This window comes from Rhinoraja longicauda, chromosome 28 (assembly GCF_053455715.1).
Source record: "Rhinoraja longicauda isolate Sanriku21f chromosome 28, sRhiLon1.1, whole genome shotgun sequence".
Classification (NCBI taxonomy): domain Eukaryota; kingdom Metazoa; phylum Chordata; class Chondrichthyes; order Rajiformes; family Arhynchobatidae; genus Rhinoraja; species Rhinoraja longicauda.
In genome coordinates, this window is record NC_135980.1 from 4882231 (window position 1) to 5026409 (window position 144179).

At 44.9% G+C, this 144179-nt stretch overlaps 5 protein-coding genes across 11 annotated transcripts in view; 1 reads left to right on the forward strand and 4 right to left on the reverse strand.

Annotated features, from left to right (window-relative positions):
- The window catches only part of c28h19orf25 (chromosome 28 C19orf25 homolog), a 7486-nt gene extending 4105 nt beyond the window's left edge, over positions 1–3381 (reverse strand). The window contains exons 1-2 of the mRNA XM_078423981.1: positions 3261–3381; positions 1003–1159 (exon numbers count right to left, since the gene is read on the reverse strand). Of these exons, the coding sequence (XP_078280107.1) occupies positions 1003–1138 (136 nt within the window). The 5' untranslated portion in view covers positions 1139–1159; positions 3261–3381. The remainder of the gene's footprint in view (positions 1–1002; positions 1160–3260) is intronic.
- Positions 3382–8103: 4722 nt separating this feature from the next.
- LOC144607066 (receptor expression-enhancing protein 6-like) lies at positions 8104–25370 on the reverse strand. The gene is made up of 5 exons (XM_078423641.1): positions 25240–25370; positions 19672–19810; positions 16496–16652; positions 11982–12026; positions 8104–8153 (listed from the first exon to the last, which is right to left on the reverse strand). Exons 1-5 carry the CDS (start codon positions 25368–25370, stop codon positions 8104–8106), a joined length of 522 nt encoding a protein of 173 aa, XP_078279767.1.
- Positions 25371–30286: 4916 nt separating this feature from the next.
- LOC144607182 (receptor expression-enhancing protein 6-like) lies at positions 30287–75463 on the reverse strand. Of its 5 annotated transcripts, none has more exons than XM_078423855.1 (8): positions 74966–75463; positions 67301–67460; positions 51649–51742; positions 48046–48184; positions 47230–47398; positions 38983–39056; positions 35858–35915; positions 30287–32292 (listed from the first exon to the last, which is right to left on the reverse strand). In XM_078423855.1, exons 2-7 carry the CDS (start codon positions 67413–67415, stop codon positions 35895–35897), a joined length of 612 nt encoding a protein of 203 aa, XP_078279981.1. In that variant the 5' UTR covers positions 67416–67460; positions 74966–75463; the 3' UTR covers positions 30287–32292; positions 35858–35894. The 5 variants fall into 5 exon arrangements, with proteins under 5 accessions (XP_078279981.1, XP_078279982.1, XP_078279983.1 ...); XM_078423856.1 differs by lacking the exon at positions 74966–75463 and adding an exon at positions 74846–74884; XM_078423857.1 differs by lacking the exon at positions 74966–75463 and adding an exon at positions 74717–74734.
- LOC144607180 (furin-like) lies at positions 75003–108404 on the forward strand. 2 transcript variants are annotated; one of them, XM_078423850.1, is made up of 15 exons: positions 75003–75601; positions 78589–78693; positions 81048–81140; positions 84499–84627; positions 85322–85398; positions 87194–87279; positions 92117–92289; positions 94598–94810; positions 96682–96782; positions 100742–100845; positions 101728–101845; positions 103336–103515; positions 104486–104610; positions 105894–106013; positions 107425–108404. In XM_078423850.1, the coding sequence occupies exons 1-15, from the start codon at positions 75344–75346 to the stop codon at positions 107961–107963; spliced, it is 2421 nt and encodes an 806-aa protein (XP_078279976.1). In that variant the 5' UTR covers positions 75003–75343; the 3' UTR covers positions 107964–108404. The 2 variants fall into 2 exon arrangements, with proteins under 2 accessions (XP_078279976.1, XP_078279978.1); XM_078423852.1 differs by lacking the exons at positions 105894–106013; positions 107425–108404 and adding an exon at positions 105223–105741.
- Positions 108405–125448: 17044 nt separating this feature from the next.
- LOC144607181 (uncharacterized) overlaps positions 125449–144179 on the reverse strand; it is a 127350-nt gene continuing 108619 nt past the window's right edge. For both annotated transcript variants that reach the window (XM_078423854.1, XM_078423853.1), the window contains exons 3-4: positions 134070–134283; positions 125449–127702 (exon numbers count right to left, since the gene is read on the reverse strand). In XM_078423854.1, the coding sequence (XP_078279980.1) occupies positions 127495–127702; positions 134070–134283 (422 nt within the window). In that variant the 3' untranslated portion in view covers positions 125449–127494. The remainder of the gene's footprint in view (positions 127703–134069; positions 134284–144179) is intronic.

Below are 144179 nucleotides of genomic sequence, written 5' to 3' on the forward strand. Positions count from 1 at the left end.
GTAGGGGAGTGGGAAGAGGTTAATATGATTAGAAACAGTGAGATAACATTCAGCAACATAATTCTGGAATTCAGAACGATAAAATGAAGTTGTGTTGTAGGTTGTAACTTTACAGGGCAATCTTGCCTAGATTATAGAAAGAGAAAAGACTCTCATGTTCCTACTAAAGTGCTCTGCAAAAAATAAAACACCTTTGTGGAATCATCATTGTTATGAAGGGCAACATAATTTCACAAATTGGAACTGTCCGCATATGGTAATGTTAGGTCAAATGCATGTTTCAGTTGCTGACTCAGCAATCACTACTGGCCACAAGATGCCACGGGTAACTTCTCCAATGGTCTTCCACGTAATCTTTTCCAACCACTTTGTTTAAAACCTTATCTGAGAACCTGCCCCATCAACAATGTGACGTAGAACGGAGACAGAAGGAAGTACAGATGTTGAATCTTGGACTTAATACAAAGTGCTGCAATAACTCAGTGGGTCAGGCAGCACCTGTGTTGAGAAAAGGGCAAAGTTTAGGTTCAGGAGGATTTTAAGATTTAGACGACAGGTCGGGCAGCATCTGTGGAGGGAATGGTTAAACGATGTTTTGGTTTGGGACCCGTCTTCAGACTGAGTGAAGAATGGTCACAATCCAAAGCATTACATGCATTCTCTCCACAGATGCTGCCTGACCCACTAAGTTACTCTAGCACTTTGTGTTTTGCTGTAACATAGATTATTAGTCTAGATTTTTATATTCAGGTCTCCGATAAAGATTGTGAACGCACATCATGGATAGGACAGGTCTAGAAGGATATGGGCCAAATGCAGGCAGGTGGAACTAGTGTAGATGGGACATGTTGGTTGGTGTGGGCAAGTTGGGCAGAAGGGCTCTATGACTATCACACATTGTGAAACCAAAGGAGGTGAACCAGCAATTCGCAATTGGAAATTCTCAATAAACCAATCTAGTAACTTGTAACAACTCGTAATTTGCAAGGAAAATTAAAATACCTTCACTGCCTTCAATGAATGAGGTGAATACTGGATCTGAGAGACAGGCACTTCTGACATCCTCCAGAATCTGTTCAATAGTCGGAGGCTCGGGTCGAGTTGGCAGAATGACTCGCTTCTTGTTTTTTGATGTCATGCCACACCCTCATGCACGAGTCTTCAACAAATGGATAGCATTTCCTTGTTAAAGGAAGGTACATGTACAAATACACAGTGACATTTTATTACAACAGGCCTGGATGGAAGAACCCACTTGATGGTATCTCATCAACCAGTCTGTATACTTACTCTCATCCTTCCCAGTACATGGTGGATGCAGTAAACTCCACCGATAGCACACAGGGCATGTGATAGTAGATGTGTAGGAAGGAACTGCAGACGCTGGTTTACACCGAAGATAGACATAAAATGCTGGAGTAACTCAGTGGGACATGCAGCACCTCTGAAGAAAAGAAATGGGTGACGTTTTGGTTTGAGACCCTTCTTCAGACTGAAAGTCAGGGGAGAGGGAAACATAATGGATGGACAAACAGATCAAAGAGGAAGATGCTCAAGGAAATGTCGAATGGCACATCGATGGCCGAGGGAAAGGTGACAAGGCATACAATCAGTGTAAAATTTAATCAGGAGGACAGTGAAACTAGTCAGAGAACTAGGATGGGGAAGCGACAGAGAGAGAGAAGGAAAGCAAGGGTTGCTTGAAGTTAGAGAAATCAATGATCATACCACTGGGTTCTAAGCTGGGCATTATTCCAGGCCGTTTTCTAAAATAAAAGGCAGTCTGAAGAACCTGAAACATCACCGATCACCTGTCTTTTTTGTAAACCAGCATCTGCAATTCTTTGCATCCACATTATCCCAGATCTTTACCACCAAGCAGGGCCACAGCAGTGGGTGCAAGGGACACGACTATCTGCAGGTTGCATTTCAAAAAGTAGTTTTGGAAACTGCCAATGCGACTGGGAGCTCATGATGAGGAACTCAGCGGGTCAGGCAGCATCTGTGGAGGTCACAAAGTCATAAAGGATAGGAGCAGGATTAGGCCATTCGGCCCATCTAGTCTATTCTGCCATTCCGTCATGGCTGATTTATCTTTCCCTCTCAACCCCATTGTCCTGCCTTCTCCCCACAACCCCTGACACCCACATGGACACGGAGAGGTGATGTTTTGGGTCGGGACCCTTCCTCAGACTAAGGAGGGGGGGGGGGGCGGGAAGAGGGGAGGGGTGAAGGAGGGTGGGATGGAGGGTGAGGGAGAGGAGGGGTGAAGAAGGGGGAGATGGGGGTAAGGGAGAGACGGGGTGAGGGAGGGGGAAGAGGGGAGGGGTGAAGAAGGGGGGATGGGGGTGAGGGAGGGGTGAAGAAGGGTGGATGGGGGGTGAGGGAGGGGAGGGGTGAAGAAGGGGGATGGGGGTGAGGGGTGGAGGGTGGGATGGGGATTGAGGGAAGGGGATAGAGGAGGGGGGAGTGGGGAAGGGGGAGTGGTGAAGGAGGGTGGAATGGAGGGTGAGGGAGAGGGGTAAGGAGGGGGAGATGGGGGTAAGGGAGAGACGGGGTGAGGGAGGGGGGAAGAGGGGAGGGGTGAAGGATAGGGGGGAGGGAGGGGAGGGGTGAAGAAGGGGGGATGGGGGTGAGGGAGAGGGGAGGGGTAAGGAGGGGGAGATGGGGGGGGTAAGGGAGAGACGGGGTGAGGGAGGGGGGAAGAGGGGAGGGGTGAAGGATGGGGATGAGGGGTGAAGAAGGGGGATGGGGGTGAGGGAGGGGAGGGGTGGAGGGTGGGATGGGGATTGAGGGAAGGGGATAGAGGAGGGGGGAGTGGGGAAGGGGGAGTGGTGAAGGAGGGTGGAATGGAGGGTGAGGGAGAGGGGTAAGGAGGGGGAGATGGGGGGGTAAGGGAGAGACGGGGTGAGGGAGGGGGGAAGAGGGGAGGGGTGAAGGATGGGGATGAGGGGTGAAGAAGTGGGGATGGGGGGTTGAGGGAAGGGGATAGAGGAGGGGAATGGGGGGTGAGGGAGGAGTGAAGGTGGGATGGGGTGAGGGAGGGTGGGATGAGGATGGAGGGGGTGGGAAAGAGGGGGGTGAGGGGAGGGGGTTAGAGGTGAGGCGTGGAGGGTGGGATGGGATGAGGGAGGAGGGGTGGAGTGGGGGAGGGGGAGGGTTAGCACCCGGTCTCCGGGTCTCGTCCACCTCAGTGTCCCGGATCGCCACGACAGGGGATAGATGCTGCAGTAACAGCGGGTCCTGTCACGAATACCCACTGTCTGTGACTGTGATCCTCTGTCGCCGCGACAGCGCAGCCCGCGGGCCCGGCCGAAGCCGATGGCCGGGGAAGGCCACAGCCCGGAGAGGCCGATGTCCGGGACTGTTGGCCGTCCGTCCTCTCACCCCCCCCCCCCCCCCCCCCCCTCCGCGAGTGTGCGCGGGAATCCGCCTCCCCTCAGGTTCCCCCCGCCGCCGGCTCTTTACCTCAGCCCGTCGCCTGCTCCCACCGCGGCGCCACCTCACCCGTCAATCACCCGGGACACCGCGGCGCCACCTCACCCGTCAATCACCCGGGACACCGCCCCGCCCCCAAGCGTCACCGACTCATCAATATAGCCCCGCCCCATATGACGTCACGAATCCGCCCTCTTCTTAAATCAACCGCCAGTCAACCAAGCGCCCGCCAATCAACCAATCAACACCAATTACATCACCAATCAACCCGAAAGCCCGCCCTCTCTGACGTCACACGTCTGTCAAATGCCCCGCCCCATTATGTCGTGTTCAATCCGCTCAGGGGCCGCCTCTTTCTAACGTCACACGTCAATCAACTGAATCACCGCCCCCCAATTACATCATCGATCAACACAAACCCCGCCCCCTCTGACATCACCTCCCCTTTCCGACCAGCGGCCACTCTCTCCCTGACGTCATCAGTCATACCAGCAAGCTCGACGCCACCCTCAACGACACCATGCGGATCATCACTGGCTGCCTAGGCCCTACTCCGACGGATCTCAACAGTTCAACAGTTCAACAGAGCTTTATTTGTCATTCGGTACCAAGGTACCGAACGAAACTACATTGCAGTCACACAAAAAAGAACACAAGACACATGACCCCAACACAAACGTCCATCACAGTGACTCCAAACACCCCCTCACTGTGATGGAGGCAACAAAACTTCCACTCTCTTCCCCACGCCCCCGGACAGACAGCTCGTCCCCGACCGACCCGCTCAGTCCCCGCAAGGGGGTGGAAGTCCCCGTGGCCGAGTCGCACCGGGCGCTGAAACGTCTCGCGACCGAGCCGGGCGATGGAAGGCCCCGCGACCAAGCCTTGCGCAGCTAAGTCCCACGGCCGAGCCGCACCGGGCGATGTTAAGTCCAGCGGCCGAGCCGCACCAGCGATGAAAAGTCCCGCGGCCGAGCCGCACCAGCGATGTAAAGCCCCGCGGCCGAGCCGCGCCGGGCGATGTTAAGTCCCGCGGCCGAGCCGCACCAGCGATGAAAAGTCCCGCGGCTGAGCTGCACCGGGCGATGTTAAGCCCCGTGGCCGAGCCGCACCGGGCGATGTTAGGCCCCGCGGCCGAGCCGCACCGGGCACTGTTAAGTCCAGCGGCCGAGCCGCACCAGCGATGTAAAGTCCCGCGGCCGAGCCGCACCGGGCGATGAAAAGTCCCGCGGCCGAGCCGCACCGGGCACTATTAAGTCCAGCGGCTGAGCCGCACCGGGCGATGTTAGGTCCCGCGGCCGAGCCGCACCAGCGATGTAAAGTCCAGCGGCCGAGCCACACCAGCGATGTAAAGTCCCGCGGCCGAGCCGCACCGGGCGATGCAAAGTCCTGCGGCCGAGCCGCACCGGGTGATGTAAAGCCCCGCGGCCGAGCCGCACCGGGCGATGTTAGGCCCCGCGGCCGAGCCGCACCCCGCGCCGTGAGGAAGAGACCTAAAAGAGAAAGGTTTCCCCCACCCCCCCCGCCACCCCCCCACCACCCCCCCCACCCACACCACCCACACCACCACCCCCCACACATACACAACCAAAAAAAACAAAAAACCATCCCAACACCGACACACAACATAAAAAAAGGAAAAAAGACGAACAGACAGCTAGCGAGCCGCAGCCGTTAGGCGCCGCCACTTACGCCACGTGGCATTAGATACCATTAGATATCAGCTATCAGCTCCTGCCAGGTATCCGCAGGTATCGCACCCGCCAAGCTGCGCAGAGAGTTCTTCACTCAGGCTGGTATGCAAGGCCCCACCTCGCACCAAGGTCCTTTGCACCACCTCGCCCAGGATTCACAGCAACTGGGACCTCAACACCTGTCATCTTGTCACCCTTTCTCCCGTCATGCAGCGACCGTCTGTGGCTCCGGTTTCAACATACTAGGAGCATGGAGAACCAGCTGGGAACAGACATCGCGACCTCCTCAATTCACTGTCACACCGAACACCACAGCCCCACCCGGCTCGGACATGCCCCGCAAAGAGTGGGTCGCTCTGAACCGGCTCTGCACAGGGGTCAGCCGGTTCAACGCCAACATGCATCGTTGGGGGTTGCGTCCATCAGCAGCCTGCGTGTGTGGAGCAGACCAGCAAACAGCGCAGCACATCATTTTCGACTGCACTGTCCTCCGTCCCCCTGGTAGAGGGGTAGACCTCACGGCCCTTGACAACAGCACATTGCACTGGCTACAGCGCCTGGAGGGCGTCACATAATTTCTGCTGCCTCAAACGCAAGAAGATCAGTCAAGTGACCCAGAGAATGATGCGCCCCTTTCTGAGTAGGAGAGAACTGCAGATGTTGGTTTTAAATATTGACTTCACATTAACATTGACTTCTCTAACTTCAGATAGCCCTTGCTTTCCCTGTCTCCATCCCCTCCCCTTCCCAGTTCTCCCACCAGTCTTACTGTCTCCGACTACATTCTATCTCTGTCCCGCTCACTTCTTTGACATCAGTCTGAAGAGGGGTCTCTCCAGAGATGCTGCCTGGCCCGCTGAGTTACTCCAGCATTTTGTGTCCACGATCCTTTCTGATCTCCCTGACAACCCAGAGCCCGCCCCATTCTCACATCCCCAATCAACCAACAATGGACGGCATGGTGGTGCAGCGGGTAGAGTTGCTGCCTCACAGCATTAGAGACCCTGGTTCAATCTCCACTACGGGTTCTGTCTGTACGGAGTTTGTATGCTCGCTCCGTGACAGCGTGGGTTTTCTCCGGGTGCTCCGGTTTCCTCCCACACTCCAAAGACGTGCAGGTTTGTAGGTTAATTGGCTTGGTTATTAGTGTAGAATTGTCCCTAGTGTGTGTCGGGTAGTGTGGGGATTAGCTAGTCGGTGGATTTACTGTGCTTGAGTGCTGGATTCAGTTTGTGGGGAGTGGATGGGAAATCAGGATAACGTAGAACTAGTGTGAACACGTTATTGATGGCCAGCATGGATTCGGTGGATCAAAGGGCCTGTTTCCATGCTGTATCTCTAAACTAAACTTAAACTAAACTAAGAACCCTTTTGCAAATCCTTTCATTATTTACTCACTCTCTTTGACTGCATTTTAATCTATCTGTACTCTGTTAAATTTTGATTCAACTTAACCAACCATGGGCAATTATTTGCACTGCCATTCAGTTAACTGGTGTTTCAATGAAGATTTCCTGAAGATGAGAGGAGGTGTCACTGGTGCTGAAACCAATATTATCTTTCAATTAACATTTCTCAAAAGAAATAGATTTTTTGGCTACCTACAATATTGTTATTTTTATGAGATCTCGCAGTGCAAAATTGAATGCTATGGAACCTACATTACAACCAGTGACTACATTTTAGCGAGTATTAGGATTATACTCATTATTAGTATCAGTCTGAAGAAGGGTCTCGACCCGAAACGTCACCCATTCCTTCTCTCCTGAGAAGCTGCCTGACCTGCTGAGTTACTCCAGCATTTTGTGAATAATTAGGATTGTACAGCACAGATGTAAGATTCTACACATGCGCCACAAAAAGCATTATTTCGGGTTGCATCACAACTTGGTTTGCAAACAGCTCTGCCCATGACTGCATGAAATTGCAGAGTATTATTGATGTGGCTCAATCCATCAAACAGACCAGACAACCCACCATTGATTCCACAATGCCTCGAAAAAGCAGCCAACAGACTCAGACTTGTCCCACCCCGATCATTCCTTCTTCTCCCTGCTCCTGTTGGGCAGCAGATACAGAGGTTTGAAAGCGCGTATCATCAGAATCAGGAAGAGCTTCTTCCCCTTTGTTATCAGGCTTCCGTATGGTCCTTCCGTGAGCTAGGGGGCACTGTCCGATTCACCTCTACCCCATTGCGGACATTGGACTTTATCTATGGTACTGATGTGCTACAATGCTGAGAACTATATTCTGCTCTCTGTATCTTCCCCTTCGCTCTGTATCTTCCCCTTCGTACTTGAGTTTGACCTGATTGTTTTTATGTGTAGTATTATCTGATCTGTTTGGATAGCATGCAAAACAGAGCTTTTCACTGCACCTCGATAAACACGATTGGCCTCTATAAATTGGCCCGAGTGTGTAGGGAGTGGATGCGAAAGTGGGATAACATAAAACTAGTATGAACAGGTAATTGATGGTCAGAGTGGACTAGGTGGGCCAAAGGATGTGATACAATGCTGTATCTCTAAAACTAAAGCTAAAGCTAAAGCAAAAACTGAATAGAATGATACAGGACAGGAGGAGGTCGTTCGAACTGGATACCTCCTGATACTTAACATCACTGCAATTCTTTACTGTTCTTTAATGTGATATTAAAGTTAAGCGCTAGGTCCAGGTTTATTATTAAAAATTCTGCCCCATTAATCATAGAAACAACAACAACATAATAACAAAAGATATAAGTTCATGACTATTTGCAGCAGCAATGATCAGAATCCAAGTACATAATCTTTTATTTCAGATTGTCCATAAAATTTCCAGCAGTGTGCAACTTGTTCAAAGAGCATTGCTCCGGAGAGGGTGCGTTTGGGGCTGGTCAGGAGTTTCACCGATGAATCTCAGCCTTGTGCCCGACCCATGGGACATTGGGGACACACGTGGTCTCACCTTCGTCCCATTCATGCTGGGCTTCTCAGAAGTTCAACGCTTTCCGAAAAATTAAACTTCTTTTCTTTTTGTTCACTGAAATACAAAGTAGGTAATCATAAAGGTCATCGACTTCACGGACATCAACAACTTCTGACTATTTCCATCTGTTAAACCAGTCTTTTTCCCCCCACTTGTCCTATTACTAACCCCTGCACCATCATCCCTTTGGTGCCGAGTTCAAAATTGGAGATAGCCTTTATTTCTTAAAAAACACTCTGATGGTGGCTTGACACTCTGATGCAGCCTGAGAGATGGTAGTGGACTCTGCCAGGTACATCACAGCTACAGCCCTCCCCACCATCAAAAGTATTTACATGAGGCGCAGCAGTAGAGTTGCTGCCTTATAAGTTCATAAGTGATAGGAGCAGAATTTGGCCATTCGGCACATCATTCAATCATGGCTGATCTATCTCTCCCTCTTAACCCCATTCTCCTGCCTTCTCCCCATAACCCCTGACACCTGCATTAATCAAGACTATCTATCTCTGCCTTAAAACTCTCAATTGACTTGGCCTCCACAGCCTTATGGCGCCAGAGACCTGGGTTTGATCCTGACTCCGGGTGCTGTCTGTACATTGGTACATTCTCCCTGTGACTGCGTGGGTCTTCTCCGGGTGCTTCAGTTCCTCCCACGCTCCAAAGATGCGCAGATTTGTAGGTTAATTGGCTTCTGTAAATTGTAAATAGTCCCTAGTGTGTAGGATAATACTAGAGTAAGGGGTGATCGCTAATCGGCACAGACTAAGTGGGCCAAAGGGCCTGTTTCCGCGCTGTATCTCTAAAGTCTAAAGAGGTGATACCTTAAGAAGGCAGTATGTAGAATCGCAACCATCTGGGCCATGCCATCTTACTGCTACCATCGGGCAGAAGGTACCGAATCCTAAAGTCCTAAATCAATAGGTTCAGAAACAGCTACTTTCCTACAAAGTCTGTGTAATCTCACCCCGGGCATCCCACTTCTCCCCTCTCCCATCAGGCAAGAAGTACAGAAGTGTGAAATCGCACACCTCCAGATGTAGAGACAGTTTCTTCCCAGCAGTTATCAGGCAACTGAACCATCCTATCACTAACTAGAGAGCAGTCTTGACCTACCATCTACCTCATTGGAGACCCTTGGACTATCTTTAATCAGACTTTGCTGGACTTTATCTTGGACTAAACGTTATTCCCTTTCTCCTGTATCTGTACACTGTGGACGGCTTGATTGTAATCATGTACAGACTTTCCGCTGACTTAATAGCAGGCAACAATAAAGCTTTTTGCTGTACCTCAGTACACGTGAAAATAAACTAAACTAAACTAAAGAGTCCCGATCCGAAACCTCACCTATCCATGTTCTCCAGGGATGCTACCTGACCCGCTGAGTTACCCCAGCACATTTCTGCCGTAAACTAGTATCTGCATTTCCTTGGTTCTACTTTCTTACAACCATCAAGTTCTTGAAGATAGACATAAAAAACTGGACTAACTCAACGGGTCAGACCGCATCTCTGGAGAAAAAGAATAGGTGACGTTTCGGGTCGAGATTCTTCTTCAGACACAGACTCGAATTGTCACCTATTCCTTTTCTCCAGAGATGTCTGTCCCGCTGAGTTACTCCGGCTTTTTGTGTCCATCTTCGGTTTAAACCCCATCTGCAGTTCCTTCCTACACATATGGGACATTTGGGACGTCTAACAAGGGCAGGACCTACACAGTGAATGGTAGGCCTCTGAGGAGTGTTGTAGAGCAGAGGGATCTAGGAGTGCAGGTGCATGGTTCCTTGAAGGTCGAGTCGCAGGTAGATAAGGTGGTCAAAAAGGCTTTAATTGGCCTTTATTAGTCAGAGCATTGAGTATAGAAGTTGGGAGGTCATGTTGCAGTTGTATAAGACGTTGGTGAGACCGCATTTAGAATATTGTGTTCATTTCTGGGCACCATGTTATACAAAAGATATTGTCGAGCTTGAAAGGGTTCAGAAAAGATTTATGGGGATGTTGCCAGGACTACAGGGTGTGAGCTACAGGGAGAGGGTTAGTTGGTTGGGTCTCTATTCCCTGGAGCGCAGGAGGATGAGGGGTGATCTGATAGAGGTGAACAAAATCACGAGAGGAATAGATTGGGTAGATGCAAAGAGTCTCTTGCCCAGAGTAGGAGAATCGAGAACCAGAGGACATAGGTTCAAGGTGAAGGGGAAAAGATTTGATAGGACTCTGAGGGGTAACGTTTTCACACAAAGGGTGGTGGGTGTACGGAACATGCTGCCAGAGGAGGTAGTTGAGGCTGGGACTATCCCATTGTTTAAGAAACAGTTAGACAGGTACATGGATAGGACAGGTTTGGAGGGATGTGGACTAAGCACAGGCAGTTGGGACTAGTGTAGCTGGGACATGTTGGCCGGTGTGGGCAAGTTGGGCCGAAGGACCTGTTTCCACACTGTATCACTCTATGATTCTATCTCAAGCTCTTGAACCTGTACATCTCTAATCCTACCTTGGCAATGAAACACATTACAGAACACCTCTTGCACTGCCATGGAGTTGGTTTTCTAATTATATTTCACACTAATGTCTTATTTTTTTGCACAGCCTTTATTTTTAATGCCTTGCAGAATGTATATGTCTTTGTGTGTTGTCTGTGTATATATATGTGCCTATGGTGCTGCTGCAAGTAAGATGTTCATTGTACCTCACCTAACTGTACTTGTGCATATGACAAGAAACGCAGCTTGGCTTTTTTTCTCCCTCTTTACTGACTCCTGCTGGAGTCCTCAGAGTCATGCAGTGAGAGGAAGAGATTAAAAAATTCTGTTCCTCCTTCTCCAAACAATTCCACACAAGGCGTTCATCCATTCTGTATGTTTGTACGCATGTACAGATACAGATCCCAGTTTCCTCCAACACTCCAAAGACTTACAGGTTAATAGGTTCATCGTCATCAGTAAAGACTGTAAATTGCCCTTGCATGTAGGACAGTACTAATGTGCGGGGATCGCTGGTCGGCGTGGACTCGGTGGGCCGAAGGACCCGTTTCCGCGCTGTATCCCGAGACTAAAATACGACAATGGCGCCATGGTTAAAACTCCAAAATTTGCAGAAAAGAAGCAAAACCAAGCCCCTCCAACACTTGCACTCTGTCTGCAAGAACTCCCAGTTGCTAACCATTTTAACTCCCCTTCCCATTCCCATAGTGACCTTTCTCTCCTGGGTCTCCTCCACTGTCAGAGCGAGGCCAAATGCAAACTGGAGGACCAGCACCTCATATTCCGCTTGTGCGGAATACGATTACAGCCCAACGGTGTGAACATTGAATTCTCCACCTTTAGTTAATGTCTACAAACAACCTTCCCCCTCCCTTTACTTCCTTATAAACTCGACACATTTCATCCCTCCCTACTCCCTACTCCCCTGAGCCCGGGGTGACCTTGCACCTAACTCCTCTCCCCATCTCCTCCACCAACATTCCTAAACAATTAGCACTTCGTAATCCATTAGCTTCACATCCTTTTTTCACACCTTGTGTGTGTTCATCTCTGGCCTTTGTTCAACCAGCTGCCTAGCATTCACCTGCACCGTGATCTGCCAGGCTTCATTCTGCCCCTCCACTCTTCTAGCTTTCTTTCCCCCGACCCCTGCAATCAGTCTGAAGATGAGTCCCGACCCAAAACGTCGCCTATCCTTGTTCTCCAAGGATGTTACCTGACCCGCTGAGTTTCTCCAGCACTGTGTGCCTTTCCTTGGTAATCCAGCCTCTGTAGTTCTTCTGGTTCCACTGCCAGACCTCACTAGTTTGGATTGCATTCCCTTTACTATGAAAGCCAACCTCCACATACTGATCCCGCTTCGTTGTTAGCCATTGGTGATGAGCTAGATTCAACATTACCTTTTGAGGTTGAGGTGGTGACTTTCTTATCCACTGTTAATAAATCTGTAAGAAAGAAGCGAGTTAGTATATATTCACAGTAACATTGTTATCTTTCTCAATACAAACCAGAGTTCGTTCTACTGATCTTTTATGCTACAATCTTCTCCCTTACATTTCTTCCTTTGGAGACTGAGGAAATTTGGCACGACTCCAACAATTCTTACCAACTTCCACCGTAGAAAACATTCTATCAGGTTTGGGAACCGCTGTGCGCAAGACGGCAAGAAATTGCAGAGTTGTGGATGAAGCCCAGTCCATCACGGACACCAGATCCCCTACCATTGACTCCATCTTCACTTCACACTCCCTCGGGAAAGTTGCTGAAGTAATCAAGGACGTTTTTTCACCCCACTTATTCCCTCTTCACCCGTCTCCCGTTGGGAAGAAGACACAAGAGGCTTGAAAGGACGTACCACCAAACTCAGGAACAGCTTCTTCCCTTCTAATCATAATCATAATCAGACTTTATTAGCCAAGTATGTTTTGCAACATATGAGGAATTTGATTTGCCATACAGTCATACCAATAAAAAGCACAAGACACACAAAATACATTTTAACATGAACATCCACCACAGTGACTCCTCCACATTCCTCACTGTGATGGAAGGCGCAAAAAAAATTCAATCTCTTCCCTTCTTTGTATCAGGCTATTGAATGGTCCTCTCATAAATTAGGGACTGGTCCTGATCTTCCAACCTACCTACTTGGATGCTGGATTCTGTAACCGTTACAGTACAAAGCTGTACAACCTGATTCAGGTACGTTTCTCTTTGCACCCTGTTGCTTATGAATAGCTTGTACTCTTGTATAGTATCATGTAATTTAACTTAATTTACTTTACTTTAGTTTTACTTCAGAGATAGACAATAGACAATAGGTGCAGGAGTAGGCCATTCGGCCCTTCGAGCCAGCACCACCATTCAATGTGATCATGGCTGATCTTTCTCAATCAGTACCCCGTTCCTGCTCTCTCCCCATTCCCCCTGACTCCGCTATCATTAAGAGTATCTAACTCTCTTGAAAGCATCCAGAGAATTGGCCTCCACTGCCTTCTGATGCATGAATTCCACAGATTTACAACTCTCACTGAAAAAGTTTTTCCTCATCTCCGTTCTAAATAGCCTACCCCTTATTCTTAAACTGTGGCCCCTGGTTCTGGACTCCCCCAACATTGGGAACATGTTTCCTGCCTCTAGTGTGTCCAATCCCTTAATAATCTTATATGTTTCAATAAGATCCCCTCTCATCCTTCTAAATTCCAGTGTATACAAGCCTAGTCGATTCAGTCTTTCAACATATGACAGTCCCGCCATTTCGGAATTAATCTAGTGAACCTACACTGCACTCCCTCAATAGCAAGAATGTCCGTCCTCAAATTTGGAGACCAAAACTGCACACAGTACTCCAGGTGCGGTCTCACTAGGGCCCTGTACAACTGCAGAACGACCTCTTTGCTCCTCTTGTTATGAAGGCCAACATGCCATTAGCTTTCTTCACTGCCTGCTGTACGTGCATGTTTCCTTTCAGTGACTGATGCACTAGGACACCCAGATCTCTTTGTACTTCCCCATTTCTTAACTTAACACCATTCAGATAATAATCTGCCTTCCTGTTCTTACCACCAACGTGGATAACCTCACATTTATCCACATTAAACTGCATCTGCCATGAATCTGCCCACTCACACAACCTCACACAGATAAGAACAGGAAGGCAGATTATTATCTGAATGGTGTCAAGTTAGGAAATGGGGAAGTACAGAGATCTGGGTGTCCTAGTGCTTCAGTTCTGCTCTCTGCTTATAATCTGCTCAAGTTTTAGACTTTAGAGATACAGCGCGGAAACGGTCCCTTCGGCCCACTGAATCCACGCCGACCAGCGATCACCGCGTACACCAGCACTATCCTACACGCTAGGGACAATTTGCAATTTTACCGAAGTTAATTAACTTACAAACCTGTACGTCTTTGGAGTGTGGGAGGAAACTAGAGCACCTGGAGATAACCCATGTGGTCACAGGGGGAATGTACAAAATCTGTACAGACAGCATCCGTAGTCAGGAACGAACCCGGGTTCCTGGTGCTGAAAAGCAGCAACTCTGCCGCTGCGCCATCGCATTGTCCTCGGCATTACCAAAACTCCCAGTGTGCTGCCTTAAAGGTCAGAGGTTAACTTTAACCTAAACCGTCCAACCAAACTTTAACCAAACCAAGAGGCTTGCATGGACCCAGTCACGCGACATAGAAACAGGCCTGAAATGTAGAAACAAGGAGCTGCAGGTGGTGCCTTGCAAAAAAGACACAAAGTGCTGGAGTAAGTCAGCGGGTCAGACAGCATTACTGGAGAATGTGAATAGGTGACATTTCAGGTCGGGACCCTTCTTCAGACTGATTGTGCAGGGGTGGGGGGGACCTGGAGGACAGAGTGTGAGAGGTGAACAAAGGTAGAAGAAGGGGGTGGGGGGGTTGATCAGCAGATGGTTGGACAAAGAGCAGAGGTGAAAAAAGAAGGTGTGAGCCAACATCGAAGAGTTGCGAATTGTGAAGCCAGAGGAAGGAATGTAGGGGGAGGAGGAGGATGGAGAGGGCTTTGTTAGAGAATCTAAATTTGGAGAATTCAGTGTCCATACCATTTAGTTGTAGGCTACACAAGCGGAATATGAGGTACTGTCCCTCCAAATTGCATGTGGGTTCACTCTGGCAATGGAGGAGGCCCAGGTCAGTATGGGAATTAGAAGGGTAGTTGAAATGGAAAGCAACCGGAAGATTCAGTAAGCCGTGGTGGACCAAACGCATGCTCAATGAAACGGTCACTGAATGGCAAAACAGGTCCCTTGGCCCACCATGTCCATGCTGATCTATAAATTACAAGCCACTGGGTGGCGCCAGCAATGGCTGCCTTGCCAGCAGTCTGTCTGTCCCTTCCTTCTTTGTGTTTTAATAGTATGTGTTAAATGTAAGTTTTTAGTGTTCTTTAGCTTGTTTTATGTGGAGGGTGGAGGGGGGGGGGGGGGGGCGGGTTGGGGAAACTTTTTCTAATCTCCTACCTCGACGGAGATGCGATTTTTTTTCCGTATCGTATCTGCGTCCGCACAGCAGCCTAACACCAAGGAGTTGGCGGCCTTTGCTGGAGACCGACCTTTGAGAGCTCCACCGCGGGTGCCAACGGACGTACCATTGTGGAGCTTGCGATCCCTTTGCCAGGGGTCGACCTCTGAGCTCCAACCATGGGTGCTTGCAGACTTAACATCACGGAGCCCGTGGTCTCTGGTCAGAGACCGACTTCAGCAACTCCAAGCCACAGGAGTTTCAATCGCCTAAACGCAGGAGCTTCGACCATCCAGACATGGGAGCTTCAACTGTCGGCTGTGGGAGCTTCGATCGCCCCAAATCTGCTGTGGTGGATGTTTATGTTAACTATTATAAGCAGTTGTGTGTCTTGTTGCTTTTTTTTTCGTATTGCTGTATGGTAATTCGCATATCACTGTACCTTAATTGGTACACGTGACAATAAAAGACCTTTGAAACCTTTGAAATACTAATCCACATTCATCCTGTTTTCCAGCCTTTACTGACTGGGTGCTTCAAGTGCTTGTTGAGGTGCTCCTTAACTTTACATTCTCTGCTACTTAGCTCAGTACCAGGATGGTGAATTCGTGGAATTCTTTGCCACAGGAACTGTGGAGGCCAAGGCATTGGAAATATTTAAGGCAGAGATGGATAGATCCTTGATTTGCACGGGTGTCAGGGGTGGGTTATGGGAACAATAGACAATAGACAATAGGTGCAGGAGGAGGCCATTCGGCCCTTCAAGCCAGCACCACAATTCAATGTGATTATGGCTGATCATTCTCAATCAGTACCCCGTTCCTGCCTTCTCCCCATACCCCCTGATTCCGCTATCCTTAAGAGCTCTATCTAGCTCTCTCTTGAATGCATTCAGAGAATTGGCCTCCACTGTCTTCTGAGGCAGTGAATTCCACAGATTTACAACTCTCTGAAAACGTTTTTCTCATTTCCGTTCTAAATGGCCTACCCCTTATTCTTAAACTGTGGCCCCTAGTTCTGGACTCCCCCAACATTGGGAATATGTTTCCTGCCTCTAACGTGTCCGACCCCTTAATAATCTTATATGTTTCAATAAGATCCCCTCTCATCCTTCTACATTCCAGCGTATACAAGCCTAGCCGCCCCAGTCTTTCAACATATGACAGTCCCGCCATTCCGGGAATTAACCTAGTAAACCTACGCTGCACGCCCTCAATAGCAAGAATATCCTTCCTCAAATTTGGAGACCAAAACTGCACACAGTACTCCAGGTGCGGTCTCACTAGGGCCCTATAGAAAGCAGGAGAACGGGGTTAGGGGGGGAGAGATCGATCAGCGATGATTGAATGGCAGAGTAGACCTGATGGACCGAATGGCCTAATTCTGCTCCTATCACTTATGACCTTATGAGTACTGACTTTACCCTCGGGTTTGATAATATCCGCAGCTTCTGAAACCTTTGTGCTGATCTCCTCCACCGTGGGCTTGGCCTTGTAGAAGAAAGGGCGGATGATGTTCATGTAAATGACATAGGAACCATTCCAGTCCACGGGTGCCATGCACCACAGCAGAAAGATGGTCTGCAGAACAAAATAACAAGACCATTATGTATGCAACAAGCCTTCAGGCACCAGCGGAATAATTGGATTAACAGCATTCCTTTTGGACGAGTTCCTGTCTAACTAGCACGATGCAAAATGCTGTCATGTCTATTAATCATTAGATAAATTAACAGAGGATGGTTGCCCCTTCTGCACTGATAGGGAGACCATATGATGGGATGATATTACGGGTCCACCTACATGAGGAATAGTGGATGGACTTTCCATTGATTCAGTTTTATCAATATCTAATACCCTTCAAGAAGGTGTCTTGTGCAGGAAGGAACTGCAGATGCTAGTTTACCAAAGATAGACACAAAATGCTGGAGTAACTCAGCGGGACAGGCAGTGTCTCTGGAGAGAAGGAATAGGTACTGTTTCGGGTCGAGTCCCTTCTCAGACCCTTCAACAAGGAGGCATCTTGGTGGCTTTGATCCAATTTAATATGGCAAAAGGTTGAAAAAAAAGGTCTCTTATTCAGCTCTTATTTTCTCATAGAAATGTAAAAGAACATTTGACATCGAACAGTACAGCACAGGAACAGGCCCTTCCACCCACAATGTCCATAATGTACATGAAGCCAAGCTAAACTAATCTCATCTGCCTGCACATGATCCATATGCATCCAGTCTCTGCATTTCCATATGCCTACCTATAAAGCCTCTTAAATGCCATTCATATCTGCCCCCATCACCAGGGAATGAGTATTAAGGAGAACGTTAACAATGTATGGCGGCACTGTGGTGCAGCGGCAGAGTTGCGGTGGCCGAGGTCCAAGTTCGGTCCTGACTACGGGTCTCCCTGCGATGGCGTGGGTTTTCGCCAGATGATTCTGTTTCTTCCCACACTCCAAAGACGTGGTGTGTAGGTTAATTGACTTCTGTAAATTGTTCCTAGTGTATAGGATAGAACTAGCGTAACGGGTGATGGAGCTCTAGGGGCTAGTGGAATCAAGGGATATGGGAAGGAGGCAGGCACGAGTTACTGATTGTAGATGATCAGCCATGATCACAATGAATGGCGGTGCTGGCTCGAAGAGCTAAATGGCCTCCTCCTGCACCTGTTTTCTATGTTTCTATGATCGCTGGTCGGCGCTGACTCGGTGGGTCGAAGGGCCGGTTTCCATACTGTATCTCTAAACTAAACTAAATTGTGTACTGTGGCCTGGATTTAGTGAAGCGGCGATGTTAAACAAATGGATTTCAACATTGTTATTTTGTGATAATTGACAGCAACTGGGAAGTCCATATGTCTGGAGTTCAATGTTAATGAGTGGTTCAGTACTAGAAAGGACACACAGTGCTGGAGTAACTCGACGGGTCAGGTCGCGGCACTTGTCTGTCTGTCTTGTGGTTCAGTATCCTTTTGCAGGCTTCACTGTTTGCAACCTTCTGCATTGCTTCAAGGGAAATTACATAAATTACCATAATTTGTGTTCAGAGAACATGTGTACGTGCAGAATAATCCAACACGGGCCTTGGCCTGCTCCGCCAGTCCTTAAAGAGACATTTGAGATTTCAGAGATGCAGCGTGGGTGCAGGCCCTTCGGCCCACCAAGTCCGTGCTGAACACCGATCATCCCATACACTAGCACTGTCCAACATGCTCGGGACTATTTACAACTTTTCCACAGCCAATCAACCTACAAACCTGCATTTCTTTGGAGTGTGGGCGGAAACCGGGGCACCCGGATAAAACCTACGCGGTCACAGGGAGAACGTACAAACTCTGTACGGATAGCGCCCGTAGCCTGGATTGAATGTTGGTCTCTGGCGCTGTAAGGCGGCAACTCTACCACTGCGCCTCCGTGCCACCTTAAAACGAGAGCTCGGCCACAACGTCTTCCTGCTTGTTCTTTATGACCTTCAGTCCATTATAGTCCAAGCATTGCCTGCCTCAGCTTTGAGCATACATTGACTTAGATTGCAAGTAGCTAAGGCTAAGGCACTGTAAGAAAATAACTGCAGATGCTGGTACAAATCGAAGGTATTTATTCACAAAATGCTGGAGTAACTCAGCAGGTCAGGCAGCATCTCAGGAGAGAAGGAATGGGTGACGTTTCGGGTCCCGAAACGTCACCCATTCCTTCTCTCCTGAGATGCTGCCTGACCTGCTGAGTTACTCCAGCATTTTGTAAATAAAAGGCTAAGGCACTTGCATCTCATTTCCTCACATAAGAATGACTCACGTTTCTGAAGGCTATATTATCCCTAATTACCTGAGCTAGTAACTTGCACAATATCCTCTGCTTCTTGGAAATTCAAATGGATTACACTTTGGGCATCACGGTGGTTCAGTTGGTAGAGCCGCTGCTTCACAGCACCACAACACCAGAGAAACTGGTCCACCGAGTCCAATGCCAACCATCGATCGCCTGTTCACAACAGTTCCACTTTCACATCCACACCCTGCGCACCGAGGGCTATTTCACAGAGTTCAATTAACTTACAAGCGTGGATGCCATCGGGATGTTGGAGGAAACCGGAGCACCCGGAGCAAACCACGCGGTCACAGGGAGAACGTGCACACTCCACACGGACTGGAGTAACGAACCCGCGTCTCTGGCGCTGTAAGGCAGCAAATCTACCGCTGCACCACTGTGCAGCCACATACAAGATCATGTGCAGTAACATAGATTCATACAGCATGGAAACAGGCCTTTTGGCACACACTGACCATCGATCTCCCGTTCTAACTAGTTCCATGTTATCCCACTTTCACATCCACTCCCTGCACTCCAGGAGGCAATTTACAGAGTCCAATTAACCTACAAACCTGCACGTCTCTGGGATGTGGGCAGAAACACGAGCACTCGGGGGAAACCCATGCGGGTCACAGGGAGAACGTGCCGACTCCACACAGACAGCAGCCGAGGTCAGGATCAAACCGGGGTCTCTGGCGCCGTGTGGCAGCAGCTCTACCGCACTTTCGTGTGTGCTATTTCATACGCAGGACAGGCTGCAGTTAAATGCGGCAGAAGTTTAAATCTCTTACTTACCTTTAACTTATGAAAGGATGGAATTATATAGAGGAGGATGCCTGCCGTACATTCAGCGATTGCAAATGCACCATAGATCACCCAATACATAAGCCACTTCAACTTCTCCTGTTTATTGGCACTTTCAATAGCAAGAACTCTTGAAAAAGCAACAAAAAAAATTAGAAGCACTTACATCAATTTTACAGGGTTACAATACGTTGTTATTAATATATAAACGCATAGCTGCTCATGATTTAAAAAAGGTTTTGCAATGTTTCTTCATCCTTGGCCTTCTCCCGAGTGTGCTAACTTAGAAGCGCATGAACAAGAGTTAGTACCGTGCAGCATTGAATGAGACCAGGAACTGGGCCGACACCATAGGCTTTTCATTTTCCCACAGCACTTTAAATCTCCAAGTACTAAAATTATTTAATCTTTTATATGTGTCATTAATGGACCAGGAACAATGCCAGCATTATCCATCCCTATTTGCCCTCAATGATTTTGTTTAGAGATACAGCATGGAAACTGGCCTTTCGGCCCACCATCTTAGGCCCACACTGACCATCGATCACCCGTTCACACTGGTTCTATGTTATCCCACTTTTGCATCCACTCCCTACACATTAGAGGCATATTACAGAGGCCAAATTTCTAAATTACTACATTTGTTTAGTCAGAGGGTGGTGAATCTGTGGAATTCATTGCCACAGAAGTCTAAGGAGGCCAAGTCAATGGATATTTTTAAGGCAGAGATTGATAGATTCTTGATTAGTACGGGTGTAGCAGGAGAATGGGGTTGAGAGGGAAAGATAGGTCAGCCATGATTGAATGGCGGCGTAGACTTGATAGGCCGAATGGCCTAATTCTACTATAACATGAACTTAAGGCCAATTAACCTACAAACCCACATGTCTTTGAGTTGTGGGAGGAAAACAGAACACCCGGAGGAAACCCACGCCACCACAGGGAGAATATGCAAACTCCACACAGACAGCACCTGAGGTCAGGATGGAATCCGGGTCTCTGGCGCTGTGAGGCAGCAGCTCTACCAGCTGCCCCACTGTGTCCTCTCTTTTTGTTTGGATGCATAGCTTATCGGGTATAAGAGTCAGGAAACCACTTGGAACAGCTGCTGCCAGTCGCTCTGCTGCAGGAGGTGCACTCCTATACCCCACTCTGCAGACATCCTACTCGTCCCGCCTCACCAGCACAACGTCTCATGTGCAGATTCTCTGCACGGAGAAATAGGCAGATCCATTTCAGCTCGAGTGCCAGCAGAGAGCAGGAGTTTGCACAAGGTTCCCAGAACAGAGGTCTTTCATAAAGTTGAGTTACAAGTGTGGGAACACTTAGAACAGAGGACCAAGACCAATGAATCAGCAATAAGGGACCAGACAGTGGCGCAGGTGGTAGAACTACTGCCTCACCGCACCAGAGACCCAGGTTTTATCCTGACGTCGGGTGCTGCCTGTGTGGAGTTTGCATGTTCTCCCAAAGACATCACAAAGACATGCGGGTTTGTAGGTTACTTGGCTTCTGTAATTTGTCCCTAGTGTGCAGGGAGTGGTTGCAAAAGTGGAATAACGTCAAACTAATGTGAACGGGCGATCGATGGTCGGCGTGGGCTCAGTAGACCGAAGGGCCCATTTCTTCACTGTATCTCTAAGTAGCAATCTACTGGTCGGCACCAAGTAGGGCACTGGTACTCTGAGAATATATTGAATTATTCTCTTCCATTACGATGCTCCAGAAAATTCCTGGAAGGCAAATCAAAACCATAGACTCACGATGATACAGATCCACCATCGTGGCTGAAGAGTGTGGAACTGATGCTGAGAGATTTGAAAATCTTTTGGACTCTTGAATACTGTAACAGAGACCCGTGGTGTTAAATTATTAAGTATATTCAATACTCTGTGAGAAATCGGGCCAAATCTGGAACTTGATTTCCATCTGGAGTAAGGAAATCAGCTTGCTTTGTCATTCAGTGAAATCAAGGCTCTTAACTTCTTGTCCTAGCCTAGATGTCCTTCTCTGGTTGGTGTCCATTTGCAGGAAATATCTTATTGCAATTTCTTTGTGTGAAGAAGAGCTTCCAAATTTTTCACAGTGGCCCTCCTCAGATTTTTTAGATAACCCCCATCTGCAATAGACTGCCACACACAGGCACACAAGGGGAAGGGTGGAGGAACAGATATCCACTGCCCCAATTCCTTTCTTCATGCTGAAGAAGGGTCCTGACCCAAAAGTCACCTAACCATGTTCTCCAGACAAGATAGACACAAAATGCTGGAGTAACTCAGCGGGTCAGGCAGCATCTCGGGAGAGAAGGAATAGGTGATGTTTCGGGTCGAGATCCTTCTTCAGACTGACCTATCTAATGCATGGGACTGAAACTAACACGTGGGAAGGAACAGCAGATGCTGGTTTACACCGAAGATAGACTGATTTAAACCAGCATCTGCAGTTTTTCCCCCTATGTTCTCCAGAGATGTTGCTTGACCCACTGTGTTACTCCAGCACTTTTGTGCCTATGCAACCGTGTTAAGCAGATTTGAAACTCTTCCAGAAATTTACCATTGATTTTCAGTTTATTTATTACCAGTTTCCATCATGAGAATAGATCGGGTAGACCCACAGAGTCTCTTGCCCAGAGTAGGGGATTCAAGAACCAGAGGACATCGGTTTACGGGGGGTGGGGTGGGGGGGGTGGGGGGTGGGATGGGGGGGGAGGGGGGAAGATTTAATAGGAACCCAACGGGTAACCTTTTTCACACAGTGAGTGTATGGAACAGGTTGCTGGAGGAGGTAGTTGAGGCAGGTGGAATCGCAACATTTAAGAAACATTTGGACAGGTACATGGATAGGACAGGTTTAGAGGGATATGAGCCAAATGCAGGCAAGTGGGACTAGTGCAGATGGGACATGTTGGTCGGAGTGGGGAAGCTGGGACAAAGGGCGTGCTTCCATGCTGCATAACTATGACTCTTATCTATTCAGAGCCAGTACAAGCATTATAGGAGCAACCATTATACCATCTGCTTTGAGTTTATTTTGAGATGCATCAACAATCAGGATATTTGTATTTTACAGTACCCAATGATAATATCCAGGAAAAGGAAATTAACCCATTCAAGTTGGAAGCAAGATGCTTTCTTGGTGGGAGAACTAGTTCAATGAATCTTTCTAAATATGTGATTTGGAAGATTCAATAGGAACCCGCGGGGCACCTTTTAAAATGGAATATACAAGGGGGTGGTATATGGAACGAGCTGCCAGAGGAGGGAGCAGAGGCAAGTGCTATCACAACATTTAAGAATCATTTTGATAGATATGTGGATAGGATTGGTTTGGAGGGATATGTGCCAAATGCAGGCAGGGGGGACTAGTGTAGATGGGGCAAGTTGGGCTGAAGGGCCTGTTTCTGAAAGTATGACTCCTTTATGGTTATTGTGATTTTGTGAACCCCTAACGGTCTGTAATGTAAAAGTTAATCTCAGCACTGAATATACTTAAAGACAGCCTCCACAGTTCCTGAGGGAGAGAGAGACTTACAAAGTTTCATGAGAAAAAAAGAAAATGACGTCTTATTTTGAAATGGGCAACTGAATGCCCTCTCGTTCCAGATTGCCCCAGAGGAAACGTTTTTTTTAAAGCATCTACCACTGCTAAGCCCCTTTGAACTTTGCACATTTCAATAAGATCACTTCTCATTCATCCAAACTAAATTTGCAAAACCTTTCCTTGTAACTAGGAATACATTTAAGTGAACCTCCGTGAGGTGGAGACCAAACATGACAAGATGACTAAGGCCTGCTGTTCTCCACGTTCACCCTCAAATTCAGTGTGGCAGCACAGTGGTGGAGTTGCTGCCTTACAGCGCCAGAGACCCAGGTTCAATCCTGACATCGGGTGGTGTCTGTACAGTTTGTTCGTTCTCCCTATGACCGCGTGGGTTTTCTCAGGGTGCCCCGGTTTCTTCCTACGTTCCATCGATGTAAATGTTTGTAGGTTAATTGGATTGTTAATGGTAAATTGCCCCTGGTGTGTAAGATAATGTTAGTGTACAGGATTATCGCTGGTCATGTGGACTCGGTGGGCCAATGGCCTGTTTCCACACTATCTCTAAACTCTAAAGTCAATGCAATTGTAGCAATTCTTCCCTTATTTTGTGTTCCATCTCCCTTGCTAAGGCCAACATTCAATTTTGCTTCCAAATGACTTGACCTTGCATGCTCCAGACACAACAGCTCTATTAAGCAGCAGTCTTTGATAGACTGTGTTTAAATCACAATCTTGGACTGTTTCTCCCAACAGTGGTTTGGAGGGATATGGGCCTCATATTTATTCACATTCAATTGAAACAAGTTCTGCTTCTAATACTTCACTATAACACTTTGTTTAAATTATTTATTTTGATGCATGTGGCTTCCTTCTTTCCCCATCTCACCCAATAAGAAGGATCTCGGCCCAAAACGTCACCTATTCCTTTTCTCCAGAGATGCTGTTTGACCCCTGAGTTGCTCCAGTTTCTTGTGTCCAACTTCAGTGTAAACCAGCATCTGCAATTCCTTCCTTCAAATAAAATCCACACTCGTTCATTCAACAGGAAGAAAAGCTAAACCCATTGGGAATCAATGAAGTCTCTCTCCCCTCTTCTCCCATCCCTCTCCTCACCTCCCCTCTCCCTAAGACATCAGATTTGTTATTGATGGAAACAAGGAACGAGAGATGCTGGAGTCTTGAGTAAAGCAAAGTGCTGGTGTAACTCAGGTCAGGCAACATCTGTGGAGGGAATGGATTGGCCAATTGTAGTAGGGGCAAGGAAGCTGGAAAAGAGCTGGGGGCATGATGGCCTGGCAAGTCTTTTATTTTATTTGCTATTTATATGGACATCTGTTTTAGATAATGAATGAATGAATTTACAGATGAATACTATCAAATTGAACAATGAAATTGCAGAGATCAGTTTAATCGGTAAGCTTTAGATTGCATTAATATTTAACCAAACGACCCAAACTGTGCAAAGGTTTACAATGGGTAAATTAATTAACAGCACGCTTTCACAAGAGTGAAACTTGAGTCTGAATGACCTTTGGCTGCTTTAGTTTACTCCCCCACCTTGTGGTGGTGCAGTTCAATGTAGAGGGAAGAGGGGGGGGGGGGGGGAGAGGCAGGAGGGGAACATTAGGATCTTGATGTAGACAATAGACAATAGGTGCAGGAGGAGGCCATTCGGCCCTTCGAGCCAACACCGCCATTCAATGTGATCATGGCTGATCATTCTCAATCAGTACCCCGTTCCTGCCTTCTCCCCATACCCCCTGACTCCGCTATCCTTAAGAGCTCTATCTAGCCCTCTCTTGAATGCATTCAGGTAATTGGCCTCCACTGCCCTCTGAGGCAGAGAATTCCACAGATTCACAACTCTCTGACTGAAAAAGTTTTTCCTCATCTCAGTTCTAAATGGCCTAACCCCTTATTCTTAAACTGTGGCCCCTTGTTCTGGACTCCCCCAACATTGGGAACATGTAGAGTGGTGCTTTAAAAACGTTCCAAAAATAAATCAAGTACTGCACTTACGAAAAGTAGGATGGATAAAGGAAAACAACTCCATTGAACAAAGGGAACAAGGACGCTCCATATCCAAGCAGTGTAGACAAGGCAATCAAAGCCAACAAAGTGTAGACAAATCTGGACACACTCACTGACATTGTATATTTGGAATCCTCTGTTCAGCTCTGACAGTTACGGCGTGACTAGTAGCCAAAGGATGCGTTACTAGGCTGCGCCACAAATCAAGTGACATCACAAAGGATTTGTGTAGTCAGAGAAGGGCCTGGTTCTGTGCTTTGTAAAGAAGGGGCCGACCCAAATCGTCACCCACCTTCGTTCTCCAGCGATGCTGCCTGATCCACTGAGTTACTGCAACATTGCGCGTCCGTTCACATTATGTAAAGACCTGTTTAGTTTAGAGGTACAGCGCGGAGACACTGAGTCCTCGCCGACCAGCGATCACCGTACGCTAGCACTATCCTACACACTGAGGACAAATTTTACTAAAGCCAATTATCCCTTTAGAAGGATGAGAGGGGATCTTGTCGAAACGTATAAGATTATTAAGGGGTTGAACATGTTAGAGGCAGGAAACATGTTCCCAATGTTGGGGGAGTCCAGAACCAGGGGCCACAGTTTAAGAATAAGGGGTAGGACATTTAGAACAGAGATGAGGAAAAACTTTTTTAGTCAGAGAGTTGTGAATCTGTGGAATTCTCTGCCTCAGAGAGCAGTGAAGGCCAATTCTGAATACATTCAAGAGAGAGCTAGATAAAGCTCTTAAGGATAGTGGAGTCAGGGGGTATGGGGAGTAAGCAGGAACGGGGTACTGATTGAGAATGATCAGCCATGATCACATTGAATGGCGGTGCTGGCTCGAAGGGCCGAATGGCCTACTCCTGCACCTATTATCTATAAACCTGTACGTCTTTGGAGTGTGGTAAGAAACCGGAGCTCCCAGAGAAAACAGACGCAGTCATAGGGAGAAAGTACAAACTCCGTACAGGCAGCACTTTTGATTTCTCCAGTGCATTCAACACCATCCAGCCGGGGCTTCTGGGAGGCATGCTGGAGCGCACAGGAATGGATCACCACCTCACATACTGGATTCTCGACTACCTCACCAACCGACCACAGTATGTGAGGACCAAGGACCTGGTCTCGGACATGGTGGTCTGCAGCACAGGGGTTCTGCAGGGAACAGTGCTAGCTCCATTCTTGTTCACCCTGTACACTGCAAACTTCAGGCACAGCTCTGCAAACTCCTATCTACAGAAGTTCTCTGACGACTCTGCCATCGTCGGCCTCATCACAGGCGACGAGGACAGGGCGTACAGAGAACTGACCAGAGACTTTGTGGACTGGTGCCAGTGGAACCGTCTCCGGATCAACGCGGGGAAAACCAGGGAGATGGTGGTAGATTTCCGCAGGCGCAGCCAGGTCCCCCCCGACACTGGTGAACATCCAGGGAATGGACATCGGGAGGGTGGACTCTTATAAGTACCTGGGTGTCCACCTCAACAATAAATTGGACTGGACCGAAAACACTGATGCGTTCTACAGAAAGGGCCAGAGCAGAGTGCGGGAGGCACCCCTAACAACCTTCTACAACACGGTGGTTGCATCGGCCATCTTCCATGGAGTGGTCTGCTGGAGCAGCAGCATCTCAGCGGCGGAAGGTAAGAGACTCGACAAGCTGGTCAGGAAGGCCAGCTCTGTCCTGGGTTGCCCCTCGACAGTGCAGGTGGTGGGAGAGAGGAGGATGATGGCAAAGCTAACATCGCTGCTGGACAACGACTCCCACCCCATGCAGGACACTGTCACTGCACTGAGTAGCTCCTTCAGCGACAGACTCCTTCACCCCAAGTGCGTGAAGGAAAGATATAGGAGATCCTTCCTTCCCGCTGCTGTGAGACTGCACAACCAGCACTGCTCCCAGCAGATGAGTCAACGGTAACAGTTAACAGAAAACTGATGACAATTTATCCTTGTCTTTACTTTTATTTATAATGTCTTGCTATCCACTTTGCTGCTGTAACACTGTAAATTTCCCCGGTGTGGGACGAATAAAGGAATATATGTCACACTTGAGAATTCAATTCCTTGAACAAATTAGGTGTGGCATGGTAACTCAGTGGTAGAATTGCTGCCTTACAGCTCCAGACACCTGGGCGGGCGGGCGGGCGGACACACACACACACACTCGCGCACAGCATTGAACCCAGGTCTCTGGAGCTTCATCAATGATAGGAGAGGGGTACCCCTATTCCCTAAACAATGAGGACATCTCAGATATTTTAGTATGGAACACCTCATCTTGGGCGCAGATGCGGCATAGACGGAGGAATTGGGAGTAGGGGATAGAGTCTTTGCAGGAAGCAGAGCAGGGTGGGAAGAAGTGTAGTTGATATAGTTGTGGGTTTGTAATAGACGTCAGTGAATAGTTTATTTCTTGTGATGGAGACTGTGAGATCAAGAAAGGCGAGGGTGGTGTACGGGATAGTCCAAGTAAATTTGAGTGCAGGATGAAAATTGGTGGTGAAGTTCATGAAGTCCACGAGTTCTGCATGGGTGCAGGAGGTAGCACCGATGCAGTCATCAATGTAACGGAGATAGAGTTCGGGGATAGGGCCAGTGTATGCCTGGAACAGGGATTGTTCGACATACCCTACAAGGAGGCAGCATAGCTGGGTCCCATGTGGGTGCCCATAGCTACGCCTTGGACTTGGAGAAAGTGGGAGGGGTCAAAGGAGTAGTTGTTGAGGGCGAGGACCAGCTCCGCTAGGAGTAGAGTGTGAGTAGAGGGAAATTGGATGGTTCTGCGGTCGAGCAAGAAACGGAGGCCTTTAAGGCCTTCCTGGTGGGGGTTGGAGGTGTAGAATGACTGAACGTCCATAGTAAAGATGAGGGAGTGGGGGCTCGGAAAGTGGCAGTCATTAAAGAAATGAAGGGCACGTGAGACATCTTGGACATAGGTCGGGAGGGATTGGACCAGGGGGATAGGATAGAGTCGAGGTACATGGGTCAGGAGCAGGCTGAAACAAGGGTCTGCCAGGGCAGTTGTGTTTGTGGATTTTGGGGAGAAGGTAAAAACGGGCTGTGCGGGGCTGGGAAACGATAAGGTTGGAGGCTGTGGAAGGGAGACAGCCGGAAATGATGAAACCAGTAGTGGTGTTTGAGATGAAGGCCTGATGTTCATCTGTGGGATCGTGGTCCAAAGACAAGTAGGAGGAGGTGTCTGAGAGTTGTCGCCTGGCCTCAGCCCGGTAGATGTCAGCGCTCCAGACTACCACGGCACCTCCCTTGTCGGCGGGTTTGATTATAATGTCAGGGTTGCTGCAGAGTGAGTGGAGGGCTGTACGTTCAGAGGGGGTGAGGTTGGAGTAGGCGAGGGGACAGGAAAAGTTGAGACGGTTGTTGTCACGCCAGCAGTTAGAAATGAAGAGGTCTAGAGAGAGTAGAAGGCTGTTCTGGGGAGTCGAAGAGGAGGGGGACCGGTGGAGATGGGAGTCATCCCACGCTCCTTCCCATAGGAAAAGGCATGGAGGCGACGGAAGAAAAGCTCTACGTCATGGGGGACCCAGAACTCGTTGAGGTGGGGGCGGAGGGGAACGAAGGTGAGGCCTCTGTTGAGGACAGACTGTTCCGTATCAGAAATGGGAAGGTCTGGGGGGTTAATACGCGACAAGGGTGGGGGTTGGGGTCAGAAGAGGGCCAGGGAGTGGACAAAGGCCGAGGTGAGATCTGGTGGAGGGAGGGGGGGGGTGTTCAGAGAGGAGGGGGGGCGTGAGGACTATTGTATGGGTGGGGTGTGGTCGGGGTAACTGGTTAAAAGAGGGGGAAGGGGAAGACCCATCACTACTGAGGTTCCCTGCAGGAGGGGGGAAGCTGCAGGACCCAGCAGAGTCAGGCCACGCGGTGATGGTCTGCATCATGGAGGCTGTGGGCCTGGAACGGAGGCGAGGCAATGGCAGTGGAAAGGAGAGGTGAGGATCCGTGGGATTGCTGGTGGAGCCCCATGGGGGGCTGGAGCAGAGATACGGGTCGGCGGCAGCAGCATCGGTGGCCCTGAGGAGACAGTGAGGGCCGGCAAAAGGAAGGTGGTGCCTCCGACAAGGTGGTGAGTTGGCAGCCACGGCAGTTTTGGTGGTCCGGGCCTGGGTGCGGCGAAGGTCGGAGAGGCGGTGGATGTTAGTGCTGCTCCTCGTGGTGGCAATCTCGGCCTCGTGGTGTTCGGGCAGTCGGAGCGCTCCAGCGGTGGAGCCCCGGGCCTGCGGGGGGGTGAGTCAAGGAGTGTCGCTGGAGGGACCGGTCTGCAAGCTTGTGACCGGTCTGCAAGCTTGTCTGCAAGCTTGGTCGAGTCCAGATAGGCGAGGAAGCGTTTGTTGAGGGTGTGGATCTGACGTTGAATGACGTACAGTTGGGGTCCATTGCAGGTGTGGGCGAGTGAGGCCCGGGACTGCGGGAGAGTCAGAGCGAGGGGCTGCAGGTGCCAGCGCATCGCAGCCAGTGCACAACGCAGGGCACAGAACGAGAACCGTTGTGAAATGCGGCAAACCTACAGCCTGTACGTCTTTGGAGTGTGGGAGGAAACCGGAGCACCCACAGAAAACCCACGCAGGTCACCAGGAGAACGAACAAACTCCATACAGACAGCACCCGTAGTCACGATCAAACCTGGGTCTCTGGAGCAGTAAGGCAGCAACTCTACCGCTGAACCACTGTGCCAACCCCTACCTTGTTGCCCTGCTAATCTGGATCAAGGCTTCAGCTACACAAAAATTAAAAACAAACTTTGCTTTTGGTACAGTACCTTTTCCCCTGCACAATAGAATATAGATATCAAGATGTGGACACAAGGAACTGAAAATACTGGAAAGTTGCATAGAACAAAGTGCTGGAGTAACTCAGACAGCATCTTTGGATCAGTGACATTTCAGGTCAGGACCCTTCCTCAGACCCACTTCCAATGTCCAATATTTTCATTTAAAAATGTTTACCCCCCCCTCTGGGCTCAAGGTTAGTGAATACAAACCTTGGATACAAATAAACCACAAGATGCCAAGAGTTGTTTGTTGTTTTTATTGAGCTTAATTTAACAAATAGTGCATCTAACATTATTCTCGTAAACACACGTTATTAAAACTTCTCGACCCTGTGAAATCGATAGAAAAGTTCCCACACCAGCAAAACATTGCTTTCAAGCTCCATCAGAAAGCAGGAGCTGCAGACTTTGGATTCCACAATAGTTAACAACAGGTCAAAAGCACAAAATTGCAACTTTAATATTTTGTACATTTTTCTACCAGAGATCCACGTGTTTTCTCTATCGATTCATTACTTGGAGCTTAAAAAGATCGCTTGCCCTAAAATATAAAGTTGTTAGCCAACTCCCCCCCTCCCGTCCCCTCCCACCTCTGTATATCAAAAACACTTTATTTCTTCCAAAGATATTATGCAAAGTATATGCTCAAGAGAAACCCTGGCCCCAAATCTTCCTTAAACAAGTTCCAGCAGTTTCCAGTGATAGTCTGGTGCAGTGCAGTTACTTTCCCCTACACACACCTCTCAGTCATAGAATCTTGTGCAACCCATTTTTCACCCTGATGGAATACAAACTGGAGAGAATACAATAAAAATCTACATCTCCTAATAACAATGATCAAAAAGGTTCAACAATCTCAAATGACTTGCAAGTTTTTTGTTACAATTTAACCTGAATTAAATGAAAAGTGGTCATTTATATTTTATACCATCTTATTGCTAAATTAGAAGTGTAATTCCTTCCACCACACAATTATAGTCCACATCGAAACCATGCAGGAAAGATTCTGTCACTAACACTTGGTCTTTCTTCTAGAATATTTAGTTAATTGAACTTTGAGCCAGTCTAAAATATGCTCCCTCACTAACCCTAACCACCTGCCTCCACAATAGTACTGACTAAAATCTCTCCTTGTAGGGAAGAAAAGAGGGAGGCTGCAGGTTATGATATTGGAGACAAGCTTACATTGTTTTGAGTGTGAGATAGAAAGCAGGCTCAATGCAATTCCAGTGTTCTGCAAGAAGGGAAACAAAATATCACACACAAACCTCAAGGCCAGTCAAAGACCAGGATCAATGCACAGACAATAACTAACAACTGTATAAAATCCCTGAAAAATATGTTTTTGGAAAAATTCTGATCTACTGGCAAGTTAAATTAGGAATTATTCAGTGGAGTTAGTATCAAAGTACAAGATGGGAATATTAATTTAGCAGCACCAGGAAATGTGATCACGTGTGCAAGTTGCTGCAGAATCTCAGAATTCCTTGATTAATAGTTATTCCACACAAACAGATTCAATGCTAAGTCAATGCAGATTTAATGCAAGTACATGCAAAATATTCTGACCCAATAATTTTATATTTAATATTCTGGCCCAATAATTAATTATAATCAACAGAATGATGAAATCAATTTGGACTAATCTATACACAAGTAAGCAAAATTGATATAAAACCATTTCATTCTTTGCCATTATTTTTCCAGTCTTAAAAATATTCTCCATCATGAACAGCCAGTAAAACAGGGTGTGTTGAGATACAATCCTACATTTGTGAAGCATAATTATAACAAAATCGACAGTAATCAGAAAAGTTTTCTCCTAACAACTGGTATCGAGATGGAGGTTGTTAACATTGGGAACTAATTGACTGCATGTCTGGGGTTAGTGTACTTTCTGAAGACAAAGTACACTCATCTACAATTCAGACCCCAGGTGAGGTAGAGGAAGGAAGAATGGTTCTGCTATCAGTTACTGCTATCAGGTCAATGATATGACACAGGCATGAGAGGCATTGGATCTGAAGAGTAAAATACTCAAAGAGGGTCAGCTTCTGAAAGAAAAGGCAGGTCATTTTAGATTCCAACCACAAATCGCACTTGGAAAATTAAACCACAGTCATTCCTTTTCAGACCGCTGCTATCATGCCTGAATTATCGGCCTTTTTCTTGTGGGAGTAACTTCATCTTGTAGGTGGTCTGTTCAGTACGAGGTTCTCATTTATCCTTGTTCTTCTCCAAATGTAGCTTCAATGCTGAAATAGAAGAAAATGAATGAAAAACAACATCTTTACATGTCGGATGCCTATTGTATTGGTAAGAGAGATGCAGGGACACAGAGGAGGTACTGCAGTATTACTAGCTGTATTCATAATGCAAATCACTAGGAAGGTCTTCACTCATGTGATTCTGACCTCATGGTTAACTTGGTCTATCTTAAAAACAGATTTAAAAGGTTTGTACCATTCTGTTCTCAGTCCAACCCAAGTAAGGGGCTAGCGGAATCAAGGGATATGGGGAGAAGGCAGGCACGGGTTACTGATTGTGGATGATCAGCCAAGATCACAATGAATGTTGGTGCGGGCTCGAAGGGCTAAATGACCTCCTCCTGCACCTATTTTCTATGTTTCTATGCAAGGCTCTGAAACAGTAATATAGCTTCCCCCTCCCCCCTAAACTCTCTCTGCAATAGAACTCAAGGAACTACTCAAAGCCTAATGGTTCACATACTTGAAACAATGAATTCTGCAATAATAGGCTTGATTTCCATGGCCTGTACCAAGAGAGGTCCAACTTGTAAACGTGCCAAGCGTCCTGGACATCATCCTCCCAAGTAGCAACTTGGTGGAAGCTGCTGTGGTCCACGGGCAAATGGAGGGCCTAGTGGTTCACGGCCTGCAGGGGGTTAACGCTGCGCTGGCGTCCTTCCATGCTCGAAGGATCGGGTGACCGCGATATGGAAGGGGTAGACCACCGAGCCACCGCTGCTGCTCCCCCCCACCCCAAAGGCCAGAGACCAGGAGGGTGGAGCCTGCGACAACAGACACAACGGGAGGGGAGGGGAAACTGGCGTCAGGCTGAGCGCACCCTCAAGTTCAGCTGCGGGAGGTGCCCACGGGGAACAAACGTGGACGGGCGTGGAAGGGACGTCGGTTGCTGGTCGACCAAAGAAGGAGACGGCTGGAGGCCCACAGCAGCGTGTGTAGGAAGGAACGCAGCTGCTGGTTTATCCCGAAGGTCGACACAAAATGCTGGAGTAACTCAGCGGGACAGGCAGCATCTCTAGTTGTTCGAATGTGTATAAAAGCACGAGAGGAATAAATCGGGTAGACGCACAGCGTCTCTTGCCCAGAGTAGGGGAATTGAGGACCAGAGGACATAGGTTCAAGGTGAAGTGGAAAAGATTTAAAAGGAATCCGATGGGTAACCTTTTCACAAAGGGTGGTGGGTGTATGGAACAAGCTGTCAGAGGAGGTAGTTGAGGCTGGGACCATCCCAACTTTTAAGAAACAGTTAGACAGGTACATGGATAGGACAGGTTTGGAGGGATATGGACCAATAGCAGGCAGGTGGAACTAGTGTAGCTGGGACATGTTGGCCGGTGTGGGCAAGTTGGGCCGAAGGACCCGTTTCCACACTGTACCACTCTATGACCAGTTCCACTGTTCGTATCCTTGTCATTAGCACATCTTCCCCAGCCAACAATAGACAATAGGTGCAGGAGTAGGCCATTCGGCCCTTCGAGCCAGCACCACCATTCAATGTGATTATGGCTGATCATTCTCAATCAGTACCTCGTTCCTGCCTTCTCCCCATACCCGCTGACTCCGCTATCCTTAAGAGCTTTATCTAGCTCTCTCTTGAATGCATTCAGAGAATTGGCCTCCACTGCATTCTGAGGCAGAGAATTCCACAGATTTACAACTCTGACTGAAAAAGTTTTTCCTCATCCCTGTTCTAAATGGCCTACCCTTATTCTTAAACTGTGGCCCCTGGTTCTGGACTCCCCCCAACATTGGGAACATGTTTCCTGTCTCTAACGTGTCCAACCCCTTAATAACCTTATATGTTTCGATAAGATCCCCTCTCATCCTTCTAAATTCCAGTGTATATAAGCCTAGTCGCTCCATTCTTTCAACATACGACAGTCCCGCCATTCCGGGAATTAACCTAGTAAACCTACGCTACACGCCCTCAATAGCAAGAATATCCTTCCTCAAATTTGGAGACCAAAACTGCACATAGTACTCCAGATGCAGTCTCACTAGGGCCCTGTACAACTGCAGAAGGACCGCTTTGCTCCTATACTCAACTCCTCTTGTTATGAAGGCCAACATTCCAATGGCTTTCTTCACTGCCTGCTGTACCTGCATGCTTCCTTTCAGTGACTGATGCACTAGGACACCCAGATCTCGTTGTACGTCCCCTTTTCCTAACTTGACACCATTCAGATAATAATCTGCCTTCCTATTCTTACCACCAAAGTGGATAACCTCACACTTATCCACATTAAACTGCATCTGCCATGCATCCACCCACTCACACAGCCTGTCCTAGTTACCCTGCAACCTCACAGCATCTTCATCACACTTCATACTACTACCCAGCTTTGTGTCATCTGCAAATTTGCTAATGGTACTTTTAATCCCTTCATCAAAGTCATTAATGTATATTGTAGATAGCTGCGGTCCCAGCACCGAGCCTTGCGGTACCCCATTAGCCACTGCCTGCCATTCTGAAAGGGACCCATTTATCCCCACTCTTTGCTTTCTGTCTGTCAACCAATTTTCTATCCATGTCAGAACCCTACCCCCAATACCATGTGCTCTAATTTTGCCCACTAATCTCCTATGTGGGACCTTGTCGAAGGCTTTCTGAAAGTCAAGGTACACCACATCCACTGACTCTCCCCTGTCCATTTTCCTAGTTACATCCTCAAAAAATTCCAGAAGATTACTCATTGGGCCATTATGGACTCCACCCTTCCCGAGGTCATCTGTTGCCAACCCTGCGTTGTTCTGGCCTTCTCCATTTTTCAGTCTGAAGAAGGGTTCTGGCCCAAAACGTCACCTATTTCTTTTCTTAAGAAATACTGCCTGACCCGCTGAGTTATTCCAACATCTTGTATTTATCTTTGGAAAAATGACATTCCACTTATAGCTGAAAGTTTAATTTTAATGTCGCATGACAGAGCAACCAGATACAACCAGAGAGTGTGCACAAAAATGAGAACCACGAGCAGTGCCATCTTTGTAGTTAGAGATTTGGTTCGATGGACTCATGATGAAACATTAAAGCTCAGAGAAATGAGCATGTGGAGACTGCATGTGCACCTACATCCAAATACGACAACAGATTAAAATACGCAACTTGTTTGTGCTTGGGCATCCGGTCACAGCTACTTAGGGCCAGTGCTTTGGGTATTTGTTGGTAACTTGTTTACACTAGTCCCACCTGCCTGTGATAGCCAAAAATTAAATTGGGAGTTGATTAATTAGAAAATCAAAACAGAAGAGCAGTAGGTTGATGGAAAAAATGAATGTCGCATAGTTTTTAATTGGTATGTGTACCAGTACCGTTGTCTACCAAAACAAAGTTGCATATGGCTGTGACGGCAAGATTGACCACAAACAAAGGAGATGATTATTTATAGAACCTGAAATTCAAAAGTGTTATTAACTTATAATCAGCAAATACCGTACATTGGGAAAGCAATCTCAAAGCTATCATTCAAAGCGATAAATTGAATCAAATGCTTGGCTGGGACTGAATAACAGCAACAAATGTGTGCAAAAACTACATTAGCCAAGGGCAACTTACCAGCGGGCCCACTACAATCTTGTATACCTTCCTGCTATCAGTCTACTGACAGCTGATTCTTAATGTATTTGGCAGCAGGAAGGAAAAAAAAGAACATTACAGGACAGAATACACTTGTAGGTCCACTGTTCAGTCATTTTGCACTTTCCCTACATTTACATGTTGCTTTTCTACTAGATTTCACTTCAATGGGACACAACAGCAGAGCTTTTCCAGACTGACATGCGTAGAAATTTCGTCCCAGGAGGGTAATGGATCTATGCAATACTGTCCCCGGGCGGTGGAGGCTGGATCATTAGATGTATTCATAGGTGAAGATAAATATCAGGGGGGGGGATAAAAGGGTTTGAGAATTATGGAGAACTGGTACAGAGTTGAGGCCAGCATAGATCTACCAGCCAGACATGGAGGGGCTGGTAGCCTACTCCAGCTACTATCCAAAAGGAGAGTGGGTGGAGATGGCCATAATCTAACTGCTTTATCCCTGCAGTGCTATTGATATTAATGTTCCATTACAATTCATTATTATTACAGTTAGCGAGACCACACCAAGAGTACGGTTATTATTTATTTAATAAGAAATATCCTTTCTTTGAAGATCATTCAAATGAGCCCAAGTTATCCAAAGCCTCCTGCAACCCACTTGCAATGGAGATCATTTACTAGTCAATTACCCTACCAATAACATCATTGGGCTAAGGGTGGATAAAGGCAGCCCAAGGGACACCTTGCACTCACATTGACAACATGCCAACCCCATCACCCGAGGGCAAGATCAAACCCATTCAGCACTGTGCCTTTCATCATACTGCACCTCAACATCGAGTATGCAGATTAAATCAAAAGCAGTAATAGAGTCAGAGTGATAGTGTGGAAACAGGCCCTTCGGCCCAACTTGCCCACACCGGCCAACGTGTCGCAGCTACTCTAGTCCCACCTGCCCGCACTTGGTCCGTATCCCTCCAAACCTGTCCTATCCAAGTACCTGTCTAGCCGTTTCTTAACTGTTGGGATAGTCCCAGCCTCAACTACCTCCTCTGGCAGCTTGTTCATGCACCTATCACTCTTTGTGAGAAAAAATTACCCCTCAGATTCCTATTAAATCTTTTCCCCTTCATCTTAAACCCATATCCTCTGGTCCTCGATTCACCTACTCTGGGAAAGAGACTGTGCATCTACCCAATCTATTCCTCTCATGATCTTGTACACCTCAATGAAAAAGAGCTATACCCAATCCCTTTTACATGCTGTCCAATTTTTCTTTTAGTAAATTTTAAAAATGTTCAAAATGGAAAGCTGATTCCAAAGACGTACAGGTATGTAGGTTAATTGGCTGGGTAAATGTAAAAATTGTCCCTAGTGGGTGTAGGATAGTGTTAATGTGCGGGGATCGCTGGGCGGCACGGACTTGGTGGGCCGAAAAGGCCTGTTTCCGGCTGTATATATATGATATGATATGATGATATGATATGATGATATACTGCACTTCCCTGTCCAATACTAGTCATTGCCTGCAAGATGACATTGTGAAACTTGCTAACTTTTAAATTTTAAAAAATACACCACATTATGGTATAATTTAACATACGACCTGTTTAAAGCCACTTCCCAATTAGGATCTGAAAAATCCCTCTTCCAACACCATCACAATCTCCCTCTCCCCCTGCCCCCAACATCCCAGTTAGTGGGCACATCTAACTCGAGCCAGGAAGTGCGATCTTCAAGCCAAATGTAGCAGACATTTAAACTGCAGACAAAGTGCAGGAATAACTCAACGGGTCAGGCAACATCTCTGGAGAAAAAGGATGGGCGCAGTTTCGGTTCGGGACCTTGGTTCAGTCTGAAGACGGGCCAAGCCACAAAACATCACCCATCCTTTTTCTCCAGAGATGTTTCAGATGTCCAGTGACCACCTCTGAAGAAACAAGATGGCCGAGAATGCAGGTCGGAACCCTTCTTCAGACTGAAGGGTCCTGATCCAAAATATCATCCATCCTTTTTCTCCAGAGATGCTGCCTGACCCACTGAGTTGCCCCAGCAGTTTGTGTTTACCATAGGTATAAATCAATATCTGCAGTTCCTCCTTTAAACTGGAGAGGTGGTCTTTCCATGGGGAAAGTCCTGGCATCCACAAACACACATTAGTGTCAGGGGTTATCAGGAGAAGGCAGGGAGAATGGGGTTAGGAGGGAGATATAGATCAGCCATGATCGAATGGCAGAGTAGATGGGCCAAATGGCCTAATTCTGCTATCACTTATGAACACCAGGTGTTGTGTGGAGAAGACTTTGCAGAAGGTAGTGTTGGATCCCTTCATCTGCCTAGATCCAATTTTATAATAGTCAGTTGATCAACGAGTGTGTCAATGGCAGAGAACAGGGCAAAGTTCAAACACAGCACAAAAGCGTTGAAACATTTCTTACCTAACCAAGCTGAAGGCAAACTAGAATCTAAATTACATAGAAAGCTCTAGACTAATGGCATAGAACACTGGATGAATTAGCATACTTACAAAATATCAGTTTACAACTGCGATTACAGCAGTTTCAAAAGCTCTACTGAAATTGCTATTAAAACACCCATGCCTGTAGCCAGAGAGATAGATTGGTTTATCATGACACTTTTTAGAAGTGGAAAACACCATTTACTATACAGCAATAAAATAGTTAGGCCGAAAGGCCTGTTTCCACGATGCAACAGTACATCCATGTTTCTGTGGTATCTCTTTCCCATTGTATTAAATATTGTTACATTTATTTACATAAATAAAAAAACATCCAACGAAAAGACATTTTGAAACGAACTTACCTTGCTTTCTCACTATAGAAGTCTACAAAATATCAATTGATAATACAAGTTCTGAAATCTCTTTTAAAAAAAAAACAAAGTTCAATTGCTCTTTCAAAAGCCCCCTTAAATCATTCTAAACCTAAATAACCAAATCTCCCCATCTCTAAACTAAATGATCCATGGGGAAAGCAATGTATATCAATGTTTATCTCAGTTTATCACAAAATCTATTAAAATCCAACCCTGGAACAATAGCTCCACTGAAACACTGATCATGATAAACCACAAGGCTGGTGTTCGGATCTAATTAAAGGCAGGCCTGTTTAATTACATACAGGGACGCCAGCTAACTGTTTAGGTCTTGCATCTGGCCTGACGAGGTTCTTGCTGTTGCACAATGTCTGCAAAACTAAAGCAAGAAAAATAATTGATAGAAACATTAATGCGAATTAAAGACCACTTAAATCTAACCGTCTACAAATCAGCATCTGGGATGCTTTTTCCAGATCACTGCAGCCCACGTTCAAAATACATATTTACGTTAGATTGGTCAGTGTACACAATACACCAGTTTTTACCCCAGGGCCATACGAGAACTGAACACTACCTTGCACTAGGCAACACCGTTAAAAAATCGGTCATATAATTGTATTTAATTGTATTTATGTATTTATTTGTTTTTGCATTTATTGCATATATGTTTGTACGCACCGTCAGGATTGGCTATTTTTTAATTTCGTTGTACTCATTGCAATGACAATAAATGAATATTATTATTATTATTATTATTATTATAATAGGATAAACTGCACACACACACAATGGGTTTCTAATCTTTTTGCTGAAGCAGCGATTTGTTAAATTTATGCATTTTAATGAATAATTGTAACCCATAACAGCATCCTTTTAAGTCATTTCCTTAAACTGGTTATCAACTTACTCTTTAATGTCCATTAAAAAAACCTTCCACCCATGAAGATTAAGCAGCCTGCCCCTGTACAAGGGCACATATGATAACAACTGACAATTCTACCGAGCATGTAACATTCCTGGTATTTATTCACAAAATGCTGGTGTAACTCAGCAGGTCAGGCAGCATCTTGGGAGAGAAGGAATGGGTGACGTTTCAGGTCGAGACCCTTCTTCAGACTGATGTCAGGGGGGCGGGACAAAGGAAGGATATAGGTGGAGACAGGAAGACAGTGGGAGATCTGGGAAGGGGGAGGGGAAGAGAGGGACAGAGGAACTATCTAAAGTTGGAGAAGTCAATGTTCATACCACTGGGCTGCAAGCTGCCCAGGCGAAATATGAGGTGCTGTTCCTCCAATTTCTGGTGGGCCTCACTGCGGCAATGGAGGATGCCCATGAGAGAAAGGTCAGACTGGGAATGGAAGGGGGAGTTGAAGTGCTCGGCCACCGGGAGATCAGATTGGTTAACGTGGACTGAGTGCAGGTGTTGAGCGAAGCGATCGCCGAGCCTCTGTTTGAGTCCCAAGAAAGCAGATGTGGCTGTGGTAGCGAGTCTGGGTCAAAATGTGGTCGTCGAGTAGGAGGACAGGAGAAATCACAGAGGGGGAGCGAGAGAGCATGTTGCTAAACTCTCGTCGAAGAGAGGAGGAGAACTTCTTCAAAGTGGACATACCTTAAGGAGAAATCGCAGTGGAGCAACAGGTAGTGTAAGAAAATAACTGCAGATGCTGGTAGTCCCAAGAAAGCAGATGTGGCTGTGGTAACATTCCTGGTATGTTGTTAACTCCCCTAACTAGCAACACCATGTGGTAGAGATAGATTGACCAGCTCTTTAATAGACGATAAACACTTTGTGAACTTTCGTAGCACAGATGAACCACTTCCATAGTGTCAAATGTCATGGTACTCACACCCCCTCCATACCCCACTTTTAACTTTTGCAGTGTCCCATTCTCCAATCTTACTCCTCAGAATGCAGAACAGAGTCTTACCTGTCAGACCCACTGTTTCCAGCTGTTACATACAGGATACAATTTAATAACTCAACTTCAGTTCTAATGCTGTTAGAACATTGCAGGTACACCAACTTAAGGCAGACATGCCTCAATCCACCCATGTCCCAAGGTATGGAATTCCTCTAAACAATTCTACATCCCATTTCCCACTAAAGACCTTCGAGCTTTCAGATGCACTAATATCCATTTTGCATTGGTGACTGTCTTTGACTGCATAATGGTATTATGCACTTTGGCACATCTTTGAATGTACAATATAAAATGAAAGTAATGCAAGATCATGCCCCAGTACTCACGCAAAGTTGTGCTATTGTAGTGATGGAGGCATGTGGAGACATACCAAACCAAGAGGAATGCTAGTACAGGTCCACTACTGATTGACCGACATCCTTGGTTCTAGAGCCTTTCTGGATTATCCTTTTTTGCCAGTCCAACTGAGGTCAGGGCTACCGAGAGGAGTCCAATGGTACTGGAAAGGTCTGCCGAGGCAGCTGAGATATCGGCCCGCAAAGTCGGCCCTGGAAGTTGGCTACGGGAATGGATCTGTTGGCTCCAGCTGGGTCCGAGTTCCAGAGCCCTGGTCCCAGGGGACCTGTTGATCAGCACGGAAGGTACAGCGAGGTAGAGATCGGCCGCCTCACCAGGCCTAGCGCCACATTTAAGGGGTGGATTTCAAGTGCGCTCTCATAACTTTGTCCAGATTAAAGGTGGTACCGGAAGGAAGGAAAAAATAGTGGGCCGGTACATGGACCCAATCTCAACCCAATCTTAAAACCAACCTGGTAAACAAGCCTTCAACAAACTCGTTTAAGACCATACCTATGATTCTTTCATAGATAAACTAATGAATCCATTATCTTTTAATACAACGGGTTTATTCCTCTTTGACCCCATTAGCTCTTGATCCAATCTGCCCTGTTGCATTCTGGTCTATATTAATGTGTTGAACGAGCAGAACATTTGCTGTTACTGGAGACTGGGAGCAGTGAAAAGATTAACGTCCTTTAATTACCAACCTGCATAACAAACCACATTGATTTTTTAAATCAAATATTATCCAAAATATGGATTGCACACCATTTGAGTAATGTGATTGCTAACTACCAGACTTTTATTGCCTTTCAGGAGTCACCAGGCAGCCAAGTTAGTGGCTCAAATATCAGCAAATTTTATCTGTGGCAATTTCAACTGGAAATGTCAGGGATTATCCAGTCACTATTGAATATAATGTGCAATCCCAGGAAATACAGAGGGAGCAAGTCATATTGAAAATGGGGACATTGTTCGGCAATCCATTTTAGGGCGCAACAAGTCCTCACCAGCACAAAATCTTCGAGTTGTATTGCAAAAGCTCTTGCTGCATTTAGAAAGGCCCAATTTTCAGTGGTAAACCTTTCTTAAAGTAGTCATAGCACAAGCACTCACGCATGCATGGATTTGATTCTAACAGTCACATCATTGATTTTCCTCCAGAGAAAACATAACCTTTTGCACAATGTGACTGGCAGAGACTCCAAGAGAAACACGTCACCGAATCCAAACCGACAGACTCGTTGTACTGGAAACTCAGTACCAAAACAAATTTCAATGCACAAGCTAAAACGCATTCAAAAATGATTCCCATCTCGCTCGACACAAAAACAGTCAAGGACAAAGGTTCAAATTGCCCAATTCTGGCCTGGATAATGTTGGGATGTAAACCTTTCCCAAATTTTAAGGGAGAAAACAAGTTAGGAAGAGGAATAAAAAGTGTACTTCTGCATGACTTTGGTAGGGTGGGATCAAGATTAGATTCAAATGTTCCAAATAGTTTAACAGCTTGCTGACATTGAGCAAGCAAATAAGAGATACTGTAGATGCATAAAATATAGGCACCTGGCACACCTTTGAAGGAGCAAAACGTTACTGGCACCAGTGGAAAGATCAAAGTCATTTAACTGCCAATTTAAAAAAAATCAATAAGTAATTTGTTTTACAATGTCACCCGAAATATGAATTGCACAAAATTGTGACTTTATTGCTAAAGGCATACTTTTACTACCCTTCAGGAGTCAGCCAGCCAAGTTAGCGATTGGAGTATCAGAAAATATTATCTTTGGCAATTTCAACTGGAAATATAGCCAGGGATTATCTGCGAATAAACCTTTCAAGTTCAGGGCGGGGGATTCCAGAAGTCTACAGATAACAAACCATCTTGTTTACGGGTTTAATTTTGAATTACAGCACGGAAACAGGCCCTTCAGCTGTCCTCTCACATCCCGAAGACGTGCAGGTTTTAGGTTAATTGCTCTAATTTGCCCCGTGCGTACAGGGAATGGATCATCCACTACAAACTAGTGGCAATTTACAAACTGTTATCACACACTCTAATCCACTCTCTACACACTAGGCAAACTAGACGTCAATTAACCTACAAACCTGGATGTCTTTGGGATGTGGGAGGAAACCGGAGCACCCGGAGGAAACCCACGCGGACGGGGGAAAACATGCAAATTCCACACACAGACAGCACCCGAGGTCAGCATGCAACCGTCTGATGCCGAGAGGAGACGGTAAAGTGCGAATTTAGTCTTATCGCAATCATTTAAAAATAGATTTCATAACAAGTGCAGTAGAGATGAAGACAAGTTGTCGGCCTCACCCCAAAAAATAAGAACCTGTGGAGGTTCACACGTCGTGTAAACAGTTTAATAATTAACTGAATACAGTTCCGTCACTCGCCCGCGCACGACCAAGTTCATATCCCGACTGCCAAATCCTTTGTTCTGGCTGGCGAGTGAGGCGGCCTGATCGCGTGGACTTGTCTCCTGTGTCCGGGGTCGCAGCTGGCAGAGTCGAGGACGGGTGCGGTCGTGACGGTGGATGCCCACTGCGGTGGGGTTGTGCCACGTGCACTGGTTGGTCAATGTCCAAGTGTGCCGGCTTAAAACCGTCCACGGAGACAGTCTCGTGCCTGCCCCCCATGTCGATGACCAAAGGTCGTGGCACCGTGTTGCAGTACCTGGAAGGGTCCCTCGTAAGGTCTTTGCAGTGGCGTGCAGTGGGAATCGCGGCGAATGAACACATACTGGCAGTTTGTGAGGGCCGGTGGTTCGTACGTGGGGGCGAGTCTATGGTGGGACGTCGGGATGGCAGAGAGCGTGCCCACCTTCTCCTGGAGGCGCATCAGCATGGTCGAGGGGGCTTCCTTATGTCCACGTGCTGCCGGGATGAAATTCCCTGTGACCGTAAGCGGGGTGCCGTACCCCAGCTTGGTCGAGGAAGTTGCCAGATCCTCCTTCGGGGGAGTGCGTATTCCCAGCAGCACCCACGGCAACTCGTCCATCCAGTCCGGGCCCACGAGCTGTGCCTTTAAGGATGCCTTCAGGTGCCGGTGAAAACATTCCACTAGGCCGTTGGTTTGTGGGTGGTTGGCCGCAGTGTGGGGCAGCTGAGCGCCAAACAGCTGGGCTATTGCTGACCACAACTCAGAGGTGAACTGCGCACCTGTCAGAGGAGTTGTCCACCAGCACACCAAAACGGGCGACCCAGTGAGGGCACGTGCACACGTCGCAGCGGAGGTATCTGAGAGCGGGACGGCTTCCGGCCATTTCGTGAATCGGTCCATGCTGGTGAGAAGGTGGTTGACATCTCTGGATAGAGGCAGCGGTCCCACGATGCCAATGTGGATGTGGTCGAAACGCCGGCATGGCAAGTCGAAATTCTGCAACCGCGCCTTGGTGTGACGATGAACAGGTCTGACAGTGGATGCACGCCCTGGCCCAGTTGCCGACCTGCTTGCGCAACCCGTGCCACATGAACTTGGCCACCACCAGAACAGTTGTTGCCCTGATCGGTGAAAGCCGTAAAATCCCTGCCCTCGAGGAAGTAATGGAAATGCCGGATGGCCAGGTAGAGCGCAAGGAGCTCTCGGTCAAAAGCACTGTACTTCTGCTCGGGAGGTGTCAGGTGAGGACTGAAAAAGGCAGCTACCGTCGATCACCTGTTCCAGCACACCACTCACAGCTGTGCCAGATGCATCATCCGTAAGAGCAGTCAGCACGTTGACCTTTGGATGGACCAACAACATCGCCTTTGCCAGCGCCTCTTTGGCTTCGTTGATAAGAGTCATGGCTGCATCATCCCAAAGGAGGTCTCTCTGCTTGCTGGCCAGGACCTTGAACACCATGTGCATGATCCTGGCGGCTGCTGGCATGAAACGGTGATAGAGATTCACCATGCCGACGAGCTCACCGTAGAGGGTTTGGGAAACTGGCGAATGTCCTCAACCTTGGTTGGGAGCAGGACCGCGCCATGCCGATTGATGTGGTGACTGAGGAAACTGATCAAAGGGAGGCCAAACTGACACTTAGAAAGGTTAATGGCCAGGCCATGCTCACTGAGCCGCTGGCAGAGCAGCCGGAGGTGTACGGTGCTCCTGGCGAGAGCGGCCGACGACGAGAACGCTGTCAAAGTAAATGAACAGGAAATCCACCTCGCGGCCTACTATGTCCATAAGCCGTTGTAAAGCCCGAGCGGCTTTATCAAGTTCGAAAGGCTTGATGGAAGCCACGTACCAGATCAATTTTTGAAAAAATCTTGGCTCTGTCCAGATGGGCTGTAAAGTCCAGGATGTGAGGGACAGGGTACCGGTCAGTCGTTGTGACGTCGCTGAGCGGGCGGTGGTCCCCACAGGGTCTCCAGCTCCCAGATGCTTTGGGGATCATGTGAAGCGGAGATGCCCACAGGTTATCTGAGCGGCACACAATGCCCAGTTCCTCCATCCTGCCGAACTCGTCCTTGGCCAGTTGGAGCTTGTCGGGGGGGGGGGGGGGGGGGGGGGGGGGGGGGGGGGGGGGAGCCTGCGTGCGCATGGAGTGGCGGTCCGGTGGTGGGAGTATGGTGCTCTACCCCATGCTTGGGGCTGCCCATTGTGAACTGGGGGGGTTAGGATGTCGGGGAAATCGGCCAAGGTGCGGGCATATTCGTTATCGGAGGACGTCGCGGAGACGCGGCGCAGCACCAGTCAGCGTGGCGCAAGGCGATCGATTCCGTCTCAGAATGAACGAGGCGTTGTCCCTTCACGTCGATCAGCAGGGAGTGAGCCCGGAGGAAATCGGCACCCAGCAACGGTTGGGAGACGTTGCCGATAGTGAAAGGCCGGGTGAAGTGATAGGAGCCGAGAGTCAGTGGGACCGTGCAGACTCCATACGTCCTGATGTTGCTGCCGTTGACTTCGGCCAGAGAAAGTCCCCCCTTACTAGAACGAGTGTCGGTTCCCGATGGGGGCAAAACGCTGACCTCCGCTCCTGAATGACGGTCCCAGGTGTAGAGGACACGATGCCTCTGGCCGGCACAGTAGCCACTACTGGCAACCGGCCGAGGCATTTCCCGGAATGTGCGTAGGGTGGTCGGCATCGACGGGCCTTGGATCCCTACCTTTGGTAGTAGTTGCACCACGTACTTTTGCTGGCATCGCTCGTGTCGAGCTTCACCGCCGCACCTCCGGTGAAGGATGGGGCCGGCCGCTCGACCCACCGAGGCCGTGCCGCCACCCGGTTGATGGTGGCGCCACCCTGCTGTTTTGCCTGGCACAGCACGTCCACACAGGCAGCCACCCGGCCGGGGTCGGTGAAATCCTCGTCCGCGAAGAGCAGGCGAATGTCATCAGGCACCTGTTCGAGGAAAATCTGCTCGAATAGGAGGCAGAGCGCGTGGGCGCTCAGCAAGGCGAGCATTTCGCTCATAAGCACGGATGGCTTACGGTCGCCGAGGATGTCCATGTGAAGGAGTTTGGCTGCCCCGTCTCGGCAGCCGAGACTGAAAGTGTGCAAAAGGAGCGCTTTGAGGCCCTCGTACTTGCCCGCAGCTGGTGGCTGGTGAAGGTAATTGATTAGGTGGCCGGCGGTGCCCTGGTCCAGCGCACTGATCACGTAGTCATATTTTGTGGCATCGGCAGTGATCTGTCGTATATGGAACTGGCCTTCAGCCTGTTCGAACAACACTTGGGGCTGTGATGTCCAGAAAATGGGTAGTTTAACCAAAACTGCTTTCTGCTGGCCCAGGTTGCCGGCTGCAAACATGGTAAAAAATCCAAAATAAGCTGTTGTGGTTCGTCGGGGTCACCACCTAGGAGGTCCACACATTGTGTAAACACTGTTCAATCATTAACCAAATACAGTTCCATCACTCACCCGCGAGAGCCCAAGATCAGGTCGCAACCGGGGTGGGAGCTGCTTTACATCCTCGTCGTCCACCCTGGGTCGTTCTACAGAACTGGCAACATTTGCTGCAAAGCGTCAACTACAGTACTCTGAAGCACCAATTGCCACATTTGATTGTTGTAGTTGACATAGGACAGAAGAAGCAAAGAAGAAGATCGCAACCACCACATCCTTTGCCCTCCTGGCACACGACAGCCCACCCCCCCACCCCGACCACGTGATTGGTCGGCCCAGATCACGCCCAGTCCACGCGAGAGTTTGAGCCCGACAAACGAAGGTTCGATACCAAAGTGGCTCGGTGCGCCACAACACCTTTATATTCTGGAATATACACAAAAAAACATTATTTATAATATTCCCCAAGGTCTCTATTTTCAGGCAGGGTTTCACTGACCTTCCCTCGTCACGCATTCTGCCGCATCCAGAGCCTTGCTGCTGAGGTCGTTAACAACACTATCCAACCCGGCCTGATGCTTGAGGAACAGAGGGCGGACTATTCGATTGTAGATGAGCTGGGAACCGTTCCACGCCACAGGTGCCATGCACCACAGCAGGAAAAGACACTGCAGGCAGAGAAAAAAAGTCTCCAACATTAGTCACTAGCTTACGCTCATTTAAACAATAGAGCCTGAAAGTAAAACCAGAGGTTTTTGTAGACTATATGTTATAGGAGCAGAACTTTGCCATTTAGCTCATCAAGTTGAATCAGTCATTCAATAATGGCTGATCTATTTTCCCCTCTCAATTCCATTCTCCTGTCTTCACAAGTTCAAGGAACAGAATTAGGCCATTCAACCCAGTCTAATCCATCATTTAATCATGGCCAATCTATTTATCCCTCGCAACCGCTTCTGCCTCCCCCCCTCCACCACCGTAACCTTTGATGTCCTACCCAATCAAGAACCTATCAATCTCCGCCTTAAAAATACTCCACGTCTCAGCCTCCACAGCCGTCTGTGGTAATAAATTCCACAGATTCACCAACTCTGGGCCAAAGAAATTCACCATCACCTCTATTTTGAAGGTCCGTCCTTTTTACTTTGAGGCTCGGCTCTTATTTATTGATGGAAAATACAAATTCTGCATGCTGAACATGTGCATATTGAAACTGGAACGTCTGCTGTTCCTGATGCTTAGGGCAACAAAGAATGTATTTGAATAGTAAATACTAGATACATTTTAAAAAATCAAAAATCTTAACTCTACTGACCTTGCCTGCATAGTAAAAAGGGAACCAATAGAGGAAGATATCAGAGAAGAATTCAGCGACACTGAATATTCCATACACCACCCAATATGTCAACCATTTTGTGTCATCCTCTTTATTTATGCTTTCAATAGCTTTGATTCTGAAAAGGGAACATTTTATTAATATTAAAGCATGTAAAGAAACAAACCAAACAGAATTAAGCTATTAAAACATTCACAAGGGTACTTGGCTTTTCAAAGGAAGGGGAATTACATCAACTACCAACACACCTGCCAGCTGAAAATAACTATAAAGTACAAATTTCATGCATGCAAATTGGATACTTTGCATTATTTTGCGATTCACTGTAGAACAGCTAATATTTAAATTGTTTATAATGGAACACAAAACTGAAATCAGATTGACCAGAGAGTGCGTCAATGCATAATCTAGAACATTCAATTTTCGATTATGTTTCCCCACATAACCTTCTTAGATAATCCACGACACAATCTTATCACAGATGGAAGAAAATAATTTAACCTGGTCCATGTATGATCCCCCATCAACTACATCTTATTAACTTCCTCGAGGCAAGAGCCAAGGACTATTATTTAAGGGAATTTTTTACAATGCTTAAACTACCTAACATAGACGCATCCGCACTGCATTAGCCAGCCACCATGACATCCACAACCTGTCAGTGTCAAAGAACATGGACAGTGACTGACAATAGGTGCAGGAGTAGGCTATTCGGCCCTTCGAACCAAGACAAGACGGCCATAGCCGCAAAGCATCAAGGTATAAAACTTTAATTGAAGTTTTATTTAGCCGTACTCTTTCATTGACCCACCCCTCAGTGGCCGGCACAGTAGCGCAGCTGTAGAGTTGGAGCCTTACAGCGGCAGAGACCCGGGTTTGATCCTGACTACGGGTGCTGTCTGTACGCCGTTTGTACATTCTCCCTGTGACCTGCATGCGTTTTCTCTGAGATGTTCGGTTTCCTCCCACACCCCAAAGAAGCAGGTTAATTGGCTTGGTAAAAATGTAAATTGTCCCGTGTGTGTTAAATAGTGTTAATGTGTGGGGATCGCTAGTTGGTGTGGACTAGGTGGGCCAAGGGACTGTGTAACAAACTAAAACAAAACTAGCATGCCATTTGTAAAACAAAACCCAATTTGGTACAAAAAAAGTCCAATTTTATCTACCAAACAATCTGAAAGTTAAATTAGATTTATTAATCTAATTCCAGGATGGGCTCATTGGTGTAACATTGCCACACAGACAAGGGGGCTTATGAGTTTGCCTTTTCATTCAATTTCTCATGCGAGTGTATTAGACAATAGACAATAGGTGCAGGAGTAGGCCATTAGGTGCAGTATTGGGCCAGATGGTTAAACTTTAGCAACCCACTCACTTGCATCAAAATGGAGGCAGTGCACATCAACTGCATCCAAGGCAATCATATGGAAAGAAAAAATTTGAGAGGGTCTAATTGCATATTTGCCATGTTTATCCATTTGGTCATATTTAGCAGCCATTCAATTGAAATGACTCCTAGGAAAATGGAACTGATAAGTGGGATTGCCAGCATGACAGCCAGCATGAATTTAACTGAACCAAATAGCCTGTTCCTGAGCTGTAATGACTAGGACTGTGACTTAACTTCTGTTATGAGTTAACGCCTGCATCTATTAATACAGTGGAGAGGCAACAATAAATAATGCTCCCCACTGTGATAAATTGTGGGCCTCAAGGTAAACGGTAGTAAGTACAGAATGAGAGCAGAATTGACCTATCACCCCAGGAGCATTGATAAAGAACTTGTGTCACTGAAAGCAGTCACTAGGAACTAGTGGACACTAGGAACTACAGATGCTGGTTTGCAAAGACAGTGCGAGACTAACTCAGTGGGGCAGACAGCTTCTTTGGAGAACATGGATCAATGAGGTTTAGGGTCAGGACCCTTCTTCAGGCCCTTCCCCAGCCTGAAACTTCACCTATAAAAGTTCTATATAAAAGGCATTCAGGGATGCTGCCTGACTCAGAGTTACTTCAGCACTGTCTTTATTTACGCCCACTAAATTATGAGCAGCCAAAAGGGTTTGAGTTAAACAAATGTAAAGCTTTAGAATTCATATGCATTCAGGCTAGGTTTGATATAGCACTGGTTTACACAGCACCAAATGAAGTCAAATTAATGCTAATCCACACACTACCTCAGTAATGCAACAGTATTGTGGCAGCATCAGCTTCTAGACCTGCAGCTTTGCAGAGTAGACAAGTAAAACAGGTTAGAACTAACAGCCAAATATCTCAGGGCAATAGTGGCAAGCTGGTGGAACCAATGACATCTCATTGCAAGAGACCTAGGCTCAATCCTGACCTCAGGTGTTGACTTTGTGGAGTTTGCACATTCTCCCTGTTTGCACATTCTCCATGGGTTTCCTCCCACATCCCAAAGACTTGCAGATTTGAAGGTTAAATAGCCTTCAAATAGCCCCAAGTGTGTTGGAAGTGGATGAGAAAGTGGGATAAAATAGAACTAGTGTGAATGGGTCAATTATCGGTGGGCAATAGAACTTGTTTCCATGCTGTAGGACTCCAAACTGAGAAGACATTGTTGTAATTGAAAAAAATGAAAACCAGTGATTAATATATGCCTGTACATTTTTTAAATGTTAACCTGTGATAATTAAAGCATGCTTCAAAATCTAAAGACTAGTTTAATCATGTTGTTCATTTGCAAGTTGCCTTAAAAAAAAGTCAAACATATCCCAGTTTCAGATGTTTGTTTTTGATGCATCAATTTAATTGAGTGTGACCAAGGGCTGACTCTAATATCGTTGTGCATTAGTAGCCCGAATAAATTTGTTAACTTTGTTGATGGATAACAAACAAGTTGTTTGTCTGGAAGATAGACACAAAATGCTGGAGTAACTCAGCGGGACAGGCAGTATCCCTGGAGAGAAGGAATGGGTAATGTTTCGGGTCGAGACCCTTCCCCAGAATTTGAGGAAGGGTCTCGACCCAAAACAGTTACTCCAGCATTTTGCGTCTATCTTCAATTTAAACCAGCATCTGCAGTTCCTTCCTACACAAGTTGCTTGTATGGATAGTCAGGGCCGATAATTCTGTTTGCAATGCATCTGTTTGACAACTAGGGAGGCACAGTGGCACAGCAGAGATTTGCTGCCTTAGAGCGCCAGAGTCCCGGGTTCTAGTCTGACAATGGGTGCCATTTGTACGGAGATTGTACATTCTCCCTGTGACTGCATGGGTGTTCTCCGGGTGCTCTGGTTTCCTCCCACACTCCAAAGGCATACAGGTTTGTAAGCATGTTAACTTCTGTACATTGTCCATTGTGTGTAGGATAGCACTAGCATACGGGATGGTTGCTGGTTGGCATGGACTCAGTGGGCCGAAGGGCCTTGTTTCTCCACTGTATCGCTAAAGTCTAAAGTACTATGCAGGTTTTGATAATGCAATTCTATCAATGGAGGCTGGTAACTAAACTCTTGTAATGAAGAAAAAAAATGGACAATTAAGAAAGGTTGGGTCAATGAAATCAGAGCATGCACAATGTTATTTGAGGTAAACATTCTCCACAAATTTTATACTCACGAAAAATAAGCTGGATATACAAAACCAATCAAATTGCATAACAGAGATGCTCCATATCCAAACACGAGATATAGGCCGAGGGAAGTAATTGAACCTGGAGAAAACAGGCATAAAGATCAGCGAGATCACTACAATAAAAGGAGCTTTTAAATAGAGATAAACACATGCAGTAGCACATTTAGAGAACATCTTAAGTTACGCTCTTGCCCAATTGTAAAGCAAAGTGCAAAGAAGATCAGCCACAGGGTTAAAAGTTTATTGTCAGTCTCCTTGCATATTTAACATCCCAATGATAGAGATGGGTAGACAAAAATGCTGGAGTAATTCAACAGGTCAGGCAGCATCTCTGGAGAAAAGGAACAGGTTCATTGGCTTCATGAATATTGTAAATTGCCCCAAGTGTGTAGGATAGCATTACGTGGTGATCGCTGGTCGGCGCGGACTTAGTGGGCCGAATGGCATGTTTTCGTGCTGCATCGACGTACAGGTATGTAGGTTAATTAGCTGGGTAAATGTAAAAATTGTCCCTAGTGGGTGTAGGATAGTGTTAATGTACGGGGATCACTGGGCGGCACGGACTTGGTGGGCCGAAAAGGCCTGTTTCCGGCTGTATATATACGATATGATATGATATGATCTCTAAAAAAGCTCCTCCCTTTGTCCTCTCAATAACCCAGGGCGCGCGCACGCATTCGATGTCAAGCGATTTATCCCATCAGTTGTCATTTTAAAGACGTTTGTGAAATCCTATCTAACCAGAAACAATTATTGCCTCCTTTGACCGGACTCCAATTACCAACTGTCTCCCTTGGTGATGACCAAAGTATTCATTTAGTAATAACTCAGCCACTCTTTCTACCTCCAATTGCAAATCCCTTTCTGGTTTCTTATTAGCTCCTCCTTTCCTCTTACAATCCATTTGCAACATGGACATCTATTGGATTTTTTTTTTTTACAAATGCTACAGTTTTCTCTCATTCTCTCTTATTTTTGTTTAAACTTCCACTCTGAACTTTTGGTATTCAGTCTGGTGTTAACCACTGCACACCTGTTAGTCAGTATATGCGGGAAAGTGCAAGACCATAGGCAGAGAAGAGGGTCACGATTGCTTTAAAATTGCTTTACAATTGCTGTAAATTGCAACAAAAAAGTTGCTGAAAAGTACTCCAGTTATGGATATAAATGAGGGCAATGTGGATTGGAGAACGTTTTCCACAAACCGTGTACAATGAAGAGGGTGTCCCAAGATCACAGAGTGAACAAACAAGTTGTACAAACGCACAGACAAGGTCACATTCCAAATGGCAGTTGGTGATAATGCACTTCACGTCTAACAAGTTTAATTCTATGGAACAAATATCCATTGCATGCATTTAGACAATAGACAATACACAATAGGTGCAGGAGGAGGCCATTCGGCCCTTCGAGCCAGCACCACCATTCAATGTGATCATGGCTGATCATTCTCAATCAGTACCCCGTTCCTGCCTTCTCCCCATACCCCCTGACTCTGCTATCCTTAAGAGCTCTATCTAGCTCTCTCTTGAATGCATTCAGAGAATTGGCCTCCACTGCCTTCTGAGGTAGAGAATTCCACAGATTCACAACTCTCTGACTGAAAAAGTTTTTCCTCATCTCAGTTCTAAATGGCCTACCCCTTATTCTTAAACTGTGGCCTCTTGTTCTGGACTCCCCCAACATTGGGAACATGTTTCCTGCCTCTAACGTGTCCAACCCCTTAATAATCTTATACGTTTCGATAAGATCTCCTCTCATCCTTCTAAATTCCAGTGTATACAAGCATAGTCGTTCCATTCTTTCAACATATGACAGTCCCGCCATTCCGGGAATTAACCTAGTAAACCTATGCTGCACGCCCTCAATAACAAGAATATCCTTCCTCAAATTTGGAGACCAAAACTGCACAGTACTCCAGGTGAGGTCTCACTAGGGCCCTGTACAACTGCAGAAGGACCTCTTTGCTCCTATACTCAACTCCTCTTGTTATGAAAGCCAACATTCCATTGGCTTTCTTCACTGCCTGCTGTACCTGCATACTTCCTTTCAGTGACTGATGCACTAGGACACCCAGATCTCGTTGTCCGTCCCCTTTTCCTAACTTGACACCATTCAGATAATACTCTGCCTTCCTATTCTTACCACCAAAGTGGATAACCTCACACTTATCCACATTAAACTGCATCTGCCATGCATCCGTCCACTCACACAACCTGTCCAAGTCACCTTGCAACCTCATAGCATTTTCCTCACAGTTGACACTACCACCCAGCTTTGTATCATCTGCAAATTTGCTAATGGTACTTTTAATCCCTCCATCCAAGTCATTAATGTATATTGTAAATAGCTGTGGTCCCAGCACCAAGCCTTGCGGTACCCCACTAGTTACTGCCTGCCATTCTGAAAGGGACCCATTTATCCCCACTCTTTGCTTTCTGTCTGTCAACCAATTTTCTATCCATGTCAGTACCCTACCTCCAATACCATGTGCTCCAATTTTGCCCACTAATCTCCTATGTGGAACCTTGTCAAAGGCTTTCTGAAAGTCAAGGTACACCACATCCACTGGCTCTCCCTTGTCAATTTTCCTAGTTACATCCTAATTAAACCAAGATGGTGGTGCAGGAGGAACTGAGACATTTCAACTCTACATGGGAACAGCATACATTACCCAAGTGAACAAAGACAGAGGTGGTGCAGTAAAAAAAACAAAAAACAGTGGATCATGTTAATTATTGACATCCAAGACCAAAATCGACTGGGACATGCTCTCTATTCATAATGACTCCAGGAGAAAGTAAAAGTCTGGGAGATGCAGCATGGAGACAGGTCTCTTGACCCATCAGCTTTGCACTGCCTACCTTTAGACTTTACTTTAGAGATACAGCGTGGCCACAGGTACTTCAGCCCTCTGTCCATGCCAACCACCGATCACTAGCACTATCCTACACACTATTACAATAGCCAAGTAACCCACAAACTGTACGTCTTTGGAGTGTGGGAGGAAACCGGAGCATCCAGAGAAAATCCACACGGTCACAAGGAGAACATACAAACTCCACACAGAGAGCATCCGTGGTCAGGTTCAAGCCCAGGTCTCTGGTATTGCAAGGCAGCAATTATACTGTTGCACCACAGTGCTTTTTACACAAATCCTAAAATTAATCCCATTTTATATTTTCACCACATGCTCAACGACCCCCAAATTTTGCCATTCTCCTACCTACTGGAATAATTTACGATATGATACAATAGAACTTTATTTATCCGAGAAGGGAAATTGGTCTGCCAAGTCATAAAACCCAAGATACATGAAACTTGAAATTAAAATGACGAGTGGGAAGTCCAGGATTGGGGGGGGGGGGGGAGTCAGTCTACCCCACAACAGAAGGGGGAGGAGTTGTACAGTTTAATAGCCACAGGGAAAGAGGATCTCCTGTGGCATTCTGTGCTGCATCTTGGAGGAACCAGTCTGTTGCTGAAGGTGCTCCTCATGTTGACCAGTGTGGCATGGAGGGGGTGAGTTGCATTTTCCAAGACGCTCCGCAGTTTGAGGAGCATCCTCCCCTCCTAGACCATCTCCAGTGAATCCAGTTCCACCCCAGGGTGGAGCCAGCCTTCCTGACGAGCTTGTTAATTTTGATGGCGTCAGCAGCCTTTGCCCTGCTGCCCCAGCACATGACAGTGAAGATGGCACTGGCCACCACCAATTGATAGAACACCTGCAGCATCTTACTGCAGACATTGAAAGAGGATCCTCCTCAAATACAGATGGCTCCGTCCCTTCTTATACAGTGCCTCAGCGTTCCTCGACCAGTCCAGTTTACTGTCCAGGTAAACTCCAAGGTACTCGTGTTCCTTGGTAAACTGCACATCCACACCCTTGATGCAGTCACAGGGAGAACGTGCATGCAGTCACAAGGAGAACGTGCAAAATTCACATAACAGCAGCCGAGGTCAGGATTGAACCCTGGTCTCTGGGTGGTGAGGGGCAGCAACTCTACCAGCTGCACCAATGGAAGGAGATAATAACAACTTTATCTATTGCCACAAATGAGAAGCTTCCACTCTGTCCTAAACTTTGTATTTTCGGGTGTTTTCCAGTAAGCTGTCAACTTAACAGAGTGGACTCAGTGGGCCGAAGGACCCGTTTCCGTGCTGTATCTCTGGAAACCCCCCCCCACCAATATTCGGAATCATGATTGATAAAAAGGGTACACCACTGCTTCGCTGTTTCAAGACAAGCAACTTAGAGGAATATGCACGTGTTTCACAAAAGCACTGCAAAACAAGTACAAAAAATGTTGGGAGTTAACTGGATGATTCAGTGAAGCATTGAAACTGGGCCGATGTTTTCCATCATTCATGGGCGATACAATGATGGCTGGTAGCTCATGAAGCGTGCTAACCCAATAGTTGTCATTTCAACACTAGCAAGTTCCACACCAAAGAGTCTGTCAATCTCAGTGGAGTTTCCAAAAAACGATGTTACATCACTGTGCCTTTCTACAAATGGGTTACACATTACAGTCAGCACAGTGGCGAGGCTGATAGAGCCGCTGCCTCACAGAGCCAGAGACACAGGTTTGACCTTGGGTACGGTCTGTGTGGAGTTTGTACCCCTGTGACCGCATGGGTTTCCTCCCACATCCCAAAGACTTGCAGGTTAATTGACCTCTGTAAATTGCCCCTGGGGTGGAGGGAGTGGTTAAGCAGATTAACAGAATCCGTGTGAACAGGTGATTGATGGCTGACATGGACACAGTGGGCTGAAGGCCTGATTCTTTCAACCAACCGACAGATACTTGTGCTATTTAAAACCAGAAATTACATCCCTTAAAGTAAATGTTTATGCAGATATACAAATTAAATTTAATGGATTAACTAGTTTCCCAGCTTTGGGCAAATTTCCCTACAATTTCAAAATGCAAAAGGATTGCAAAGTGTTTTAAATCAGCATAGTTATTTTTAATGCAAACTAAGCAGTTTCTGGTCTCATACTTTTCTCTCTTCTTCACTACACTTGGGATATCACAAGCATGTTGCAGTTTATATATTTTTCTAATTTTCACATGCGCCAGGCATATTAGGTAGAAATATCCTATTGCACAAAAGCCAGAAGCGGGAAATCACATCCAAGAATTCTCAATCACATCAGATATCCCTTCTTGCACGTTGTCTCATTCATTCACCGTGGGCATCCTGGCCACCCCCACCCTCACGCTGCCTCGGCAAGGCCAGCAGCAGCATCAAGGACTAGTCACACCCAAGCCCCTCCACTGTCGCAAGGGTTACTGATTCAGCCATGATCACAATGAATGGCGGTGCTGGCTGCAGGGCCAAATGGCCTCCTCCTGCACCTATTTTCTATATTTTACATTGCACTAAACATTATTCCCTTATGTAAATCTACACACTGTAAACGGCCCGATTGTAATCGTGTATTATCTTTTTGCTGACTGGTTAACACGCAACAAAAGCTTTTCACTGTGCCTCAATACACGTGACAATAAACTAAACCAAACTAACATGCATTGGCTTTCACCTGCCTGGCATCAAACCAAACTAAATTTACAGCCTTGACATCCCCCATCTCTTCTTCCAAACTTGAAAGCTTTGTGCAACTCCAATTCTGTAGTCTCAAAATCCTTGATTATGTACTTGAGCCATATACCCACCCATAAATGCTCATCAGCCCAACGGAGGGGGCTGGGCGGGGGACGGCACCCCGAAGAAAGTGCTGCTCCAGGGGCTACAACAAGAGACAACACATGAACTGCTGAAGAAGGGCTCGCTGGTGCAGACCAGTGGCAACAGCACATAGTATTAAAGCAAAATGACACAAAGTGCTGGAGTAACTTAGCCGACAGAATCCGTCTCAGGAAGGGTCACCGATCCGTATTCTGCAGAGATCGGATCCGCTGTTTAGTCCAGCACGGTGTGTCCTGTCGGTGGGTGAAGGGCTCGCTGGCGCACCTTGCGAGTCGTGAATGGAGTCAGAAGTCGGAGCTCTAAACAGCCGTGAGACGTACGAGCTGGGGTTGTTAGGCCAGTAGGTCGTTCCATCCACATTCAGTTTACAATTTTTTTTGTATTATTAACTTTCTGGGACTCCATGGTGCCTTAGAGACAAGGGAGGGGTGCTTTTAGCAGGCCAGGGTTGTACTGCCGTTTCATAGGCCAGGGTTGTACTGCCGTTTCATTCTTAACCGACCCCGGTTGATCCAGAAAAAAAATAATCCAGAAAGGCTCTGGAACAGAGGGTGCCAGAAAAAAGTGTTCAACCTGTAGTCATTGGCACAATTACAATCATTGTAAGACAGGAAAATTAATCAGGGAATCCTGGCAATGCTTTTATGATGCTAAATTCCCCAAACTCTTGTTACTGCTTCCACATTGCTGGCAAGGAGTGATCATCCTGGTTTATTTCACAAAATATTAGTTTGCTAGATACTGGTTCGTATTCTTTATCCCAGAGGGAATGAGGCCAACCCCGGTGAGGCCTACAGTTTTCCTAATGCCTTTCCAGCAGCCAGCATAAGACTAAGTTTCAAAGTTACAAGCTGGAGGGAGCTGTTACAGTAGGTACAATATTTAAGTCTCTTGTCAAAAAACAGAGCAATGAAATTCTTACTTGCAGCAGCACAACAGACATGTAAACATAGTACTCTGCAAAACCTAATAATATGATACACACATATCTTCTATATACTAAAACTCTCATTTGTTATCTTGTTCGTGACTGAACTTCAGCCAAAATAGTACACGACAGCACGACAATTTTAGGCCCACTTTACTCACCATTGTCACTTTAGTGATAATGCAAGTAGTTTTATTGAAATCGGTGTTATATTTTTTAAGTTATTCACATTTTAAAGTTTAAAAGGAGGGGTGGGGAAGGGGAGGAGGGAGGGAGGGAGTGGGGGAGAAGGGAGGGGGGGGTTGAGGAGAGAGAGGAGAGGACAGGGTGCTGCACCAATGCAGGAGAGGTTTGGGCCCAACGGGTCCACTTGGTCTAGTATTTATATAAAACAGACAATAAACAAATAGTGGAAAGTCAAAAATAATCCCTCCCACTAAGTCTATATAGTTTAGAGCTTATTTGGAGGCCATAGTGTTTAATAGCCTGATGGCTGTAGGGATGAAGCTGCTCCAGAATCTGGACGTTATAGTTTTCGCGTTCCTATATCTTCCCGATGGCAGAAGTGAAATGAGAATGTGACCAGGCTGGTGCGAGTCTCTAAAGATGCTGTCTGCCTTCTTGAGGCAGCGACTTTTGTAGATCCCTTCGATGGTGTGCATAATAATCTAGACAGGTACATGCACAGGAAAGGTCCAAATGTCCTTTAAGTGTTGTAATCGTACTCTGCCTGCACCATTTCATCTGGCAGCTTGTTTCAAGTACCGACCACCTACTTAGTGAAAAACGTGCCTCGCACATCCTCCGAAAATCTTTCCCTTCTCACCTTAAAATGCCATTAAAACATTAATCCAGAGTACATTTAAAGTTAATCTATTCTGAAAAGTATAAAAGCCCGCAAGAGGAATATGTAGCAATTTAATGCTATTCAATCCAGATGTCAGACAAATCAAGTCAATGTATTCAGGCCAGGACCGCTGCAGAACTTCTGATAGTAACAGCTCTTTTGTGGATATGATTTGATTGAAGCACAAGTAGTTGTGAACAGTTAAAATTTGCCCTAATATTTCCTAAAAGCTAAAGTCTCAAATGTGGAACTCTTGTACAAATACAACTCTGGTATAAGATTCCCAAAATGCAGAATAGCATATGACAGACAACGTGCATTAAAGGCATCCTACAACAAATTATTTTAGTATGAAAGGCCTAGAGAGAGTGAATGGGGAGAGGACGTTTTTTGTAGTAGGAGTCTAGGACCAGAGGGCACAGCCTTAGACTAAAAGGATGTACCTTTAGAATGGAGACGAGGATTTTAGATTTTGAGATACAGTGCAGAAACAGGCCCTTCGGCCCACCGGGTCCGCGCCGCCCAGTGATCCCCGCACATTAACACTATCCTACACCCACTAGGGATTTTTTTTAATTAAAAAAAAATATTTTTTTTTTTTTCAAACACATTTGCCCAGCCAATTAACCTATATACCTGTACGTCTTTGGAGTGTGGGAGGAAACCGAAGATCTTGGAGAAAGCCCACGCAGGTCACGGGGAGAACGTACAGGTGAGGAATGTCTTCAGCCAGAGGGGTGGTGAATCTGTGGAATTCATTGGCTCAAACAGCTGTGAAGGCCTAGTCAATGGGTATTTTTAAAGCGGAGATTGCTGGGTTCTTGATTGGTAAGACTGTCAAGGGTTACAGGGAGAAGGAAGGAAAATGGGGTTGAGGGGGAAAGTTGCCGGCACTGGGCCAGTACTCGATGGAGTTTAGAAAGATGAGCAGGGACCTCATTGAAACATATCGAACAGTCAAAGACCTGGATAGAGTGGATCTGGAGGAGGAGGATTCCACTTGTGAGAGAACCTAGGTGCAGAGGCAATAGCCTCAGAATAAAAGGACATACCTTAAGAAAGGAGATGCAGAGGACTTTTAGTCAGAAGGTGGTGAACCGGTGGAATTCATTTCCCCAGACAGCCGGAGGCCAAGTCAATGGATATTTTTACAGTCCAGATTGACAGGTTCTTGATTAGTATGAATGTCAGGTATTATGGGAAGCAGGCAGGAGAATGGGGTTGAGAGGGAAAGATAGATTAGCCATGATTGAACAGCAGCGAAGATGTGATGGGCCGCATGGCCTAATTCTGCTCCTATCACTTATATAGGCATCAAGCCTACAAATTGGGCATGTGTAACTCAGGGAGGGCCTTTATTCAGTCTTGTTACTGAGATATAGAAACAATGAACCAGAGATGCTTTTTTTTTTAAAAGCGCACACGAAAGGAGACAGTGCTGAAGTAACTCAGCAGTCAGGTAGCATCTGTGGAGAAAGTCTGAAGAAGGGTACTGAACCGAATCGTCTCCCATCCATGTTCTCCAGAGATGTTGCTTGACCCGCTGAGTTACTCCAGCACTGTGCGTCCTTTTGTTACTGCGATGCTCTGTTCTAGCACAAATTTAAGTATCCAAATAAATTACATGCCATAATTAAACATTGGAGGGTAGATGGCTGAAACAGCAGTCTTAGTAAAGAGATCACTGTTGCTGGCAAAGCAAACAGTGCCGGTCACAGGATGACCCTCGTGACACCATTCTTTCTTCTTTTGCAATTTGAAACTAAGTAGTGAAATAGGTTTCTCCCACCACAAACGGTTCCTTCTCTCAAGTAGTGGAAGCCATTTGTTCAAAACGAAAGCAGGAGTTGTAAATGTTGGAAATTATTGGCAAAGATCGTAAATTATATTAAACTTTAATACCTTTACGGGATATGCTCCGAGACATTTGGGTCAAAGTGCAAAAGCTGTGATAGGTCCCGACACTGCAGTACAAACTGCACAATTCAGTCAAACAAGAGGGCAACTGCTTTTTGAAAAGCACTAACCTTTCCACATTTGAACTTCAAATTCAGTGTGAATATTAGCTAGGTGCAATGTATCTAGAATGAAGATCATCTTGGGAAACAAATGCAAATGTTGCAAAGCACCAAAGTACAAATTTGAACACATTTACAGAGGTTACACATGCAATTAAAATTAAGCAACATTACTGGATGACATACATACTCTCAGTCTGAAAACCATTTCAATAAACCAGAAACTGCGGATGCTGGAATCTTGGGGAAAATAAAAAACACACCCCAAGTGGGGTTTGTGTATGGAACGAGCTGCTGGAGGTGGTAGTTGAGGCAGGTACTATCACAATGTTTAAGAAACATTTAGACAGGTACATGGATAGGGCAGGTTTAGAGGGGTATGGGGCAAATGCAGACAGGTGAGACAAGACATGTTGGCTGGTGCAGGCAGGTTGGGCCAAAGCTTTTCCACTCTGCAAGACTATGACACAAAAGACTGGAAGAACTGAACAGGTCAGGCAGCATCTGCAGAGGAAATGGATAAACTCCATTTCAGGTCAGGACACTTCCTTAGACCCAGCCAGAGTATGAGAAAGGCTCCCGGCCCAAAATATCATATATCCTGTCCATTCTCTCCAGATACTACCTGACCCATTGAGCTCTGCCAGCATTTTGCTTATGTTCAATAAACCAGAAATGGCCCAGTTGTTTTGACATGTGATGGGCACACTTCATGTGACCTTGCTGAGAATTCACAGCAGCAAATGTATTCTTGGGATGGAAGACATCTTGCTTCCACTATGGTTTAACGAGTTCTCAAATGGCTGCCAGGTCAACATGGGACCTAGAGGCCTCCCACTTCAGGGAAGAGATGTGCAATGGCATGGGCCATGTGGTCATGAGTTGTAGGAGCAGAATTAGGCCATTTGGCCCACCAAGTCTATGCCACCATTCAATCATGGCTGATCTATCTTTCCCCCTCAAACCCATTCACCTGCCTTCTCCCCATAACCCCCGACACCTGTACTAATCAAAAATCTGTCAACCTCCTCCTTAAAAATATCCATTGACTTGCCCTCCATGGCCATGTGTGGCAATGAATTCCACAGATTCACCGCCACATGGGCCAGAGATTTCCAGGAGGTAGTGGGGTGGTTACATTTCTTCCAAGGAAGCTGCAAGCACATTCGAATCCTTTCCTTTGTGACACTTGAACAAGGAAGCAGAGTTTTAAAAAATCTGGTATTTAAAAATAGAGGTGCATAAAAATGACTCCTCTCAGAGGGTAACAAATTTCAGGATATGGTTCAGAGGATGATGGAAGCTAGATCATTGGATGTACAAGGTGGAGGCAGATTATTTGAAAGATTGAAGAATAGACGTTTATGGAGAATTGGCTCTTTATTTGAAGAGGAGGCTTAAGTGGCCTGGTGGCTTACCAGGTCCTAATAGTCTGGGTTCTCTTCTATGACAGAGATCAGTTTTAGGAGCCTGGTCATATAACATGAAAGTAAGTTATTCGGCCCAATTTTTCCATGCTGACCAAGATGCCCCGTCTCCACTAATCCCCACTCTTCTGCATTTGGCCCATATCCTTCAAAACCTTTCCTACCCACATACCTCTCCAAATGTCTTTTAAATGTTATGATAGTACCTGCCTCAACTACCACCTCTGGCAGCTCATTCTATATTCCCAACATCCTTTGTGCGAAAAGGGTGCCCCTCAGGTTCCTATTAAATCTTTTCCTCTTCACTTTAAACCTATGCCATCCGGTTCTTGATTCCCATACTCTGGGTAAAAGACTGCATTAACCCTAACTATTCCCCTCGTGATCTTATACACCCTCATAAGATTACCCCTCAACCTCTTGCGCTCCAAGGAATGAAGTGCTAGCCCGCTCAAACTTTCCCTATAGTGCAGGCTCTCAAGTCCTGGCAAAATCCTTGTACATCTTCTCTGCACCCTTTCCAGCTTAACAACATTTTTCCTATAACACTGAACACCATACTCCAAATGTGGCCTCACCAATGTCTTGTACAACTGTAACATAACCATCCAGCATCTACACTCGATTCTCTGACTGATGAACACCAATGCGTTGAAAGCCTTACTGACCATTCTGTGACCTAATTTTCTATATATCTGCACTCCTAGATCCCACTCGCTCTACAATACTCTCCAGAGGCCTGCCATTCACCGTGAAAGGTGTTGGTCAAGCAAGCGAGACGGTCTTATAACAAAGCCAACCAAGTATAACCAGTGCCTCGACATTGGCTTGACAGAGGATACCAACAATGGTTAACCCATCCTTTGATGATTTTACAAGAGTTGGTATACGTACTTGGTCCCTTGTTATACCACATTATATTCGACAGTGCCTGTGGTAATTGTATTAAAGTCATACAACAGTAACAAGCCCTGCAACCCATCACATCCACGCTGACAATTGAGCACCCATTCACACAATCACCATTTTGTATTCCCCACAGATTCCTACCAACTTCCCCGAATTTTAAAACCACTTGACCTCATACTGGAGGCAAGTTCCAGTGGCCAATTAACCTTTCACCTGGACACCCACCTTTGGGCTATGGGCAGAAAACATATCACAGAGAGAACATGGCAAATCCATGCAAACAACATTGGGAGGTCGGGATTGAGCCTAGGTTGCTGGAACAGTGAGGCAACAGTTTCTGGTTGTGTCACTGTGGCGCAAATACTGCCAAGAACAAAATATTCTTAAGAAATAAAAGCTAGACAGACTACTAACTATCAGAACACAATGCCCCTAGCCTTGTGCAACAATGCAAACAGTTCATTTGTACGAGAAGTGAAACATGTACAGTATTCAAAGGACTTAAATCATCTATTTCTGGAAGGTTGACTGACAACATTAAAACATTACAATTTATGATTCATTCCCTGACACCCTTTGCCATGATATACAACTTTTTGTAATGATATATATGCACAAGGGACAAAGGTTATACACCAAGTATAAAAAGTTATAAACCAAGTATTCTGCCAATTCAGTGTCCAGAAATATGCCAAGCAACCATGAAAGTTAAAGTTCAGAAGAGAAGGAATGGGCGATGTTTCGGGTTGAGACGTCTGAAGAAGGGTCTCGACCCGAAACGTCACCCATTCCTTCTCTCCTGAGATGCTGCCTGACCTGCTGAGTTACTCCAGCATTTTGTGAATAAATACCTTCGATTTGTACCAGCATCTGCAGTTATTTTCTTACACTACATGAAAGTTAAAGTTTTCATTTCCAGTTATGAATTATATATTGGAACTTCAGATTCAAATTAGTGAAACTATTGTTAAACATTAAATCAAAGTATTTAAATACCACGAGAGTTTGGGTTCTTCTCACAAGATAGATCTGCAACTCATATTAATGGATTTCATTAAAATAAAAATCTCTTAATTCATCCAAAAAGAAACACGGTAGATGATTCTTGCAAATTAAGGCAAGCAATTTCCCCCAGATTTTCTCAAGTGTTATTCATTTCTGATTTGGTTAGTTTGTTTAGAGATACAGTGTAGAAACAGGCCCTTCAGCCCACTGAGTCCATGCCAACCATCGATCCCCCATTCATACTAGTTCCATGTTAATCCTCTTTTGCATCCTACACACTAGTGGCAATTAACCTACGAACCCACACATCTTTGCAAGATACATCTCCAAAATGAAGTGCTCTTTCAAGAATGGATTAACAACAACAAAAATTCAATGATGCACTTGCTGGACAACACTAACACATGAGCCTGCCCCAAAATTAACTGTGAAAATAATGCTTGAAGGTCTGCAAATTTCTGGGAGTTGAATTGATGCACTTGTTAAAGTATACAAGTGTAAATACTTGTTTTGCACTCAAAATGAAAATTCACAGACACTAGCATCAGCATAAATATTTTGCTACTTATAAGTCAAAGATTATTCTGGATTTGAAAAGGAAAGATTTTTTAAATTAGGCACAGTCTGAAGAAGGTTACCAACCTAAAATGTCACCTATCTATTTTCTCCAAAGATATCACCTGACCTGCTAGCTTACTCCAGCAAGGTCTTTTTTTATAAACTAGCATCCGTAGTTCCTTGCTTCCACCTTCGGCATTTCAGTCATAGTGCTGAAAATGGAAGATTTAATGGTCCATTTAGATTGAGGAAGTTCGTGAAACAGTGCAGGAATTTGAGCAGAATGTCAAAGCAGACACTTTGATAGTAATGCTATTCTAAAAGAAATCCCATTGCATTCATGGTGTTAAATCAACCCTGATAATGATCTCAAAACTCACAGAAAAGTAAAGTAGGCCAATTCGTCTCTGATCCATGTCACCTCCCATGCTCAGTTTGATTTCTATTTATCAACCTCATTACAAAGTCTCTGTTCCCCCGGATGCATCTGCGTAATGCCCATCTCTCTTCTACATGCTGGCAAGTTAGAGAGTTACAGAGGCACACAAGACTGCAGGTGTTTCAGACTGGGATGCATTGAGACTTCTATTTTTTTTTAAAAGACCAGACACTGGTGCAGGTGGGTGAGATTTGAAGCAGAGCGATCACAGAGAGAGAGAGAGAGAGAGCAGTGAGAGGACCTCGCAGAACTCCAAAAGAGGAGAACTTCGTCAAAGTGGGTAGACTTAAGAGATTGAGGGGTGATCTTATAGAGGTGTACAAGATCATGAGAGGAATAGATGCACAGAGTCTCTTGCACAGAGTAGGTGAATCAAGGGTTGGAGAACATAGGTTTAAGGTGGAGAAAACATTAATAGGAATCCAAGGGGTAACTTTTTTCACACAAAGGGTGGTGGGCGTATGGAACAAGCAGCCAGAGGAGATAGTTGAGGCAGGTGCAATCCCAACATTTAAGAAGCAGTTAGACAGGTACATGGATAAGACAGGTTTGGAGGGTATGGACCAAATGCTGGCAGGTGGGACTAGTGTAGCTGGGACATGTTGGCTGGTGTGGGCAAGTTGGGCCGAAGGGCCAACACTGTACCACTCTATGACTCTATAACCCGTTGAGTTCCTCTCGCACGCTGTGTTTCACTTGCAATCCAGCTACACTTTAGTTAAAACGTTCCACTGAAATCTCCAAATGGATTTTATTTATAAAATATGGGCTTGGTCTAGACATTAATGGAAATATCTTTTCTGTATCCACCTCAGAAATGCTTCAAATTAGTTCACACCAAAGATTCTTTTTTTTTTCTGGGGATATATATAACCCCAGAAAGAAAGAATCTTTAATATATATATTCAGCTCAAACATTACTTTTGTAATTTTCCATTGCAGTCATCAATCCCTTTCTCTTTAGTCATGCACAAAAGTGCACTTCACGTATATCTTCAGATGAGAATTAATCAGCAGTCATTTTTATGCCCAATTAACTCGGCAAAGGCCATTTTAAATTGCAACCTTCTGGGTAGGTTTTCAAGTTTAAAATATGAACCAATGTGTTCTTTCACCTTCGTTTAATTAATGAATAATAGTCTACGCTTTAACCGATTGCTATCAGCTGGTTAACAATCCATCCCCCCTCTCCACATAAAAGGAACATTTCACAGGCTGTCGCCTTTGAAAATACTCGTGATAAGACAGTGGTATTGCCTTATTCTGATCAAAATCCGTTCAGTGCCAATGTACTGTAACTGAGGTTTAAACCACTGACACCGGATACTTGGTCAATGTAGGCGAGTTGAGTTAAAATGTAGATTCAATCAGATATTTCCTCACCAAACTAAACCTCAAACACGCAAACTACAAGTTTTTTAAAAAAAGTCTAAAACATAACTCAGACTTTCACGTGGACCCGACAGGCGAATTACCATGAAACTGAACGACGTGAAGTATTTATTATTGATCCCAATCACCCTCAAACATTGTAACAGGATATCATATTTTTCAATTGAAACAATACATCTTCAAGTCTGAAGAAGGGTTCCGACCCGAAATCTCACCCATCCTTTTTAATCAAGAGATGCTGCCTGACCCGCTGAGTTACTCCAGCACTTTGTTTCTATATTTGGCATAAACCTGCATCTGCTGTCCCTTCCGACACGTTCTCAAGTTGCAGGATTGTAAACGCGTTTGCTTTCAACATAACAAAAAATAGACGAGGCTCAACGAGCATCTGTTACCCACCTGCGGCCAGGTGGTATTTCCGCACGCCCGTCTTCTGCTCAATCTTATCGAGCATGTTGGTGAAGAAGTTCTTCTCGTCCAGGAACTTCTCAAAGCGCTTCCGCAAGGATGGCATGTTTGCAAAGGGACGGGTTTATTTCAATACACCCTGTGCTCCACGCTGGAAGAAAGCAGCGTTCAGTGCAGAATCCCAGCCCGCACCGCTGTTGACAAAGCTCCTCCTAATCCCCTGGTTGCTGACTCGTGTTCTACTTCCAATCCGACTTAAACCGCTGTTCAATCCGTTTGCTACTTCCGCCCCCATTCTCTGATTGACGTGGTAATTGCCCAATTGCTCCGACTAGTCTTATCTCAGCCCCCCTGTATTTACGGATTTATCCTTGTCGCGACCGAATAATGCAGACGCGGAGAGATGGACCATTGCACGCTTCGTGAACTACATGCAGTCAGTTCATTTTTGTTTACTCTATCTGGATACTGGGTGGTGGATGTATGGGATGAGCTGCCAGAGCAGGTAGTTGAGGTCGATACACGTTATATGATACGATAGAACTTTAGTCATTCCCGGAGGGAATTGGTCTGCCAACAGTCATAACACACAAGGTGCACGAAAACTTGAAATTCAAATTAAATTAAAAGTTCATTTTTTCCTTGTTCACGTTTCCTTATAAACCTTGCACTAAACGTTATTCCCTTTTACACTGTAAATGGCTCGATGTATTGTCCTTCTGCTGACAGGTGATGGCCCAATTGTCCTGTGTATTTGGAAACAACAAAAGCTTTTCACTGTACCTCAATGTTGTGATATTGCAGGGACTACTTTGTTTGCCTGTGTAGTAATGTCTATATGAGAGAATGAGGTGATTAGGTGGCCACTCTGGTTCCAGGTGGCCACGGAATAAACAGCCTAGATTCAAACTCCAGCATAATAACCTTTTAAACACGTGTACTTGTGGTCCGTCCAGAGTCTCAACAAAGGTACAACAGATACCGGACCACGAAGTACAACACTCAGTACACATTGACAATAAATTAAACTGAACTGGAGATACTATCACAGTGGTCAAGATTGTGCTGCAATTGTGGGCTGCATCAGTGAGGGGAGGGAAGCTGAATACAGAGGTGTAGTCAACGACTTTGTTGAGTGGTGTGGGCTGAATCACCTGCAGCTCCAAGATTAAGGAGTTAGTGGTGGACTTTAGGAGGAGAGGGACACCCCTTCCCATTTCCATCAATGGTGTGGATGAGCAGTTTACCAGGGAGTACAAATACCTTGGAGCATACCTGGACAGCAAACTGGACTGGTCCAGGAAGGCTGAGGCCCTGTACATGAAGGGGCAGAGCCATCTGTACTTTTAGAGAAGGCTTCGGTCCTTCAACGTCTGCAGTAGGATGTTGCAGATGTTCTACCAATCGGTGGTAGGTAGTGGCATCTTCTTTGCTGCCGTGTGCTGGGGCAGCAGGGCACAGGTTGCGGATGCTAATAGGATTAACAAACTCATCAGGAAGGCTGGCTCCGTCCTGGGGGCCGTGTTGGATTCATGGGAGGTGGTCTTGGAGGGGAGGATGCTCCTCAAACTGCAGAGCATCCTGGACAATACAGCCCACCCCCTTCATGACCCAGTGGTCAACCTGAGGAGTACCTTCAGCAACAGATTGTTTCCACCAAGATGCAGCACAGAACGCCACAGGAGATCCTTCTTCCCTGTGGCCGTCAAACTGTACAACTCCTCCCCCTTCTGTCGTGGGGTAGACTGAGACTGACTCCCCCCAAGCTTTGCACATCCCCAATCCTTTCCACTCGCCACTTTAATTTCATGTTTCATGTATTTTGTGTTTTATGACAGTTGGCAGATCAATTTCCCTCATGGGATAATAAGGTTTTTTCATATTGTAATAAAACACGTGGGCAGGTGCATGGATAGGAAAGTTTTAGAGGGGTATCGATTAAAAAGAAGTCTAAAGTAAAGTCTAAAGAGTGATGATGAGAAATGCAACAATTTGTGGAATAAGCAGGAATCTTTTAGGCGGTGATGCCAACAGTTTCTCGAATAAATTTATACATGAGCTAATTTCTTCTTGGTATTCAGTATCCTCCATTCAACTCTAAAGATCTAACCGATAGGGAATGGTGAATTGGTGGCTAAACTGCTGATTTAGACTACTAATCCAGAGACGCGTGTGAATCAAACCATGGCAACTAGGGAGTTTAATTAAGTCTGAAATAAGAAGCTATTATCAATAATGCTGACACTGGATGAAACTACTGGGAGTCATATACTGATACAGAGTCATAGACTGATACAGTATGGAAACAGGTTCTTCAGCCCAACTTGTCTACACCGACCAACATGCCCCATTTCCACTATTCCCACTTGCCTGCATTTGGCCCATATCCTCTCTATCCATGGACCTGTCTCATTGCATCTTAAACATTGCGATAGTCCCTGCCTCAACTATGTCCTCCGGCAGCCCGTTCCACACACCCACCATCCATTGTGTGAAATGTTACTCCTCAGATTCCTATAAAATCTTTCCCCCTTCACTGTAAACCTATGCTCCCTGGTTTTCGATTTCCCTACTCTGGGCAGAGAATCTGTGCATCGACCCAGTCTATTTCTCTCGTGATCTTATACACCTCTATACGATCATCTCTCATCCTCCTGTGCTCCAGGGAATAGAGACCCAGCCTGCTCAACCTCTCCCTATACCTCAGACCTTTAAGTCCTGGCAACATCATTGTAAATCTTCCCTGCACTCTTCCAAACTTAAAATCATCTTTCCTATAACATGGTGCCCAGAACTGAACACAATTCTCTAAACGCGGCCTTATATAACTGCAACACGACCTCCCAACTTGTATATTCAATACTCTGAGAAGGCCAATGTGTCAAAATAATTTTTGACCACCCCATCTGCCTGTGACGCCACCTTCAAAGAACTATGTACCTGTACTCGTAGATCCGTCTGTTCTACAACACTTCCAAGAGCCATACCATTCACCGTGTAGGTCCTACCTATGTTAGACTTTCCAAAATGCAACACCTCATATTTCTCTGTATTAAATTCCAATACTGGGACTGTTGTGAAAACTAATTAAACTCTCATGTCCGTTCAGAAGGGAATTCTGCCATTTGACTTAGCCTGGCCAATCTGTGATTTCAATGTGTCACCTATGACTTCAATGTAACTTCAATGTCACCTATCCCTGTCACCCAGATATGCTGCCAGACTGCTGAGTTACTCCAACCCCTTTTATCTTTTTGGTTCATTCTGAACTGCTTTCTGAAATGTCTAGCAAGTCACATGGTTCAGGGGCAAAAAGTAAAAGGCAAAAAGGTTCAGGGGCAAAAAGTAAAAGGCAAAAAATACTGGATTTGGCAGTGATGTCCACAAATGAAAATGAATTTGAAAAAAGACAGCAAAGTCAGAAGATTCAACCAAGAATAATGTGTCAAATAACAAATCGTCTGTATTAAAAGAGGTTTTATAAGGTGCTGGTTAGGCCACATTTGAAATATTGTAAGCAGTTTTGGGCCCATATTTGAGGAAGAATGTGCCGGCATTGGAGAGGGTCCAGATGAGAATGATCCCAGGGATGATTGGGTTAATGTATGAGGAGCATTTGATGGTTCTGTGCCTGTACTCGCTGGAGTTTAGAAGGATTAGGGGGGTGGGAATCTCATTGAAACCAACCAAATAATAAAAGGCCTATAGAGAATGATATGGAGAGGATGTGCCTTGTAGTGGGAGAGTCTAGGACTAGAGGTCACAGCCTCAGAATACCAGTACATACCTTTAGAATGGAGATGAGGAGAGATTTCGTAAGCCAGAGAGTGGATATTTTGTGGACTTCATTGCTGCAGACTTCTGTCACAGAGATCTTCATTGGGTATTTGGATGTCAATGGTTACAGGGAGAATGGGGTTGAGGCGAGAAATAGATCAGCCAAAATCAACTGGCGGAGCAGACCCGATGTGCTGAATGACCTAATTCTGCTCCTATGACATGAAGAATCAAAGCAATTGTGTCCTTCGACGAAAGCACAAAGTGCTGCAGGACCTCAATAGGATCCATAAGGATCCCTACCTGAAACGCCGTCTGTTCATTCCCTCCCCAGATGCTGCCTGAACCATTGAGTTCCAACAGAACTTTTGTGTTTTGTTCAAGATGTCAGCATCTGCAATTTCTTGTGTCTTTTGATGGTTTATGCATCATAATTATAACTCATTTAAAAAAATCCTAACATTATCCAAAGACGTACAGGTATGTAGGTTAATTGGCTGGGTAAATGTAAAAATTGTCCCTAGTGGGTGTGGGATAGTGTTAATGTACGGGGATCGCTGGGCGGCACGGACTTGGAGGGCCGAAAAGGCCTGTTTCCGGCTGTATATATATGATATGATATGATTATGACAAATGATTATTAATCATGTGGGATTCTTACACAACACTAAAAATAGAGCAAGCAAAAGACCAAAATGGAGAGTATATGTTCTGCTTTGAGGCTGCCTGTGTTGAGTTTAAAAAGGGGGGCAATCAGTAGAAGCTGGTCAAAACGATACAGCTATGTGGAATAGTGCAGCATAGGTCTAGGCCCTTCAGCAAAGTGTCTGTGCAGCACATGATGCCAAGATAAACTAATCCCTTCTACCTGCATACTCCTCCATTCCCTGCATATTCATGTATTTACCCAAAAGCCTATTCAATGCCACCATCATATCTGTTTCCACCATCACCCATGGCAGTACGTTCCAGGCACCTACCACTCTCTGTGTAAAATACTTGCCCTGCACATTTCCTTTAAACTATCCCCATCTGACTTCAAAGCTTACATCGCACTCCATATGTCAATCACAAGCATCATGACGATGATACGATAGAACTTTATTTATCCCAGGAGGGAAATTGATCTGCCACCATTCATAAATGGCAAAAATACATGAAACATGAAATTAAAGTGACGAGTGGAAAGGATTGGGCATGTGCAAAGAATGGGGGGGGGGGGGGGGAAGAGAGTCAATCTACCCCACGACAGCAGGGGGAGGAGTTGCAGTTTGATAGCCACATGAAAAAAGGATCTCCTGTGACGTGCTGCGTCTTGGTGGAACCAGTCTATTGCTGAAGGTACTCCTCAGATTGACTAGTGAATCATGGAGGGGGTGAGATGTATTGTCCAGGATGCTCCACAGTTTGAGGAACATCCTCCTCTCCAAGACCATCTACCATGAATCCAACTCCACCCCCAGGACAGAGCCAGCCTTCTTGATGAGTTTGCTAATCCTGTTGGCATCTGCGGCCTTCGCCCTGCTGCCCTAGCGCAAGACAGCGAATAAGATGGCACAGGCTACCACTGATTGGTAGAACATCTGCAGCATCTTACTGTAGATGTTGAAGGAGTGAAGCTTCCTCATTTTAAGTCTCAAATATGTCCCCTAATTCTGGTGTTCCTCATTAAACATAGAAAACAGGTGCAGGCCATTTGGCCCTTTGAGCCAGCACCACCATTCATTGTGATCATGGCTGATCATCCACAGTCAGTAACCCATGCCTGGCTTCTCCCCATATCCCTTGATTCCGCTAGCCCCTAGAGCTCTATCGAACCCTCTTTTAATTTCATCCAGTGAATTGGCCTCTATTGCCTTCTGTGGCAGAGAATTCCACAAATTCACAACTCTCTGGGTGAAAAAGTTTTTTCTTACCTCAGTTTTTCATTGCAAGAAATATTTTCTCAGCATCTACTCTGACAAGCTATTTCAAATTTTCACGGTTTCAGTGGAATGTGGGAGGAAACGGGAGCACCCGGAGAAAACCCACACAGACAGCACCTGCAGTCGGGATCGAACCCGGGTCTCTGACCCTGTGAGACAGCAGCTTTACCACTGCGCTACTGTGGCTAAAATAGGAAGTAGAAACCATCCACTCCCACGGAAATTTAAAAAAACCCTGGAAATCTGTAAGAAAAACTCAGCAAGCCGGGATTCAGATTAGTTTATTAACGTATTCACAGGCTACAATGAAAGTACTTGTTTGTGTGAAGTTCACAGAGTAAATAAGTAAATATATTAAGTACAACAATAAATGCAACTGCAAATGAGAAACTGTTAGCATGGTGCAAAGATTGTAGAGCGCAAAAAAACTCAAATGCAAAACTAGAATGACTAAATTAGATAGAATTAAGGGTATGTGGCAACACCTCCAGGAAGGGGATGAGAAAGAAGTGATTGTTTAGGAGCACAATCATTGAGGACAGATGACAATACCCCACAATAATTCTCAACACCAGTGCTCCGCAAGGATGTGTTTTCAGCTCCCTGTACACAAGAACAATGTCTGTGCCGAATATGCCAAGTTAAAGTAATCTCTGATGCATGTACTCCATACCATGCAGGGATGGCCAGGGTGGCACAGTGGTAGAGTTGCTGCCTTACAGCGCTTGCAGCGCCGAAACCCGGGTTCGATCCCGACTATGGGTGGTCTCTGTACAAAGTTTGTGCGTTCTCCCCGTGAGTTTTCTCCGAGATCTTTGGTTTCCTTCCACACTCCAAAGAGGTACAGGTATGTAGGTTAATTGGCTTGGTGTATGTGTAAATTGTCCCTAGTGTGTGTAGGATAGTGTTAATGTGCGGGGATCGCTGATCGGTGCGGACTCGGTGAGCCGAAGGGCCTATTTCCGCACTGTATTTCTAAAAACTAAAAATATCTCTCCATTCCCTGCATCCATCTAAAAGCCTCGTAAACACCACTATCATATCTGGTTCCAACACATACTAATCTGCATCTGCATTCAGGTCCAGGGAGGTTTATATCTGCACCGCTTATAGATACAGAAGGCTATGGACCAAGTTCTCGTAAATAGGATTAGAGTAGATGGGTGCTTTAATGGTGGACATGGGCAGGATGAACTGAAGGATCTGTTTCTCATGCATCATTCATTGTCCATGTCAATCCATGGCAAGGGCATCGCTGTCCGTGACATCTCGTTACCCAATTCCTATAAAGAATGCACCTGGCTGTGACATCACTTGTTGCCAAGCGCCTCTCTGGAACATTCCTGGTTGTGACATCACGTTGCCGTGCCTGTCAAGAAAGCACCTGGTTGTGACATCACTTGTTGCCAAGCACCCATTAGGAATGCATCTGGCTGTGACATCACTTTTTGTCAAGTGCCTAACATGAATGCACCTGGTCGCGTGATATAACTTGTTGCCAAGCGCCTAGCAGGAACGCACCTGGTTGTGTGACGTCACTTGTTGCCAAGTACCTATTAGGAATGCACCTGGCTGTGACATCACTTTTTGCCAAGCACCTAACATGAACGCACCTGGCTGTTACATCACTTTTTGCCAAGCGCCTATCAGGAATGCACCTGGCCGTGTGACGTCATTTGTTGCCAAGCGGCTAACATGAACGCACCTGGCTGTGACATCACTTTTTGCTATCAGGAATGCACCTGGCTGTGTGACGTCATTTGTTGCCAAGCGGCTCTCTAGAACGCACTTGGTTGTGACATCACTCGTTGCCAAGCGCCGAGCAGGAACGCACCTGGCCGTGTGGCGTCACTTATTGCCAAGCGTCTGTTCGGAACGCAGCTGGTAATGACATCACTCGGGGAAGGGGTGCGAACCAACTTGGACCAGGTCACGTGAGGGCCGGCTTCCCTACCTGGGTATGACGTCACCCTTGCCAACCACCCCGACGCGGCGGGCCGGTGACGTCAGCGGCCGGCAACCGCCGGGCTCGAGCGACGACCGTTGCTTCGGCGGCGGCCGACGGGGCGGCCTGAGCGCCTCCTGTTGCACCATTAAACGATAACAATCCACTTGACATCAACCAGAGAGGGAGAGGGCAAGGCGCGCACCGTCGGGCCGAGTTCCCGGTGCGCGGGTGCTTGGAGGAATGTGCGGGGGGTGTTGACGAGTGGCGGGCAATTGGCTGCCATCCCCGCCCCCCTCCCTTACATGGCGGAGGGTGACATGATGTAGGAGGGCTGCTGCAGCCGGCAGGGAACTCGCTGCCCGGCTTCACAACTCCCTCACCGCCATGTCCTGCCTCGGCCGCCGCCACCTCCTCCTCCTCCTACTGCTGCTGCTCGCCCTCGTCCCCGGCGTCCACCAACTCTTCGCCGGCACCCAGGCCGTGCGCGCCCCCGACGCCCACCCGCTCCACACCAACACCGGGGCCGTGCGCGCCCCCGACGCCCGCCCGCTCTACACCAACACCTGGGCTGTGCGCGTCCCCGGCGGCGTCGAGCACGCGCGCAGCATCGCCCTCAGGCACGGCTTCGTCAACCTCGGACTGGTAATGGTTCCCTCAGCCGAGTAGTCTGCCTCGAGCCGAGCTTCTCCAAACAACGAATAGTATCCTTGTTTTATTGTTGATGTTTGCATTCGCATTTGAGTGTTGAGCAGACACTTTCCCCAGGGTCGAGGATTCTAAAACTAGAGGGCATAGGCTTAAGGTGAGAGGGGGAGACTTAAGAGAGACCCCAGGGTCATCTTTTGTACTCAGGGTATTCCTTATCTGGTCTTTGATGAGACAAAACGGTGTATAGTTACAATTACTAGGTTAATTCCCGGAATGGCGGGACTGTCATATGTTGAAAGACTGGAGCGACTAGGCTTGTATACACTGGAATTTAGAAGGATGAGAGGAGATCTTATCGAAACGTATAAGATTATTAAGGGGTTGGACACTTAGAGGCAGGAAACATGTTCCCAATGTTGGGGGAGTCCAGAACAAGAGGCCACAGTTTAAGAATAAGGGGTAGGCCATTTAGAACTGAGATGAGGAAAAACTTTTTCAGTCAGAGAGTTGTGAATCTGTGGAATTCTCTGCCTCAGAAGGCAGTGGAGGCCAATTCTCAATGTATTCAAGCGAGAGCTAGATAGAGCTCTTAAGGATAGCAGAGTCAGGGGGTATGGGGAGAAGGCAGGAACGGGGTACTGATTGAGAATGATCAGCCATGATCACATTGAATGGCGGTGCTGGCTCGAAGGGCCGAATGGCCTCCTCCTGCATCTATTGCCTAATTTGATCTCCTTTCCACAGTGGAATGCAGCATATATTTGCAGGGTTCTTGGTTTGCCAGGTCTGTTATGCGAGGAGATATTGAGTGAAATAGAAATGAGAAAGCTGTCGAAGTGAATGCAATTAGGATTTTCAACTGACACTTGGATTGATATATATAGATAGGAAGGGTTTGGAGGACGATGGTCCAAATTCAGGCAATTAGGACGAGCCCAGTCTGCCAACTCAGTTGACATGGACAATGTGTGCTGAAGGGGCAGTTTCCATACCACAGCTCTACAACTTGATTTCCAAAGTCTTCTGGTGTTGCGGTTCTCAAGAAAAATTAGCTTTTCAAAATATCTCAAGTGCTTTAGACAAAAAATATGTTCAAAACGTGAGTGATTATTGTAGGAAGTGAGCCATTTGCATGCAGCAAACTCCCACCGACAGGTTGATAATCTGAAGATAGACACAAAGTGCTGGAGTAACCCAGAGAGCCAGGCAGGGTCTCTGGAGAAAAAGGATGGGTGGTGTTTCGGGTAGGGACCCTTCTTCAGAAAAAGTCTGAATTACTCCAGCACTTTGTGTCTATCTTTGGTATAAACCAGCATCTGCAGTTCTTTGTTTCTACTGATTTGATAATCTGTATTAACGATCTTGATTCATGGACACATGTTCAGGAATCCAAAAATAATCTGCCCGGCTCAGGAATAATGCTGACCATCTGACACCACGCCCTGTTATCTGCAAAAATATAGATGAGCATACTGACCCTGTGGTGTCTCATTTGCAAAACAGTCCATGGGCTCCCTGTCAGTCCACTTCAACTATCTTGCAGTGTGGTTATTCAAAAGCTGGACAGTGTCCAGTGTGATTATTGTAGGAAGTGAGCCACCGACGAGAAATTTCTTCACCCGTGAGGTTGTGAACCTTTGGAATTCTCTGTTCTGGAGGTCTTTGTAGATTCCGTCATTGTTGCATTCAAAACAGATCTCTGGATCGTAGGAATCAAGGGACAAGAGAAAAGGCAGGAAAATTTGTTGAACAGATGATCAAAAGAGTTCTGGTTGAATGGAGTAGGCATGATGGACTGGATGGGCTATTCCTATTTCTTGTATTTTTATCTAAGCTGAGCTCAGTACAGTTATGTGGGAGTGTTGATTAATCAAGTGCTGTTTTAAAGATTTAGATGCGCACAAAGAGAGTTTAAGGTTGCAAAGAGTGCACATTTCTTCACTATAAGCATCAGAAAGTGTTAATGGCTTGAAATTGCTATTTGTAATAATAATAATAATGCATTTTATTTATATGGCGCTTTTCATATACTCAAAGACGCTTTACAGAGATTTAGAGAACATAGGGAAATGAATAAATAGATAAATAAGTAAATAAGTAAAATTTGTAGATTCTTATTCTATGCAAATAAGGTGTTGGGGATGTGAAATGTAAGGTGAAAGCATATAGTAAATGGCAGGACCCTTAGGAGCATTGATTTACAGAGGGACCATGGTGTTCAAATCCATAGCTCCCTGAAAGTGGCAACACAAATAGATAGAATGGTCCCTCTACTGCACTGTTCTATGTTCAAATTTACGTTATTGTTTTGCGGGTTATCATGATAGTCACTAATAAAGCCACCAGGGGAGAAAGTTCTTTATCCAGATAGTGACAAGAATGAAGAACTTCCCACCATAAGATCCAGTTGAGCAATAGTAGTATAGAGCCATCAAGGCAGACTGGACAAGCACAAAGGAGAAGGGAACATGGATTAGAAACATGCAAAATAACTTCATTGTATTATAACAATTTTAGAGGGTTCAGCAGGTTAGATACAGGAGTGATTTATGTGGATCAGGAATTTAGAACTTGATGCCTCAGTCTCCAAATAAGTGATTTATTTTGGATGAAATTCCAGTGCTAAGTGGCCCATGTGCTGTTCGAGCAAAATTTTTAATTATTCATGTATGCAAGCATTGTGCCTAGTGAAACTTGGATTTAAAATTATTTAATTTACTCTGATATCAAAATATACAAGTTATCATTGGCAACCTTTAACCCTTCACCTGGATGTGTGGCAATATTACATTTAAAAAATAAAAGTCACTACATCAAAATTATGTAGTTTTGTTTCCCTAGTGACCAGGATAATATTGCAGGAATATGAGGAATTCTATAACAGTCATCGTGTCCAGTGATGGGAAGATAAAATTTGATCGTAGTAAATGTCAGAAGTACCCATTTCAAAATTGTTCTCTTTTTCTCTGTATTCTAAAAAGATTTTTGAAGATGAAGATTATTACTATTTTAAGCACAAAGCTGTGGTGAAGCGATCTATCAATCCACACCAAATGCGACATAGGCGGCTGGAAATGGAGCCCAAGGTAAAATGGCTTGAGATGTATGTGTAGATATGTAACATGCCCTTAATTTTAGGCTTGCCACATTACAGAAAATTATTTGAATTGCAACAATTTGTTTTGGCTTTCTTTAAGTATATCAAACGTCTATAGTGGTGCTTCTGAATTCAGGACCTAGTGCGGTAACACATGTAAATGTCTAACTTGCATTCATATGATGTCCAGTCTCTATGTTTCATAGCTTATTAAAGTATAAATTGGCACCAATTGGCTTTGGAGGGATGATTAGAAATTCTGGCGTTGAGTTTTAATATTAATCACAGAAGTTTGGTGAGATTCCAGAGCTTGAGGCCTAAAGTCTGGTAAAATTGGCGGGTGGGGGGGTGATCATGAGGCCAGATGTGAAAGAACATAATCTTAGCAATGCTGTACGCCGGAGAACGTATCAAAAAAGCAGAGAAAAAAGTTCTTAATCTTGTTCCGAGGTTGACATTTTTATTTTGCATCAGAGTAGCTTAGATGTGGCAATCATTCACAGTCACTTTTAAATAATGAAAGGGAATTTTGCTTGAGCTTAATTTTGAGACAATAAGACCATTTAAAGAAGTAATTGTGAGAGCCCTAGCTGAGATGTATGTATCATTGTTAGATGCAGGTGAGGTGCCGGATGATTGAAGGGTGGCTAATGTTATGCCTCTATTTAAGAAGGTCTGCAAGGAAAAGCCTGGGAACTATAGACCAGTGAACCTAACATTTGCAGTAGGTAAGTTAGTGGAGAGGATTCTGTGGGATAAGATGTAAATGCATTTGGATAGATGTGCTGAATAGTGAAAGTAAGCATGGTTTTGTACATGGAAGTTTGTATCTTATGAACTTGATTGAGTTTTTTGAAGAGATAACCAAAAACGTTGTCTGTGTGGACTTCAGCAGAGTCTTTGATATGTGGTTCCACATGGTCGGCTGCTCTGGAAGGTTAGATTGCATTTGAGATTCAGGGAAAGCTAGCAAATTGGATGCAGAATTGGCTTCATGGAAGGAATCAAAGATAGTGGTGGAAGGGCGTTTTATGGTCTTGTGACGAGTAGTGTGGCTCAGAGATTGGTGCTGAGCCCATTGTAGTTTGTGTATATATCAACAATTTAGGTGAGAATATATAAGGCATGATTAGTAAGTTTGCAGATGACACTAAAGTGGGTGGTATCATAGATAGTGAAAATGGTTATCAAAAATTACAACAGGGTCTTGATCAGCTGGGCAGGCCGGCTGAGAGATAGCTAACGGAGTTTAATGCAGATAAGTGCAAGGTGTTGCATTTTGGGAAGTTAAACCAGGGCATGGCATTCACAATGAATGATCAGGCCATGGAGAGCTTTGTAGAACTGTGTAAATACATAGTTCTCTGAAAGTGGTGTCACTGCTAGATAGGGTGGTAAAGAATGATTTTGGTACATTTGCCTTGATCAGTCAGAGTATTGAGTATAGAAGTTGGGATATTATGTTACAGTTGTACAAGATGTTGGTGGGTTAACACTTGGAGTATTGTGTTCAGGAAATATGTCATTAAGCTGGAAAGAGTGCAGGGAAGATATTGCCAGGACTTGAGGGACTGAACAATTGAGAGGTTGGTCAGGCTAGGACTTTATTCCATGGCGTGCTGGAGGCTGAGGCATGATCTTATACAAGTGTATATAAAATCATGAGGAAAATAGATAGGGTGATTGCACAGAGTCTTTTAACCACTGTAGATGGATTTTTAAAAAAGGGTGTGTTTAATGTGAGAGGGGCAAGATTTAATATGAATGAGGGGCAACTTTTTTGCTCAGAGGATGGTGGGTAAATGGAATGACCTGCCAGAGGAGATGGTTGAGGCAGATCTTACAATAATATTCAAAAGAAACTTGTGCAGGTACATGGATAGCAAATGTTTAGAAGGATATGGACCAAATGCAGGCAACTGTGACTAGCATTAATGGGGCAGCATGGGCATATTGGGCTGAAGGGCCTGTTTCCATACTGTATGACCCTAAGATGTTTGATGCTTTAGCAGCAGTGGGTGGAGGTGGCTCCAATGGCACAAAGTGGGCAGTCCTATTTTAACCTGGGTTAGTGGCTGGGATTATAATTGATTTACAAGGGAAAAAAGCAACAAAAAAATGGTTTTGACCTTTGCAATGTTTAATCGGAGGAAACCTTGGCTCAACCAGGTCCTCGTGTTCAACACAGGATCTGGAGGATAAAGGGTGGCTGGGGAATAAAGTATTATGAAAACATTTGTGATGTAATCTATTAATTAAGCATTGATTGTTACGGCTCTGCTTTTCAACTGTTTTGGGTATCTCAACCTCTGACAGGAAAACATTTCCTAAATGTATATTTAGGTGACATGGCTGCAACAGCAAGTAGCGAAAAGACGCCAGAAACGCTCATTTTTCATTCCATCAGATCCATTGTATCATAAGCAGTGGTACTTGGTAAGTTTGGGTACTCTTGGAAAAAGGTAACTAAGCATATTTTTAAATGTTCTGGTTTTGGTTTTGGCCCAGTCATAAGTGCATTGAGGTTAGTGATAAAATGATTTATTTTTATTTTTTGAAATTTCCAGGTATGATTTGATTTTTGTGGCACCAATAATTATAATTAATTTTGAGTTGTAAGTGCATTAATGGAGCCAGAAAAAGTTGTCACTGGGATGTTGAACATTGGGGCTGAAGAGGGTTGCACAAATTCATCTTTGGTGCTCTATACACATTTTTTGAAACCTTAAGTTGCACTGTAAATTATCATCAATAAACATATGCAATGTCCTCTCCAGTTAGCTTCTTGGATAATGAGACTAATGTAGTGGCCTGGCGGAGGCCAGAGAAAAGGCTGGACGCCAGGCAGGTTTAGCAAAAGGTCTTTATTTGGCTGTGAGCTCCTACTCACAGCGAAGTCCACCTAGGGATAAACCACACCTCCCAACGGGCTGTCCTTTAACCCCTTAAGCCTGTCCGTCAAGTGACGAGGGGGCTGACCCAAGGAGTGGCCTGATCCCCAGGGACCCCCACACTAATACATATAGTTCTTTCTATTTTAGCTTTGCATCTGACAGCAAGGATGTGAGGCTGGAAGATGCATGACTAAGAATGAGAAATATAGTTTAAAAATTCAAATACATTATTGCAATACTTATGAAGGCAATTTTGGCATGGGAATGCTTTTTCAATTTGCAACAGCTTTCACTTGAATGGTTTCTACGTAGCAAATAAATGACACAATTTTGGCTAAATTAAATTCGGCAGTAAAAATATTTTGAGGAACGATTCCAATCAATTTGTCAGTAATTGAGTCTCTGGATCGTGTTTTATTTTTACTCCTAAGGAAACACTGAAACACTAGTTATGTAGAAAATAATTTTAGGTACTAAACATGGGCACTAATACACATTGAACATCTATATACTAAAACACTTTTGTTTGTTTGTTCCTGAACTACAACCAAAAAGGTACACGATAGCGTGACAATTTTAGGCCCACCTTACTCACCGCCGTCCCTTTGGTGCTAATGGAAGAAGTTTCATTGAAATCAGTGTTATATTTTAAAAGTTATTCACATTTAAAAGTTTAAATCTATCTCCTAGGGAGGGAGGGGGAGAGAGGGAAGATAAGGTGGGTTGAGGGGGATGGAGTGGGGGGGAGGAGGAGGGAGGGGAGGGTGGGGGGGAGGAGGGGTGGGGGGAGGGGAGGGGAAGAGGGAGGGGGAAGGAGGGTGGGGGGGAGGGGAAGAGGGGGAAGGAAGGAGAGGGGGAAGGAGAGAGGGGGAAGGAGGGAGGGGGAGAGGAAGGGAGGAAGGAGGATAAGGGGGGTGGAGGAGGAGGGAGGATCAGGGGGGTTGAGGGGGATGGAGTGGAGAGGGAAGGGGGAGGGGGGGGAGGAGGAGGAGAGGGTGTTGCACCAATGCAGGAGAGGTTTGGGCCCAACGGGTCCACTTGGTCTCGTAGGTTCTGAAATTCTATTCCACTATTGCACCTATTGTCTATTGTCTATTGTCAATAGAAACATATTTCAAGAGTTCAATATGCACATTACCACTTGATACAAAAGCTAATTTCTACTTGTGTCCTTTAATCTCTGCCAGTATAACCATTCTGGTGACTAATTTTCTTTACAATCTTGGAAGCTGAGAAACTGAGAAATCATCATCATTGGTCCAAAAACGCTCACCAAATGCACCCAAAACTTCATCCTCAACATTGATGGTCTCCCAGTATCCACCTCCCCTCACATCCGGAATCTTGGAATCATCTTTGATCAAACCCTCTCCTTCGACAAACACATCAAACACATCACAAAGACAGCCTTCTTCCACCTCAAAACCATTGCCCGTCTCCGTCCATCCCTCTCCTCCACAGCTGCAGAAACCCTCATCCACGCCTTCATCACCTCCCGTCTGGAATACTGCAACAGCCTCAAAAATCATCAGTAAACTTCAATACATTCAAAACTCCGCTGCCCGTCTACTCACCCACACCCCGATCCGTGACCATATCACCCCCGTCCTTTACAAACTCCACTGGCTCCCCATCCCCCAGAGAATCCAGTACAAAATCCTCCTCATAACCTACAAAGCCCTCCATAACCTGGCCCCATCCTACCTGACCGACCTCCTCCACAGGCACACTCCCACCTGCACCCTCCGCTCTGCTGCTGCCAATCTCCTATCCCCCCACATCCGGACCAAACTCAGATCCTGGGGGGACAGGGCTTTCTCCATCGCTGCTCCCACCCTATGGAACTCACTACCCCAAACCGTTAGAGACTCCTCCACACTCACCACATTCAAAACATCACTGAAGTCTCACCTGTTCAGTACTGCCTTCAACCACTGAAGGTCACCTCACCTTCTGTCTCCTTTCTCTGTTCGTTTACTTATTTACTTATTTATCTATTTATTCATTTCCCTATGTTCTCTAAATCCCTGTAAAGCGTCTTTGAGTATATGAAAAGCGCTATATAAATGTAATGCATTATTATTATTATTATTAAAAGACTAGGATAGTCTGTTAGCCCAATTACAGTCCAAATGTATTTGTATAAAATTTGATGGACTGGATGTCTAAGCTAAATGCATAGTAACGTATCTACAATGTCATTCAATGTAACAGAGGCAGAAAACTTTGTTTTGGATGTACTTGAATTCTTGTTAGTGTACACTTAAGTATGAATGTCTGGTTTTGGTGCACTCTGAGTTCTACAGCGATAAGAGATGAACAGAACAGAAATGCTGAACATTTTTTATACTTCAGACCCTTTTTTCTGTTCCACCCCCCCCATCAACCCTTTGTCTTTTTTTCCCTACAACAATGACACTAAGTATTAAAATACCATTGGAATCTTTCCCTATGGTGTAACTGCAAGTTCACAGTAGAACTTTTTGTTTGCTATTAGTTTGTTACCTTCAAGCAGATAATTGAGTGAAGTGCACTCCATAGTTTAACACTAACATATTCAAGCTGTAAGAACATTTCTTCCAGATAGGTACGTGGCTACTGTTTGGCAGAGTACTCAGTTGCTAGGAAAATCAAATGATGAGCCATTTCTTTCACCACAAAACAATTTGCATGAGAAATGTGTTTGTTTACATTGTTGATGCATAATGAAATTCTACCAAATTAATTACATTATTAGGCAGGAGCACAGGAAGGCAAATGAGAGCAGTTGTTATTGTGTAAGTCCACATATGGTGTGAGACATTACCTTCTACATATACAATAGTGAATTGATTGGTCTTTGATTTGTATTATTTGTAGATTTTGCAACATAGTTAATAATTGTGTTCCGTCTTATTTAGAACAATAAAATACCTAATGACCTGAATGTTCTGTCGGCCTGGAAGCGTGGTTATACAGGCAAGGGGATTGTCATCACGATACTGGATGATGGAATAGAGAAGAACCACCCAGATTTGGCTGCAAACTATGTAAGATCAATTGAGAAATCTTCTGAATATTCACCTGTGGTTAATATTGACCCTCGGAAAGGAACGAGTAAAAGCAGTGATCAAAGTTTTCACTGTGTGTGACATATCGCTTGCAGTTGTATTAGGAAATCTTGATTTTGAAACACCTTTTTGTGCAAACAAAATAATTTCTTGGCAATCACTTTACCCATTTTATGGCAATCAAATTTACCCATTTAAAATTTGCTTGGAAATGTCAGTTGCTGATTTGACTATCTTTGTGCTTTAGCATTTATTTTGATTCTGCTGCCAGCTCGGTCTTTCTTATTTAATTAACGAATAGGAAACATTTTGATTTGCTTCATGGGTCTGTGGAATGCTGAGTGGGAAAATTAGGTCACCCGGACTCATTGGGTCATCTGCTGTCTTGTAATTTCTGCTGGTGGTATGTTTACTTTGTGGTTCTAATTAAGCTTATTTATGATGGCTATGAAGGCAACATGTTTTTTTCCAGTTACCTTATAGAGATTGTGATAATGCAAAGAGCACCTGGTGGATTTGTTAGACTCTAGCAAGGAGCCTTCTTTCTCTCCCTCCCTCCCCCCCTCCCCCCTCAGCATTTGTGTAGTTTACTAATAACTAGGAAGTTAGAATTTTGCATTAGTAATAGCAAAATTGTTATCTTCTGTTCAATCAAATCGTTATTTGATTGCAGGATCCTAATGCAAGCTTTGATATAAATGACAATGACCCAGATCCTCAACCAAGATACAACTATAATGATGAAAATCGGTGAGATTCTTTGCTTTGGTTGCTTTTTAACTGAACAAGCAATAAATACACATGTTGTCCAGTAGCTGCTCAGTTAGGTATATTTGTAATGATGGTTGCTTGGTTGTTCACATTTACTAAATGCAAAGAGATTCAATTACATCCCAATTTGAAGTCATAGTAATGCAACATGGAAACAGCTGAAGGGCGGGGACTCATCTATACTAATTTCATCTTCCAGTACTCTGGACATTGGCCTGTAGCCTATGCGTAGGCAATTTCAAGTGCTTGTATCGATACCTCTTAAATACCTCTAATGACTCAGCTTCCATCACTCTTTCTACCTGGTAGAAAAAAGTGAGGGAAAAGGATGGGGCAAGCGCTGGCAAGTGATGGGTGGATCCGGATGGTGGGGTTGAGTGAGATCGGGGGGTGGTGGGGTGGGGGGGGAGGGTGGAGATCAATGGAGGAGACAAATGGGTGCAATTGATGGAGTCTGATAAGAAAGGATGATGGGAGAGAAATGTAGAACCAATGGAAGGGTGGTGATGGAAGACATTTGTTGATGAGTTGGTAGAGGACAGACAGGTCAGTATGGGAAGAGGAACTGAGGTATCTCCATCCTGTGTCACCATTTCTAGTATTGTGATATGATCCTAGTAGCTGTGTGGCCCAGGCAATATTTATAATCCATACCTGTCACTTTTGACATATTGTATTTTTAAGTTGGCATCCAACGAGGATTTTTACTGCTTATGGTGGAAGATAGCTAACAGTGTTTATTTTGTAATTGTACTGACAAACCTTGACTGCTTTGGGTATGCTCACTTGAGCACTGTCTTGATTTGTAATTTTGTAGTTTATTGTCATAAACTTTGCAGACAACAGCCAGCAGATGGCATTAGTAGACAAATTATTTTTGTCGCAATTGTACAAAAATGTCCAATGTCCTTTTGGTGTATAAACATATTTAAAAGTTATATTGATTTCATATGAGTAAGACACAATTTTTCGTAACGGATACACAAGTACTATCCTAAAGTGGAGCTTAGTAATATGGGTTCCTAATGCTGTGACAACTCTTATTTGTGACAACTCTTGGGGGGGGAGGACATCATGTTAGATCATTTAATATTTTTTGATAAAATATACAGAAATAATGCAATCTCTTTTCAGTTATCTCTCACACCCAGAGAGTTGTAAATCTGTGGAATTCTCTGCCACAGAAGGCAGTGGAGGCCAATTCACTGGATGTGTTCAAGCGAGAGTTAGAGCTAAGGGCTAAGGGAGTCAAGTTATGGGGAAAAAGCTGGAATGGGGTACTGATTTTGGATGATCAGCCATGATCATATTGAATGGCGGTGCTGGCTCAGAGGGCCGAATGGCCTACTCCTGCACCTATTTTCTATGCTTCTCTGTTTCTATGTTATCAATTTGGGGATAAGTACTGTTATAATCTGCATACTTCAGATAGCATTCTTCATTCAAACTAGATGCAATTTCAAAATGTTCAAACCCTGATGCTTTTTAAAGAGGGGTTAAGCATTTCTACCAAATGATAGCTCAAGGAATATCCTTTTTACTGTCACGCGTAACCTCTCGGCTCCACAGCAGTGATTCTCAAGTTATTTGGTGGGTCACTTTTTTTAGTTGTTAACTCCACCCCACTCACACTTTCCACTTAATGTTTTGAACAGCATGTCACACGAGCCACGGCAGTCAGTCCACAGATGGAGGATGATTGCAAATTTAGATTCATGAGGTTGTTGGTGTATGTTCAAGTCCTAACATGTAATTATCCTATGCTGTTTAACAGACACGGGACACGATGTGCTGGGGAAGTGGCTGCAGTAGCAAATAATCTCTGTGGAGTTGGAGTAGCATTCAATGCCAAAATTGGTGGTAAAATTTATTTTTTTGTTATAATATGGCATCTTATGCTCTAGTATTTGTGCTGAAAAACTGACTATATGATAGCATAATGATAAAGTTGATGGATTATTATTCCATGGTCAAGAATTTGAATCTTATTTGTTGGAGGGGGATTTTAAATTCTGGTGATTAAACAAATCTGGCATTGGTCTTGTGAATGGTAGTCATTAATTTTTTTTAAGACCTGTCTGATCTGTGATTGTAAGTCACCCATCCTTGCCCACTCTAGTACAAAAAAAGACAAAGTGCTGGATTAACTTGGAGTTCAGGCAGCATCTCTGGAGAAGACGGATAGGTGATGTTTCTGGCCTGGACCTAAATGTCACTATCCACGTTCTCCAGAGAGCTGCCTGACCTGCTGAGTTACTCCAATGCTTTGTCTTCATTTGTAAGCCAGCATTTGCGGTTCTTTGTATCTTCCACTCGAGTACATGTGTGACTTGGTTCTCAGTTTGGTGACATTTGGCTAATTACCAACAACATCATCCAACATATAAAGAGGGAGAAGATTAGACTTTATTACCTTCCATCACAATGAGGCATGTGAGCCGCTGTGGTGGATGTTTATGTTAACTTTTATTTTATGCGGCTGTGCGTCTTGTTGCTTTTCACTTGGTATGACTGCATGGTAACTCAAATTTCACTGTACCTTAATTGATACATGTGACAATAAACTGATCTTGAAACCTTGAAAAGAGATAATCAAATTTATAAAATGTAGACCTTTTGTGCTTGGGTGCATTTTATGAATTTTTATTTACTGAAATATTTTGATGTCCCTTCTTATAGACAATAGACAATAGACAATAGGTGCAGGAGTAGGCCATTCAGCCCTTCGAGCCAGCACCGCCATTCAATGCGATCATGGCTGATCACTCTCAATCAGTACCCCGTTCCTGCCTTCTCCCCATACCCCCTCACTCCGCTATCCTTAAGAGCTCTATCCAGCTCTCTCTTGAAAGCATCCAACGAACTGGCCTCCACTGCCTTCTGAGGCAGAGAATTCCACACCTTCACCACTCTCTGACTGAAAAAGTTCTTCCTCATCTCCGTTCTAAATGGCCTACCCCTTATTCTTAAACTGTGGCCCCTTGTTCTGGACTCCCCCAACATTGGGAACATGTTTCCTGCCTCTAATGTGTCCAATCCCCTAATTATCCTATATGTTTCAATAAGATCCCCCCTCATCCTTCTAAATTCCAGTGTATACAAGCCCAATCGCTCCAGCCTTTCAACATACGACAGTCCCGCCATTCCGGGAATTAACCTAGTGAACCTACGCTGCACGCCCTCCATAGCAAGAATATCCTTCCTCAAATTTGGAGACCAAAACTGCACACAGTACTCCAGGTGCGGTCTCACCAGGGCCCGGTACAACTGTAGAAGGACCTCTTTGCTCCTATACTCAACTCCTCTTGTTACGAAGGCCAACATTCCATTGGCTTTCTTCACTGCCTGCTGTACCTGCATGCTTCCTTTCATTGACTGATGCACTAGGACACCCAGATCTCGTTGAACTCCCCCTCCTCCTAACTTGACACCATTCAGATAATAATCTGCCTTTCTATTCTTACTTCCAAAGTGAATAACCTCACACTTATCTACATTAAACTGCATCTGCCATGTATCCGCCCACTCACACAACCTGTCCAAGTCACCCTGCAGCCTTATTGCATCTTCCTCACAATTCACACTACCCCCCAGCTTAGTATCATCTGCAAATTTGCTAATGGTACTTTTAATCCCTTCGTCTAAGTCATTAATGTATATCGTAAATAGCTGGGGTCCCAGCACCGAACCCCACTGGTCACTGCCTCCCATTCCGAAAGGGACCCATTTATCCCCACTCTTTGCTTTCTGTCTGTCAACCAATTTTCGATCCATGTCAGTACCCTACCCCCAATACCATGTGCCCTAATTTTGCCCACTAATCTCCTGTGTGGGACCTTGTCGAAGGCTTTCTGAAAGTCGAGGTACACCACATCCACTGACTCTCCCTTGTCAATTTTCCTAGTTACATCCTCAAAAAATTCCAGTAGATTTGTCAAGCATGATTTCCCCTTCGTAAATCCATGCTGACTCGGAATGATCCCGTTACTGCTATCCAAATGCTCAGCAATTTCGTCTTTTATAATTGACTCCAGCATCTTCCCCACCACTGATGTCAGACTAACTGGTCTATATTTACCCGTTTTCTCTCTCCCTCCTTTCTTAAAAAGTGGGGTAACATTTGCTATCCTCCAATCCACCGGAACTGATCCTGAATCTATAGAACATTGAAAAATGATTTCCAATGCTTCCACTATTTCTAGAGCCACCTCCTTAAGTACCCTGGGATGCAGACCATCAGGCCCTGGGGATTTATCAGCCTTCAGTCCCATCAGTCTACCCAAAACCATTTCCTGCCTAATGTGGATTTCCTTCAGTTCCTCCATCACCCTAGGTTCTCCGACCCCTAGAACATTTGGGAGATTGTGTGTATCTTCCTCAGTGAAGACAGATCCAAAGTAACGGTTTAACTCGTCTGCCATTTCTTTGTTCCCCATAATAAATTCCCCTGTTTCTGTCTTCAAGGGACCCACATTTGCCTTGACTATTTTTCTCCTCTTCACGTACCTAAAAAAACTTTTGCTATCCTCCTTTATATTATTGGCTAGTTTACCCTCGTACCTCATCTTTTCTCCCCGTATTGCCTTTTTAGTTAACTTTTGTTGCTCTTTAAAAGAGTCCCAATCCTCTGTCTTCCCACTCTTCTTTGCCATGTTATACTTCCTCTCCTTAATTTTTATGCTGTCCCTGACTTCCCTTGTCAGCCACAGGTGTTTCTTACTCCCCTTAGAGTCTTTCCGCCTCTTTGGAATAAATTGATCCTGCAACCTCTGCATTATTCCCAGGAATACCTGCCATTGCTGTTCTACCGTCTTCCCTGCTAGGGCCTCCTTCCAGTCAATTTTGGCCAGCTCCTGCCTCATGCCTCCGTAATCCCCTTTGCTATACTGTAATACCGACACTTCCGATTTTCCCTTCTGCCTTTCCATTTGCAGAGTAAAACTTATCATGTTGTGATCACTGCCTCCTAATGGCTCTTTTACCTCTAGTCCCCTTATCAGATCAGGATCATTACACAACACTAAATCCAGAATTGCCTTCTCCCTGGTAGGCTCCAGTACAAGCTGTTCTAAGAATCCATCTCGAAGGCACTCTACAAACTCTCTTTCCTGGGGTCCATTTCCAACCTGATTTTCCCAGTCTACCTGCATGTTGAAATCTCCCATAACCACCGTAGCATTACATTTTTGACACGCCAATTTTATCTCCTGATTCAACTTGCACCCTATGTCGAGGCTACTGTTTGGGGGCCTATAGATAACTCCCATTAGGGTCTTTTTACCCTTACAATTTCTCATTTCTATCCATACTGATTCAACATCTCCTGATTCTATGTCACCCCTTGCAAGGGAATGAATATCATTCCTTACCATCAGAGCAACCCCACCCCCTCTGCCCACCTGTCTGTCTTTTCTATACGTTGTGTACCCCTGAATATTCAGTTCCCAGCCCTGGTCCTCTTGTAGCCATGTCTCAGTGATCCCTACAACATCATACTTGCCCATGACTAACTGAGCCTCAAGCTCATCCACTTTATTTTTTATACTACGCGCATTTAAGTACAACACTTTAACTTCTGTATTCACCTCCCCTCTCACATCGGTCACAATTGGCCCTGCCCTTAATTTCTTTTCCTCTCTAGAACTTCTGTTCCCATTCTTCCGAGATTCTTTTGCAATATCTCCTGTATTCCCTTTTTTTTACCTCATCTTCATATTCACAATTTGTCAACCCCTCCCCTCCACTACTTAGTTTAAAGCCACAGGTGTCACGCTAGCAAACCTGCCTGCCAGAATGTTTGTCCCCCTGCTGTTAAGATGTAACCTGTCCCTTTTGTACAAGTCACCCCTAGCCCAGAAGAGATCCCAGTGGTCCAGAAATCTAAATCCCTGCTCTCTGCACCAGCCCCTCAGCCATATATTCATACCCTCTATCTCTCTGTTCCTGGCCTCACCAGCACGAGGTACCGGTAGCAGTCCAGAGATAACCACCTTCGACGTCCTACTTCTCAGTGTTTTTCCCAACTCTCTAAACTCCCGCTGTAGCACCTCCTTCCTCTTCCGCCCGACGTCATTCGTGCCCACATGCACAACGACTTCAGGTTGATCGCCTTCCCTCACTAGGATTTTCTGAAGCCGGTCCGTGATGTGTTGAACCCTGGCACCAGGGAGGCAACAGACCATCCTCAAGTCCCTCCTGCTGCCACAGAATATTCTATCCGTCCCTCGGACGATGGAGTCACCGACCACTACGGCTCTTCCTGACTTCGGTCTCCCCTGTCGAGTATCCTTGCCAACAGGTCCGCCACTCGGACTGCAAACGTCTTCTGCCCCGACAGTTCCCAAGAGGGTATACCTATTTGCAATAGGCACAGCCATTGGGGTCTCCTGTAGTCCACGTCCACTCCCCCCTGAAACAGTCTCCCACCTTCGCTCGACCTGGACCCTTGGCGTGACAGCCTCACAATAGGTCCTGTCGAGGAAACTCTCGCATTCCCGGATGGCCCTGAGGTCATCCAACTGCCTCTCCAACTTCACCACACGTCCCTTGACTCAGCCCCCATCTTTTTATTGGTATCATGTAGATGTTGTGTTTTTAGTATATTTCTTGAACTTTGTCTTTTTTGTTTTATTCTCGTATTACAATCCCAATGATAGCTATCTTAACGCTTAGATTGCTATTGTTATTGTGTCTGCAGGAGTAAGGATGCTTGATGGTGAGATTACGGATGTAGTGGAGGCTCGTTCTCTGAGCCTCAACCCTCAACATATTCACATCTATAGTGCTAGCTGGGGCCCAGAAGACAATGGACAGACTGTGGAAGGTCCAGCAATGTTAGCAAGTCGGGCATTCCTTAAGGGCATTACAAATGTAAGTTGAATAGTTTTTCTAAAATTGATTATTTTAGACATAGAAAATAGGGTGCAGGAGGAGGCCATTCATTGTGATCATGGCTGATCGTCCCCAATCAATAACCCGTGCCTGCCTTTTCCCCATATTCCTTGATTCCGCTAGCCCCTAGAGCTCTATCTAACTCTCTCTTAAATCCATCCAGTGATTTGGCTTCCACTGCCCTCTGTGGCAGAGAATTCCACAAATTCACAACTCTCTGGGTGAAAAAGTTTTTTCTCACCTCAGTTTTAAATGGCCTCCCTTTTATTCTAAGACTGTGGCCCCTGGTTCTGGACTCGCCCAACATTGAATACAAGTGAATACAAGCCTAGTCTTTTCAATCTTTCCTCATATGACAGTCCCGCCATCCCAGGGATCATTCTCATGAACCTACGCTGCACTGCCTCAATTACAAGGATGTCCTTCCTCAAATTAGGAGACCAAAACTGTACACAATACTCCAGATGTGGTCTTACCAGGGCCCCATATAACTGCAGAAGAACCTCTTTACTCCTATACTGAAATCCTCTTGTTATGAAGGCCAACATTCCATTGAAGAAGGAACATCACCCGAAACATCACCCATTTCGTCTCTCCTGAGATGCTGCCTGACCCGCTGAGTTACTCCAGCATTTTGTGAATAAATGCCAACATTCCATTAGCTTTCTTCACTGCCTGCTGTACCTGCACGCCGACTTTCAGTGACTGGTGTACAAGGACACCCAGGTCTCGCTGCACCTCCCCCCTTACCTAACCTAACACCATTGAGATAATAATCTGCCTCCTTGTTAATTTTATCATCATTCATGTTAGATATATTGTGAAAATGTGTTAATCAATGAATGACAAATAATGTGCATGTACTGCAGCAGTTTAGTCATGGTGTCTAACTCAGATGATTCAGCATTTGAAATGGTGCGAGTTAGACAATAGACAATAGATAATAGACAATATAGGAGTAGGCCATTCGGCCCGCACCACCATTCAATGTGATCATGGCTGATCATTCTCAATCAGTACCCCGTTCCTGCCTTCTCCCCATAGCCCCTGACTCCGTTATCCTTAAGAGCTCTATCTAGCTCTCTCTTGAATACATTCAGAGAATTGGCCTCCACTGCCTTCTGAGGCAGAGAATTCCACAGATTCACAACTCTCTGACTGAAAAAGATTTTCCTCATCTCTGTTCTAAATGGCCTACTCCTTATTCTTAAACTGTGGCCCCTTGTTCTGGACTCCCCCAACATTGGGAACATGTTTCCTGCCTCTAACGTGTCCAACACCTTAATAATCTTATACGTTTTGATAAGATCCCCTCTCATCCTTCTAAATTCCAGAGTGTACAAGCCCAGTCGCTCCAGTCTTTCAACATACGACAGTCCCGCCATTCCGGGAATTCACCTAGTAAACCTGCGCTACACGCCCTCAGTACTCCAGGTGCGGTCTCACTAGGGCCCTGTACAACTGCAGAAGGACCTCTTTGCTCCTATACTCAACTCCTCTTGTTATGTAGACCAACATTCCATTGGCTTTCTTCACTGCCTGCTGTACCTGCATCTGGGAGATTGTTTGTATCTTCCTTTGTGAAGACAGTTCCAAAATACCGGTTCAACTGGTTTGCCATTTCCTTGTTCCCCATAATAAATTCCCCTGCTTCTGTCTTCAAGCGACCCACATTTGCCTTGACTATTTTTTTCCTCTTCATATACCTAAAAAAGCTTTTACTATTCTCCCTTATATTATTGGCTAGCTTACCCTCGTACCTCATCTTTTCTCCCCGTATTGCCTTAATCCCTTATTGAATTAATCTAATCATAGAAGGAACACAAGGTGTGAATGAGTAGATTGCCCTTGTGCTGTAATAATCCACACTCTCATTCATCATGGAGTGAAATGGAACTCTGTGCACAACAGTTGCACGATATAAATTAATTTTGCCACTTGTCTATCCTTTTGTGTATCTCTTGGCTAGGTATTGTTTCTCCAAATGCACAGAATGTCTATTTTAATACTAAAGCATAGTCCTATGATTGATGGTAAGAAGAGGAAAAATTAGATTTGGCAATTAGTTTCTAAACTGTATTCTAATGGTGCCTTGGAAAATGGCCTTTTAACAATTACCTTAATGATTTAGTTGTATAGCTATGCAAGTTTCCTTGTTTAATCTATTTCAATGTTTGCAATCTGTATCCAATAAGGTTATGTTTGAGCTGGCACAAATGATTTGCACATATATATGAATTGAAACTGATTAGCTGGTGATTTGTACTTGTGTATTTATTTAACTTAGGGACGAGGTGGGCTTGGTTCCATCTTTGTCTGGGCATCTGGAAATGGAGGTTTCCAGTATGATAACTGTAACTGTGATGGCTATACAAACAGTATCTACACACTGTCTGTGGGCAGCACAACTGAACAAGGGAACATACCTTGGTACAGCGAGGCCTGCTCTTCAACACTAACCACCACTTACAGCAGCGGGACCAGAACGGAAAAGCAGATTGTAAGAAAGATAAAATCATTTTCCTCCAATGCTTTTTGTTGTTTAGGGGCATAGGTGGTCACAGTGGCTGGAAACTAGCTTAACATCATGAGCCCTTTGAAAGTGTACTAGTATTCCAGGTCAGCATCCATTGGAGGGTTGAGGAAGGCAGATTATGTTTTGAGATGGACGGTGACTACTGAAATGTGGGAAAGATGGTGGTTCAGTACGCTGAAGATGCAAAATAATGTTCAGCTCCTTGACTTGTTTTTGTAGTTCTGTACTCTTCCCTTGTCATAGATTAAAATTATTCACTTTACATTTAGTTCAAGAGCCCGGTGATGTGTGAAGACTTTTATTCTTTAGATCTGGCATTTTTTTGCGGAATGTAGCTATTTTGTTTTCTTTTTGGGTCTGAAGTTGAGATACACTGCTTCTGTGCATTCTTATTGAATGCTTCTGTGCATTCTTATTAAGAATGGAGCTAATTTACTTAGTTTAGTTTATTGTCACATATACCATGAAAAGCTTTTTTTGTTGCGTGCTATCCAGTCAGCAGAAAGACTATGTATGGTAACAATCAATCTGTTCATAGTGTACAGATACAGGATAAAGGGAGTAATGTGTAGTGGAAGATAAATTCCAGAAAAGTCAGATTAAAGATAGTCGAGGGTCTTCAATGAGGTAGATGGTAGCTCAGGACTATTCTCTAATTGGTAATAGGATGGTTCAGTTGTCTGATAACAGTTGGGAAGAAACTGTCCCTGAATCTGGAGGTGTCCGTTTTCATACTTCCATACATTTTGCCCGGTGGGAGAGGGTAGAATAGGGAATGGCCAGGGTGCGACTCATCCTTGATTATGTTGGTGGCCTTGCCGAGGCAACGCGAGGTGTAATTGGAGTCACCGGAAGGGAGGTTGGTTTGTGTGATGGTCTGGACTGTGCCCACAATTCTCTTTAATTTCTCGTGGTCTTGGATGGAGCGGTTCCCAAACCATGCTGTGATGCATCCCAATAAAATACTTTCTAATATTTGGATAAGAATAAATTATTTGATTATGCTTTTCTCCCTCTTCATCCCTACCCTTTCTCTCTATTAATTAACTCAAAGTGAAAAATCTTCCTTTCAGGACAGGTGTACATACATTAACCATAGAATACAATGTAATTTACTCTATGCTTATTGTTTTCCTGTGGAGATACAATGTAAAAATGATACAATAGCATTTATAATCAAAAGCAAAATATTGCAGATGTTAGCAATAAACATCAGGTGAATTCTCTGTGTCCATCTCTGTGTTAGCTCTCCCTGATCTGAATATTCACAACATTTTCCATTTGTCAAAATGTTATCACCAGGTATCTGGTAGATTGGGTGCAGAGACCTTAGTTAGATGAAGCGTAAACTGCAAAAAGATTTTTGAACTGATTAGCCTATTTTGGCCAAATTGTACTGGCCCAATACCTGCATGATTCTGGCAGCCCAGTTATCCTGCAGGCCATACTGACATAGTCTTTCAGCAAGGACGCAAACTGTGACTTGAGCTGGATCTCAATTATCTGCTGCTACTTCACCAATATAAAAGACCTATGTTCAGATTTTTAAAACAATGATTTTAAGTTAAAAGCACTAATATTTAAGAAAATGTTTAATTGCACAACCATTCAATGAAAAAAATATACCACGTGGCCCAGACAGTGGAATCCATTGATATCCAACCTCTTAGTTGGCCTCCAAATTTTGTACTGGCACCTCAACAATGGTTTTCTCTGAATCTGTCAGGAAAAGGGTGAAGTATGTTTAGAATTGTTGTTTGTAATCTCTACCCCCACTTTCACTCTTTTAAAAAAAAATCTCTTCCCCCCCCCCCACCAAATTTCTCTGGCCCCAGGTTACAACAGATCTGCGGTTACGATGCACTGAAAAGCACACCGGGACGTCAGCATCTGCACCACTTGCTGCTGGGATCATAGCTCTTGCTCTGGAGGCAAAGTAATTTATTTTGCTCTATAAATACATTGACATATTTATGAGGCTGACTATCTTGTATAAATGGATATAAGCACTTAATTGAGCAAGAGATAGTACTCGATTCATTTGAATTATTATTTAATACATGCGTAGCATTAGCAACATTGAGAAGAGGCTTCTAAAAAAAAATCTGCAACTTTTTTAAAAGCATCAGTTTTACGTGTGTGTGAGTGGGGATTAATCAGGGTAATATTCCTTATTTGGGCATTTCTGGCAGACAAATGGTTTGGTTGGCCATCAGCAATGTCATATCAGGCCTCCTGTGCCAAAACCATCCCACTACCTTGGAAGGAAAGATAATCCACAGTTACTTTTTCATTGCCAGCTATTCTATTTGCATTTCTTATTCTCTGCTTCCTCACATCCGAGCTGAAAACAGCTTTTGTCACAGTTAAAGTGATCTGTTGAATTGACTTCCACATTTCTGAATATGTACCTTTTGCTTTTGTAGAAGTTGGCACCAATCATTATCTGGGCTCATTTTAATCACTTCTGTTTTCTTGATTCCATTTACACTGATCATCCATTTTATCTCTCAGACCTCTCTGCTTTCTGAAATTACTTATTCCTTCTCTAAATTGTGTCTCTGTTTTGTCTATTTTGCATGATTAATCTTTTTTTTGTTCTCTTATACAAGCATAGCTTTCTTGAAATCTTTGATTACAAGAGCAGGATCCACCTGGTCTGCAAAGTTATGTATAACGTTGATATTTTATTTGCCACTAGTTTTAAATGAGCTGTATATCCTCCAATTGATCTTTGAGGACAGAAATCATCTTTAATTCATGCCACAAATCCTTTTTCATTTTTGGCAGCATCTCTGGAGGTCATGGATAGGCAATGGTTTAAGTCGGGACCGTTCACACCTGAAACGTCACTTATCCATGTCCTCCAGAGATGCTGCCTGACCTCTGTTATACTTCGTGGTCTGGTACCTGTTGCACCTTTAGTGACTGGACGGACCACAAGTACACGTGTATAAAAGGTTACATTGCTGGAGCTCAACTCCAGGCTGTTTATTCCGTGGCCACCTGCATCCAGAGTGACCGCCTAATCACATCAATCACTTATATACACAGGCATACAAAGTAGTCCTTGGATACACAAAGTAGTCCCAGCAATATCACAACATCCCCCTTGTCTTATATATTATAACATCCCCCTTGTCTTATATAAAATTGTTTTCTTTACCATTCGAGGGCTAAAATATATTTAACAAACAAAACCAAAACACCATTGCTTTTTGCAAACAAAACCAATAACACAACTAAACACAATTGCTTTTTTCGCCATCATGGTGGTCACTCCTCTGCGGAATTTCACCCATCGCCGGGTGGTCACTCATCTCCGGGTGGTCACTCATCTCCGGGTGGTCACTCATCTCCGGGTGGTCACTCATCTCCGGGTGGTCACTCATCTCCGTGTGGTCACTCATCTCCGTGTGGTCACTCATCTCCGGGTGGTCACTCATCTCTGGGTGGTCACTCATCTCCGTGTGGTCACTCACTCCGTGTGGTCACTCCACAGATATATACATATATACAAAAGCATCAAATATAATACATTAAGCTTTCAGTACACAGATCACTACACAGGTCATTAAACGCAAAATATTCATTTTGTTCCATATCTTCCCCTCAAGAAGACGTGCTGTGTAGATCAAACGTAGTGTAGGCTCTAGATGCTCCACCACCATGATTTGCCTGCCACTGCTGGCCTCCCACTGCTGGGCTGGCACTGCTGGGCTGGCACTGCTGGGCTCCCACTGCTGGGCTGGCACTGCTGGGCTGGCACTGCTGGGCTCCCACTGCTGGGCTGGCACTGCTTGGCTCCCACTGCTGGGTTGGCACTGCTGGGCTCCCACTACTGTAATCGCGGTGCGATCGCGCCTCCGCTGCAGTGCGCGCTGGCCCCGCCCACAGGTGCTCCCCGGCAGCTGCCGTTCAACTTTTCGAACGCGCTGCCGCTGGCCCCGCCCACAGGTGCTCCCCGGCTCCGCCCACAGGTGCTCCCCGGCCCCGCCCACAGGTGCTCCCGGCAGCTGCCGCGCAATTCCAACGCGCTGCCGCTGCCTTGGACCCAGGGCCGTCCCGACTCTGGTCGACGCGCCTGGGTGAGTATTTAGTGCCTCGGCCTTACCGGCCGCCGCACCTCCGCGGGTGGTCGGTCCCTCCGGTCGCCGACCCCCTCCGTGGGTGTCGGTCTCCTCCAGGGCTCTCCCGGTCGCCGCACACCTCCGTGGGTGTCGCTCTCCTCCGGGGCTCTCCCGGTTGCCGCACACCTCCGTGGGTGTCGGTCTTCCCTGGTCACCGCACACCTCCGTGGGTGTCGGGTCTCCTCCGGTCGCCGCACACCTCCATGGGTGTCGGTCTTCCCCGGTCACCGCACATCTCCGTGTGTGTCGGGTCTCCCGGTCTTCCCCGGTCGCCGCACACCTCCATGGGTGTCGGTCTTCCCCGGTCACCGCACATCTCCGTGTGTGTCGGGTCTCCCGGTCTTCCCCGGTCACCGCACATCTCCGCGTGTGTCGGGTCTCCCGGTCTTCCCCGGTCACCGCACATCTCCGTGTGTGTCGGGTCTCCCGGTCTCTCCCCCGCGAAGCAGTCGCAGGCTTCTAATCTCGGGCCTACACAGGTGCTGGGGCGCACCGCCCTCAGCAGCTTGCAGCGTCACGTCGGCAACTCGGCGCCGACTACTGAGCAGGTAACTATACCAACTCACACTGGCCCTGTCGGGATGCACTCCAAATGTCCCGTACCGAGCTGGAAACTTTTGTTTTGTTTCCCTTCAGGGCTCTTTTTTATTTTTTATTTTTAATTTTTTTTAACCTTTTCTGCTCGGGCATGCTTCATTCCCTCCCTAGGCGAAACACCAAGCCGCTGCCACCATGTTATACTTCGTGGTACGGTACCTGTTGTACCTTTAGTGACTCTGGAAGGACCACAAGACCGCCTAATCACACCAATCACTTATATACACAGGCATACAAAGTAGTCCTTGGATACACAAAGTAGTCCCAGCAATATCACAACATCCCCCTTGTCTTATATATTACAACAACCTCCTGAGTCACTCTTACCTTTTTTGTTACTTTTTGTAAACCATAGTCTCCATTTTCATTTTTCATATCCTCCATTTCCAGTCACAATCTCCAGTTGAACTTCATTACTTGGTATTTATTCACAAAATGCTGGAGTAACTCAGCAGGTCAGGCAGCATCTCAGGAGAGAAGGAATGGGTGACGTTTCGGGTCGAGACCCGAAGAAGGGTCAGTCTGAAGAAGGGTCTCGACCCGAAACGTCACCCATTCCTTCTCTCCTGAGATGCTGCCTGACCTGCTGAGTTACTCCAGCATTTTGTGAATAAATACCTTTGATTTGTACCAGCATCTGCAGTTATTTTCTTATACCTTTCATTACTTGGAACCAAGTTAAACTTCTAGCACCAAGTTAAATTTCAATGGTGCTGATAGCCTGCTTTCATTTCCAGTGTCTGTCTTGGTCTCTTTACTGAAATTGTTCTTCAAGTTTTTATGTTTTGGCACTGCCCACCTTTATGATGCCAGTGCTGGCATTACACAAAGATTGATTATGTTTTCATCCTTTGTCCATTCAAATAAGACTAAGTCTTGCAGATCATGTTGAATCTGGTGGTCCATCCTCAAGATGATGAATACATTTTTTTTTTTAAACTGCAGACGATAGAAATCTTAAAAGGAAAAAGCTGGAAACATTTGGCAAGTCATGCGGAATCAGTGGAAAAATAAATCGTTAATGTTTCAAATCTAAGATAACTTTAGATTAGAAAATTAGATTATGTACTTGCATTGCTTTTCCAAGATTTCAAATTAGTTAAATGAATGAAAATTTATACTAAAATATAAATTTTCATTTGTGTAAAGATTGTGTTTTTATTTGTAGTCCTGCACTGACCTGGCGTGACATGCAGCACCTTGTCGTGAGAGCATCTAAACCTCTTCATTTGAAAGCTGATGACTGGGCCAAAAATGGAGTGGGGCGTAAAGGTAGGTAAGACTAGTTTGAGTTGTGTATATGCTTGTTAAATGGTATGAAACAAATACGAAGAACATTTTAATAAAAATAGAACATGGCGTGTTCATTAATGTTCAAATTTTATTTATCCAAATAATATTTTTGCAAACATGCTCTGTTTTGTTTCCTGCTAACTGGGAAAGCTTCCTGCAATATTTTAAAACTGATTGCTTCGATGTTAAAATTGCTGGATTAAAATGATTTTCGTTTTTTAATTTGGATCTCTAAAAGCAATGAAGTTTCTTTTGAGTGCTGTGATTGAGCATATAATTTAGAACACCTAAATGTCCATCTGGTAAAATTCCAAGCATGGCAACCATCATAAAGAAGTGGTAGTTTTGGTATTAGCTGGAGTTAGTAATGATAGAAATTGACATTGGTAGGGATGTGGTTGTTTGCTATGGATATGACCTATTCAAAGCAAAAACCCATAGAGGATGTAATAAAAATGATCCTTTTACATTTCCACATCTGTGGCTGCAGGTCATGGTTATCTCTGTGTTATGTTTGGGCACGAAACAATTTGAGATCCCAATATATCATCAGGATTAAGAGCAAGGTGGCTTGTGGTTGTTAAGAATGACCAAAATGTTCTATTTGGTGAGTGAATTTGACTTCGTTTTGTGGTTTAAAATTACTGCAACAAATAGATATTTATCCAAGAAATTATGAACCTTGATTTTCTTTTTACTATGTAAATGTGATCTATTGAAAAATATTATTCTAATACAATACATTGGACCTTTTGAGTAATGGAAAACATTTTATCATTTAAAAAATCTGTGAATACAATCACATTACTTGATCTTGGACCATGAAACAATGCCTGATGAATTTTGATTAATTGTTTTCAGTGAGCCACCATTACGGATATGGACTACTAGATGCTGGACGTCTGGTGGATTTAGCAACAAAATGGTTGACTGTTCATCCACAGAGGGAATGCTCCATAGAGATTATTAAATCCCCCCAGTAAGCATGCTAAATGAGATTGGAATTGTTGTTGTATAGTATAGAATTGCAGATGGCTCTGAATGTCTTGCAACGTTTTACTCCATTATTTAGTTCTTTATATACCGCCCAGAGTTTGGAAGCTAAACTGCAATTTGGAAGAATAAAATGACAATGACTAATGACATTTGTCCCATGGTAGGCCTGCATCTACCTCGCACAATAGAACATACCATGTAGCACATCAAATAAATAGTAGAGGTAATTCTTGAGAGCGATTAAATCCAGAAGTCTAAATCTGTACTGATAATAGAAATGCAACAGAAATCTTAGTGGCCATACAATAAATAAAATTTGAATAATATTAAGAAAGGGGAGAAAAAAATGTGTTTATGTGGCACCTTTGTGTTTTATATCTTTTGAAGCATTCTACGCAATGACACTCTTGAACTGCGATTAATATTGTGTAGATACTCAACAATCATTCCAGGTCATCTTGCAAACAACAATTGAATGATCAGTTAAAAATTGCTTTATGGCGGTGGGGGGGGGGGGGGGGAGAATAGTTTTATATACATTGTATGAAACTGCAGCTGGCTGGGAGTGTGTTTTAATACTAACACTGTCTCGGAGGTTTTAATCTATGGATCATGTGCAAGATATTGAATTGTTAGGAATATGTTTGACAAAGTGTTTGCCTCATTATTTGGATATTTTGTCTCTGAATTTTTTTGAACCATCTGAAGCTGCCTTCTTGAACTCTTGAGTAATATTTAATTAAAATAAATTGATTTAAGCAGCGAAGAAAAGCTTATTCTTTTAGGTAGAGACTGGTATCTACTGTACTTGGCCTTATGAACCACTAAAGTAGCTTTAGCATAGTTTCTTTAATAGTGCTTCAGTCTTGTACTGTCTGTAATCTTTTTATTGCTGTATGTAACACATTCACAGCCATCTGTTATTTTATATAATATATACACAACTCAAATCAATGAAAAAGAAAATGTGTTCTATTTAGCAAATATTCTAATAAATGTATCATCCAATAACCATGAGATTTGACCAGTTCCATTTGTATCTAATGAAAAGTGCTTTGGATCTAAGTACATAATCAGTACATCTGTGATTTCCAGGAATGGCAAGATTCTCCTTATTCCTATATCATTTTTTTAAGTGTTAAGAATTTGCCTCCATCTCTTAATGGTGAATGGATAGTTAAAGTAGTGCAAATATGCATATATTCTACCTTTTTGTATTTTTCTTCTATGTAGCACACATACTACTTTAATATGGTTTTCCCATTTCTGATATATGTAACTACTTTGATCATTGTTGATCAAAATTAACTTGCTATTCGGCTGCTTCTGAGCAATGTGACAATAGAGCAAAATTCCTGAACATTCCTGAAAAAAGCATAACCATCCTTTTCTTGGTCATTGGTTTGATTAATTCTTTACACCACTCGTAGTTTTTTTTCAAAAAAAGTAATCCTCTTTTCTTTTACCACTCAGAGTGATTTCTGACAAGCTTGTTATCAAGAAGCACATCAATGCATGTTCTGGAACTAAAAATTATATTCGATCTCTTGAGCATGTGGAAGCTCGAATATCACTGAGTTACACTCGAAGAGGTGATCTGAGCATTTCTCTCATTAGCCCTAGTGGGACATGTTCCAACCTTGTTGATGTAAGGTATGTATGTAGGTCTAAGTAGTTATGATTTGAAAGTCCACATTTGACCAGAACAAACTACCTCATCTCTCATCACTAATTTCACTGGAGGACTTGTAATTATTAACTAACCTTGGGCCTCTTCATTAAGTTTTCTTATGGTGTAACTTATCCACAACACAGTTCGGAGTTATAGGTATGATTAGGGCGGCACGGTAGCGCAGCGGTAGAGTTGCTGCTTTACAGCGAATGCAGCGCCGGAGACTCGGGTTCGATCCTGACTACGGGTGCTGCACTGTAAGGAGTTTGTACGTTCTCCCCGTGACCTGCGTGGGTTTTCTCCGAGAGCTTCGGTTTCCTCCCACACTCCAAAGACGTACAGGTATGTAGGTTAATTGGCTGGGTAAATGTGAAAATTGTCCCTAGTGGGTGTAGGATAGTGTTAATGTGCGGGGATCACTGGGCGGCACGGACTTGGAGGGCCGAAAAGGCCTGTTTGGCGGCACGGACTTGGAGGGCCGAAAAGGCCTGTTTCCGGCTGTATATATATGATATGATGATATGATAATATGATATTATAGGTATATTATATGTAGCCTAAGAAGATTATTGTAAAGTCCCCATGCTTCAACTTTTCTTCTATGTTTACTGTTGGGAACAGATGGTTTCAAAGCATGAAACTGTCATTAACCTTGAATGCAATGTGGAGTTGGGAATAAAACTTCAAATGCCTGGTTGATCAAGGGTCTAACTTTCTGATGTCCATTAGTGTGCTTATTAAGCAGTAAACATGGGGAGAGAGAGCAAGAAGTGGAAGAGCTTGTTTCCTAAGCAATGAACTGTGGTATTTTATTTAATAATATTCATGGTATAAGAATAGTTGCCTACATTTTACTAACTTGGGCCTGCTGCAGAAACTAGGGCTACTCTGAATTGGAGCACAAGTGAGATGGGCATATGTTTACCCAGATTGATTTGTTTTTCTCTTAAGACCGCATGATGCATCATCCCGTGGTTACAGAGACTGGACCTTCATGAGTATACACTGCTGGGATGAAGACCCTAAAGGAGTTTGGATTCTTGAGATTGAAAACAAAGGAAGTTCCAGAAACACGGGTATGAGTTGATGATATTTTAATGCAATTATTTTGGTGATCTTATGCTACATGAATATTGCAATATGGCTGGAAACTGCTTTGTTTACCAAATGCATTGACTTATTTTTGACTGAATACCAACCAATTGAAGTTTATAGAGGTAAGACTGAGAACTTAATCTCAAAGGCATTGCCTGCATTTTAAAAATGAAAAGTCAGAAATTGTATTATGGATTTTTTTTTTGTGTGGAGGTAGGTTTCACCTTACCGTTTGCAGTGCAATTGCTTATTTTTGGTGAATACAACGGGTAACATGTTCCCACAAATGAAGTGAATGCCATTGGTGCTTTGGAACTCTTTTTAATGGTTCCAATTAACACTGTTCCCAGTAGAACATTAGCATAGATATTTGCTTCCATGGTGGAGTTTGTCTTTTCCTGCCAATTTGGATGGAAGACAAACATAAACCTCCTGTCAGACTGACTGAAGCACTTTGATACTGTCCCCTGAAACTCGGGAGGCAAATGTTGTGTAGTTTCTATCTTTAGTATGTACCATCCTGTGCAACATTAGGTAAGATGACCATTTATTTCAATATTTTTTAATTACTATTGAACTTTATATAATTCCAGTGAGGAGATGAGATGTTGTTAAATCTCTCGGTTTATAAAAGTACTACTTCGACTTACTAACCCAATGGATCCGCTAGTGGAACTGCCAACTCACAGTGCCAAAGGCCCAGGTCCGAACCTGACCACAGGTGTTGTCCAGAGTTTGCACATTCTCCCTGTGACCATGTAGGGTTCTCCAAGGTACTCCGGTTCTCACCCCTTCCCTCTCCATCACATCCCAAAGACATGCAGATGAGCAGCTTAATTGGCATCTGCAAATTGCTGCTGGTGTGCAGGTGAGTGCTGGTATCGGGAGGAATTGAGATCTGGGGAAAATTATAAAAGAGTGGGATTAATGCCAGATTAGTGTAAATAGGTGTTTGGTTGGTGTGGAATCGGTGGTCTGAGGCTCCCATTTCAGTACTGTATCCCTCTGTGATTCCAAAATATTTCCAAATTGAAGGGGATCTGGACCCATTATTTAAAATTGATACTGTTAGATATTTTAATTTTATGCCAAAAATGACAGACCTTGTATCTATTTGTGTGCCATTAAAATACATAGCATAGTTTTGGCAGTACTTGTTGCAATTTTCCCAAGGCAGGCTAAGCCACTTTCAGAATATTTCTCAAGTATGGTACCCAGCGCATAATAATTGTAATGCAATTATTTCAAAACTTATCTTCTGCAGGAGTTTTATCTTACTTTAAGATGCAATTGTATGGTACTGAGGAAGACATGATGGCAAGACGTATGAAAGACACAGTAATCAATGACTGTGCGGAATGGAATGAAGATGGACTCTGTCAAGGTATGCAAAATAATGTTTGAGGAACCCGATAATGTTCTAGAAATGTGACAGTTGATTTTAGCTCTTCTGTACATTTATTGGCACAATTATATTAACTTTATAATAAGTAGCTAGCACATTAGAGATGCTGTTCAATCTATTGTTGTACAGCCGATTCGCATTCCTCAGACCATTTTGTAAATTAGATGATTGGCACGTACTTTCTGTAATTACCCCTTTTTGTGATCTGGAATTAAGCTTTACTGCCCCTAATCATTTTATAACATAGCACATGGCTTCAATAATTAATCCCCTCAAGAATTGATTAATGGAATGTTTGCATCCCAGTACATTTACTTTATCCCATCTTTCAAATGATAAATTGATCCTTGGCAAAATGAGGCCAAATCGAACTCTGTAATGTGTTTGCTTTTGTAAGCTATAAGGAAGCAGTAAAACATAATAAATCTCAAACACTTAATTCCGTGAAAAATTTGTAAAATGAATGGCACACTGCTTTTGTATGTTTGAATGGCCTTCTCGCATCACTGAAACTGGTTAGAAGCATGAACTAAACTAGATTAGTACCATTTTTATATACCAGCCTTTCAATAGTCTCAGACCACTTGTGTCCTTTGATTACCTCGATAGAAAGGAAGTCAAGAGCTTGATCATGACACTATTTCCACTTCATCCAGCTGCATCCCTCCCGGGTGAGTGTTCCTAGCAAAAGTCTTGTGCTGTCTGGATTAAATGGAACTATCCCAACCCAATGGATAATGACATTAAATTAAACATTTGATTTTCATTAAGTTGAACTGTTACATGGGAAGAAGCAGTGGCTTCATCTTGATGCAAGATGAAGTTGAGCTAAAGTAATTGGGTATTTTTTATATACTTGATATCCAGATTCTTCTCATGATTAAGCATTAAAACATGTTTCTGTGATTCGAAAGAGAAATATCTTTCTGACATTTTTTTTTTTTTTTTTGCATCAAGTAGGATTTTTTGGATGAAAGATCCAGTATGGGCAGTGAGGACTCTGCATTGTTGAATAGGTCTAACTGCATGCAGAACTGGCAGTTTAATTAAATAACACATGATCTTCTGCTTTTCAAGCCATAGTCCTGGCATGAATTAGGAGCACATTAATAGGGATAGTGCAAAATATGGGAATAGCAGGTAAATAAAATGATTTATATTGACAGCATTGTCATACAAGATTGAAAATTGAACTATTTGAATATTCTCAACCTAAAACATCATTGAATTTGACCTTTTAGCTTGCAGAATGTGATGGGTGCTTCTGATTAATACCTGGATATGACAGTTTCTTTGAGTAAATCAAATTTCTGCTATCATTAAAAAAAAAATTGCAGACATCTGAAAATACAACAGATTTTTTAACCTCCCCTTTGCTTTCTTTTTTCAGAATGTCGTAGTGCTTTTGTCATTTTTGGACGCCATTGTCTCAGTTACTGCCCTCCACACTATTACAGTGTTGCAAGGACCTTAAATAAAACAGGAAATGGTGTTCACAAAACTTTGGCAGTGTTGGCTTGTGACCCTTGCCATTCGTCTTGCTACTTTTGCAATGGCAGTTCTCAAAATGACTGTGTGACCTGTCCGCCATTTTCTAATTATGATGAAAATCAGCATTCTTGTTCACTTCCAATTTACCCAAGTCGTTCCAATATGAATGAACGTGAAGAAGAAAAACATGGACTTTATAAAATTGCTGTGATACTTGCAATCCTTATTGGAGCACCTGTTGCCGTGATGTGTTGTGTAATGTCACTGTCATGGCTTATATGCCGTTTGAATATTGGGCAATCTTTCATTGTAACCACTTCGGCAACTGGAGCCACAGATACAACGCAATTACAAGTACCTCGTGACACTACAGATGAGGGAACTGGAAGCAGCGAGACAGAATCTACTTATTTTCTTACACGTTTGGATCAACAATAGACTTGTTAAAAAGAAATCTAATTAACATGCAGATTCAGTTGTTCTTATTGAATTGCAGAATTAGTCGACTGACCATTCATCCAGAATAATATATACTTTTCAAAAATGACTTTGGTTCAAGTATGGTTTCTAATGCAAATGAGAAAATCCTATAAAAAAAGCCCAGTGGTGGAGTAACTTAGCGGGTCGGGCAGTATTATTGGAGAACATAGTCAGGTGACCTTTCGGGTCGGGACCCTTCTTCAGACTGATTGTGGTGGGGGTGTGATGAAGCTGTAAGAGAGGAGTGGCAGGTCAAAGCCTGTCAAGTAATAGGTTGATATAGGTGAGGGGAGGTTTTGATGAGCAGATGGTTGGACAAAGGCCAGAGATGAAAAGACAAAAGGATAGAAAAGGTGCGAATTGTGAAGCCAGAAGCAGGAATATAGGTGCAAGGGAAATGGGTCCAGGTGGAGCACAGGGAAGAGGGGGTGGGTGGTGGTGTTTGCAGGTAAGTTACCTAAAATTGGAGAATTCAACGTTCATACCATTAGGTTTTAAGCTACCCAAATGGAATATGAGATGCTGTTCCTTCAGTTTGCATGTGGCCTCGCTCGGGCAATGGAGGAGGCTCAGGACAGAAAGGTCAAAATGGGAAGGGAAGTTAAAATCGTTATTAAATGGGAGACCCAGCAGGCCTTAGCAGATCGAGCGCAAGTGCTTAGAAACGTTTGCTAAGTCTACTCTTGGAGATCGAGCAGGCCTTGGCCTGTTTGCTGGTTACATTAGGTTAATGTAACCATGTAACCAACAAACAGTCCTCGTTCCAAACGTACACTGGCACTATCCCCCAATTTTTCTCTGCTACATTGACATCTGCATGGGGTTGTCCCCTGCACTCGAACAGAACTCATTGCTTTCATTAACTACCTCTAACTTCCACCCTGCCCTCAAATTAACAGACTATCGCTGACATATCCCTCCCCTTGCTTGATCTCTCTGTATCCCTCACTAAACTATAAACTGCCATTTACTACGAATCCACCTTCTCCCACCCTTCCTCCTGCAAAAGACGCTATCCCCTACTCTTACATTGCATCAGCTCCCAAGATGAGGCTTCCCATTCTAGGACATCCAAGATATCCTAATTTAATAAACATGGCTTCCCCCCATGCTATGATTAATGGATCTCTCATCTGCATCGCCTCTGTGTCCCGTAGTTCTGCTCCCACTCCCTTCCCAGGTGAACAACGATAGAATTCCTCTGGTCCTTTAGTCCCACTGGCTTCCGTGTCCAACGTATCATTCTCCAACATTTCCACCACCTTCAATGTGATCCCACCACTTGCCACATCTTCCCCTCCTTGCCCTTTTCCACCTTCACTTGACACTAACTCAGCAACTCCTTGGTTCACATATCCTACCCAATCCACCACCCCCTCGGGTACTTTCCTTTGTAACTGCAGAAAATATAACACCATCCCAATATCTGGTCCCTCACAATGATCCAGAGACCTGAGTGACCCTTTCAGGTGAGACAGAGGTTCATGTACACCTGTATGGTACACATTTGGTGTTCCCAACGTGGCCTCCTTTACATTAGTGAGACCAAGCTTCCGTTTTTTCTTCCCCCTACCCCCACCACAATCCATCTCGGGAAGGATCCTGACCTGAAGCATCTCCTATCTATGTTCTCCAGTGATGCTGCCTGACCTGCTGAATTACTCCAGCACTTTGTGTCCTTTTTTGCAATGCAGCACCTGCAGTTTCTTGTGTCTGCAGAAACACAATTTTGAGCCATTTCCACAGCAACAGGCTAAAGTTCAAATGAGTACCAAGGTAGAAAAGCAAAATTATTAGCTGATTATGAGGCTTCTCCTTGCACTAAAGTTTTCAATTTTCATGCAACTATTGATAGATTTTTTTCCTGCTCAATCGATCTATAATACTTGGGGATTCTGTTCACAAATCTCTCTCCTGCATTGGAGAAACCAAATGGTACCTGTGTTTTTAGACTGCAGGGACAATTGTGAGCTGCCTGTTGGCTGCCACCTTTATTCTCCATCCTGTTTCCACTCTGACCATATCGGTCTGTGGCCTCCTGCAGTGTTATACCAGAACACTCTGTAGGCTTGAGAAATGGTATATCTGGGCGCATAGCAACCTTTCAGAATATTAAAATTTACATCCACAGCCAACTTACTTTCTTTATTTGAATTGGAACTGACCACTGTTACACGTCATCCTGCTGATATATTTGCGGTTTTCCTCTATTGGCACAGCTTGGGTCTGCTGGGTATTTCCTGCACCTGCATTTTACAGTCTATATGTTTGTGTGTTCACTGTAATTGTTTCATAGCTCATGTTTGTCCCCTTGATCATCAACACCTTTCTGTCTGTATACCAATCCTGGCCCCACCCTGTGCCAGCTATCTCCTTTGTCCTACCCATCCTGCCTCCTTGCCCTCTCTGCAACTTGAACCTAAATCATCTCTTTCTGGGATTCTGATGAAAGGTCTATGGATTTGAAGCACTTACTCTGCTTCTCCACCTGACGTAAGTATTTCTAGGGTTTTAAAGTTAGATTTCCAGCATCTGCAGCTTTTTAAAATTTCACCCCCCCTTTAGAACATAATCCTATTAACTGATGGCTCAACGTGAGCATAAGCAAAGTTTGAAATGTGGTGATGGAATATTTGATGAAATTACTTTAAGAGTAAATGGTATAAGTTGAAATACTCGTCTTGAGCTTTGACTGCTGGCTGCTATTCACACTTGCTGGATTGGAATTAATCTGAGTAAAATTTATTTTCTCATTGATATTGGTGTGTAGCAATGCACCTATCTTCCAACTGATGAGGGGAGGGGTTGGGGACGTGCAGGAGAATAATATGGAAGTCCCTTTGTGCAGAGAAAGTATGCAGCCAAGAATGTTGTTTATTTAGAAATTCCTATATTGTGTAACGCTGATACTGGTCCACTTTCCTACTGGAAGCTGGTTCTTTGCACTCCCATTTCTTTTCAACCCTTTCTCTTCAACCCCCCCCCCCTAATTTGTCACCTTGCACTTTGCTAGAAATATGAATGCCATAATGATATAAACTCGGTGCATGAAAAGGCTAGAATTTGAAGTAAACAGTGTTGCAGAGAATAATTTGTAATGGGTCTAAGTAAGAGCTAAAGTTATCCCCTTCAGCCTAATGTCCTTCCGTGAAAATCTGGCCTCAACTCCACCTTGAAAGTATTCATGACTTCCATAACTTCCAAATTTGAAAAAGAAAATCGCCAAGTGAAGAAACACAAGCACATAGAGCCATTTGTGTTTCTATTAATATTTGAAGGAACCCATGGCCCACGTTGGTTTACAGACAAGTAACGGCCCCCTTTAAGTGGCAAATGTGCACATAATCATTGACTGCGTCTTTAACCCCTTTTTATCTGGGTTCCTGATGTGGAGGTCATAGACAAAAATATTTTGGGGTCTACTTAAGAATGGGGACAAAACTACACTCTAGCTACAGTGAAACTGGATTCTTGATGGGAAGTGTAATTTTGTTTGCTTGCCAATCTGGATGCTGTCAGTCTGTCCCTGGAATTAGAGCATTCAGTGTAATAATGGGATGTCTTCCATGACCTTTCAGAACTGCAAGGTAAATGAAAAATTGTGGAGATCATTGTTAAAATATTTTTGTGGTTTTGGAATTTCTTTATTTTAAGAACATACAACAGTACACCAACAGAGCTTGGCCCTCAATGTACTGAATGTGATTCCTGGTTAACCTAATCTCTGCATTTGGTCCATATCCAAACATTCCATGCACATCCATGTCTACATATCTGTCCCTCTCATTGGCTGTTGGTTATAGTTCAATCCATTAGTGTTTGCACTTTTCTTATATTTGAGCTCTATCTATATCATCGGGCATCTCGCATTTTGATGGCAATACATTTGCAATTTTAATTTGGTCATCTCACATTGGTGATTATTATTACCTGTTTCTTTCCCTCCTTTTTAATTAACTTTGTACTTTGGATTTTGATTTGCATTCTTATTTGTAAATGCAACACACACACGCTTCTCTCTTATAAGACCAGCAATCTCATCAGTACTTTATCAGTTTGAAGAAGAATTTCAACATGAAATTTTGTATATCCATTTCCTTCCACAGGTGCTGACTGACCCACTGAGTTCCTCCAAAAGGTTTTTTGACTATCATGAGCCCTGAATAATTTGAAATTTTATTTGTCGTATGAAATGGTCTTTATTTTTAGAAAGGCCCGATATAATGAGCAGTTACTTCGCTGAGGTCTACTCTGACCATCTGTCATAAATATGGGACATAAATTAAGGGTGGCATGGTGGCGCAGCGGTGGAATTGCTGCCTTACAGCGCTTGCAGTGCCGGAGACCCAGGTTCGATCCCGACCATGGGTGCCGTCTGTACGGAGTTTGTACGTTCTCCCCGTGACCATATGGGTTTTCACTGAGATCTTCGGTTTCCTCCCACACTCCATAGATGAGCAGGTATGTGGGTTAATTGGCTTGGTGTATGTGTAATGTGTCCCCAGTGTGTGTGGGATAGTGTTAATGTGCGGTGATCGCTGGTCGGCGCTGACTCGGTGGGACAAAGGGACTGTTTCCGCGCTGTATCTCTAAACTAAACTAAATATGGAGTATTGTAATTATGCACTCTGCATAAAACCCATGGAAAAATAAGGGCTTTAATCTACTAATATCTCTGAAGATTTATCCTGCACATTGATGCAATTACAAAGAGAGTGAGGAGATTTGGTATGTCGACAAATACTCCATCGAACTTCACCATCAGCGATGGCAGCCTCGCCAACAGTCTGTCTTTTAGTCTTTTGTGTTATTTTTAGTGTGGTATAAAAATATGTGTTAATATTCTCAGGTTTGTTTTATGTGGGGGGGGGGGGGAGGGGGGAGGAGGGGATCGGGGGAAACATTTTTCAATCTCTTACCTTGCTGGCGATGTGATTGTTTTCTGGATCGTATCTCTGGTCGCTCTGCGGCCTAACATCATGGAGCTGGCGGCCTTGCTCGAGACTGAGCCCCGCCGCGGGACCGTGAACTTACCACTAGAGACTGCGATCCCTTGCCTGGGATCGACGCTCCAACCTGTGGATTTCACCATCGAGGAGCTCAAAGTCTTGGGTAGAGACTGATGTCGGGAAGCTCCAAATTGCAAGAGGTTCGACTAGCCCCGACCCGGGGTCCGATCGCCCGGCGTGGGGAGCTGAGATCCCCCCCGATGCAGGAGCTTGATCACCCCGATGCGGAGGGCTTGAGCCTCACCTGCGGGAGCCAAGATCGCCCCGACAACGGAAGGTTTGAGCGCCCCGATCGCGGGAGAACAAAGAAGGCAAGAGATTGAACTTTTTGTTTTTGCCTTCCATCACAATGAGGAATGTGGAGCTGCTGTGGTGGATGTTCATGTTAAACGTTTATTTGGGTGTCTTGTTCTTTATTGGTATGACTATGGAAAATCAAATTCCTTGTATGTTGCAAGACATATGTGGCTAATAAAGTACTATCATGATTACAAGCGTACAGTGGAGAGCATACTGTCTGGTTGCATCACAGTCTGGTTTGCCAACTCGAATGCCCAGGAATGAAGGTGATAACATAGGGTGGTAGACACTGCCTGGTTCATTGTAGGTACTGACCTCCTCACCATTGAAGGGGGCTATAGGAGATGCTGCCTTAAAAAGGCAGCCAATGTCATCACAGACCCTGGCTGCACTCTAATTTCGCTACTACCACTGGGAAGAAGTTACAGGAGCCTGAAGGCCTTGAACACAGCACCATACTAACCTTGGCAACTATGATCTAACATGGACTGTGTCTTTGGTCACACTACAGAATTCGTTTCTTGCGTTATTATGGTTAACTAGTATTGCAGTTGTTAATTTATTGTATTATGATTATTGGTGGTGCAGCAGTAGAGCTGCTACCTTACAGCACCAGAGACCCGAGTTGGATCCTGACTGTGGGTACTGTCCACACGGAGTTTGTACGCTCCCCCCATGACCGTGTGGGTTTTCTCTGGTATCTCCAGTTTCCTCCCACATTCCAAAGATATACAGGTTTGTAGGTTAATTGGCATGGTATAATTATAAAATTGCCCCTTGTGAAGCAGTAGCAGTAGCAGCAGCAGCAGCAGCAGCAATCAGCAGTAGCAGCAGCAGCAATCAGCAGCAGCAATCAGCAGTAGCAGCAGCAGCAAGCAGCAGTAGCAAGCGGCACCTAGCTGTGTTGCTTGGGAAGTAGTGTGTGGGGATTGTGTGGGGATAGTAAGGAGTAAGACCTGTGTGATCTCCCGGACTAGTTTCGATCGCCCGGACTAGTTTCGATCGCCTAGCTTGGGGTCGGAGAGGAATTTCCCGGATTTTTTCCCAAATTGGCCTGGGTTTTTTATCCGGTTTTTCGCCTCTCCCAGGAGATCACTCAGTTCTTTTGGGTGGGCGGTTGGAGCGGTTGGAGTAGCGGCCGGGCGGTAGGTTTAGTAACCGAGCGCGGGGCTTTGTTTGGAGAGTATGACTGCCAGGGCAGTTTTTTGTTCTGGGTGTCAGATGTGGGGAATCTGGGAGTCTGATAGTCTTCCAGACATCCACATCTGCGCCAGGTGTGACGAGATGGGGCTCCTAAGGGACCGTATTAGGAACCTGGAGCGGCAGATTGATGACCTCCGTCTGATCAGGGAGAGTGAGGAGGTTATAGATAGGAGTTACAGGGAGGTGGTCACTCCTAGACCACGGGAGGTAGACAAGTGGGTCACTGTTAGGGGGGGCAAGGAACGGAGGCAGGGACTAGGGAGTACCCCGGTGGCTGTACCCCTTGGAAATAAGTACTCCTGTTTAAGTACTGTTGGGGGGGACAGCCTACCTGGGGGCAACGACGGTGCCCGGGCCTCTGGCAAGGAGTCCGGCCCTGTTGCTCAGAAGGGTAGGGAAAGGAAGAGGAGAGCAGTAGTAATAGGGGACTCTATAGTGAGGGGGTCAGATAGGCGTTTCTGTGGACGCAGTCGGGAGACCCGGATGGTGGTTTGCCTCCCTGGTGCCGGTGTCCGGGATGTGTCTGAGCGTGTCCAGGATATCCTGAAAGGGGAGGGAGAGGAGCCAGAGGTCGTGTACATATAGGTACCAACAATATAGGTAGGATAAGGGAAGAGGTCCTGAAAGGAGAATTCAGGGGGCTAGGAAGAGAGTTAAAAAAAAGGACTTCCAAAGTAATAATCTCAGGCTTACTGCCTGTGCCACGCGATAGTGAGAATAGGAATGGAGTGAGGTGGAGGATAAATACGTGGCTGAGGAACTGGTGCAGGGAGCAGGGTTTCAAGTTTCTGGATCATTGGGACCTCTTCTGGGGGAAGTATGACCTGTACAAAAAGGACGGGTTGCATCTGAACCCGAGGGGAACCAATATCCTGGCGGGGAGATTTGCTAAAATAACTGCGGAGACTTTAAACTAGTACGGTTGGGGGGAGGGACTCAAACACAGATAGCTAATAGGCAGTGTGTGAGGCAGGAGGCAGAAAAGGGAAACACTCAGACCCAATATGTAGGAGAGAAAGAAGGGAAAAGAAATAAACTGAGAATAAGAAATGATGGGTCCCTTAAATGTGTATATTTTAATGCTAGGAGCATTGTAAGAAAGGTGGATGAGCTTAGAGCCTGGATTGACATCTGGAAGTATGATGTTGTGGCGATCAGTGAAACATGGTTGCAGGAGGGTTGCGATTGGCAATTAAATATTCCAGGATTTCATTGTTTCAGATGTGATAGAATCGGAGGGGCAAGAGGTGGGGGTGTTGCATTGCTTGTCAGGGAGGATATCACAGCAGTGCTTTGGCAGGACAGACTAGAAGGCTCGATTAAGGAGGCTGTTTGGGTGGAACTCAGAAATGAGAAAGGTTTAGCAACACTTATAGGGGTGTATTATAGACTGCCAAATAGGGAACGAGAATTGGAAGTGCAAATGTAAGGAGATAGCAGATATTAGTAGTAAGCACAGAGTGGTGATTGTGGGTGATTTCAATTTTCCGTATATAGACTGGGAATCACATTCTGTTAAAGGGCTGGATGGTTTGGAGTTTGTAAAATGTGTGCAGGATAGTTTTTTGCAGCAATACGTAGAGGTGCCTACCAGAGAAGGGGCAGTGTTGGACCTCCTGTTAGGAAATGAGATGGGTCAGGTGACGGAGGTATGTGTTGAGGAGCACTTTGGGTCTAGTGATCATAATGCCATTAGTTTCAATATCATTATGGAGAAGGTCAAATCTGGACCAAGGGTTGAGATTTTGGATTGGAGAAAGGCTAATTTTGAGGAGATGAGAAAGGATTTAAAAGGAGTGAAATGGAAATTGTTGTTTTATGAAAAGGATATAATAGAGAAATGGAGGATATTTAAAGGTGAAATTTTGAGAGTACAGAGTCTTTATGTCCCTGTTCGGTGGAAAGGAAAGAATAATAATTTGAAAGAGCCATGGTTTTCCAGGGAAATTGGACACTTGGTTCGGAAAAAGAGGGAGATATACAATAAATATAAGCGGCAGGGAGTAAATGAGGTTCTTGAGGAATATAAAGAATGTAAAAGGAATCTTAAAAAGGAAATTAGAAAAGCGAAAAAAAGATATGAGGCTGCTTTGGCAAGTAATGTAAAAGTAAACCCCAAGGGGTTCTACAGATATGTCAATAGCAAAAGGATAGTGAGGGATAAAATTGGTCCATTAGAGAGTCAGAGTGGACAGCTATGTGCTGAGCCGGAAGAAATGGGGGAGATATTAAACAATTTCTTTTCTTCGGTATTTACCGAGGAGAAGGATATTGAATTATGTGAGGTAAGCGAAACAAGTAGAGTAGTGATGGAAATTAGGAGGATTAAAGAAGAGGAGGTACGGACACTTTTGAAGAATATAAAAGTGGATAAGTCTCCAGGTCCTGATAGGATATTCCCTAGGACATTGAGGGAAGTTAGTGCAGAAATAGCAGGGGCTATGACGGAAATATTTCAAACGTCATTAGAAACAGGGATGGTGCCGGAAGATTGGCGCATTGCGCATGTTGTGCCTTTGTTTAAAAAAGGTTCTAAAAGTAAACCTAGCAATTATAGACCTATTAGTTTGACGTCTGTGGTGGGAAAATTAATGGAAAAGATACTTGGGGACAATATATATAATTATTTGGATAATCAAGGCCTGATTAGAAACAGTCAACATGGATTTGTGCCTGGAAGGTCATGTTTGACTAATCTTCTTGAATTTTTTGAAGAGGTTACCAGGGAAATTGATAAGGGCAAGGCTGTGGATGATGTCTATATGGACTTCAGTAAGGCATTTGACAAGGTTCCACATGGAAGGTTGATTAAGAAGGTTAAATCGTTGGGTATTAATAGTGTGGTTGCAAGATGGATTCAACAATGGCTGAATGGGAGATACCAGAGGGTAACGGTTGACAATTGTATGTCAGGTTGGAGGTCAGTGTCTAGTGGAGTGCCCCAAGGATCTGTGTTGGGTCCACTGTTGTTTGTCATTTACATTAATGATCTGGATGATGGTGTGGCAAATTGGATTAGTAAATATGCAGATGATACTAAGATAGGTGGAGTAGTTGATAGTGAGGTAGATTTTCAAAGTCTACAGAGAGACTTGGGCCTTTTGGAAGGGTGGGCTGAAAGATGGCAGATGGAGTTTAATGCTGATAAGTGTGAGGTGCTGCATTTTGGTAGGACAAATCAAAATAGGACGTACAGGGTAAATGGTAGGGAATTGAGGAATGCAGTGGAACAGAGGGATCTGGGAATAACTGTGCATTGTTCCCTGAAGGTGGAATCTCATGTGGATAGGGTGGTGAAGAAGGCGTTTGGTATGCTTGCCTTTATAAATCAGAGCATCGAGTATAGAAGTTGGGATGTAATGTTGAAATTGTACAGGGCATTGGTGAGGCCAAATCTGTAGTATGGTGTGCAGTTCTGGTCGCCAAATTATAGGAAGGATGTTGACAAAATGGAGAGGGTACAGAGGAGATTTACTAGAATGTTGCCTGGGTTTCAGCACTTAGGCTACAGAGAGAGGTTGAACAGGTTGGGTCTTTATTCTTTGGAGCGTAGAAGGTTGAGGGGGGACTTGATAGAGGTTTTAAAAATTTTGAGAGGGACGGACAGAGTTGACGTGGGTAGGCTTTTCCCTTTGAGAGTGGGGAAGATTCCAACAAGGGGACATAGCTTCAGAATTGAGGGACAAAGGTTTAGGGGTAACATGAGGGGGAACTTCTTTACTCAGAGGGTTGTGGCTGTATGGAATGGGCTTCCGGTGGAAGTGGTGGAGGCTGGCTCGATTTTATTATTTAAGAGTAAATTGGATAGGTATATGGATAGGAGGGGATTGGAGGGTTATGGTCTGAGTGCAGGTAGATGAGACTAGGTCAGGGAGAATGGTCGGCGTGGACTGGTAGGGCCGGACAGGCCTGTTTCCATGCTGTAGTTGTTATATGTTATATATGTTATATGTTGTGTGTGTAGGATAGCATTAATGCACAGGGATCGCTGATCGGCGTGGAATTGGCGGGCCGAAGGGCCTGTTTCCATGCTGTATCTCTAAATTAAGATAAACTACATTAAAGTCTGTTTAAATACACCAATGGGTCTATAAAGCTGGAACAAGTAAGAATGTCATTACTCTGTTACTGATACATATGACATTTAAATACCCTTGATCGTCTGCTGTATTCTTTTGGTAACAAATTGAGAACGCTTTCACTGGATCAGCGAATGGATTAAAAGATTTCAAGGTAGCATCCTGGAAACTGTGCAGTCTAATGCTGATTCCTGTAAGAGGCAATTACAACTGGTTGACGAGTTTAAGGTGAGAGGGGAAAGATTTAACAGGTAACTGAGGGATCGCTTTTCCACACAGGTGGTGGTGAGCTGCCAGAGGAGGTAGGTGATGCTGATGCTATAACAACATTTAAAAGACATGGATCGGGAAGATTTATACGGATATGGGTCGAATGTGGGCAGGTGGGAGTAGTGTCGATGGGGCATCTTAAGCAGCATGAACAAGTTGGGCCGAAGGGGCTGTTTTAGTGCTGTATGACTACGTTTGATATTCATTCCGTTCGGCTAGTAGCACAAATGATTAGTATAATAAAGGTTAACTGGGGCAGTACATTGGCTGTTTAGTGTGCACGTCTTAGAACAAACTCTCACTTCTGAACAACACATCAGCTGTTTTGTTGGAGGTAACTTCAGGAAAAAGGACAATGTACTAGTCCAAGAAGGTCATTAGTTTCAGCCGCAAAAGCTGCAAGGTTATTTATAGCCTGCAAAACCAGAGCACTTCACATTTGCATACTTCACAGACTGCTCAAGGACAACAGATGGATTATATTAAACAGAGACCACTTCTCCTGCTATTCATCATTGCAACCCACTAATTCATTTTATTTTCAAATCTAAAAAAAACCTAAGCATTATAGATGTTAACTTAGAGTCAAACAGCATGGAAACAGGTCCTTCAGCCCAACTTACCCACATCAACCAACATGTCCCATCTACAATAGTCCCACCACCCTGCGTTTGGCCCATATCCCTCTAAACCTATCCTATCCATGTACCTGCCTAAATGTCTCCTTAACATTGTGATAGTATCTGCCTCAATCACCTCTTCCAGTAGCTCGTTCCATACACCCATCACTCGATGTGTGAAAAAGTTACCCCCTCAGGATCCTATTAAATCTTTTGCCTTAAACATATGTCCTTTGGTTCTCGATTCCCCTACTCTGGGCAAAGGAATCTGTGCGTTTACCGGATCTATTCCCCTCGTAATTTTGTACACCTATAATCTCACCCCTCGTCCTCCTGTGCTATTAGGACCTGCTCAACCTCTCCCTCAGGCCCTCGATACTTGGCAACATAAATTTTCTCTGCACCCATCAAACTTCTAGTGTTCTTATTTATTCATCATTATAGCAACTAGCCCCCATGATTTTATAGTTTTTTTGCAAAAGTCTGGATACCTTTTGAAGCCATTTAGATTGTTGGAATCACAATTTTAATTATTATAATATTTCGATTATTATCATTCTGCATGCTGAAATTATGACAATACACCTTTCTGTTTAGAAAGAGGATTTGTTTCTGATGCATATTAAAAAAATCTATGGCGCTATTGTGAAGTAAGAGAAAGGTTCTTCTAAGATCCTTAATAATTATGCATTAAGCAATATTTAAAATTGATGTGTAGGAAGGATTTGCAGATGCTGGTTTATACCAAAGATAGACACAAAGTGCTGGAGTAACTCAACGGATCAGGCAGCATCTCTGGAGAAAAAGGATGGGTAACGTTTCCGGTCGGAACCCTTTGTCAGACTGAAGAATGGTTCTGACCCGAAATGTCACCCATCCTTTTTATCAAAGATGCACTTTGTGTCTTTTTAAAATTGCTGATTTATAGGAGCTTTTGTATCATGATTTCTACATTGTAACAGATTGATACGGTGGGGTGTGGAAGGGGCAACAGTCCAACAGCCAACAAACTTACATTAAGTACTTAAGAGCTCAATCTAACAGGGCCGTTTAACGTCTGCATTAAGGGTGGGGGAGAATTTTTTTTCCCACAGTTGGAGTCAAAATTACTCAGAATTATAGGTTAGATGTGAAATTGCACCGTAATTATTGGAATTAAACCTCTGAGCCTTCGAACCTCACAGTTGGATCGAGCAATAAACCTACATTTAAAGTCAGAAGCCAATGCAGAAAGAGGAAGAAAGGTTAATGCTGGGAGGTAGATGGCCATTATTTTTTTTAAATTCTTTTAGAAGTTGTGCATTTTTATGATCCTCCTTCTCCAGGTTTTCCCTTTGCGGTAATCCCATCATTAAATTGAAGCCCATCTGGACAACTTCAAGCTGAACTCGCCACTTAAGGAAGTGCCGGAGGATGATTGTGAGGGGGCTTTGGTGCTGGCAGTAGGATCCGGTAGGAGGCGAGCATGGTGCGGAAGCTGGGGGCTAATCTGGTGTGAATGCTCTAGGTATGGCCACAGTGTGAGTTGCCTATGGGCAGTGTGGGGGCAACTCACAAGCTCCCTGACGATTCAGCGATGCAACCTCCAACTCTTCGGCTGTTTAAATGCAAAACCAGATGCTTTTCTTTTCATTGAGTCAGGAATTGTTTGAGTATGATGAATTAGCAAGATAAATATAACCTGACGCAGTTCAATCTGTATCCCTTTAACCTTGGAGGCTGCGTCCTTTAGTTCTAGAGAAACTGCATTCCAGGTTTGACTTTGACTTTGACTTCTGTTGCTTAGTTTAAAGATGCAGCATGGAAACTGCCCCTCAGCCCACATGGCCAGATCACGATCCCAGCTCTTACACCAACTGGGACTTGTAAATGGTGCCAAACTGGCGACTTGTACTGAACTGTATAAAAAATAAATGTCACTGTGCCTTGGTACATGTGACAAATAAATAATGTACCATACTACTGTGCCCACGCTGACCGTCAATCACCCATTCGCAGTAGTTCTATGTTGTCCCACTTTCTCCTGTTTGTAGGGAGGCTTTTAAATATAACTAGACGACCCGTTGGATCCAAACCTCTCCTGCGGGCCCGGCAACCCTCCCCCAACTGACGACCCGTGGACCTGTTGCCGGCCGGGAAGTCTCCCCCGGGGCCGGGGGCGGGCGAGGGGAGAGAGGAAAGGGGAGAAGGAGCCACTCACCCCGACCCCGGGCGGCCAAAGTGACCTGTAGACCCAAACATCTCCTGCAACCCAAACCACTCCGGCAACCATCCCCCAACTGATGACCCGTGGACCAATTGCCGGCCAGGAGCGGGCAAGCGAGGAAGAGGAAAGGGGAGAGGGAGCCACTAACCCCGGTCCCAGGCGGCCAGCAGCAGAGCGGCCGCAAGGTGCTGCTGCATGTTTGTCCTGCCGGTGGCCATCTTCTTTGACCCACTGCCGCCACGCTGCACCACGGGAGGAAGATCTGGCGCGGGGCACGCCGGGACAGGCACCGACCGGTCCTCCTGGCGCTGCTGCGTGCGGGGGGGTGGAGAGCATTTATTAAAGTTTACTGTTGATAATAGACAATAGACAATAGGTGCAGGAGGAGGCCATTCGGCCCTTCGAGCCAGCACCACCATTCAATGTGATCATGGCTGATCATTCTCAATCAGTACCCCGTTCCTGCCTTCTCCCCATACCCCCTGACCCCGCTATCCTTAAGCGCTCTATCTAGCTCTCTCTTGAATGCATTCAGAGAATTGGCCTCCACTGCCTTCTGAGTCAGAGAATTCCACAGATTCACAACTCTCTGACTGAAAAAGTTTTTCCTCATCTCCGTTCTAAATGGCCTACCCCTTATTCTTAAACTGTCGCCCCTTGTTCTGGACTCCCCCTAACGTGTCCAACCCCTTAATAATCTTATACGTTTCGAACTTTTAAAATGTACCGCAGGTGAATGGTGAGTAAGGTAGGCCTACAATTGTTGCGCTATCATGTACCATTTTGGCTGTATTTCGGGAACTCACATACATACATACATATATACATACATATATACATACAACATGAGAGTTTTAGTTATAGACCAAGTGGACCCTTTGGGCCCATTCCTCGTAAACAGGGGAGTGGGTGTCAGTGACCTGGGCCCCATGGCGCCAGCACTGCAGCCAGAGCGAGCCGTCGACTCAAAGCCTCTCCTGTCTTGGTCTAACACCCTCACTCCCCCCACTCAACCCCCCTCCCCTTCCCCCCACTCTCAACGTTTCATTAACCGTCGCCAGGGCAATGGTAATTAAGGCGGTGCTAAAATTGTGGTGCTATCGTTTACCATTTTGGCTGTAGGTCCACATGTCCACAACCAAATCTCAGAAGTGTGTGTGTGCATGTGTGCGCGCAGAAACACACATATATCTCGGGACCCTTTTTCTGATTGATAAAAGCAGGAGGGAGGGGAAAGAGGAATCCACTCTTCGAGCTTCCTCCCCCACCCCCCCTCCCCTTCCTCTGTCAATTTATATATTCGGTTGTGTTGCTGCAAGTAAGAATTTTATTGTTCTGTTTGTGACATTGATAATAAAAACACTCTTGATTCTCGAGTAACTCACTGGATCAGGCAGCATCTCTGGAGCACATAGACAGGTGATATTTTGGGCCAAGACCCTTTTAGCTTTGTTTAGTTTAATTTAGAGATGCAGCGTGGAAACAGGCCTTTCAGCACACCGAGTCCGCACTGACCGGCGATCCCTGCACAGTAACACTATCCTGCACACTCTAGCGATAATTTACATTTATTCCAAACAATTTTACCTGGAAGCCTGTATGTCTTTGTGTGGGAGGAAACAGAAAATCTCGGAGAAAACCCACGCGGTCACGGGGAGAACGTACAAGCTTCGTACAGACCGAGCCCATAGTTGGTATGGAACCTGGGTCTCTGGCGCTGTAAGGCCGCAAGTCTTCTTTCCTCAGATTCTGACCAGTCCAGACTTCAGAAACATTGCAACAGAACCAGAAAGTGAATCAGAACCACAAACCTGGAGAAACCCAGGAGGGGGTGAAATACCCTTTTCAAATGACCTCTGAGAGATTTAATAAACAACGCAGATTTAAAACAAAACTTACACCACTGGCATGTAAAACACCACAGTTACTTTCAGATGAGACAATGCAATAACTTTATTAGATATTTACACTCTTAGAGGCTTTAGATTAAGATACATTACTAATTTCCAACGCACAATTTATGGCTGCGTCAAAGTCCTATGCAAGTAAAGATATCTTAAACCCTCATATAAAAATGGCTAATTTAATACTTACAAGTAATCTTTTTAAGTTAAAACTAGATCTCTAATAAACAACAAACAATTCGATGTTGCAGATACCAAAATCGTCAGGAAAAATGTAATCCACATCTGACACGCCGCTGGCTTGAAGTGATGCACATTTTTCATGAGAAAATCAATAGATTTGGCAAACAGCCTTCCTCAGTTTGTTAAAATATAGATTTATTGCTTGGACACGCATTATTTTCTTGGGTCTCCCATCTTTCTGCTGCACCTTCAGGTTTTGTACTCCCATGTTTGGAATTCACAAATTGTTGTCTCCTAGTTTCCATTTTCCTTTCAAATTAGATCATGGACTGCCCTGTGATTCTCGTCTCCACGTATCGTTTTCCCAATGAAGACAGATCACCGTGGACATGAAGTGAATGAGATGTGGTGGGTAGCAACCAAGAGGTCAACTTCACCTCAGCAAGGCCAGCAGCATAACCAGGATGAATCACACCCTGGCAACTCCCTCTTCTCCACTCTCCCATCGGGCAAAAGGTACAGAATTGTGAAAATGCACACCTCCAGATTCAGGGACAGTTTCTTCCCAGGTGTTATCAGGCAACTGAACCATCCTACCACAACCAGAGAGCAGAGCTGAACTACTATCTACCTCTTTGGTGACCCTCGGACTATCCTTGATCAGACTTTGCTGTCTTTACCTTGCACTAAACATTATTCCCTTATCACCCGGGCAATGGACATGGCAAAGGTCATTCCGAAACTGTGTGTTTTAGATGTGGGAATTTTGGACATTTTGCCAAGGATTCATGTTTCCCTGCCAGGGGTCAAACTTGCAGAAGGTGTGGGAAAAAATACAATTTTGCAAAGAAGTGTCAAACCACACCCTGGCCAAATCAAAGAGAAATGACGGAGAAAACAAATACATTTGGAGGATCTGACAGTATCTGTACACTGTAAATGGCTCGATTGTAATCATGTATTGTCTTTCTACTGACTAGATAACACGTTTTTCACTGTACCTCGGTACACGTGACAATAAACTAAACTGAAACTGAGAAGGCTAGTTCTGCTTGACTTTGCCTGGAGTTACAGGTGCTCTGAGATTTATGTATAAGAACTTATCTGACAAATGGGTAACACACCACAGGGCCTGGAGGTAGGAGGTGTGTTGATGAACTAACTCTCTTTTTGAATTCCAATGTGAATTATTAGTTTTATTGTAAGCAATAAGGGTCATGCTATGTGCCTAGGTTGACCCTGAGGCTTCTCGTAAGTCTCTCCCCTCTCACCTTAAGCCGATGTCCTCTAGGTTTAGTCGTAATTGTATCCGCTTCTAAAGCTTCTTCTGGCGGTTCATTCCGGAAGGCTGGAAACTTCAGAAGTGACCAGCGCCCTTCAAATGTATGTAATTTATTTTTTATTGCTGATCAGGCTCAGAATTTTAACCCTGTGAGATTAACGATTAATCTGGAGTAATCTGGCTAATAATTAATAATGGCATCAGTCCACAGGATAGGCACAAGGTGCTGGAGTAACTCAGCGGGTCAGGCAGCATCTCTGGAGAAAAGGAATAGGTGACATTTTGGGTTGGAACCCTTTCTTCAGACAGAACAGACTGAAAGCAGATGATCGGGGGGGGGGGGGGGATGGGGGAGACAGACGGGGGGGGGGACGACGACGATGGACGGACGGGGGGGGGGGGGGGACGGACGGACGGGGGGAGATGGACGGACGGACTGGAGGTAGGAAAAGGCCAGAATAAACAGGGTCAGAACAAAACTGGCCTTTTCAACCTCCAGTTCCTCCCCTCCCCCTCCTCTACTTTCAGTCTGAAGAAGGGTTCTGACCCAAAACATCACCTGTTCCTTTTCTCCAGAGATGCTGCTTGACCTGCTGAGTTGCTCCAGCACTTGGTGTCTGTCTTCGGTATAAGCCACCATCAGCAGTTTTTTCCTACATATCAGTCCATAGGGTATGATTGTGACCATCCTCTGTACATAGAACAGTACAGCACAGGAACAGGCCCTTCGGCCCACAATGTTTGTGCCGAGCATGATGCCAAGTTATACTGATCTCATCTGCCTGTACGTGATCCATATCCCCCTATTCCCTGCACTCCCATGTGCCTATCCAAAAACCTCTTCAACACCACTATCGCATCTGCCTCCACCACCACCTCTGGCAATGCGTTCCAGGTCCCAACCACCCTCGGTGTAAGAACACCTACCCTGCAAATCTCCTTTATACTTTCCCCCTCTCACCTTATGGCTATGCCCTATAGTGTCGAACATTCCCACCCTGGGAAAAAAAAAGGGGCTGACTTTCTACCCCATCTATACACCCCATTCTTAGCTCTATTTTACACTAACTGCCCCAATATTCATTAGAATATAAATCTTTCCCTTTCCTAATTTAAGTGCAATGGGGAATATTTTATTGCTGGGTTATATTAATAATACTGGGTTGCGGTGTCTTTAGTTGGAGGAAGCCATCTTGCCATAAAATGTGTACAGATTCCAGACGATGCCAATTCTTTACAACATGCTAAGCCGAGGGTTATTTGTATCATTCTGTACCTACCAGTTAGGCGCTGGTCCATTCAATGCACTGCATTTTACAGCATTTTGAGCCCTGAGTTATCAGAATCCAGTCAAGGGCTTCCTGAGTATATATTTGTGAATAAATACTGGAAATATTTGTTGGTAGTCTGTGTTTAATTCTATAGCTTTCCCTTTTATTGCAATATCCCTGAATTGAACCATGTTAGGCATCATGGAGTTGCAGGATGTTTTCAGTGCAGTCTCGGCAGCACAGACTGGCACTTCACAAATCCATCCATGGACATCGTTGTGGAGGTTCTCCACACAGTACAGTAGTAATTCAGGGAAAGACTAGGGAGTTTGTGAATCTCTAACTTGGAGAAGGACATCATAACACTGGGTTGATGGCATGGCTAATTGTTTTGGTGAAATTCACTGCAGAAAGCAAGAGCAATAATATGATCTGCGGAATAAAAAGGAACACAGTCCTTTTCTTTTTTGATGGTGTTTTTTCAGAGATACAGCCTGGAAACAGGCCCTTTGGCCCATCGAGTCGTGCCAACCATCGCTCACCTGTACACACGTTAGCTCTACGTTATTGACTCTCTCATCCACTCCCTACACGTTAAGAGGCAATTTACACAGACCAATTAACTTACATAAACCGCACGTCTCTGGGATATGGGACGAAACCGGAGCACCTGGAGGAAGCCCACGTGGTCACAGGGAGAACGTATAAACTCCGTACAGACAGCACCCATAGTCAGCATCGAACCCGCTGTAAGGCAGCAGCTCTACCAGCCGCAGTGATACTAATAAATTTCCTGACGTATTTAGGTGGGCTCCAACTATGGGATGTGTAGGATGTTCAGGAACTCTGTACAAACTTGAACTGAATTATACAGAAGAGGATATTAGTGTTATGTCTGGATGCACAAAACATGTACAGACAAGGATCAATCATCTGTTATTCTCAGCTAAAAGCACATATAGAGAGTCCAAATTCCAGGTAAGTTTTCTTGTTAAGATAGTCACGAGGCAGCAACCTATTTGAGTCATAATTTAAACTCCAGTTCACCGATGACAAAAGCTAATAGTGTTGCCTTTCTTCAATGTTCTCGGTATGCCCGTATTCACACACTGTGATAATCCAATGCACCAGGACCTTGTGTAGATTGTCCGCAGTGGATCATTCAACCCCCAAGGCCCCACCACCTCAGTCTTGGTGCGGGGGCACGCGTGGGTCCTCCATTCTCAGCTGGGATGAAGTAGTGGTCTAGTCCCAGCTCATACATGCAGTAGCAATTGTAGGCCAGCATCGCCAAGGTTGGGAAAAACGTCAGACCAAATCCAAATCCACGGTAGGCGCTGCCCAATCCAGCCGTGACCCAGTACAGCAGCCTGCAACACATTGTAAGGCTTGTAAATGAAGTGATACAATCAGGATTGCTGACATTAGACAATAGACAATAGACAAAAGGTGCAGGAGTAGGCCATTCAGCCCTTCGAGCCAGCACCGCCATTCAATGCGATCATGGCTGATCACTCTCAATCAGTACCCCGTTCCTGCCTTCTCCCCATACCCCCTCACTCCGCTATCCTTAAGAGCTCTATCCAGCTCTCTCTTGAAAGCATCCAACGAACTGGCCTCCACTGCCTTCTGAGGCAGAGAGTTCCACACCTTCACCACTCTCTGACTGAAAAAGTTCTTCCTCATCTCCGTTCTAAATGGCCTACCCCTTATTCTTAAACTGTGGCCCCTTGTTCTGGACTCCCCCAACATTGGGAACATGTTTCCTGCCTCTAATGTGTCCAATCCCCTAATTATCTTATATGTTTCAATAAGATCCCCCCTCATCCTTCTAAATTCCAGTGTATACAAGCCTAATTGCTCCAGCCTTTCAACATACGACAGTCCCGCCATTCCGGGAATTAACCTAGTGAACCTACGCTGCACGCCCTCAATAGCAAGAATATCCTTCCTCAAATTTGGAGACCAAAACTGCACACAGTACTCCAGGTGCAGTCTCACCAGGAGTTGGGTGTGTGTATATTCATGTGTCTGTCAGTATCTATCAGTATCTATCTATCTATCATCTATCTATCCATCATCCATCATCCATCCTCCTTCCATCCTCCATCCATCCTCCATCCATCCTCCATCCATCATCCATCCTCTATCCATCATCCATCTTCTATCCATCATCCATCTTCTATCCATCATCCATCTTCTATCCATCATCCATCATCTATCTATCTATCAATCATCTATCTATCTATCTATCAAGAACTATTTTTATTACAATGTTTTACAGAGCATTATGTTTGCATGTTTGTTGTCCTGAGGCAAGTAATAATTTCATTGTTCCGTTTTGGGACATATGACAATATAGAACACTTTTGACTCTTGACTTGAGTTGGCTCTGCTATTTGATCCTGGGTGACCTATTTTTCCCTCTCAACCCCATTCTCCCACCTTCTCCATGTAACCTTTGAAGCCCTCAATAATCAAGAAAGTTCTCTCTTGCTCGATCGAACCTGCCTGGCCAACTGTGTGTTTCAAACATTTCAGGTTTTGTTTCAGACTTCCAGCATCTGTAACATTTTGCTTTGGAGCTTTGTCATAGAGTCATAGAATGATACAGCGTGGAAACAAGCCCTTCAGCCCAACTTGCCCACACTGGCCAACAGGTCCCAGCTACACTAATCCCACTTGCCCGCTTTTGGTCCATATCCCTCTAAACCTGTCCTATCCATATCCCTCTCTAACTGTTTCTTAAATGTTGGGATAGTCCCTGCCGCAACTACCTCCTCTGGCAGCTTGTTCCATACACCCGCCACCCTTTGTGTGAAAAAGCTACCCCTCAGATTCCTATTAAATCTTCTCCCCTTCACCTTAAACTTATGTCCTCTGGTCCTCGATTCACCTACACTGGGCAAGAGATTGCCCGATCTATTCCTCTCATGATTTTATACATCTCTCTCCGATCATCTCACATCCTCCTGGGCTCCAAGGAATAAAGTCCCAGTCTACTCAACCTCTCCCTATAGCTCAGACCCTCTACTCTGTACTCTTTCCAGCTTGACAACATCTTTCCTATAACACGGTGCCCGGAACTGAACACAATACTCTGAATGCGGCCTCACCAACGCCTTAGACAACTGCAATATAAGCTCCCAACTTCTATACTCAGTATTCTGACTATTGAAAGCCAATATTGCAAAAGCCTTTTTGGCCACTCTATTCTCCTGCGACTCCAGCTAGAAGGAACCTGCACCTGCCCTCCTAGATCTCTCTGCTCTGCAACACTCCCCAGTCTGCTATGTCTGTACTTTTATGGTTATTAGTGTGCACATGGACATATCCATGTCAACCTGCACACGATGAAAAGAGCATTAACTCTATTCTGGAAATTGTTACTTTAATACAACTCAGAATGACTTGAAACATAGAAACATAGAAAATAGGTGCAGGAGTAGGCCATTCAGCCCTTCGAGCCAGCACTGCCATTCAATATGATCATGGCTGATCTTCCAAAATCAGTACCCTCTTCCAGCTTTTTCCCCATATCCCTTGATTCCCTTAGCCCTAAGAATTAAATCTAACTCTCTGTTGAAAACATCCAGTAAATTGGCCTCCACTGCTTTCTAGGGCAGAGAATTCCACAGATTCACAACACTCTGGGTGAGAACGTTTTTCCTCATCTCAGTCCTAAATGGCCTACCCCTTATTCTTAAACTGTGACCCCTGGTTCTGGACTCCCCCAACATCGGGAACATTTATTCTGCATCTACCCTGTCCAATCCTCTAAGAATTTTACATGTTTCTATAAGATCCCTTCTCGTCCTAAATTCCAATGAATATTTTTCATCATATGTCAGTCCCGCCATCCCGAGAATTAACCTGGTGAAAATGCGCTGCACTCCCTCAATAGCAAAAATGTCCTTCCTCAAATTAAGAGACCAAAATTGCACACAATACTCCAGGTGCGGTCTAACCAGGGCCCTGTACAACTGCAGTAGGACCTCCTTGCTCCTAAACTCAAATCCTATCGCAATGGAGGCCAACATGCCATCAGCTTTCTTCACTGCCTGTTGTGCATGCATGCTTACTTTCAGTGACTGATGTACAAGCACACCCAGGTCTCGTTGCACCTCCCCTTCTCCTAATCTGACATCATTCAGATAATAATCTGCCTTCCTGTTCTTGCCACCAAAGTGGATAACCTCACATTTATCCACATTATACTGCATTTGCCATGCTTCTGCCCACTCACCCAACCTATCCAAGTCACCCTGCAGCCTCATAGCATCATGTACACCATAAGGCTGTAAGAACATGTCATGCTTCGTTCTGCTATATGATAAGAAGGAACAAACAGAAATATTCAAGACCGAGGGACAAACAGAAAACGATTTCCTCACTTGGTAAACTAGTTACTTCGTGTTTAGTTCAGTTTAGTTTAGTTTAGAAATACAGTGTGGCAACAGGCCCTTCAGCCCACAGAGTCCATGCTGACTATTGATCACACGTTCACGCTAGTTCACACTGGTTATCACTGGATGGTGGTAAGGACTGGAGAAATGGCTAATATTATTTGTCTGATCCCTTGACCATATTCATACTGGTCCCACTGTCCAGGTTGAAGGAACTTGACTCAAGGCAAAGATAAATGCTCGAGTAAATCCAAGTCTATGTGCTCACTTACTTTGGGCAGTCATAGTCATAGAGTCGTACAGTGTGGAAAGAGGCCCTTCGGCCCAATTTGCCCATGCCGACCAACATATCCCATCTACACTGGTCCCACCTGCCCATGCAGGCTCTATAACCCTCGAAACCTATCCTATCTATGTACCTGTCCAAATATCTCTTAAATGTTATGATAATTACCTGCTTCAACAGCCTTGTCCCATTTACCCACTATCCCTTGTGTAAAAATGTTTCCCCTCCGGTTCTTATTAAATCTTTCCCCCTTCATCTTAAAAACTCCAATGGGATAACTCAGCCACTGTTAGCTTGAGAGAAATTGGCAGAGCCCCAGAGAGTGTAGGACAGAGAGATTTAAACTTTAGACTTTAGAGATACCGTGTATAAACAGGCCCTTGAGCCTACAGAGACAGCTCCGACAAGTGATCACTCCATACACAAGCACTCTCCACACACTGGGGGCAATTTACAATTTTACTGAAGCCAATTAACCGACAAACCAGTACGTCTTTGGAGTGTGGGAGGAAACCGGAACGCCCGGAGAAATCCCATGCAGTCACAGGGAGAAGGTACAAACTCGGTACAGACAGCACCCGAGGATCAAACCCGGGTCAGGATCAAACCCGGGTCTCTGGCGCTGTAAGGCAGCAACTCCATGACTATCGCCACCGTGCCGGGATTTGGGAGCATGTACAGTTGCATGGTTCCCTCAAAGTGACGAGTCAGGTGGACAGTGTGGTGAAGAAGGCATAGGATGAATATTGAGTGCAAAAGTCGAAATGTCGTGCTGAACTTGGAAGCCGTGGGTCAGACTACACTTGGAGCACTGTGTGCAGTTCTGGTCGCCCAGCAATGGGATGGATGTCATTGAGTTGGAAAGTGTGCAGAGAGATTCACCGGGGTGATATTTGGATTTGCTGGCTTGAATTATGGGGAGAGGATGGATAGGCTGAGACTTCTTTCTTTGGAGCGTGGGAAGCTGAGTGGTGACCTTATTAAGATGTTCAAGATCAGGAGGGGCAAGGAGAATGTGATCGCTCACAGTCTTTTCCCCAGGGTAGCAGGTTCTAAACCTAGACGACATAGGCTGAACGTGAGAGGAGAGAGACTTATGAGGAGCCTCAGGGTCAATTTTGTTTCTCTCAGAGGAGAGTCCATAGCTCTGGAATGAGCTGCTAGAAGAAGCGTTAGAAGCGGATGCAATTACGACTTTTAAGAGTCATTTTGACAGATGTATGGATAGGAAGGATTCAGGGGGCCAAATACAGGCAACTCATACTAGCCCAGAATGCCAACGGTCAGCATTTTCTAGGCGGGCTGAAGGGCCTGTTTCCCTGCTGTACAGCTCGATGACTCCACGAACTTCGAACTTCAAGCTCTTCAAGTTCTTAGGAGTAAATATCACCAGCAACTTGTCCTGGACCGGCCACATCGAAGCAATGGTCAGGAAAGCACCACAATCCGTACGCTTTCTTAGAAGGCTTCGGATATTTGGCATGTCCCCAACACTCCTCACCAACTTCTGCAGATGCGCGGTGGAAAGCATTTCTTTGGGATACATCACAACTTGGTTTGCAAACAGCTTCATCCAAGACCACAAAAAATTGCGGAGAATTGTGGACGTAGCCCAGACTGTCGGGCAAACCAACCTCTGTTCCATGGACTCCATCTACACTTCATGCTACCTTGGTAAGAAACATAGAAACTTAGAAAATAGGTGCAGGAGTAGGCCATTCGGCCCTTCGAGCCTGCACCGCCATTCAGTAACCTGTACCTGCCTTCTCTCCATACCGCCTGATCCCTTTAGCCACAAGGGCCACATCTAACTCCCTCTTAAATATAGCCAATGAACTGGCCTCAACTACCTTCTGTGGCAGAGAATTCCACAGACTCACCACTCTGTGTGAAGAAATGTAAGGCCACCGGCGTCTCACCCTGGCCACACCCTCTTCTCCCCTCTCCCAGCAGGCCAAAGGTACAGACGTTTGAAAACACATTCTTCCAGATTCAGGGACAATTTCTCCTCAGTTGTCATCAGGCAACTGAACCGTCATCTCACCAGGTAAAGTGCGGCCCTGACCTCCCATGTACCTCATTGGAGACCTTTGAATTAACATTAGTGTAAGAAAATAACTGCAGATGCTGGTACAAATCGAAGGTATTTATTTCACAAAATGCTGGAGTAACTCAGCAGGTCAGGCAGCATCTCAGGAGAGAAGGAATGGGTGACGTTTCGGGAAGAAGGGTCTCGACCCGAAACGTCACCCATTCCCTCTTTCCTGAGATGCTGTCTGACCTGCTGAGTTACTCCAGCATTTTGTGAAATAAATACCTTCGATTTGAACTAACTCGATTAATTCGATTGATTAATTCGATTCGATTGATTAATTCGATTTGAATCAGACTTCATCTTGCACTAAATAATATACCCTTTATCCTGTATTTTCTTTAGGTCGCATTTTAAAGATAAAGTGTGGAAACAGGCCCTTCGGCCCACTGAGTCCATGCCGACCAATGATCACCCGTCCACTAGTTCTATCCTACACACTAGGAACAATTTACAGAATCAACCTACAAACCTGCACATCTTTGGAGAGTGGGAGGAAACTGGAACACTCAGAGAAAGGTCACGGGTCACAGGGACACTCAGGGAAAGGTCACGGGTCACAGGGACACTCAGGGAAAGGTCATGGGTCACAGGGAGAAACTTTTAGGAAAAGCTATTTTTGAAAAGTCTTCACTGATTCAGATGAGAGATGGTTACAAACTCGGTACAGGCAGCACCCGTAGTCAGGATCGATCCTGGGTCTCTGGCACTCTAAGGCCGCAACTCTACCGCTGCACCACCATACTATCCACTGTGTACTGTGGCCAGCTTGATTGTAATCATGTCCAGTCTTTTCGTCGACTGGGTGGCACACAACAAAAAAGCTTTTCACTGCACCTCGGTACACGTGACAATAATAAACTAGACTAAACTAAACGAAACGCTGATCACTACATCTCATAAAGCCATCTCTCCCATAACTCATAAAGTGCCCACTTCACAGTAATCATCACCTTGCCACTGCGAAGAGCCCAGATAATATGGGAATAATCTTCAGGTGCTCCTGATGAAGATAGGTCGCCATAACAACCATGTTGATAAAGTAGATGAGAAACTGCTCAATGGAGTTGCCAACGTATCTCTGATGAATAAGAACAGCACGAACATTAGTGTCCAAGGGATCAATGGCAGTGGAGCAAAGCCGGGACAGGGACCCCACCACAACACCTGGAAGAGATCAAAGGAGATCACAATCAAGAATCAATCAGACCAGGAACAGAACAAAAATGTCTGTCAAGCATTCTATTGACATTTTCAACTCGAGATACTCCATACTATATCATTATAAGAAGCTATTAGGTTTGGCTCACCAAACTAGCCCACATAAAAATCTAAATAACCCTTTTGCAAACAGTACCCACGCGAGCAAAACCTGCACGAGATAGCCCAGACCATCAGGCCCTGGGGATTTATCGACCTTCAGTCCCATCAGTCTACTCAATACTATTTCTCGCCTAATGCAAATTTCTTTCAGTTCCTCTATCCCCCTAGATCCTCTGTCCTCTAGTACATCTGGGAGATTTTTTGTGGCTTCCTTAGTGAAGACAGATCCAAAGTACCTGTTCAACTCTTCTGCCATTTCCTTGTTACCCATAATAATTTCACCCATGTCTGCCTTCAAGGGACCCACATTTGTCTTTGCTAATCTTTTTCTCTTAACATATCTAAAGAAGCTTTTACTGTCCTTCTTTATATTCGTGGCCAGCTTCCCCTCGTACTTCATCATTTCAGCCCGTATTGCCCGTTTTGTTACCTTCTGTTGTCCTTTATAAGTTCCCCAATCCTCTGGCTTCCCGCTACTCTTTGCTGTGTTATACATCTTTTCTTTTAGTTTTATTCCATCCCTAACTTCCCTTGTCAGCCACGGTTGCCTCCTACTCCCCTTAGAATCTTTCTTCCGCTTTGGAATGAAATGATCCTGCATCTTCCGGATTATGCCCAGAAATTCCTGCAAATGCTGTTCTATTATCATTCCTGCTAGGATCCCTTTTCCAGTCGACCTTGGCCAGTTCCTCTCTCATGCCTTTGTTCAGACCAGAAGAAAAGTATTGAATAATCCATTCTAATGTGCCTTTTGGCTGAGGAGATAGAAATTGCCCTGATGGAGTAGTTTTACAGATACAGCATGGAAACAGGCCCTTCGGCCCACACCGACCATTGATCACCCATTCACACTAGTTCTCTGTGATCCCTCTTTCTCATCCACTCTGTACACTAGGGGCAATTTTCAGAGGCCAATTACCCACATGTCTTTGGGATTTTTTTAAGTCTCCCATCAGTCAGATGATGGAGCAACCCACTGGTGGAATATTATGTTGTAATTATTATCTTATTTCATAATTATTTTTAAAAGGTGACTCATTTAGTCTGTTCTGGCTTCACTGCCACGAGTAAATGATCCACAGTGTGCAGCTAAAGCAAGAGGAAAGTGAGATAACATGGAACTGGTGTGAACTGGTGAGCAATGGTCGGTGTGGACTTTGTGGACTGAAGAACTGTCTCTCCAAGTAAGCAAGTAAAATAATAGTGATCTAAAATCTTTGTTTAGAGTAAAAGCGTTAGTCCAGAGATGTTGCCTGTCCCGCTGAGTTACTCCAGCATTTTGTGTCTTTCTTCGGTGTAAACCAGCGTCTGCAGTTCCTTCCTACACATTTTGTCTGCTCTACTGTGAAATCTCCTCAAGGTAATGGGCGGCACGGTAGCGCAGCGGTAGAGTTGCTGCTTTACAGCGAATGCAGCGCCGGAGACTCAGGTTCGATCCTGACTACGGGTGCTGCACTGTAAGGAGTTTGTACGTTCTCCCCGTGACCTGCGTGGGTTTTCTCCGAGATCTTCGGTTTCCTCCCACACTCCAAAGACGTACAGGTATGTAGGTTAATTGGCTGGGTAAATGTAAATGTAAAAATTGTCCCTAGTGGGTGTAGGATAGTGTTAATGTACGGGGATCACTGGGCGGCACGGACTTGGAGGGCCGAAAAGGCCTGTTTCCGGCTGTATATATATGATATGATGATATGATATATGACTATGAAGAAGTTCTCCTCCTCTTTCCGATGAGAGTTCTGTCTGAAGAAGGGTCTCGACCCATTCCTTCTCTCCAGAGATGCTGCCTGCCCCGCTGAGTTAGTCCAGCATTTTGTGTCCGTCTTTAATATCTGGGACCAGATGGATTCCACTGACCCCTTGAAAGACGTCCTGGAGGTCCGGTCCATGGAGGTTCGGGGTCATCCACTGCTGACACCGTGGAATAACTTTGATTTATCTTTGTTTTAACAAAGAAAGCAATTCCAAGTTCATGTCCACCCCAGCTCCCGCGGGAGCCGTGCAGGGTGCATTCTCTGTTATTGAGGGAGTCAAAGAGACTGTTTATTTTGTCTGCAGTTGTGGTAATACAGTGTGTAGAGGAAAGATTAGTTTTCGAGGAGAGTCCATTTTCGAGATTGGTTAGGGCAATGTTGCAAAACGTTAGATTTATCGTTGTTGCCAACAAAAGAGTTATTTGATGATGTGTTGGAGATGGAAGCTCAGGACATGGAGTCAGGGGTATGTAGTCTAAATAATTAATTAAATGGAGAGCTGACGGAATGTTCCCATAGAATATGAATCAAGCATAGGTATTTGGAAGAAATCGGAACAAAGTCTTTTCAGCAGGGGGAGAGAGAAAGGCATAGAAATAGGGTTTAGGTTTAGGTTCAGGTTTATTATTGTTGCAAGTACCGAGGTACAGCCAAAAGCTTTGTTCTGCATTCTATCCAATTGGATCTGAAAATACTATGGCACAGCAGTAGAGTAGCTGCCTTACAGCACAGGTTCGAACCTGACTATGGATGCTGTCTCTGAGGAGTTTATACCTCATTCCGTATGGAGTTTATCCCCGTGACTTGTGCGAGTTTTCTCCGGGAGCTCTGGTTTACTCCCACACTCCAAAGGCGCACATGTTTATAGGTTAATTTGCTTGGTAAAGTTGTAAATTGTCCCTAGCGTGCAGGATAGTGTTAGCGTGCGGGGATCGCTGGTCGGCGCGGACTCAGTGGGCTGAAGGGCATATTTCCGCGCTGTATCTCTAAACTAAATCACACTAAACTAAATGTGTAGGGAGGAACTGTAGATGCTGGTTTAAACTGAAGATAGACACAAAAAGCTGGAGTAACTCTTTTGGACAGGTAGCATCTCTGGAGAGAAGGAATGGGCAATGTTTCGGATCAGTCTGAAGAAGGGTCTCGACCCGAAACATATAAGATTATTAAGGGGTTGGACAGGTTAGAGGCAGGAAACATGTTCCCAATGTTGGGGGAGTCCAGAACCAGGGGCCACAGTTTAAGAATAAGGGGTAGGCCATTTAGAACGGAGATGAGGAAAAACTTTTTCAGTCAGAGAGTTGTAAATCTGTGGAATTCTCTGCCTCAGAAGGCAGTGGAGGCCAATTCTCTGAATGCATTCTAGATAGAGCTCTTAAGGATAGCAGGGTCAGGGGGTATGAGGAGAAGGCAGGAACGGGGTACTGATTGAGAATGATCAGTTATGATCACATTGAATGGCGGTGCTGGCTCGAAGGGCCGAATGGCCTACACCTATTGTCTATTGAAACGTCACCCATTCCTGTCCAGAGATGCTGCCTGTCCCGTTGTGTTGAACTAGACTGAAACTGTGCATAAATATAATCAAGCCAGACTCAAGAATAATAGGAAGGGCAAAGGGGAAGATACAGAGTGCAGAGTAGTTAGTTATGAGTACCGTAGAGGAAACGTTCCATAGGCAGGGGTACAGGGATCTCTGCAAAAAGTAAAGCAATGGCAGGCAATATGGAAAAGAAAAATAAAAGCTTACTGAGTGGGAGTGAAACAGCATTACATCTGTATAAAGAGAAGAATGTAGTAGGTGGCAGTGGCATTTTGCTCTGATTTATTGGACGAGTTAGACAGAAACAAGCAGGTTCATGGCAGTATCAAGATAGTAATTATAATGTTATGTGATACGAGCAATTATGTAGCAATTATCATATTATTATGTGTAAAATATTTAAAATATTGCCCGTAATTGCTACCCAAACACATCCTAATTGGAAAACTGACTGGGTCTTCACACTGCAAGTGGTAGCAACATGGAATGTGTAATACAGGGAGAGGTTAGTTTATTTTAGTTTAGTTTAAATTGCTATCCAGTCAGTGAAAAGACTATACATGATTACAATCAGGCCGTCCACAGTGCACAGCTACAGGACAAAGAGAGACATTACAGGCAATACGTGTCAGAATGTCATGGAGAAAAGGTTAGAGGCAACTGAACTATCCAACCGACAACTAGAGAGCAGTCCTGAACTACTATCTACCTCACTGGAAACCCTTGAACTATCTTTCATCGGACTTTACTGGATTTATCTTGCACTAAACGTCATTCACGTTATTCCCTTCATCATATATCTACACTGTGAATGGCCGGATTGTAATCATGTATTGTCTTTCTGCTGACCGGTTAGCATGCAACAAAAGCTTTTCACTGTACCTCGGTACACGTGACAAAAAACATGGAAACATAGAAAGTAGGTGCAGGAGTAGGTCATTTGGCCCTTCGAGCCAGCACCGCCATTCAATATGATCATGGCTGATCATCCAGAATCAGTACCCTGTTCCTGCTTTTTTAATAATAATAAACTAAACTTAGCTCTGCACCATAGTTCTTAACTCACACCCATTCCTGCTCCTGCTTTCAACTGCTCCGCTCTCGAATTTAGATTTAGATTTAGATTTAGAGATACAGCGCGGAAACAGGCCCTTCGGCCCACCGGGTCCACGCCGCCCAGCGATCCCCGCACATTAACACTATCCTGCACACTAGGGACAATTTTTACATTTGCCCAGCCAATTAACCTACAAACCTGTACGCCTTTGGAGTGTGGGAGGAAACCGAAGATCTCGGAGAAAACCCACGCAGGTCACGGGGAGAACGTACAAACTCCGTACAGACGGCGTCCGTAGTCAGGATCGAACCTGAGTCTCCAGCGCTGCATTCGCTGTAAGGCAGCAACTCTACCGCTGCGCCACCGTGCCGCCACCGTATGCTCATATCCAAATCTCTCCTTCTCACCAAAGATAGACACAAGGTGCTAGAGTAACTCAACGGGTCAGGCAGCATCTCTGAAGACAAAGGACGGGTGATGTTTTGGGTTGGGACCCTTCTCTCCTTCTCACCACATCTCTTTCACCCTTTAAGGTACAACTGCCTGGTAGAGTGGATTGTTGAAGATGCAAAAGGCTTTGGGGGGGGGGGGGGGGGGGGATATAGACAGGGTAAACATGTGGGCAAGGATGTCGCTGACAGAATACAATACAGGAACAGGTGAGGTCACCACTTTGGTAGAAATAAGGGAAATGCAGAATATTTCTCAACTGATGTAAAGTTGGCGTTCAGAGTGACCTGGTTGTATGAATTACTGACCATTATCACACAGTTCCAGAGAGCAATAAGCAAGTATATGGGCACAGCACACAAATGGTCTTAATATCTGTGATAGATCTTAGTGAAAAATACTCGACACTAAAGGGGGTTGACTGCATAGATGTTGAGATGTTCCCCATAGTTGGAGAGTTTTGATCAAGTGGACATAGCTTCACGATAGTTTCAAGATGTATTCTTGATTAGTATGGGTGTCAGGAGGTATGGGGAGAAGGCAGGAGAATGGGGTTAAGAGGGAAAGATAGATCGGCCATGAATTGAATGGCGGAGTAGACTTGATGGGCCGAATAGCCTAACTCTACTCCCATCACTTATGAACTTATGAACTATAAGACATTTGGACAGATACATAGATAGGAGAGGTCTAGAGGGATATGGGCCAAATGTTGGCATGTGAGACTAGTTTAGATGGGACATCTTGGTCGAAGTTGGGGAGAAGGGGCTGCTTCCAAGCTGTATGACTCGATGAGGCCGATCGCTTAGAACTGAGGTAGGTAAAAACGACTTCTTGCAGAAGCTAGTGAACCTTTAGAATTCTCTGTCCCAGACAGTTGTGAAAGCTGTATGTGTACGAAAGAAACTGCAGATGCTGGTTAAAATCGAAGATAGACACAAAATGCTGGAGTAACTCAGCGGGCCAGGCAGCATCACTGGAGAGAAGGAATGGGTGACAGAGATGCTGCCTGACCTGCTGAGTTACTCCAGCATTTTGTGTCCACCTAGTTGTGAAAGCGAGATTGTTCAAAGTATTTAGATACATGTTTGAAAGATTGAGGAATTGAGAGCTCTGTGGAACAGGCATAGAGGATGATTTGAAGACTTAGATAGATGGGTGATGATGGGGCCTGCTTGAAGGGCCTGATGGCCTATTTTTTCTCCTGCTTCTTGTGTTCTCATTCCACCCTTGGCCCCACTATGTAGTAAAACCAGTTCTGATATCTTAGCTCAGTGCCATGTTCCAGTATTATATACTCACAACCCACTGATATCTAAAAATCTACCAATCCTTCTCTTAAATATACTCAGCAAGTGATCCAACGCATCTACTTTGGCTGAATCTGTGGAATTCATTGGCACAGAGGGCTATGGAGGACATGTCTGGATATTTTAAAAGCAGAGATTGACCGATTGACCGATTGGGCGGCATGGTAGCGCAGCGGTAGAGTTGCTGCTTTACAGCGAATGCAGCGCCAGAGACTCAGGTTCGATCCTGACTATGGGTGCTGTACTGTAAGGAGTTTGTACGTTCTCCCCGTGACCTGCGTGGGTTTTCTCCGAGAACTTCGGTTTCCTCCCACACTCCAAAGACGTACAGGTATGTAGGTTAATTGGCTGGGTAAATGTAAAAAAAATTGTCCCTAGTGGGTGTAGGATAGTGTTAATGTACGGGGATCGCTGGGCGGCACGGACTTGGAGGGCCGAAAAGGCCTGTTTCCGGCTGTATATATATGATATGATATGATTCATGATTAGTATGGGCGTCAAAGGTTATGTGGAGAAGACAGGAGAATGGGATTGAAAGGGAAAGATAGACCAGCCATTATTGAATGGCAAAGTAGACTCGATGGGCCACGTGTCCTGACTCTGCTCCTATGACTTATGAACATGAGCTTATTGTAAGATGATTTGCGCACAAGAGCAATTATATAGGATGAAACTGCACCTGGAATATTGCACAGGAAGCTAATCTCCTTACCCGAAGGAAAATATTGCCTGTGGCAATGAGACTTCAGCAGAGAGTCTGGATGGATTTGTGGTGTGGTAATTTGCCATATGTGGAGAGATTAAGAAGACTGGACTCTTTATCCTGTTAGGATTATAAAAACGAGAGGTGATCTCATTGAGACACACAGGAGCTGGCTGGGTAGATGCCGGGGCGATGCTCGGGTGTTCACAACCAAAGGTCACAGTCTCAAAATACGAGGTCAGCCATTCGAGACTAATGTAACTAGGAATTTCTTCAAGCAGAGGGAGTGTATCCTTGTAATTCTCCATCCAAACTCCACCCCAGAAACACACTTCTTTTTGGCATTTAGCAAGTGGCAACCACACGAAGGGGAGATAAAAAATGCAATAACAGGGTTTGAGGAAAATTAGTGTTATTCTCAAAATCCATTATTAAAAAAAAAAAAATTATAACTTGGATTAACTTCATGGATAGGACAGGTTTAGAGAGACACTAGATCAAGTGGACCCGATGGGCCCAAACCTCTCCTGCATTGGTGCAGCACCCTCTCCCCCTCCCCCCCTTCCCCCCTCCCTCTTCCTCCCCCTACCCCCCTTCCCCTTCCTCCCTAGGAGATAGATTTAAACTTTAAAATGTGAATAACTTTAACAATATAACCGATTTCAATGAAACTTCTTCCATTCGCACCAAAGGGACGATGGTGAGTAAGGTGGACCTAAAATTGTCGCGCTATCGTGTACCGTTTTGGTTGTAGTTCAGGAACAAACAAACAAACAAATGAGAGTTTTAGTATATAGATGGGCCAAATGCAGGCAGGTGGGACCAGTGTAGATAGGACATGTTGGTCGGTGTAGGCGTGGGGCCGAAGGGCCTGTTTCCACGCTGTATGACTCTAAGACTCTATGAATCTAAAAAGGAAATTATTCTTTCTCTCAGAAATGAGGCATTACTAACAAATGCAATATTTTTTGTCAATGCCTAATTGTCTGTGAAATATCAACTCATTTAAGAGTTATCATAATATTTGAAGGTAGACACAAAATGCTGGAGTAACTCAGCGGGTCAGGCAGCATCTCAGAAGAGAAGGAATGGGTGATGTTTCGAGTCGAGACCCTTCTTCAGACTGATGTCAGGGGAGGGAGCGGGACAAAGATAGAATGTAGTCGGAGACAGTAAGACTAGTGGGAGAACTGGGAAGGGGGAGGGGTGGAGAGAGAAAGCAAGGGCTATTTGAAGTTAGAGAAGTCAATGTTCATATTGCTGGGGTGTAAACTACCCAAGTGAAATATGAGGTGCTGTTCCTCCAATTTGCGCTTGACTTCTCTAACTTCAGATAACCCTTCATTGCCCTCGCTCATCAATGAGCCTTGGGCGCCCAACACCCTGTTTGTGGTTTGTCCCTCCTTGGACCACTGTCGGTAGGTACTCACCACTGCTGACCGGGAGCACCCCACAAGCCTTGCCGTTTCAGAGATGCTCTGACCCAGTCGTCTGGCCATAACAATTTGGCCCTTGTCAAAGTCGCTCAGGTCTTTACTCCTGCCCATTTCTCCTGCATTCAACACATCAACTGCAAGAACTGACTGTTCACTTGCTGCCTAATATATCCCACCCCTTGACAGGTGCCATTGTAACAAAATAACCAATGTTATTCACTTCGCCTGTCAGTGGTCATAATGTTTTGGCTGATCGGTGTAGATACCCACCACCCTCTGTGTGAGAAAGGTTCCCCTCCAGTTGGTATTAAATCTTGCCCCATCCAATGTCCTCTGGTCTTGTTTCCTAGACCCTAAGTGAAAGACTCAGTGCATTCACCCTATTGATTCCCTTCATGATTTTATACACGTCCAGATGATCACCCCTCAGTCTCATTCACAAAATGCTGGAGTAACTCAGCAGGTCAGGCAGCATCTCGGGAGAGAAGGAATGGGTGACGTTTCGGGTCGAGACCCTTCTTCAGTCTGAAGAAGGGTCTCGACCCGAAACGTCACCCATTCCTTCTCTCCCGAGATGCTGCCTGACCTGCTGAGTTACTCCAGCATTTTGTGAATAAATACCTTCGATTTGTACCAGCATCTGCAGTTATTTTCTTACACTACCCCTCCGTCTCATGTGCTCCAAGGAATAAAGCCCTAGCCTGTCCAACCACTTTGTCTAGCTCAGATCCTCGAGTCCTGGCAACAACCTCTTTGTAAATATTCTCTTCACTCTTTCCAGCTAATGACATCCTTCCTTCAGCAGGGTGACCAAAATTGAACATAATACTCCAAATGTGGCCTCACCGGCGTCTTGTACAACTGTGTTTCTGTTGAATATGTAGACAGAGCAACCTGATACAAGTGCACTAAACACTGTTGCAGATTGTAATTTAAACCCTGAAGGGCGACTGATGGAATGATTTGTATTCTGAAATAGTCTCTGTGTTTGCGATGTGTTTTGGGGAATTTTCTTTTAGCGGCAGTTACTGGGAAAGGTCATTCTGTGCTTGCAGGTCCCCCACAGTGTTGCCCGTGGTGTGTCGTTTATGGCTTCTCTCGTCCGCCCCACCAACAGTGGCTACGATTTCAGCGGCCGAATCGTCAAGCTCTGAAATTGCCTTCCTGCCTTCCCACCTCTGAGACTTGAAGTCTCCTCCTTGGATCAAGCACCCCGAATATCTGTCAAAATGTTAAAACAAACACAAAATGCTGGAGTAACTCAGCGGGTCAGGCGGCATCTTTGGAGAACATGGATAGGTGACGTTTCACAGAGTGCTGGAGTAACTCAGCGGATCAAGCAGCATCTTTGGAGAACATGGATAGGTGACGTTTCACAGAGTGCTGGAGTAACTCAGCGGGTCAGGCAGCATCTTTGGAGAACATGGATAGGTGACGTTTCACAGAGTGCTGGAGTAACTCAGCGGGTCAGGCAGCATCTTTGGAGA

Coding starts and splice junctions, on each gene's coding strand:
- LOC144607066 (XM_078423641.1), bottom strand. CDS start 25,370: ATGTCAGTGAGTGTGTCCAGATTTGTCTACACTTTGTTGGCTTTGATT. Junction 16,653..19,671: donor CATCCTTTCATAAGTTAAAG/GTAAGTAAGAGA, acceptor TTTGTTCTGCAG/ACCATCTTTCTGCTGTGGTG. Junction 8,154..11,981: donor CACCACCTCAACCTCAAAAG/GTAATGTTGAAT, acceptor TTTGTATTTCAG/TGAACAAAAAGAAAAGAAGT.
- LOC144607182 (XM_078423855.1), bottom strand. CDS start 67,415: ATGCCATCCTTGCGGAAGCGCTTTGAGAAGTTCCTGGACGAGAAGAAC. Junction 47,399..48,045: donor CTTTTTACTATGCAGGCAAG/GTCAGTAGAGTT, acceptor CTCTGCCTGCAG/TGTCTTTTCCTGCTGTGGTG. Junction 35,916..38,982: donor AACAGTTAGCTGGCGTCCCT/GTATGTAATTAA, acceptor AAATACATTAAG/AATCAGCTGTCAGTAGACTG.
- LOC144607180 (XM_078423850.1), top strand. CDS start 75,344: ATGTCCTGCCTCGGCCGCCGCCACCTCCTCCTCCTCCTACTGCTGCTG. Junction 96,783..100,741: donor GCTCTTGCTCTGGAGGCAAA/GTAATTTATTTT, acceptor TTTTATTTGTAG/TCCTGCACTGACCTGGCGTG. Junction 104,611..105,893: donor AGGAAGTTCCAGAAACACGG/GTATGAGTTGAT, acceptor TATCTTCTGCAG/GAGTTTTATCTTACTTTAAG.